We start from the raw sequence: 144,179 nt of genomic DNA, 5'->3' as shown, positions 1-144,179 counted from the left end.
GAATCGCTGCAGCGGCTGTCAGGATTAAAAGGTACGTTTTTGAAGAAAACAAGTGAAATGTCAATTTTGATTAATTAAAGTGTCCTTGTTTTTAATAGGATTATTAAAAACCGGGCACCGATTCATCTAAATTGACCTTCACTTTAATTTTCCAGACGACTACACCCCCAAGCCAAGACAGGGCGGAACTACCAGTGATGCAGCAGTAGCGGTCACGACCGGGCCCCCGGGAGGTCCCCCATCAGGGGAGCCCCAGCTTCAGCACAATTTTTTTTATTTTATTAAACTTTATATTTTTTTAAATTTGCGTGTCCTGCTGTTGAACTTTTTGAGTCCACCAGAAATGTATATTCCTAGGAAGCATATGCGCACATGCAGTTTCCCCATATACATCATAAAGATCATGAGAATCATAAATGGTATAAAGACAAAAGGATGAAGAAGAGTATGCTGCGGAAGAGGGAGACGCACGGAGCAAAAAGAGTACACTATTTCCAAATATTGATTAAACCATATTCAGAGTTCAGACCGGTTGGAACCCTTGTCTGAAGCTTAAAGATCCAGTACATCTCCCTCTTCCGCAGCAACCTATCATGGTCATCTCCCCTCGATTGGAGCAGAGGGATCACGAGTTGTAAGCCACCCGTTCCTGCAACGTAGGACGCCGGAACACTGGAATTGTTTTCACTCTACGGATGGAGGCTGCTGTCAAGCAGCTTGCAACGGAACGCCGGTGCACACGCAGGTGAAGATGCTACTTTTACCCCGGGTTGGTTTAGCAGTGAGTGTGGGTCTAATGACCATTATTGTTATACAGGCAATTAATGCTATCACTACCGCTCATTATACCTCCGGAGTTGCAGCTTGGATTGTGTATCCATTGTCCGGCATTTACGGTGAACTGACAAAGTTTTCTCTGTCCTTGTGTTTTCTCTTCCTGGCGTGTTTTGGGGTGTATTCATGTTGTGATCCCATAACCTGGAACTGCAATTCAGGGTCTCATCAAGGCTAATCGTTGGAACTTTACAGGTAAATAGTGGCACTGTGGACTCCCACATTATATATATATATATATATTTATTTATATATACACACACACACGTGTGTTTGTGCAAAAGTTAATCTATGAATCTTGGCTACCCAGAGCACAGGATAATCTGTGGACTGTGGGGTAAAATAAGTGACACATAATAATGGTATAACCCTTGTTTGTCCACAATACACTTCAACAATTAAGGGGTTAATTCACCTCTATAAATCTCGTTTGCAGCAGTGTTTTAACCCCTTTATTGATTAGAAAATTCCACATCAGTGTCTTTACCCTTTCTTGGGATTTATATTAATGATCAATTTAGGGGTTTGCTGCAAATACATTTTCTGATTTAACCACCTCATTACCTTTCATTCTGGATAACCAAACCTTTAAAGCAACAATGTCATAACCACATGGGCTAAAAAATGTCACACACACTTTGCTGAAGTGAGCTCTGCTGCAGCTCACTCTGTAACATTGGCAGCTCATGTCCTATATTCTGTGTGCAATTCAGTGGGATCACAGTCATGCCCCCAGCATCCCATTTGAAAAAAAGGTTAAGACCCTGTGTGTGGCCTGGTATTGGGTGTGTGTGTGAAGAGAGAAATGGTATTGTGTGTGTGTGTGTGTGTGATATGGTATTGCGTGTGTGTGTGTGATATGGTATTGTGTGTGTGTGATATGGTATTGTTTGTGTGTGTAATATGGTATTGTGTGTGTGTATGTGTGTGTGATATGGTATTGTGTGTGTGTGATATGGTATTGTGTGTAATATGGTATTGTGTGTGATATTTATTTATTTATTTATAAAATATTTTACCAGGAAGGATACATTGAGATTTCTCTCGTTTTCAAGTATGTCCTGGGATATGGTATTGTATGTGTGTGTGTGTGTGTGATATGGTATTGTGTGTGTGTGTGTGATATGGTATTGTGTGTGTGTAATATAGTATTGTGTGTGATATGGTATTGTGTGTGTGTGTGTGTGATATGGTATTGTGTGTGATATAGTATTGTGTTTTTGTGTGTGTGATATGGTATTGAGTGTGTGATATGGTATTGTGTGTGTGTGTGATATGGTATTTTGTGTGTGTGATATGGTATTGTGTGTGTGTGAGTGTGTGTGTGATATGGTATTGTGTGTGTGTTATATGGTATTGTGTGTGTGTGTGTGATATGGTATTGTGTGTGTGTGATATGGTATTGTGTGTGTGTGAGATATGGTATTGTGTATGTGTGTGTGATATGGTATTGTGTGTGATATAGTATTGTGTGTGATATAGTATTGTGTGTGATATAGTATTGTGTGTGATTTGGTATTGTGTGTGATATGGTATTGTGTTTTTGTGTGTGACATGGTATTGTGTGTGTGTGTGTGTGTGTGTGATATGGTATTGTGTGTGATATGGTATTGTGTGTGTGTGTGTGTGGGATATGGTATTGTGTGATATGATATTGTGTGTGTGATATGGTATTGTGTGTGATATGGTATTGTATGTGATATGGTATTGTGTGTGTGTGTGATATGGTATTGTGTGTGTGATATATTAGTGGGTGTGTGTGTGTGTGATATGGTATTGTGTGTGTGTGATATAGTATTGTGTGTGTGATATGGTATTGTGTCTGATTTGGTATTGTGTGTGATATGGTATTGTGTGTGTGTATATATATATATATATATATATATATATATACACACACAACGGCACTCAGTATCAATGTTATGTGGCTCAGGGATAGGGACCCCAACCACCGGTTTAGTAAGGCCCATTTTGGTATATATTCATGCCACCATTTTCCTGGTAAATGCGATCAAATAAAAAAAAAATGTTAACTTTTTCACACGCAAAAAAAAGAAAACAGACGAGAAAAATTAAATAACTAAAAATTAAAAAAAAAATTGAGGGGGGGGGGCCCTCGTGGATTCTTGCACCGGGGCCCTGAGGTTTCTAGTTACGCCTCTGGCCAACAGCCTATCGCAAGCCACGCATGCATACCCGTGATGTCACAACGTTGGATAGCACACACAGATTGTGACCGCTGTTCCCGAGGAGCTGATCGGAAGGGGAAAGAAAAGCTGATATAGCAGATGCGGGACTAGAGAAAGGTCTCCAGCCACAAGCTTCCAGATGCCGGTTGCAGCCCCAGAGGGATCTGGTGGAAAATACAGATTGTGAGTCCAGTTGTCACCGCTTACGGAGTGGGACATATACATATAACAACATTTTGCTTCCCTCTTTACACTCCTCATCACTGGAAAAGGGGTAGGAGGAATATATTTCCCGGTCCCCAAAATATGCCAGGAACAAGGTTGTCTTTTCTGGTGGGAGGAACTGTGGGAGTTAGCTGGGTCGTTCCAATGAAGTAAACTGCAATTTACTTGGGATACATCTTTAGTAGTGCAATATATTGCAATCTCTGAAGTACCGGTTATGTGTACGATTTCAGCCATGTTTGTCTTGCTACCTTTTCAGTGATGAGACTTTACAGTGTGAGGCAAGAAGTGTAGGTTTAGTTATAGTAAGGTTAGTTATGCATTATTTGAATAGTTCCTACAAAGAAACCGTGTTTGGTTCCGTGCTGTGTAGGAACGCTTCAAATACAGCCCGCTTCCTCATAGTGTCGACAAGTGGCGATGTCAGCAGACTTTTGCAGAAGCTGCAATCCCCTATATTTCCTATGGGAGACACATCGCCTCTCGTCGGCACTTTGTGGGTCCGCCCCCCCCCCCCTTTTTAAAATGTATTGGCAAACTGCGAGGCTGATGAGGCCAGAAAGGCAGTTTCTCGTCTGTCTGCCGATGCTTTGAATGTCGGGACATCTGGCAATTGCCAGTGAGGGACAAAATAAGGAATCTGATGGAATAGATGCTGTATTTTTGTGGTCATAGTTCAGCCAATTCAGAAGTATGTTCTACTATAGTTAATATATATATGTATGTGCTCTAATATTACATTTTCTTCGTTCTCTTGGTATCTTCTGTTTAAAAGCAGGGATGTAAGCTCAGGGAAGTGCATGTGTCTGGAGCACTATATAGCAACAGTTTTATGGTTTTTTTTGTTCCTTTTACTACATTACCAATGAAGCTAGCGACTAAATATATTTCACAATCTCTCAGTACTACCAACAGCGATACAGGCAAGTATATGAAAAGAAAAGGCTTTAAAACGCAACCTATGCACAGCATTATGAACTGAACAGAAGATAATTCTGTTCCACAACAAAGGTTTTGTAAAAGAGGATTTACGAGTACACTATTATTGTACAGCCTTCACAGTGGAACATATTGTACTTTATATGTTGCACCGTGTCTACGGAAAACAAGCCAGCTGAGACTTACAGTAAAGATTAAAGGAGAATGAAAAGAAAAGCTTACGTTAGTAATTAGGTTTGCTTTTTTTAGAGCTAACTCAGATCTTCTTGCAGGAGATACTCACTGGGTTTGGACCGTCATAATGCATTGTTAATGGTGGGAATTGAAATGTTTCCGTTCACCTGCCCTTCACCTCTTAAGAGGTTCAGCAAGAGAACAAAGAAAAATTGATAATAGGAGTAAATTAGAAAGTTGCTGAAAATTGCATGCTCTATCTGAATCATGAATGAAAAACTTTGGGTTTAGTATCCCTTTAATGAATAGACCCTTAAGTCATGGTTGGTGGATACTAACATATGCCTCTTATTGTTTCACCAGATGTGTTCAGCAAGGTTCCATTAGTTGATTATTGCTCTGGAGCTGATATAATTATGTGTTTAACCTCTTTGCAGGGCTTATTCACACATTAGTCGATTACAATCCTTTAGAAACATTTATCTAATTATTTTTCTCTAAAATTCATTCACCTTTAAAGTCTTCAAAGATTTATGTAGATAAATGATTTGGTTGCAATCAACCGCATAGCTATATGCAGTAAAACAGTGCAATAATAAAAATGCTTTAACACAGAGTATTTTTTCTGCTGTTTTATGTCACTTTACAACATATTTGGCTCTCTCACTGAGCTTAGCTTGTCTTTACGTATGTCTTATGTTGTTTCCTAGTTTTATCACAATGTTAAAACAGTGCTCAAATGGTGGTTAGAAAGGAGCGCCAAACAATGGCGAGGTCTGATAAGATTTAAGTGTAAAATATGGTGTTTCGTCTAAAAAAATGTGTATGGCACTATGGCTCAGCTACAATTATGGTGATTGTGCTGTATAGATGTATCGGTTTTAAGATCTAGAAAAATCTATGAGTGGCACAGTTGGTACATAAAAGTATTTAATACATATTAAACATTTAAAACATTTAAAACAAAGGTGTCGTTTAAAAACAAATATACTTTAGCAGAACGGCAAGAAATGATGTATAAAAACACATAAACATATATAAAAACACGCGTGTTTAGCTTATAAGCTGTATGTATAATGTCTCATGAAGATCGTCTCATATGTAATTGTATTAACATAGATCAGGAAAATAATAATAATAAACAGATGATGTCCAGTGATCCCTTCTAAAAGTTAGAAGATATACAAAAAAGGTTTTTCCATGTGTATCCAAGAAGATATATGTATCCAAAAATATATATATATATATATAAATTGTCCAAATTAGTGATATAAGTCCAGCAAATTCAAAGGGTTCTATTTAAAAAACTTTTCAAAAAAACATTTCAAAAAAACATTTAGTGAAAGTAGATAATCTAAAAGTTCAAAAAGTTCTATCCAAAATGGTGACAAAAGATAAATCCGTGAAATTCAATCTAGAATAGTGATAAAAATAAGTCCATAAAAAATATCCAAATGGTGAAAAAACCCAAAAAATTGAATAATTAGTATGTGCACAAACTAGTGAAAGTGATCCCTTGAGGGGTCTTTTGTGGAGGGGTTATACTTCCATGTAAAAAATTGTAGAAGAAGCGTGGGGATAGACAATAAAACGATGAATAAAAATAAAAATAATCCTGAGAACTCTTCAAAACCTATAAAGAAAGGATAATAACAATAGTGTAATACTGTATTATGATTCAATAATCAAGGAATAAATAGCTCACCATAACTCTGTCAACGCGTTTCGGCCCACAAGAGAGGCCTTTATCAAGACTATAGTATGGTGTGGGTGAGCTGGAGACTTTATACCTTTCTCTAACCAATCATGTTACATTGAAATTGCGCCAAAAATTTCGCGCCAAAATTTCGCGCCAAAAATGTAATACTGGAAGTGTTGGGCCGGAAGTACTCCTATGTACATCGAAATGGTTCAAATTTATCTTTGTGTGACTTGGATAAGGCTTTTGTTGGAACATTATCTTTGATGTTCCTGATATGTTTTTACATACTTTGTGCCATAGTAATTTTCCTTTTGCTTAACAGTTACAATTTGCCGGTGGTTCTGAACCGGAAGTGGCAGCGAAATGTAAACATCCGGTGAGGCTATGCCGGATGTTATGCTTTACCGGTTATGGGTAAACCGGAAGTGGTATTTACCCAAATCTAATTAGATCCAGAGGGGCAAAAAAACAATAAAACAATTGTCTAGCAGAGAAAGCCAGCCCCTGTGACTCTGGCACGAAACATGTCACAACCTGCGGGCCGCTTCTGTACCGGAAGTGGCGAAAAGAGGTAAAATGATGTAAACATCCGGTGAGGTTATTCCGGATGTGACACTTTGCCGGTCATGGTTAAACCGGAAGTGATGTCTATCCTGGCATGATAGATCCAAAGGGACAAAAATTACAATGATAATTATCTAGTGAACAGAACCAGTGTGAAGATCATGGTACAAAGTATGTATATTGCAAAATATATATACATAAGATATATATATATAAAAAAAACATCATATAATATATAAAATCTAAAAATCTTCAAAAAAAATTTTGTGTGGATAAGAAATTGTTAAAAAATAAAAGATATATATAAAACTAGAAAAAAAATTTTTTCAAATGGTTTCTTTGATTGGTTAGAGTGTTTAGTATAGGTAGAAAGAGTACATTCGTATCTATCTGTATTTTCTTTGTGTCATATACAATATTGGATTCTGGAAGCTTTTATTTTCCATTTTCTATCTAAATGTGCCTGGTTTGACAGTTAATTAGCTGTAGGCGCAATCTAATGGAATTGTATTGGAATCAGATGCGGATATGGAGGAAACTTATCTTTATCGGAGTGTTTAGATATAATTATGAGATAGATGGATACTTGTATCGATCTAGTTGAATGGTTGTCTTTAGGTGGATTGTGAATTGGGATTTGTTGTGAGGGATATTCTTAATTTTCAGTGTTGATGGAATAGGGACATATCGCCTCATTACACATTTTAAATTGTGTCTTAATCCTTATGAAGGGTCAGGCTTTGATTATTTTCTAACTTACTATGTTAGATATTTTCCAGATAGGGAGGCTGCTATATCAAGTGTCAGATCTGATCTTGTTGGCTGCTACTATGTCTCATATACTATTGATATATTGGGGGGTCGTGTCTTGTTGATATTGTTGGCATCTGTATGGTCTCTCAGTTTAGATAGTGAGGTTTGTTGGAGCTTTTCCTATGGTCATTTGGGTAGAGCGGTGGAAATGATTGGATTGGCTTTAGAGATCCTTATATAGATCCATGTAGCACATCTTCATTAGGTATATTTTGTGTGTTGTTCTTGTTGTGTCACATTTTGACCTCGGTATTCTTCGGTGTTTTCTTTCTGTATGAGGGCAGCAGTGTTCCGAATAGGTGTTTAAAGGTCAAATTCATGTGTGTTTCAGACTTAACAGATGTGAGAGGTCCTCCTTGTTGTTCAAACCCTTCGGGTAGAGGCAATCCAGCTCAAAGATCCATCTGGATTCCGCGATCAGGAGCTTCTTTTCATAGTTGCCTCCCCTCCAATTAGGCTTTACTATCTGGATACCGTAGAAGTTTAAGTCCTTGATGTTTCCTTTGTGTTTCATAGAAAAATGTCTATATAGTACGGTGTCTGTGCTACCATGTTCAATCTGTAGCAAATGCTCCCGTATTCTGTCTTTTAAGCATCTTGAGGTCTGTCCGACGTATTGGAATCCACAGTTGCATTGTATTATGTAAATTACCCCCTTGCTGCTGCATCTAATCAGATCCTTTATTTCATGTTTGATGCTGGAGTTATACGGCGAAAATTTTTTGATTTTCAAGCCTCTCTTACACGCCTTGCAGCTCGGGCATGGGAAAAAACCTTTTATGGGTTTCCCTGATAGATCTTTCATCTGAGTTGTTGTTGGGCGTGGAATGCTAGGAGCTAGAATGTTCTTAAGGTTATCTGATTTCCTATAGATAAATTTCGGCCTGTCGATGAGTGTTTCGCCAATTGTGTCGTCATCCTTCAGTAGATGCCAGTGCTTTTCTATTATTTTCTCGATGGTTTTTCTATTCTCGCTGTACTGCGTGATAAAGGCAACATCTATAGAGTTGGTGTTCATGTCTCTCCCAATTTTCTTATCTTTGTACTTGGGAAGTTCCTTACGATCCTTTTGCCTGACCTCTTCTATGTCTTTGTGGAGTTTTTCCTCTTCATATCCTCTCTCCAGGAAGCGTTTTTTCAGTTCTTCCGCCTGTGTTTCCCATAGATTGTGGTCCGAACAGTTCTTTTTCAATCTTAGTAGCTGTCCCTTGGGTATATTCTCCTTCCATTTGGAATGATGGCAACTTTCCCTGTGGACATAGTTGTTACAGTCCACAGGTTTAAAATATGTTGAGGTCTGAAGTTTCCCATTTTCGATGATTATTCTTAGATCGAGGAATGTGATTTCCTTGTTGCTGATCTCATAGGTGAATTTCAGGTTGTTGGTGTTGTTGTTCATAACCCTTATAGTGTGTTCTAAATCTTCTTTGGAGCCTTTCCATATCAGGAGGATGTCATCTATATATCTATAGTAGGAGACTAGGTCCGCGCCGGCTGGGCAGGACTCCCAAAATATGTGTTCCCATTTGCCCATGTAGAGGTTCGCATAGCTCAGCGCGAACCTAGTCCCCATGGCGGTGCCGCACAGCTGTCTATAAAATTTCCCATCGTGGTAAAAATAGTTGTGCGTTAGTATATAGTTGATCCCTTCTAGGATGAATGTCTTCTGCAATGCCGGCACTGTGTGGTCCTTCTCCAGAAAGTACTCTACAGCTTCTCGACCTCCTTTGTGTGGTATGCAGGTATATAGGGAGGTGACGTCACAGGTGGCGAGTAAGTAGTTCTCTTTCCATTCTGTGTTCTCCAGAATATTCAGAATCTGTGTAGAGTCTCTCACATACGATGGTAGTTGTGTCACATATTTCTGTAAGTTCTTATCTAAATATTCAGACAGATTGCTGGTTAGAGACCCTATGCCGGATATGATGGGTCTTCCCGGAGGATTGTGGAGAGTCTTGTGGATTTTCGGGAGGTAGTAGAAGACGGGAGTGATGGGATGCTCCACGCTTATGTATCTGAATTCTTTGTGGTTCAGTATTTTGTTGTTGTGTGCCTCTCCTAGAATCCTATCCAGTTCCTTCTTGAAACCGCCTACGGGGTTATTCCTCATAATTTCGTAGGTCTTGGTGTCCGACAAAATTCGTCTGCATTCTGTGTAGTAGTCTTCTTTATCCAGGACTACTATGCCGCCCCCCTTGTCGGCGGGTTTAATCACTAAGTTTCTGTTCTTTTCCAGGGCTCTGATAGTTAGCATCTGGCTCTTAGATAGATTATGTTTGTGTTTCAATAGTTGGTTCTGACTGATTTTCTTCAAGTCGTTACATACCATCGTCTCAAAGGTTTCGATGGCGTTGCCCTTGCTGGATGTAGGGTAAAAAGATGAATTAGGCTTTAAGTCAGTGTGTTGGTATGTATCTGTAAGTCTATTGTCATATTCGAGAGGTGATTTCATAAAATGCCGTTTCAGTGTTAACTTTCTTGTGAACTGTTTGATGTTGACAAATGTGTCAAATTTGTTGAGGCCCTTGGATGGGGCAAAGGAGAGGCCGTAGCTTAGAATAGAGTTTTCTTTGTCCGTTAGAGTAATAGAGCTGAGGTTATATATTCCCTTGGTGTTAGCTTCATTCTCTGGACTGTTTTTATGTTCTTTCTCAGTTTTGCCATTTATTCTCCTTCCGCCCCTCTTTCCTCTGTGCTTATTCTTTTTTCCATAGGGTGTTGGAATTCGTCTGTGTTGGAATTCTTCCTCTTTAGGGAGGTTCTTTCTAGTTCTTTGGTCGTCAATTGGTGATTCACTAAAAAATGACTGGAATTGGAGGCTGTGGGAACGTCATTGGAGTTGATGTTAGAGATTGTGTTAGTGGATGTAGGATTTAGCTGTCTTTGGTCGACTTGTCTGTTTACCCGGTTTTCTTTGTTGTCACTGGGTCTCGACCTGTTGATGTTGGGTGTATTTCTATACCCTTGATGTTCCATTCTGAGGTTGTGTTCCATCCTATTGTGATAGGAATTGTGGGAATGGTCAGTGTAGTTAGGCTGAAATTGATGGTCGTTGAATCTATTCGGTGTGTGCATTTGCTCCTCATACCCAAAGTTACGTTGTCTCCTATAATTTTGTTGATCATAGCCCCTTCTGTGGTATGGTCTATCATAGTTTCTCCATCTTGGATATTGGTTTCTTCTATATGTGAATTTCTCATTAAAATTCCACCTTGGTGAGTTGAGACCTTCCTTAAACTGGTGTTGTCTCTGGGAATGATGGTAGTCCGATTCTTTATTGAGAAAGAGATCCTCTTTTCGGTTGTTCCTATGATTCATTACTCCATTTGGACGGTAGTGGTGTCCCCATTGACCCTCATTGCCATATGCTTGGTTACGTCTTTCCGGATTCCACCTCTGGTAGTTGTTATATTGTCTTTGTCCGTATTCATTGTTTCTATCTGTTGGGGTATTTGGTTCATATTCATGAATTTGTTCCCCTCTATTGTGGAATCTCGGTTTGTGTCTGTTCTTTTTGTAGGAAACTGTTGTCCATACTTCTTCGTTGGCTGATGGTCCTTGGTTCGGGTTATCTGGGCAAGGGGTTTCCATGTTATTGTCCTCAAGGGTGTTGTTTTCATTAGTGTCCTTGTGCCTGATGAGGTTAAGTTCTCTATTCAGTTTCTTACTTTTTTTGTTAGTAATGTCTTCTCTAATTTTTGATATTTTCTTATCTAGGTGTTCTTTTTTCTCTAGGATCTCTGTTGTTTCTATTATTTGGCCTTCTGGTCCAATCAGTTCATCCTCATTTGACTTTATCTCTGTATCTACCTGTTTCAGGATAGATTCTCTATGTTCAATGATGGCTTCCATGAGGGACCTAGATACTGTTATGAGTATGTTGCCCCATTGGTTAATAAACTCTGGGTTATCTGATTGAAATGCACATTCTTTTTTAATTAGCAGCCCCTTTGGGATAATGTTAGGTTCTAGACATTTCCTTAAGAATATAATTTCAGCCTTATATTTGACTTCTTGAATTAGCAGCCTCTCTAAATTTTTGAATATGGATGTGTAATCAATTCACCCTGTTCCCTCCTGATTGATAGACATCGATGTGTCATTAATCTCTAGTGTGATTTCTTTCCTTAATGATTTAGTGAAATTCATCTTTATTTTGTTGTGGGATGACACTCGTGTTACCCTTTCTGCAGCTGAAAGATGAGTGGGGAAGATTATAGTAAGAGAATCAATGTTATCTTACAGCGCTGAAAGTGTGGACCTATAGCTCCTGTCTGTGATGGGTCCCCAGATACCCACTTGTGGAAAGATGTGTTTAAATGGTGGTTAGAAAGGAGCGCCAAACAATGGCGAGGTCTGATAAGATTTAAGTGTAAAATATGGTGTTTCGTCTAAAAAAATGTGTATGGCACTATGTATCTATCGGTTTTAAGATCTAGAAAAATCTATGAGTGGCACAGTTGGTACATAAAAGTATTTAATACATATTAAACATTTAAAACATTTAAAACAAAGGTGTTGTTTAAAAACAAATATACTTTAGCAGAACGGCAAGAAATGATGTATAAAAACACATAAACATATATAAAAACACGCGTGTTTAGCTTATAAGCTGTATGTATAATGTCTCATGAAGATCGTCTCATATGTAATTGTATTAACATAGATCAGGAAAATAATAATAATAAACAGATGATGTCCAGTGATCCCTTCTAAAAGTTAGAAGATATCCAAAAAAGGTTTTTCCATGTGTATCCAAGAAGATATATGTATCCAAAAAAATATATATATATATATAAATTGTCCAAATTAGTGATATAAGTCCAGCAAATTCAAAGGGTTCTATTTAAAAAACTTTTCAAAAAAACATTTCAAAAAAACATTTAGTGAAAGTAGATAATCTAAAAGTTCAAAAAGTTCTATCCAAAATGGGGACAAAAGATAAATCCGTGAAATTCAATCTAGAATAGTGATAAAAATAAGTCCATAAAAAATATCCAAATGGTGAAAAAACCCAAAAAATTGAATAATTAGTATGTGCACAAACTAGTGAAAGTGATCCCTTGAGGGGTCTTTTGTGGAGGGGTTATACTTCCATGTAAAAAATTGTAGAAGAAGCGTGGGGATAGACAATAAAATGATGAATAAAAATAAAAATAAAAATAATCCTGAGAACTCTTCAAAACCTATAAAGAAAGGATAATAACAATAGTGTAATATTGTATTATGATTCAATAATCAAGGAATAAATAGCTCACCATAACTCTGTCAACGCGTTTCGGCCCACAAGAGAGGCCTTTATCAAGACTATAGTATGGTGTGGGTGAGCTGGACACTTTATACCTTTCTCTAACCAATCATGTTACATTGAAATTGCGCCAAAAATTTCGCGCCAAAATTTCGCGCCAAAATTTCGCGCCAAAAATGTAATACCGGAAGTATTGGGCCGGAAGTACTCCTATGTACATCGAAATGGTTCAAATTTATCTTTGTGTGACTTGGATAAGGCTTTTGTTGGAACATTATCTTTGATGTTCCTGATATGTTTGACCATACCACAGAAGGGACTATGATCAACAAAATTATAGGAGACAACGTAACTTTGGGTATGAGGAGCAAATGCACACACTGAATAGATTCAACGACCATCAATTTCAGCCTAACTACACCGACCATTCCCACAATTCCTATCACAATAGGATGGAACACAACCTCAGAATGGAACATCAAGGGTATAGAAATACACCCAACATCAACAGGTCGAGACCCAGTGACAACAAAGAAAACCGGGTAAACAGACAAGTCGACCAAAGACAGCTAAATCCTACATCCACTAACACAATCTCTAACGTCAACTCCAATGACGTTCCCACAGCCTCCAATTCCAGTCCTTTTTTAGTGAATCACCAATTGACGACCAAAGAACTAGAAAGAACCTCCCTAAAGAGGAAGAATTCCAACACAGACGAATTCCAACACCCTATGGAAAAAAGAATAAGCACAGAGGAAAGAGGGGCGGAAGGAGAATAAATGGCAAAACTGAGAAAGAACATAAAAACAGTCCAGAGAATGAAGCTAACACCAAGGGAATATATAACCTCAGCTCTATTACTCTAACGGACAAAGAAAACTCTATTCTAAGCTACGGCCTCTCCTTTGCCCCATCCAAGGGCCTCAACAAATTTGACACATTTGTCAACATCAAACAGTTCACAAGAAAGTTAACACTGAAACGGCATTTTATGAAATCACCTCTCGAATATGACAATAGACTTACAGATACATACCAACACACTGACTTAAAGCCTAATTCATCTTTTTACCCTACATCCAGCAAGGGCAACGCCATCGAAACCTTTGAGACGATGGTATGTAACGACTTGAAGAAAATCAGTCAGAACCAACTATTGAAACACAAACATAATCTATCTAAGAGCCAGATGCTAACTATCAGAGCACTGGAAAAGAACAGAAACTTAGTGATTAAACCCGCCGACAAGGGGGGCGGCATAGTAGTCCTGGATAAAGAAGACTACTACACAGAATGCAGACGAATTTTGTCGGACACCAAGACCTACGAAATTATGAGGAATAACCCCGTAGGCGGTTTCAAGAAGGAACTGGATAGGATTCTAGGAGAGGCACACAACAACAAAATACTGAACCACAAAGAATTCAGATACATAAGCGTGGAGCATCCCATCACTCCCGTCTTCTACTACCTCCCGAAAATCCACAAGACTCTCCACAATCCTCCGGGAAGACCCATCATATCCGGCATAGGGTCTCTAACCAGCAATCTGTCTGAATATTTAGATAAGAACTTACAGAAATATGTGACACAACTACCATCGTATGTGAGAGACTCTACACAGATTCTGAATATTCTGGAGAACACAGAATGGAAAGAGAACTACTTACTCGCCACCTGTGACGTCACCTCCCTATATACCTGCATACCACACAAAGGAGGTCGAGAAGCTGTAGAGTACTTTCTGGAGAAGGACCACACAGTGCCGGCATTGCAGAAGACATTCATCCTAGAAGGGATCAACTATATACTAACGCACAACTATTTTTACCACGATGGGAAATTTTATAGACAGCTGTGCGGCACCGCCATGGGGACTAGGTTCGCGCCGAGCTATGCGAACCTCTACATGGGCAAATGGGAACACATATTTTGGGAGTCCTGCCCAGCCGGCGCGGACCTAGTCTCCTACTATAGATATATAGATGACATCCTCCTGATATGGAAAGGCTCCAAAGAAGATTTAGAACACACTATAAGGGTTATGAACAACAACACCAACAACCTGAAATTCACCTATGAGATCAGCAACAAGGAAATCACATTCCTCGATCTAAGAATAATCATCGAAAATGGTAAACTTCAGACCTCAACATATTTTAAACCTGTGGACTGTAACAACTATGTCCACAGGGAAAGTTGCCATCATTCCAAATGGAAGGAGAATATACCCAAGGGACAGCTACTAAGATTGAAAAAGAACTGTTCGGACCACAATCTATGGGAAACACAGGCGGAAGAACTGAAAAAACGCTTCCTGGAGAGAGGATATGAAGAGGAAAAACTCCACAAAGACATAGAAGAGGTCAGGCAAAAGGATCGTAAGGAACTTCTCAAGTACAAAGATAAGAAAATTGGGAGAGACATGAACACCAACTCTATAGATGTTGCCTTTATCACGCAGTACAGCGAGAATAGAAAAACCATCGAGAAAATAATAGAAAAGCACTGGCATCTACTGAAGGATGACGACACAATTGGCGAAACACTCATCGACAGGCCGAAATTTATCTATAGGAAATCAGATAACCTTAAGAACATTCTAGCTCCTAGCATTCCACGCCCAACAACAACTCAGATGAAAGATCTATCAGGGAAACCCATAAAAGGTTTTTTCCCATGCCCGAGCTGCAAGGCGTGTAAGAGAGGCTTGAAAATCAAAAAATTTTCGCCGTATAACTCCAGCATCAAACATGAAATAAAGGATCTGATTAGATGCAGCAGCAAGGGGGTAATTTACATAATACAATGCAACTGTGGATTCCAATACGTCGGACAGACCTCAAGATGCTTAAAAGACAGAATACGGGAGCATTTGCTACAGATTGAACATGGTAGCACAGACACCGTACTATATAGACATTTTTCTATGAAACACAAAGGAAACATCAAGGACTTAAACTTCTACGGTATCCAGATAGTAAAGCCTAATTGGAGGGGAGGCAACTATGAAAAGAAGCTCCTGATCGCGGAATCCAGATGGATCTTTGAGCTGGATTGCCTCTACCCGAAGGGTTTGAACAACAAGGAGGACCTCTCACATCTGTTAAGTCTGAAACACACATGAATTTGACCTTTAAACACCTATTCGGAACACTGCTGCCCTCATACAGAAAGAAAACACCGAAGAATACCGAGGTCAAAATGTGACACAACAAGAACAACACACAAAATATACCTAATGAAGATGTGCTACATGGATCTATATAAGGATCTCTAAAGCCAATCCAATCATTTCCACCGCTCTACCCAAATGACCATAGGACCAGCTCCAACAAACCTCACTATCTAAACTGAGAGACCATACAGATGCCAACAATATCAACAAGACATGACCCCCCAATATATCAATAGTATATGAGACATAGTAGCAGCCAACAAGATCAGATCTGACACTTGATATAGCAGCCTCCCTATCTGGAAAATATCTAACATAGTAAGTTAGAAAATAATCAAAGCCTGACCCTTCATAAGGATTAAGACACAATTTAAAATGTGTAATGAGGCGATATGTCCCTATTCCATCAACACTGAAATTAAGAATATCCCTCACAACAAATCCCAATTCACAATCCACCTAAAGACAACCATTCAACTAGATCGATACAAGTATCCATCTATCTCATAATTATATCTAAACACTCAGATAAAGATAAGTTTCCTCCATATCCGCATCTGATTCCAATACAATTCCATTAGATTGCGCCTACAGCTAATTAACTGTCAAACCAGGCACATTTAGATAGAAAATGGAAAATAAAAGCTTCCAGAATCCAATATTGTATATGACACAAAGAAAATACAGATAGATACGAATGTACTCTTTCTACCTATACTAAACACTCTAACCAATCAAAGAAACCATTTAAAAAAAAAAAATTTCTAGTTTTATATATATTTTTTTTTATTTTTTAACAATTTCTTATCCACACAAAAAATTTTTTGAAGATTTTTAGATTTTATATATTATATGATGTTTTTTATATATATATATCTTATGTATATATATTTTGCAATATACATACTTTGTACCATGATCTTCACACTGGTTCTGTTCACTAGATAATTATCATTGTAATTTTTGTCCCTTTGGATCTAATCATGCCAGGATAGACATCACTTCCGGTTTAACCATGACCGGCAAAGTGTCACATCCGGAATAACCTCACCGGATGTTTACATCATTTTACCTCTTTTCGCCACTTCCGGTACAGAAGCGGCCCGCAGGTTGTGACATGTTTCGTGCCAGAGTCACAGGGGCTGGCTTTCTCTGCTAGACAATTGTTTTATTGTTTTTTTGCCCCTCTGGATCTAATTAGATTTGGGTAAATACCACTTCCGGTTTACCCATAACCGGTAAAGCATAACATCCGGCATAGCCTCACCGGATGTTTACATTTCGCTGTCACTTCCGGTTCAGAACCACCGGCAAATTGTAACTGTTAAGCAAAAGGAAAATTACTATGGCACAAAGTATGTAAAAACATATCAGGAACATCAAAGATAATGTTCCAACAAAAGCCTTATCCAAGTCACACAAAGATAAATTTGAACCATTTCGATGTACATAGGAGTACTTCCGGCCCAACACTTCCGGTATTACATTTTTGGCGCGAAATTTTTGCGCGAAATTTTTGGCGCAATTTCAATGTAACATGATTGGTTAGAGAAAGGTATAAAGTCTCCAGCTCACCCACACCATACTATAGTCTTGATAAAGGCCTCTCTTGTGGGCCGAAACGCGTTGACAGAGTTATGGTGAGCTATTTATTCCTTGATTATTGAATCATAATACAGTATTACACTATTGTTATTATCCTTTCTTTATAGGTTTTGAAGAGTTCTCAGGATTATTTTTATTTTTATTTTTATTCATCATTTTATTGTCTATCCCCACGCTTCTTCTACAATTTTTTACATGGAAGTATAACCCCTCCACAAAAGACCCCTCAAGGGATCACTTTCACTAGTTTGTGCACATACTAATTATTCAATTTTTTGGGTTTTTTCACCATTTGGATATTTTTTATGGACTTATTTTTATCACTATTCTAGATTGAATTTCACGGATTTATCTTTTGTCACCATTTTGGATAGAACTTTTTGAACTTTTAGATTATCTACTTTCACTAAATGTTTTTTTGAAATGTTTTTTTGAAAAGTTTTTTAAATAGAACCCTTTGAATTTGCTGGACTTATATCACTAATTTGGACAATTTATATATATATTTTTTTTTTTTTGGATACATATATCTTCTTGGATACACATGGAAAAACCTTTTTTGTATATCTTCTAACTTTTAGAAGGGATCACTGGACATCATCTGTTTATTATTATTATTTTCCTGATCTATGTTAATACAATTACATATGAGACGATCTTCATGAGACATTATACATACAGCTTATAAGCTAAACACGCGTGTTTTTATATATGTTTATGTGTTTTTATACATCATTTCTTGCCGTTCTGCTAAAGTATATTTGTTTTTAAACGACACCTTTGTTTTAAATGTTTTAAATGTTTAATATGTATTAAATACTTTTATGTACCAACTGTGCCACTCATAGATTTTTCTAGATCTTAAAACCGATACATCTATACAGCACAATCACCATAATTGTAGCTGAGCCATAGTGCCATACACATTTTTTTAGACGAAACACCATATTTTACACTTAAATCTTATCAGACCTCGCCATTGTTTGGCGCTCCTTTCTAACCACCATTTAAACACATCTTTCCACAAGTGGGTATCTGGGGACCCATCACAGACAGGAGCTATAGGTCCACACTTTCAGCGCTGTAAGATAACATTAATTCTCTTACTATAATCTTCCCCACTCATCTTTCAGCTGCAGAAAGGGTAACACGAGTGTCATCCCACAACAAAATAAAGATGAATTTCACTAAATCATTAAGGAAAGAAATCAAACTAGAGATTAATGACACATCGATGTCTATCAATCAGGAGGGAACAGGGCGAATTGATTACACATCCATATTCAAAAATTTAGAGAGGCTGCTAATTCAAGAAGTCAAATATAAGGCTGAAATTATATTCTTAAGGAAATGTCTAGAACTTAACATTATCCCAAAGGGGCTGCTAATTAAAAAAGAATGTGCATTTGAATCAGATAACCCAGAGTTTATTAACCAATGGGGCAACACACTCATAACAGTATCTAGGTCCCTCATGGAAGCCATCATTGAACATAGAGAATCTATCCTGAAACAGGTAGATACAGAGATAAAGTCAAATGAGGATGAACTGATTGGACCAGAAGGCCAAATAATAGAAACAACAGAGATCCTAGAGAAAAAAGAACACCTAGATAAGAAAATATCAAAAATTAGAGAAGACATTACTAACAAAAAAAGTAAGAAACTGAATAGAGAACTTAACCTCATCAGGCACAAGGACACTAATGAAAACAACACCCTTGAGGACAATAACATGGAAACCCCTTGCCCCGATAACCCGAACCAAGGACCATCAGCCAACGAAGAAGTATGGACAACAGTTTCCTACAAAAAGAACAGACACAAACCGAGATTCCACAATAGAGGGGAACAAATTCATGAATATGAACCAAATACCCCAACAGATAGAAACAATGAATACGGACAAAGACAATATAACAACTACCAGAGGTGGAATCCGGAAAGACGTAACCAAGCATATGGCAATGAGGGTCAATGGGGACACCACTACCGTCCAAATGGAGTAATGAATCATAGGAACAACCGAAAAGAGGATCTCTTTCTCAATAAAGAATCGGACTACCATCATTCCCAGAGACAACACCAGTTTAAGGAAGGTCTCAACTCACCAAGGTGGAATTTTAATGAGAAATTCACATATAGAAGAAACCAATATCCAAGATGGAGAAACTATGATAGACCATACCACAGAAGGGACTATGATCAACAAAATTATAGGAGACAACGTAACTTTGGGTATGAGGAGCAAATGCACACACCAAATAGATTCAACGACCATCAATTTCAGCCTAACTACACCTACCATTCCCACAATTCCTATCACAATAGGATGGAACACAACCTCAGAATGGAACATCAAGGGTATAGAAATACACCCAACATCAACAGGTCGAGAACCAGTGACAACAAAGAAAACCGGGTAAACAGACAAGTCGACCAAAGACAGCTAAATCCTACATCCACTAACACAATCTCTAACGTCAACTCCAATGACGTTCCCACAGCCTCCAATTCCAGTCATTTTTTAGTGAATCACCAATTGACGACCAAAGAACTAGAAAGAACCTCCCTAAAGAGGAAGAATTCCAACACAGACGAATTCCAACACCCTATGGAAAAAAGAATAAGCACAGAGGAAAGAGGGGCGGAAGGAGAATAAATGGCAAAACTGAGAAAGAACATAAAAACAGTCCAGAGAATGAAGCTAACACCAAGGGAATATATAACCTCAGCTCTATTACTCTAACGGACAAAGAAAACTCTATTCTAAGCTACGGCCTCTCCTTTGCCCCATCCAAGGGCCTCAACAAATTTGACACATTTGTCAACATCAAACAGTTCACAAGAAAGTTAACACTGAAACGGCATTTTATGAAATCACCTCTCGAATATGACAATAGACTTACAGATACATACCAACACACTGACTTAAAGCCTAATTCATCTTTTTACCCTACATCCAGCAAGGGCAACGCCATCGAAACCTTTGAGACGATGGTATGTAACGACTTGAAGAAAATCAGTCAGAACCAACTATTGAAACACAAACATAATCTATCTAAGAGCCAGATGCTAACTATCAGAGCACTGGAAAAGAACAGAAACTTAGTGATTAAACCCGCCGACAAGGGGGGCGGCATAGTAGTCCTGGATAAAGAAGACTACTACACAGAATGCAGACGAATTTTGTCGGACACCAAGACCTACGAAATTATGAGGAATAACCCCGTAGGCGGTTTCAAGAAGGAACTGGATAGGATTCTAGGAGAGGCACACAACAACAAAATACTGAACCACAAAGAATTCAGATACATAAGCGTGGAGCATCCCATCACTCCCGTCTTCTACTACCTCCCGAAAATCCACAAGACTCTCCACAATCCTCCGGGAAGACCCATCATATCCGGCATAGGGTCTCTAACCAGCAATCTGTCTGAATATTTAGATAAGAACTTACAGAAATATGTGACACAACTACCATCGTATGTGAGAGACTCTACACAGATTCTGAATATTCTGGAGAACACAGAATGGAAAGAGAACTACTTACTCGCCACCTGTGACGTCACCTCCCTATATACCTGCATACCACACAAAGGAGGTCGAGAAGCTGTAGAGTACTTTCTGGAGAAGGACCACACAGTGCCGGCATTGCAGAAGACATTCATCCTAGAAGGGATCAACTATATACTAACGCACAACTATTTTTACCATGATGGGAAATTTTATAGACAGCTGTGCGGCACCGCCATGGGGACTAGGTTCGCGCCGAGCTATGCGAACCTCTACATGGGCAAATGGGAACACTTATTTTGGGAGTCCTGCCCAGCCGGCGTGGACCTAGTCTCCTACTATAGATATATAGATGACATCCTCCTGATATGGAAAGGCTCCAAAGAAGATTTAGAACACACTATAAGGGTTATGAACAACAACACCAACAACCTGAAATTCACCTATGAGATCAGCAACAAGGAAATCACATTCCTCGATCTAAGAATAATCATCGAAAATGGGAAACTTCAGACCTCAACATATTTTAAACCTGTGGACTGTAACAACTATGTCCACAGGGAAAGTTGCCATCATTCCAAATGGAAGGAGAATATACCCAAGGGACAGCTACTAAGATTGAAAAAGAACTGTTCGGACCACAATCTATGGGAAACACAGGCGGAAGAACTGAAAAAAACGCTTCCTGGAGAGAGGATATGAAGAGGAAAAACTCCACAAAGACATAGAAGAGGTCAGGCAAAAGGATCGTAAGGAACTTCTCAAGTACAAAGATAAGAAAATTGGGAGAGACATGAACACCAACTCTATAGATGTTGCCTTTATCACGCAGTACAGCGAGAATAGAAAAACCATCGAGAAAATAATAGAAAAGCACTGGCATCTACTGAAGGATGACGACACAATTGGCGAAACACTCATCGACAGGCCGAAATTTATCTATAGGAAATCAGATAACCTTAAGAACATTCTAGCTCCTAGCATTCCACTCCCAACAACAACTCAGATGAAAGATCTATCAGGGAAACCCATAAAAGGTTTTTTCCCATGCCCGAGCTGCAAGGCGTGTAAGAGAGGCTTGAAAATCAAAAAATTTTCGCCGTATAACTCCAGCATCAAACATGAAATAAAGGATCTGATTAGATGCAGCAGCAAGGGGGTAATTTACATAATACAATGCAACTGTGGATTCCAATACGTCGGACAGACCTCAAGATGCTTAAAAGACAGAATACGGGAGCATTTGCTACAGATTGAACATGGTAGCACAGACACCGTACTATATAGACATTTTTCTATGAAACACAAAGGAAACATCAAGGACTTAAACTTCTACGGTATCCAGATAGTAAAGCCTAATTGGAGGGGAGGCAACTATGAAAAGAAGCTCCTGATCGCGGAATCCAGATGGATCTTTGAGCTGGATTGCCTCTACCCGAAGGGTTTGAACAACAAGGAGGACCTCTCACATCTGTTAAGTCTGAAACACACATGAATTTGACCTTTAAACACCTATTCGGAACACTGCTGCCCTCATACAGAAAGAAAACACAGAAGAATACCGAGGTCAAAATGTGACACAACAAGAACAACACACAAAATATACCTAATGAAGATGTGCTACATGGATCTATATAAGGATCTCTAAAGCCAATCCAATCATTTCCACCGCTCTACCCAAATGACCATAGGACCAGCTCCAACAAACCTCACTATCTAAACTGAGAGACCATACAGATGCCAACAATATCAACAAGACACGACCCCCCAATATATCAATAGTATATGAGACATAGTAGCAGCCAACAAGATCAGATCTGACACTTGATATAGCAGCCTCCCTATCTGGAAAATATCTAACATAGTAAGTTAGAAAATAATCAAAGCCTGACCCTTCATAAGGATTAAGACACAATTTAAAATGTGTAATGAGGCGATATGTCCCTATTCCATCAACACTGAAATTAAGAATATCCCTCACAACAAATCCCAATTCACAATCCACCTAAAGACAACCATTCAACTAGATCGATACAAGTATCCATCTATCTCATAATTATATCTAAACACTCAGATAAAGATAAGTTTCCTCCATATCCGCATCTGATTCCAATACAATTCCATTAGATTGCGCCTACAGCTAATTAACTGTCAAACCAGGCACATTTAGATAGAAAATGGAAAATAAAAGCTTCCAGAATCCAATATTGTATATGACACAAAGAAAATACAGATAGATACGAATGTACTCTTTCTACCTATACTAAACACTCTAACCAATCAAAGAAACCATTTGAAAAAATTTTTTTCTAGTTTTATATATATCTTTTATTTTTTAACAATTTCTTATCCACACAAAAAATTTTTTGAAGATTTTTAGATTTTATATATTATATGATGTTTTTTATATATATATATCTTATGTATATATATTTTGCAATATACATACTTTGTACCATGATCTTCACACTGGTTCTGTTCACTAGATAATTATCATTGTAATTTTTGTCCCTTTGGATCTAATCATGCCAGGATAGACATCACTTCCGGTTTAACCATGACCGGCAAAGTGTCACATCCGGAATAACCTCACCGGATGTTTACATAATTTTACCTCTTTTCGCCACTTCCGGTACAGAAGCGGCCCGCAGGTTGTGACATGTTTCGTGCCAGAGTCACAGGGGCTGGCTTTCTCTGCTAGACAATTGTTTTATTGTTTTTTTGCCCCTCTGGATCTAATTAGATTTGGGTAAATACCACTTCCGGTTTACCCATAACCGGTAAAGCATAACATCCGGCATAGCCTCACCGGATGTTTACATTTCGCTGTCACTTCCGGTTCAGAACCACCGGCAAATTGTAACTGTTAAGCAAAAGGAAAATTACTATGGCACAAAGTATGTAAAAACATATCAGGAACATCAAAGATAATGTTCCAACAAAAGCCTTATCCAAGTCACACAAAGATAAATTTGAACCATTTCGATGTACATAGGAGTACTTCCGGCCCAACACTTCCGGTATTACATTTTTGGCGCGAAATTTTGGCACGAAATTTTGGCGCGAAATTTTTGGCGCAATTTCAATGTAACATGATTGGTTAGAGAAAGATATAAAGTCTCCAGCTCACCCACACCATACTATAGTCTTGATAAAGGCCTCTCTTGTGGGCCGAAACGCGTTGACAGAGTTATGGTGAGCTATTTATTCCTTGATTATTGAATCATAATACAGTATTACACTATTGTTATTATCCTTTCTTTATAGGTTTTGAAGAGTTCTCAGGATTATTTTTATTTTTATTTTTATTCATCATTTTATTGTCTATCCCCACGCTTCTTCTACAATTTTTTACATGGAAGTATAACCCCTCCACAAAAGACCCCTCAAGGGATCACTTTCACTAGTTTGTGCACATACTAATTATTAAATTTTTTGGGTTTTTTCACCATTTGGATATTTTTTATGGACTTATTTTTATCACTATTCTAGATTGAATTTCACGGATTTATCTTTTGTCACCATTTTGGATAGAACTTTTTGAACTTTTAGATTATCTACTTTCACTAAATGTTTTTTGAAATGTTTTTTTGAAAAGTTTTTTTAAATAGAACCCTTTGAATTTGCTGGACTTATATCACTAATTTGGACAATTTATATATATATATATTTTTTTGGATACATATATCTTCTTGGATACACATGGAAAAATCTTTTTTGTATATCTTCTAACTTTTAGAAGGGATCACTGGACATCATCTGTTTATTATTATTATTTTCCTGATCTATGTTAATACAATGAAACGTAATATATTGTTTCGACTCACACAAAAAGTCCTCACAACAAGTTTAAAAAATGCCGTCATGAAAAAAATTGTTTTCAGTATTGTGTAGGCTGCTGACGTTGTCCAATCATTTTTAGTATGTAAATTAGTCACTGTTAGCCAGAGTGCACGCAAGCTCATCCTCGTTTGCTATTGTTTGTTCATTTTACTAGTTATATACCAGTAAGTGGTAGGGATAGGGTTGCCACCTCAGCCATGTTTTCCTAGACACTTATGAGTTACACATGCTGCAGGGTGTGCAGAGGGGAACATGAATTGCACCCCTGGACAGCACAAAAATAGTGATCCTGGACATCATTATTCATGTTCCTCCCTGCACACCCTGCAACATGTGTAACTCATAAGTGTCCAGGAAAACATGGCTGAGGTGGCAACCCTAGGTAGGGAGGTGTCTGATCTTCATCAAAAGGCTTTTTTTTTTTTTTTTGCAGCTGCAAAATTGTCCTGGCTTTTTTTTGTATGTTAGGTATGTTTTATCATAGAGGTATATATACATATATATATTTTAAAAAATAGTAGACTTGTGCGAATTTCCGAATTAAAATAGTGCCGAATCTACCGAATAAATCAGAATTACTTCGGATTTATTTGGATATATTCGAATTTATTTGGTAGATTCGGATGGCCATGGATTACACTAGCATTGTACAGTATATTAGGTTATATCACTCTGCTATGGGTTACACCTAATATACAGTACATAATACTAGTCTAATCCCACCTAACACTTACCGAAATTCCGAATTTCCGAACCGAATCGAACCGAATCCAGCAGAATTTATTTGAATCCGAATGAATCTGAAACAAATCTGAACTGAATCGATTCAAATTTTTCCGAATTCGAATCGCTCCGAACCGAAATTCTAAAAAATCCGAACCAAACCAAATTTTTTCGCCATGCACATGTCTAAAAAATAGTATTTTTTTTATATATATTTCCTGTTTTTAAAAATACTTCAAATTATACATCCACGGCTGAGAAACTGAACCTGATCAACAAACACTCTCCCCAGCTCTATAGTAATTGAGTGGTAACTGGACACTTAGCCACCAGTGAAAGGATAATTGAAACATGAAAAAAAATATAGGTATATAATTGTGAAATTACCCTTTTACTAGCGGTTTGGTTGTCTGGTTACCACTCAATTACTATAGAGCTCTCTGGAGAGTGTTGATCTGGTTCAGATCTTCAGAATATTTATCAGCCGTGTAGTTTTTTTTTTTTTTTTTTTGCAGCGTGTGCATTTAGAGGTGATATTTCCAGATATCCTTGTTTGGGAACTTTTAAAACACTCTAAAAATAAAGAAGCTTGCAGTTCCCAATATGAAGCAGCGAGCTGGCAAACTTACAAAGGGGAACGGAGTTTAACGGTTTTGTATGACATCACAAATGCACTGCGTATGCGCAGTCAATGCTCGCTAATGAAGCTTGTTCACAATGCGCATTCATGGTCATATCAATACAATCCAGAGCATTGGCTGAGGTAAATGGAAGAAAAAAAAGGCAGTGGAAAAAAAAGTTTTTTTAAAAAAGAAACATTTTTTTTAAATACACTATATTGCAAAGTTGCATGTTTTAAAGCAATATTAACATTAAATAATTCATAAAAAAACACTGGAATGTACCTTTAAACACACAGCAGAAATCTATAATACTAAATCAATTTGTACATGATATTCTGCTTTACCAGTTGCTGTGTCAGTTTTATGATGCAAATATCCTGAGAAAACTGTATTAAGAGAAAGGCAAGAACACTAAAATATGTACTTAAATGTATAGAAAAGTCAAAATTAAACTTGCATGATTCGGATAGAGCATTTCATTTTAATCACACAAAACGTCCTCACAAGTTTAAAAAATGCCGTCATGAAAAAACTTGTTTTCAGTATTGTGTAGGCTGCTGACGTTGTCCAATCATTTTTAGTATGTAAATTAGTCACTGTTAGCCAGAGTGCACGCAAGCTCATCCTCGTTTGCTATTAAATTCATTTCTATTTTCAAATGTAATTTGTTCTCTTGGTATCCGTTGTTGAAAAAGAATATGTACATATCCTATACTACTGGGAGCTAGCTAGTGACTGGTGCCTGCATACATTTGTCTCTTGTGACTGGCTCACTAGATGTGCTCAGCTAGCTCCCAGTAGTGCATTACTGCTCCTTCTGCAAATAATAATAAGAAAATGAGGCAAATTTGGTAACAGAGGTAAATTGGAAAATAATTTAAAATTGTATGCTCTATCTGTATCATGAAAGACAAATGTTGGTTTTTATGTCCCTTAAAATTAGTCCAAAGTTTCAGTTTACAGTAAACACAAATTGAACTGAAATGTTTTCACTACAGATTAACTTAAATTTGCCTCTTGTTTAGTATACATTACTTTTCTGACAATTAAATAAGTGTACTGTGTATTTTGATGAAACTTTCCCTGTATACAGCTGGTTAGATAAATCAGTAAGACTTGCAGGTGTAAAATGCCCCTGTCCCTCACACTTTCTGAAACTATCATTTTTTTCACATAGAACAAATAGAAGGTACAATGTAATTTGTAAAAGATACATAGAAATATACATGATGACGTATGATCCTAATTTATTAAAGTTACACAGAAACGTTCAAAGCATAATCACTAGAATTTGTTAAAGGGACAGTTAAGTCCAAAAAATCTTTCATGATTCAGATAGGGCATGTAATTTTAAACAACTTTCCAATTTACTTTTATCACCAATTTTGCTTTGTTCTTTTTGTATTCTTAGTTGAAAGCTAAACCAAGCAAACTGCAATAAAGCACTGCATGAAATGAGAGTTCTGCTGCAATTACACTTTGTGCTTCATATTTTATATTACTTCAGACTATGTCCTTTAAAGGGACAGTCTGCACCAGAATTTTTATTGTTTTAAAAGATAGATAATCCCTTTATTACCCATTCCCCAGTTTTGCATAACCAACACAGTTATATTAATATACTTTTAACCTCTGTGATTATCTTGTATCTAAGCCTCTGCAAACTGCCCCTTTATTTCAGTTCTTTTGACAGACTTGCAGTTTAGTCAATCAGTGCCTGCTCCCAGATAACTTCATGTGCACAAGCACATCGTTATCTATATGAAACACAAGAACTAACACCCTCTAGTGGTGAAAAACTGTTAAAATACATTCTGAAAAGAGGTGGCCTTCAAGGTCTAAGAAATTAGCATATGAACCTCCTAGGTTAAGCTTTCAACTAAGAATACCAAGAGAACAAAACAAAATTGGTGATAAAAGTAAAATGGAAAATTGTTTAAAATTACATGCCCTATCTGAATCATGAAAGTTTATTTTGGCCTAGACTGTCCCTTTAAGTTTTATTAACTTAAAGGGCCACTAAACCCAAAATCTTTCTTTCATGATTCAGATAGAGAATAGAAATTTAAACAACATTACAATTTACTTCCATTATTTATTTTGCTTCATTTTTTAAATATCCTTAGTTGAAGAAAAAGCAATGCACTTGGTGAGCCAATCACACGAGGCTTCTATGTGCAGCAACCAATCAGCAGCTAGTGAGCATATCTAGATATGCTTTTCATCAAAGAATATCAAGAGAATAAAACAAATTAGATAATATAAGTAAATTAGAAAGATGTTTAAAATTGCATTCTCTTTCTAAATCATAAAAGAAAAAATGTGGGTGGAATGTCCCATTAAGCTTTAAACTTTCTATTTTGTATTTTTTTTTTCATTCAACTTTTTATTTTTAATATTTTTTATTGAGGAAAAAATGGTTGCATACATAAAATATAATAAAAGCGATACAACAAATATTCATAACATATCTGATTTGGTTTGTAACTCAGTATTCCTCATTTTTCGTCCCCCTGTTTAAGCTATATAGGTCTCTCTTTGACCTTTTTTGTTATTTTAGTCATAATCCAGAGGTTAATATTGAATTTAGAAAAGATTAGATTGTTACATAAAGAAACATTTCTTAACCAAACGCCAGAACTGGGCATGCTTACAAAATTCAACTCAAAGAAGTAAACATCCAATATTTGTTATTATACCTGTATATAAGGATCTTATAGTCTATCCAAGGTCTGACACATCATACCAATATATTTATCCTAATCAGGCTGTCATGCAAAGTTGTACAAATTTATTTTGAATAAAACATTTTTATATACCCCATCAGAGTTAGGAATATATAAATAATATCTTGCGGTGTATAAAAAATATCTACTAGCACTGCATTAGTATCTGTTTAGACACAGCTCCTATTGTTGCTTTTAAGAGTGCTTTTATCTGAGATCCTACTCATGACCCCGGCCGTTGGCCACAAGGAGGACCCATGTGTTATATTCTTTTAGCATGAAGGAGACTCAATTTTGTGATGTAATAATCCTCCTGCCACATCCAAAATGTAAAGTATCTCCCCGGGGGGCCCCACTAACCCCCACAGGAAACACCCAAAGCTATATTAAAGTAATGAGAAGATGTCAGTGCATGTTACTTACTGTTAAATGTAGTATCTTGTATGTGGTGCACAAGTAAAGATTGTTATACTGTATGGAGCATTTAAAACCTGAGCTAGAGGGCTTCTAGGGAAAAGCATAATTAGGCTTATATATTCTAAGTTAACTTAACTTGTTATAATTTGTTGCTAAACAAATTGGGATGAACCAGCTGTCAGACTTCCCCTGCTAGCTGCGTACTGGGTTGTATGACCTTCCTGGGCCCTAAGGATAGGCCGCACTCCAGAATTTTGGGTTGCTGTGTCATCTGTATCTTTGAAATTGCTGGCGGTACTCTCTGCATAAGGTTTGAAGATCTTGTTCTGAAGGAGCTTTATCAATTAGTGGTTGGAACAATGCTTCTAGCTTGAGTATTATGTGGTCTTGCATGGTGGAGAATTTTTCATTCCTAGTGTCGGCTGTAATACGCGCCATCTTTCCTTTCTGCATGTTTAAGGTATTCGGCAGATTAGCTCTGTGATAAAAAGCTGATAATATTATATGTTGTTTGACATGTCGAGATGAGTTTATCTTGTGCCCAGTTCTGGTTGTACACCTCGGCTAACCGGGGGGGGGGGGGCGCTGCCTGTGTGTTCACCGCTGTTACAGGCCTCAAGTGTCCTTTTCCGACCCTGGGGTCATGCGTACAGCAAAATAAAGATAGATAATTTTGTATGATACTAAGGAGCACAATATTTATCGTGCTGTTGTGGGATGCTGTGTTTGTGGGTTGATAATCAGCGGATTATAAGTCACTCTCCCAGAGCTCCAGAAAAATGTGACTGCACTGAGCCGCTGCTAGGACACGCCCCCCTCTATTTTGTATTATAATGCTTTTAGATTCTGTATTTAGGATCATGATTGTACAAATTCTTATTATGCTTTGACAGTTTCTGTGTAACTTTAACAAATTAAAGTCATACTTTGTATATTTATGTGTATCTTTTACAACTTACATTGCACTTTGTATTTTTCTGTTTAAAATAAAACTGACAGCTTCAGTTTCCCAGGAAGCTTAATTACTTTCTATGGGCCAGATGATCAAAGATTCTCTAGTTTGGAGAGAAATTATAGTCCAAAAAAGGGCTGCACTCACTGAATTTTATGAGAAAATGGGCAGAACCTGGAAGTCTCATAGAGATGCCTTCCATAGAAAGCAATGAAGCTCTTTGGAATAGTAAAGTTAACAGCTGAGTATCTTGGACTGATATATAGTTTCAGTTTGTAGCAAATACAAATTAAACTGAAATGTTTTCACTACAATTTAACTTTTGGCAAGAAAAATCAGTGAGGCCAGCTGGTGTAAAATGCTCACAGCAATTTCATGAGAATTGTGAGAGAGCTTCAGACATACCCTGGGAACTCCCCTGTCCCTCCCACTTTCTGAAGATGTCAATGGAGCAAATCCAAAGTGCAATGTAATTTTTTAAAGACATACATAAATACACAAAGTATTATCTTAATTTGTTAAAGTAACATAGAAACTTTCAAAGCATAATCAGAGTTTTTTAAATCACTGTTTTATACAGAATCTAAAGGCATTCAAATACAAACAAGAATGTGCAAAGCTTAAATGTAATAAAACATGACCCAATATGAAATGTAAAGTAATATAAAATACAAAGTGTAAGTGTAACAAAACTCTTATGTTTTGCAGTGCTATATTGCACTGGGCTTGTCTCTCCTTCACATACAGAACTGCTGGAAATGGCCCTTAAAGAAGTATATCTCTTATCTCTCTGGGACTTCCAGGTTTCGCCCTTGTTTGTAGCATTCAATGAGTTTAGCCCATGTGACGGCTTCACTATAATCCAAGCTGAAGAATCTTTTAGCTCCAGGCACATAGAGCGAGATTACAAGTTGAGCGGTATAGCCGTAGTGTACACTCCACGCAAAATGGGTCCGTACATCTATTTCTATACCGCATCCATTACAAGTTACAAAAAAGCTTTCTTTTGTTGTGCGGTATGGTGTGTTAAGCTCTATACTGCACAAAAGCCAAGTCCTGACTTGATGTGCTCATGCAAGTATCCCCCCATAGACATCAATAGAGAAAAAGTGTTAGAAAAAACCTGCGATTGCGGAATGGCGATCGCATTAACGCATTCCCTCATTGATGTCTATCGCCAACACTACAATAAACCTATTAACCCCTAATCCGCCACCCACCCACATCGCTAACACCTAAATAAAACTATTAACCCCTAATTCGCCACCCCACCCGCATTGCAAATACTAAACTAAACCTTTTAACTCCTAAACCGCCAAACATCCACATTGCGACTACATAAATTAAACTAATAACCCATAAAATTAACAGCCCCTAACTTTAAATTAAAGTTAAATATAACACTAACCCCAAAATAGCTACTCACCATTCCTGAAGTCCAGCGGTAAAGGTCTTCTTACAGACGACTCCATCTTCAATCTTCATCCCTGTGTCGCGGAGCCATCTAGCCATCTTCCATTTTCATCCAGGGGTCGTGGAGCGGATGTGGTGCGAGTGCTGCAGGATCGGCGATGGTGCTGACATCCAACTTGGAGCCTCCTCTTCATGCGATTTGAACAGTCAATAGGATTTAAGTAGTTTTTATTTATTTTAAGGTAGTTATATTGTAACTTTAATTTAAAGTTAGCGGGTGTTAAGTTCAGGGGTTAATAGTTTAATTTAGTTTGTCGCAATGTGGGGGGTTGGCGGTTTAGGGGTTAATAGGTTTATTTTAGTAGTAGCAATGTGGGCGGTCAGCGGTTTAGCGGTCATTAGTTTAGTTTGTTAAAATGTGGGGGGTCGCCAGTTTAGGGGTTAATAGGTATATTATAGTATTTGTGAAGCGGGGGATGGTGGTTTTGGGGTTAATACTTTAATTTGTAGTCGCGATGTGGGTGGGTGGTGGATTAGGGGTTAATAAGTTTATTATAGTATTTGCGATGCGAGGGGGTTGCGGTTTAGGAGTTAAATAGGTAGTTTATGGGTGTTAGTGTACTTTGTAACATTTTTGTTATGAGTTTTGTGAAACTTTTGTTTCTCAAAATCCATAACTACTGGTCTTTGATTGCGGAATTGATTGTTGCGGTATAAGCTATAACACCAGCTGAATAGACGTACCGCACAACTTGTAATATGGGTGAGCTGACCATTCCACACTTAAAGGCCATTTTTTGAGTGCGCAATGGATCGTTGCGTTATAGGCTAAAATGCTAGCAGAATAGCCGTACCGCGCGACTTGTAATACGGGTATGCTGACTATTACACACGCAAAGGCCAATTTTTCAGCGGTAAAGCCGTACCGCACAACTTGTAATCTTGCCCATAGTGATCAAATAAAGCTCAAAACTGAAGCATTGTACATAGAGGAAAATATCTTTGAAGAAAAAAGTAAAAATTGGAAGTAAAATGTCAGTTACATTTTTAAAATGTTATGTGTATGTATGTTATTGCACTTCTTTTTTATTACCATTTGCTCTTCAAATGCTTTACTATGCAAATTTAATTTATTTTTAGGCCCTTAAAAATGTGTCCAATTATGCAAAAATACATTTGAAATATTAACATGCGTATTTGAAGTACAGTACTTATGCTTTGTTGTGCAAGCCATTGATCCTTATGTATCTTTCGATTAAGCTTCGGGATCTACCAAAAAAAAAAATGCTTTCTACTTAGTTTGGAAAGAATCAAATTAGGATGAGATACATTGTAATTAGATTTATAATAAAACAACATTGTCATTCTGTTATATATCTGGTGGTTATTTAATTTGTTTCTCCACATCAAATGATATTAGCATCCAGTAATAATGCTGTACATAAAACCTTCTGTGATGAGATTATTGCATTGAAATTATATGTCTCTCATTAATTATTTATTAGAATAGATTTCTAGTAAACTAATACATGCAGAATGTTCTTTTACTCTGGCATTTAATATACTGAGTTGTTCATGTTGCCATTACATATAATTTGTCTCTCAAATTAATTCAACAAATTACATAAACATTTGTTTTTTTAAACTTGTTATAGATGAAGTATATATTCAACTAACTTTTAAATTACTTTCTGTTAGAAAGTAATAAAAATCTCAAAATGGTATGATAAAAAGTTCAAACATATCTTATATTTTATCATTTTCAACAAACACACATTATAAATATATACATAAATATGTGTGTGTATCTATGTATGTAACGCACATATAAACAGAAATTAAACTCTTTGACATTGTAGCATGAAATATATAAAGGGACAGTAAAGTAAAAATTTAACTTTTATTATTCAGATAGAAGTAAATTATAATTCTGTGCTCTATTATCAAATTTACTTTTTTCTCTTGGTATCCTTTGTTGAAAAGAATACCTAGCTATATTCACGATCAGCAATACACTACTGGGAGCAAACTGCTGATTGGTGGCTGCAAAAATATGCCTCTTGTCATTATCATAACTGATGTTTTCAGTTAGTTCTTAGTAGTGCATTGCTGCTCCCTGAACAAAGGATACCAAGAGAATGAAGACAATTTGATAACAGAAGTAAATTGGAGAGTGGTTTAAAACCGTATGCTCTGTCTAAATCATGAAAGAAAAAAAATGGGTTTCGTATCCTTTTAATAACACTTAGTAAAACAACTTTATAATATGCTATTTATTTATTAAACCCCTTTCCTGTAATTTAAATATGAATATTGTGATTTTCAATTCCCATGAAAACTGGAAGTGCCAACTTACAAGCCAAATACTGATATATTCTACACAACCACTCTTTCATCAATCTAGTAACTCATTTATATTTGTCCATAATTTACCTCAGCAGAGGAAATAAGATAAGTTAATCATAAAAAAGAAAACATGGCATTACTGATACTTTATATAAACTAAAAGTTTACACTTCAATTTTTAAACAACTAATGTAATTAAAAAAAAAAAAATCACATATTATTCTCAGGATAATTTTTGTTTTGAATACATCATTATAGAGATTTTTTTTTAGATCAATAACAGTTATGCATCTGATGAAGGGTCATAAAAGTATATTCTATTTTTATTTTTTTTTAGAAAAAAATTGATAAAATTATTTTTATACATTAAAAAAAATCATAACAACAGATAATGCTGTAATTTGTAGAAAAAAATTGACAATGATTAGAATATTCTGTATGCACGCCCATTTAAATCTATTATAACGAAAACTTTATATTCAAAGTGGTTTTGCATTTTAAGTCATTAGAAATATAGCTGTTTAATTTAGTTAAAGGGATACTAAACCCACATTTTTTTCTTTTGTGATTCAGATAAAGCATGCAATTTTAAGCAACTTTCTAATTTACTCCTATTATCAATTTTTCTTCGTTCTCTTGCTATCTTTATTTGAAAAAGAACGCATCAATGTTTTTTTGGGTTCAGGACTCTGGACAGCACTTTTTTTTATTGGTGGATAAATTTATCCACCAATCAGCAAGAACAACCCAGATTGTTCACCAAAAACTTACTTCTTGCATTTCAAATAAAAATACCAAGAGAATGAAGACAATTTGATAATAGGAGTCATTTAGAAAGTTGGTTAAAATTGCTTGCTCTATCTCAATCACAAAAGAAAAAAATTTGGTTCAGTGTCCCTTTAAGCCACAAAAATTACAAGCCTGAACAGATAGGGCAAAGAGCAATTTGAAATGTTGCAGGTCTTTGCAGAGAGAGTACAAACTAGCTGAAATCATCACTATTCTCACCAACCCAAAACACAGGCAGATGCTCGCTAAGTACAGAATCTGTGATCTCCTGCTGGAAATAGAGACTGACAGCTACGAGTCAAAATGGATGCCCATAGCAACCAGACAGTGTGCCAAAATACAAAAAAGGTTGTAATATTTTCTTGCGCTGCAATGATAATAGGGTAAGCTAAAATCTCCTGTGATATTCCCTCAAACAATATCAAAAAGGTGTGTTGCAATGCTAAAAAGAATTAGAAGAAAAAATCGCTCAAAAGCTAAAACCCTGAGCTGAAACTGAAAGAAACGAAATAATGGATGTGATCATAAGAAGTAAATATTTATTAAATATATAGTAAAACTGTATGGTATTGATTCGATATTTGCTACAACACAGTATGTTCAATCTATGTTAAAAGCAATATATGCTAAAACCAATATGTTAAAAACAATATCTACAATATAACACTCCAAGTCACTTGTGGGAAACCTTTATAAAAGTGTTTAACTGCTTAGCAAGTGTGCTTGTAATCAGCGTGTTTTATACAAACGCAGGTATTATATAAAGCAATGTGACAGCTAATGTAACAAATAATGTAGGGTCCTTTTTGGATAATATTAAGAAATGAGTGTACTTATGCTTATTATAAAACAACAGTGCAGTTTAAACACTGTGCAATTATAACAAAGTGTAATTAAAACACAGAGTGAAAAAAATAGCATAGATCCTGTAGAGGTCAGCCGACCTTATCAAATTGTACCGGTATGGTGTCTGAATAGTCAGTTCCTAGGATTATCTATTTTCCGTCTAGTTGGGGGAAATCCTGTTCACTGGTATTTGGAATCCGTATGTAGTCCGTGGGAGTTTTCCGTTAGTCTTTAAGAAAAAGTCTTTACTTTCTGCCGTGAGTGTATTACCTCGTAGGCCGGTCCTGGAGCCCTCTTTGCTTTTTTAAAACCGCCAAACTTGTTGGGTCTTTGTTGGATTATAGATGGAGCTGTTCTGTGGCGCTGTTCCGTTTGTCCTTCTCAAAATGTAGACAGCAGTTAAGCTATGCATTTCAGCCGTGCAAGTCGGTCTTGAAAACCCTGACCTCATTAAAAAAATAACATTTAAAAATATATTTTTGCTGCAGCTGGCTTGTAGTAGAAGAACTAGCCACTAATTTAACTAATTTAAGCTGCTGCCAAGCTGTTTCTCTGCTGCCCTAAAGATGCCCCCCCATAGGAAATAGTGAATGAAAATATTTTTATTAACAAACAAATTCCCATGACTAGATACAGGACTTAAAGGGACAGTCTAGTCAAAATTAAACTTTCTTTATTCAGATAGGACACGCAATTTTAAAAAACTTTCCAATTTACTTTTATCATCAAATTTGCTTTGTTATCTTGACATTATTTGTTGAAAGCTAAACCTAGGTAGACTCATATGCTAATTTTTAATCCCTTGAAGGCCGCCTCTTATCAGTGCATTTTGACAGTTTTTCACAGCTAAACAGCGCTAGTTCATGTTATCATATAGACAACATTGTGCTCACTCTCGTGGAGTTATATATGAGTCAACACTGATTGGCTAAAAAACAAGTCTGTGAAAAGAATTGACATAAGAGGCAGTCTGCATAGGCTTAGATACAAGGTAATCACAGAGGTAAAAAGTATATTAATATAACTGTGTTGGTTATGCAAAACTGGGGAATGGGTAATAAAGGGATTATCTATCTTTTTAAATAATAGCAATTCTGTGGTATATAAATATATATATATATATATATATATATATATATATATATATATATATATATATATATATATATATATTGGCGAACCATTCGTACAGAACAAATGTTTTGTCTATGCACATGTATAGTTTTTAGTTTTTAAAGATATATAGAAAAAAAGAGAAGAAAAAGTTTGCTGTAGTATATTAAAATGTCCATTTTATTTAGATCATGTTAAAAATAAGGGAGAATAAAAAGTGTGTAAGCTCCGGTCTTACGTGTTTCGGCTGGGGTTCCGTAATCCATAGACCTATAAAGATATAATAGTACAATTCATTCTTATAATGACTATAAACACCAGAAAAAAAACAGTCAAGCTTAAAGCCACTACATCAGGGGTATCAAACTGAAAGTATCTGGGGGTCACTGACCAAGTGTTCTTCTCCCATGGGGGCCGCTTGAACTGAGTAAGTGTTCCGAAACTGGATATATTAGGAAATGGAAGAGATATTTATCCAAGTAGTAGTGAATAGTGGGAGTTGTAGCCCACAATAGACATACACAGTTGTATATTTATCTTGTAAGTACCAAGTGAAGTGATCATCTTGGAACTGTATAGCAATGTAAAAAATGACATTTACCCAACGCAGTGTGTGGTAGGAGTCTTCACTGGATGCTTTGTCTTTATATTTGTCTTGTGAGTGCCTATATAGAATATCAACTAGTTACAGCTCTTAGAACCCTAAAAAAAATTACAGCTCAAAGTAATGGTTTACCTATTAAACGAGGGAGGGCCAGATAAAACTATCTTGAGGGCCACATTTGGCCCTGGGGTCTGTACTTTGAGACCACTGCACTACATTCTGTAAAAGTATGTGGCCTTTGTCCTTTTTTTTTGTAATGCAGCAGTTAAATTTGTCTTTTGCAAATGTTGCAGCTGCCATAGAGATATTAAAGTGCCTGAGAGGAGCATCTGGTCATCCATCTTACAATAAGAATTGATTAAATACTGAATAAGCATGTGATCATAGCACTTGTATTAAAGAATTAAATGACTCATAATGTAATAGGCATTAGTTTTTGCAAATTATAGAAAGACTGTCAAACAAGTGTTGTGCTCACTTTAATGTGCACTCCTGGTTCCTCATTAAGGTGATGGTAAATAAAGATACTTGAAAATCTGCCCATGTAAACTTCTTGTTTCTGTAATCCAAATACTACTTTTTTTCTAGTATAAATAGTTTTTTTTAAATAATTAGTTATAAAGGTCCTACTTTTCTCATATGCCCCTTCCTATTTCTTTCCGCAGTCCCACTTGCCTGCAGCTTTCTGTAAGACTCCTTCAGACTCGAGAGTGAGCGCCCATTATTTCTATTGTGCTGCGCAGCACAGCTTCTCATTGACTTCTTCATAGGAGGGAAAAAAAATGGCTTGGCAAGGGGGGCAGGCAGCGTAATTAAATCTATGTATGAATGTTTATTTGTTTAAAAATACTTGCTTGAGGCCCCTTGCTTCTGGCGAGCCTCCATAACTTGTCCGCCTGCGATCGGGTTGATTGACACCCCCTGCTAGTGGCCGATTGGCTGCGAACCTGTAGGGGGCGGTATTGCACCAGAAGTTCACAAGAACTGCTGGTGCAATGATAAATGCGGACTGCGCTAATAGGAAACAGAGGGGCATATTTATCAATGTGCGAGCGGACATGATACAAAGTAGCGAAGTAGTAGCCGAAGTAGTCAGCATTTATCCTTGCACCAGCAGCTCTTGTGAACTGCTGGTTTAATGTCGCCCCCTACAGATTCGCTGCCAATCGGCTGCTAGCAGTGGGTGTCAATCAACCCGATCGTATTCAATTGGGTTGATTTCTGTCCGTGGCCTCAGAGCAGGCGGACAAGTTATGGAGCAGCGGTCTTTAGACCGCTGCTTCATAACTTCTGTTTCCGGCGAGCCTAAACAAGGGGCATCAAGCTCCATACGGAGGGTGATAAATATGCCCCTTAGTGTGCATATCCCTGGGTCTATTTAGCGACAGCTATAATGACTGTGAAATATAGCAGTGGTTATTCTGGAACTTGCACTTGTAGCAGGAATTGGAAAGCTCACAATTTAGTTAAATTACAGGAAACGCAGTCAAAATAAATAATGAAATTATATTGCAAAGTATTTTTTAACACATAATTAAACATTATATAGTACAATCTCATGGCTTTTAATTTCCCTTTAATGTTTGGTTGGAAACTGATTATTACCTGTCTGCATCCGTTCCCTGAGTGCCAGCAATCAGTATTTTAGCATCCCGTGGGTAGGTGCCCAACCACCCCTGGCTGTAATGTTTTTCGTTCACATTTGAGATTGTGAATGAAACTACCAATCAAAAGCCATGCCAGTCGCCCTATAGACTTTTAATGCAGACCATGCTGCCTTAGCTCAGTTGTTAGACCAAAAAATGTTGTTTAGTGTCACATATATTTTCATTTTATTTTTTTTGTCACCGGTTTGAGTTAGTTGAGTGCGTGCATTCACAGGCTTGCTGGCATTTAGGATGTCTGGGAACAGTTAGTGGTAAAGGCTTCAAAGATAATATGGAACAATATTTATTCCACAATTTAGATGATACTGTAATGTTTATTATAAAGTGACCAAAACTACAGTACCTCATTATTCAGCATTGTCTACACCAGTGTTTCTCAACCTTTTGATAGCAGGTACCCCGTAGGCATACATTTATTTTCTATGTACCCCAACTGTAGCACAAATATTATCTTTTACATCTCTTGATTTCCCAAGCTTGTATCAGATATGTTAATGAAGTGAATATATAGGAATCAGATATTGGTTTTATGTTTTCCCAGAAATATTACAACAGATAATAATAAACACATAAAACACAGATATACAGTCCATTGATATTAATAATTATATGCAATTAATTTGCTTCTTATGTTTAAAAAAGAAGAAAATAATCTCTTGTGCATAAGGAGAAAAGTATCTTTCTATTTTTAATAACCATTTCATACAGAACTAGAGAAAAATACTAACAGCGCTACTACTCGATATTGGAGGCACACGTCAATAGTCGCCCTGGGTGTTACCCAAATTCAATAGTTTAAAATATTACCTGCAATAAAAAAATTATAGATAAAAAAATATATATCAAAAGATAATTTTGTGCACAGCAACAAACATCAAATGCAATAAAAATGCTACTAAAATATCATGAGCACGTCTCTAATAAAACCGTGCAGCAGCAATCAAAGTTACTGTTTGTTCCTTGCCACTCCGTGTGTGTATTACTCTTATCCCTCAGTTATTTGGCAATGTTCCCCGGGCAAAAATGGATACAATAAATGAAAATGGTTACAAACCGCACTTGGTTCAGTTCCAATTAGACCTGTTTTGCCGGTGTCCAAAAGAATAGAGGGAGCGGGTGTCTCCTTACAGTGAACTCCACAGATCTTGCTTGAATCGGGTCCGGTGCAGCTGATGTATCACGGGGCTTCCACTGTGTGCGTCCCGTAGAGGCAAAAACGGTTTATAGGAAAGACAAGAAGACAGCGCATCCGCGATTCACAGTAGAGTTTATTCAGGAGACACACCTACACATATAAAATTACACTTACAAGATAGTAGTGATAAAAGTGCCTGTAGCTCATATAGCTTGATGGTTATGCTCGTGAGCAGTTAACAGAGAGGTTTCCTCTTACGCCGACCTGCAGCTTTCAATTAGACCTCCTTGCTCTGGCTTAGATGCAGCAACTTTCTCACACACAGAAACTTAAAATACCATATTCCTCATATCTTGGGAATATAGAACACCCAACGCGTTTCCTCTGCTCACAGGCAGACTTTCTCAAGGGACATGTATAACTGATCCTATTCTCAGTCCAAATTTAAATTTTCCCGCACTCTCTACCTGTCTGTGGGAGGGTAACTCTTATACCATATTTCCCTTAATACATAGGCAATAAAACTACAAACAGTAGAAGACAGGGGCATTCTATACATTAACTATCTACTTTAACATTAAAAGGGAAAAGAATCACCAATATAGTAGTAAAGATTTAAAATTATGTAGAAATGTAAAAAATACAATTGTATATAATACAAAAAATATGATAGAACTTACTTCATCTAGCTCATAATACTTAACATCCATTACATAATGCATTTCTTCATTCACTTAGTTCATACTTTTATGCTTAATAAGCATAAAAATAGGCATAAAAATAGTGAAAAATTGATATAAAATAATTAATATTTACATCTACCTCTCTATTGTCACCCCTGCTTTTAGAGTTTAAAAATGGGCACTTAATTCATAATGGCCTAATTCATAAAGGCCTGCAGATCAATGTCAATATTCAGGCCTTTGGGTTCCAGGCAATCCAGGCGATGTATCCATTTTGTCTCGCATTTTCTAAGTAGTAGCAGCCTTCTATTTGGACATGGTCCTGGTTTTATCTGTTCTAACACTCTTATAGATAAGTCATTGTGATTACTATTATGAAAGTTATTAAAATGACTGGATACGCTATGTTTGTCAAACCCTGCCTTGATATTTTCAATGTGTTCATACCATCTTCTTTTTATGGTTCTTTTGGTGCGTCCTACATATATTTTCCCACATTTACATAGGAGTTGATATACCACATAAGTGGATTGGCATGTGGTTCTACAATTAATGCTGAACTTTTTACTATTATCATAATTATTAACCTCTGTTCCTTTAATAATATTGTCACACATGCTACAGTTTTTTCTACCACATCTATATGTGCCTGCTTTCAATTGTAACCAATTGGATGGAGTTGTGGGCCCATTTGTCTTCACACTCCTCCCTTTCATATTTTTCAGTTTAGAGAGAGCTATCAGGCTTTTTAAATTTCTATTCTTTTTGAATATAACTTGTGGGTTATTCCCTATATGATTTTTTAAAATAGGGTCACCTGTTAGTATTTCCCAATGCTTTTAGGATATTTTTAGCCATTTTTGATCCTTCATTATATGTTGTGATAAACTTCACCTGTGTATTGATATTCTCTTTCTGCTTATAAACTGAGCTTATGGCACCCTGTTCCCTAGGGATTACTAGACATTTTTCTTTTTCTCTTTCCACCAATTCTTTATTATAGCCTTTTTGAATTAATTTATCCTCTAAAATTTTAGCTTCTTTTAAATAGTCTTCATCATATGTGCAGTTACGTCTTATACGTCTAAACTGTCCATATGGAATGTTATCCTTCCAGCTTTTAAGGTGCCCGCTATTCGCATTTAGGAAGCCATTTCTATCTGTCGGCTTCCTGAAGATTTTTGTGGCTACTTTGTTATCTTTAATAAAGAATGTGACATCCAAAAAATCTATAGATTCTTTGTCACTATTATTTGTAAAATTCAGGTTGCAGTGGTTACTATTCATATATTTTAAGAACTCCATTGATTCCTCACTGGTTCCTTGCCATACCATGATTATATCATCTATATATCTATAGAACCGGTAAATGTTCTTTCTAAAGGGATAATTGTTCCAGATACATAGATTTTCATAGTGTGCCATATAAATGTTTGCATACGAGGGAGCCATGGTAGTACCCATGGCCGTCCCCCGTATTTGTTTATAAAAATTTCCCTCAAATTGGAAATAGTTATATTGTAATACAAATCTTATGGCCTCTATCAGAAATTCCATATGGATATCAGGGATGTTCCATCCCTCACACATGCGTTTAAAAGCTAATATCCCCAAATCATGTGGGATGTTTGTGTAGAGGGCGGAAACATCACATGATATCCACATGTAATCGGGACTCCATTCCATACCTTCTAGTTTTTGAATGATATCAGCTGTGTCTTTGATGTATGATTTGATTGTTTTGACCATTGCCTGTAGATACCAGTCTATATATACCGACAAATTACTACTTATAGAGTCTATCCCAGATATTATGGGCCTCCCTGGGGGCCTGTTTCGATCTTTATGGATTTTTGGTATATGATAGAAGGTTGGAATTTTTGGGCAACAATTGTAGATAAATCCAAATTTGTCACTATTTATTATTTCATTTTCTTTAGCTTTTATCAATTTATTCCTTAATATTGTATTATACTCCATAGTAGGATCGCCTTTTAATTTTTGATACGTAGATGAATCTTTCAGTAACCTATCTGCCTCATCAATATTATCTTGCCTATTTTGAACGTTTATATGGCACACTATGAAAATCTATGTATCTGGAACAATAATCCCTTTAGAAAGAACATTTACCGGTTCTATAGATATATAGATGATATAATTATGGTATGGCATGGAACCAGTGAGGAATCAATGGAGTTCTTAAAATATATGAATAGTAACCACTGCAACCTGAATTTTACAAATAATAGTGACAAAGAATCTATAGATTTTTTGGATGTCACATTCTTTATTAAAGATAACAAAGTAGCCACAAAAAACTTCAGGAAGCCGACAGATAGAAATGGCTTCCTAAATGCGAATAGCGGGCACCTTAAAAGCTGGAAGGATAACATTCCATATGGACAGTTTAGACGTATAAGACGTAACTGCACATATGATGAAGACTATTTAAAAGAAGCTAAAATTTTAGAGGATAAATTAATTCAAAAAGGCTATAATAAAGAATTGGTGGAAAGAGAAAAAGAAAAATGTCTAGTAATCCCTAGGGAACAGGGTGCCATAAGCTCAGTTTATAAGCAGAAAGAGAATATCAATACACAGGTGAAGTTTATCACAACATATAATGAAGGATCAAAAATGGCTAAAAATATCCTAAAAAAGCATCGGGAAATACTAACAGGTGACCCTATTTTAAAAAATCATATATGGAATAACCCACAAGTTATATTCAAAAAGAATAGAAATTTAAAAAGCCTGATAGCTCCCTCTAAACTGAAAAATATGAAAGGGAGGAGTGTGAAGACAAATGGGCCCACAACTCCATCCAATTGGTTACAATTGAAAGCAGGCACATATAGATGCGGTAGAAAAAACTGTAGCATGTGTGACAATATTATTAAAGGAACAGAGGTTAATAATTATGATAATAGTAAAAAGTTAAGCATTAATTGTAGAACCACATGCCAATCCACTTATGTGGTATATCAACTCCTATGTAAATGTGGGAAAATATATGTAGGACGCACCAAAAGAACCATAAAAAGAAGATGGTATGAACACATTGAAAATATCAAGGCAGGGTTTGACAAACATAGCGTATACAGTCATTTTAATAACTTTCATAATAGTAATCACAATGACTTATCTATAAGAGTGTTAGAACAGATAAAACCAGGACCATGTCCAAATAGAAGGCTGCTACTACTTAGAAAATGCAAGACAAAATGGATACATCGCCTGGATTGCCTGGAACCCAAAGGCCTGAATATTGACATTGATCTGCAGGCCATTATGAATTAAGTGCCCATTTTTAAACTCTAAAAGCAGGGGTGACAATAGAGAGGTAGATGTAAATATTAATTATTTTATATCAATTTTTCACTATTTTTATGCCTATTTTTATGCTTATTAAGCATAAATGTATGAACTAAGTGAATGAAGAAATGCATTATGTAATGGATGTTAAGTATTATGAGCTAGATGAAGTAAATTCTATCATATTTTTTGTATTATATACAATTGTATTTTTTACATTTCTACATAATTTTAAATCTTTACTACTATATTGGTGATTCTTTTCCCTTTTAATGTTAAAGTAGATAGTTAATGTATAGAATGCCCCTGTCTTCTACTGTTTGTAGTTTTATTGCCTATGTATTAAGGGAAATATGGTATAAGAGTTACCCTCCCACAGACAGGTAGAGAGTGCGGGAAAATTTAAATTTGGACTGAGAATAGGATCAGTTATACATGTCCCTTGAGAAAGTCTGCCTGTGAGCAGAGGAAACGCGTTGGGTGTTCTATATTCCCATGATATGAGGAATATGGTATTTTAAGTTTCTGTGTGTGAGAAAGTTGCTGCATCTAAGCCGGAGCAAGGAGGTCTAATTGAAAGCTGCAGGTCGGCGTAAGAGGAAACCTCTCTGTTAACTGCTCACGAGCATAACCATCAAGCTATTTGAGCTACAGGCACTTTTATCACTACTATCTTGTAAGTGTAATTTTATATGTGTAGGTGTGTCTCCTGAATAAACTCTACTGTGAATCGCGGATGCGCTGTCTTCTTGTCTTTCCTATAAACCATTTCATACAGAGTTTATCCAGTGGCGTCACTAGGGTTGGTGTCACTAGGCGCGGTAAGTTATGGTGCCTCCCCCCCTCCCCCCAGAAAGCAAACACACACAAACACAAAAACACAGGCACACACACATACAAATACTCAGACACAATCAGACGCACTTAAAAGCACACTCAGATGCACACACAAACACTCGGAAACACACTCAGACACACACACACACAAACACACACACAGAAAAACACTGTACCACACACACAAAAACACTCTGATACACACACAAAAACACTATGACACACACACACACACAAAAACACTCAGACACACACACACACACACACAAAAACACTCAGACACACACACACAAAAACTCAGACACACACACTTATAAAATATGTAAACTGCACTGCATTAATTATAAAGCTCAAGCCTAGAGCTGCTCCCTGGCTCAGCAGAGCATCAAATGAAAGATAAACAGAGCACTCTAAAAATAAATCACTAAAGAAAAGGTTTAGGCGCGCAAACTATGAAAATTCTGCTCTCCAAGTCTGTCAGTGCACAGCCCCGGGCCGCGTGCCTACCGCTTCTTATGGCCAATCACCTCTGCACTCTGCCCACCCTCAGAGCCCCGCCCACCCTCCCCTCCTACCTCTTCAGTGTGCACTTAGTATACCATAACCGTACCGGTCTGGTGGGCATCATACGTGGCTCCTTCACTTTAGAGACAGTGTCAGACAGTCATGCGATCAGGTGCCAGGCATCCCCCTCACGATTTCCCGGTTCCCGTTTAGAGAGACAGCACAGCAGTGAGTGACTCCACTGCTCCACACGTCACTGAGCAGTGAGCACAGATAGGCAGGCAGGTTTAGGCTAGCAGCGCAACTTCGCAAGTCCCACGGCACACCCACAACATTCATAGTGAAATTGGGCAGGGGAGGAGCAAAGTACAAACAAGCAAAAGCAGCCGGGAAAACTGTGGAAATTGCAGCGCTGGCTCAAGGGGCAAAAAAATTAAGTGTCTACAACTTTCCCAGTCCCAGTAATGTTCACAAATGCTGGCCCCTCTAATAAAAAAAATCTATACATCTCTACATTGTATTTCTTTGATTTTCAATAAAATTAAAAAAAATTCTGGTGGTGTCACCCTCTGGAGGGTGTCACCCGGGTGCGGCCCGCACCCCCCTAGTGACGCCACTGAGTTTATCCGTCTCATTTTACTGTGGCACACGTCAGTATAATGCACTTTACCTATTTCACAGTGGCTTATCTGCCATTTGTCTCTGTGACACTTGATCACGGTAATACACTTTCACTGTTTGTATCAGTGAAGCTCAACTTCAGCCCACCTATGTCACTAAGAAGCCAGAATATAAGGTTTTAGCAATTTGATGTGAATCAGTGATTGATCAGTGGTCCAACCTAGGCAGGGAAATACACAAATGAGAGACACAGCTTTCTCTGATATCTGTCATGTTAACAATAGCTACATCAGGGAAAAAAATTATGAAGGCCAATACCTGCAGTACCCATTGCTAATGCTCCAAGTACCCCGAGGGGTACACGTACCAAAGGTTAAGAAACTAAGGTCTACACAACCCCTCAATTATAGACACTTCCAAGCTGTTCCAGCTACAAAAATACAAAACACCAGGGTCACAATAAGATTTTAAATAAAACATAGACAACATGTTTAAAGGGTTTGAAATACATTTTAAAATATGTGGAATGATATATTTTTTGTTTAATGTATCCTACTTATGACAGACTGAGAGATAACTGGTGACTTTTTTAAAAAAATGGCATTATATTATTGTCCTTACATATCGTAGCTATAGTTTTAGAGATAAAAGTCCCTTTATGATTTATCTTCTCTTCCCTACATACTTTATATATTTATTGCAGTTTAGTGTATTATTTAGGGACATAAAAGTACAAAATGCTCTAATGGAGCAGATATTGCAGTTTGTGGCTGTGATTTCCAGTTTTCAAGTTGCAATGTTAAGACTTTTTTTCAGTGATATATTAGTTACACAAGGTGATAGGGCCAGTTAACAGTCACAGGCAAAAGTCAAGGGCAAGATAGAAACATAGAATTTGATGGTAGATAAGAACCAAAAAGGCCCATCAAGTCTACCCATATTACATGTTACTTTTTCCTTAGGATAGCCTTATGCATGTCCCAGACATTTTTAAATTCCTTTACAGTCTTTGTGTTTACCACCTCAAATGGAAGTTTATTCCATGAATCCACCACCCTTTCTTTAAAAAAATGCTTCCTCAAATTTCTCCTGAATCTACTACCCTCTAACTTTAGATTGTGACCCCTTGTTTTGGCATTTATTTTTTTGTTAAAAATGCTTTCAGCTTCTATTTTATTAAGTCCCTTCATATATTTGAAGGTTTCTATCATGTCACCTCTTTCCCTTCTATCCTCTAAACTATACATATTTAGTTCATAGAGTCTTTCTTTGTACGTTTTATATTTTAGACCATGTACCATTTTAGTAGCCCTCCTTTGGACAGCTTCTAGTATATCTTTCTGAAGATATGGTCTCCAGAACTGTACACAGTATTCCATATTTGGTCTAACTAATGATCTGTAAAGTGGCATAAGAACCTTGCTATTTCTGCTACTAAAACCTCTTCCAATGGAACCAAGCATTTTACTGGACTTGCTGGCTGCACTGCAGCATTGTGTACCAAATTTTAAATGATCTGAAATAATAATTCCCAAATCCCTTACTTCTTTAATTACAGTCAGTAATGTACCATTGAGACTATAATTGGCCTTTGGGTTTTTGGATCCTATAGGCATCATTTTTCTCTTGGTAATATTAAATTTCAGATCCCATTTATTTGACCAGTCCTCTAGTTTATTAATATCACAGTTCATTTGATCAACTCCTCCTGGAACATCTACCCTGTTACAAATTTTTGTATCATCAGCAAACAAGCAAACCTTCCCCTTAAGCCCACTTCCAATATCACTTATGAACATGTTAAACAAAACAGGCCCAAGAACTGACCCTTGGGGAACACCACTAGTAACTGATGCCTCATTTGAATGTACTCCATTAATTGAAACCCTCTGTCGTCTATCTTTAAGCCAGCATTCTACCCACTTAACAATCTTAGCATCTATTCCAAGGCAATACATTTTGTGAATACGTTTGTTGTGTGGGACGGTGTCAAATGCTTTGCTAAAGTCTAGATATGCAACATCTACGGCTCCTCCCTGGTCTATTATTTTAGTTACATGGTCAAAGAAATCAATTAGATTAGTCAGGCATGATCTTCCAGCAGTGAAACCATGCTGTCCTTTGTCTTCTAAGTTGTTTGTCTGAATGAAAGATACAAGTCTTTCCTTTAAAAGAGTTTCCATTAATTTCCCTGCAATTGAGGTCAAACTGACTGGCCTATAGTTAGCAGAATCTTCCCTACTACCCTTTTTATGAAGAGGGACTACATTGGCAATTTTCCAGTCTTTTGGAACAACTCCTGTTAGAAGTGACTGATTGAATAAATCAGCTAATGGAGTAGCTATTACGGATCAAAGTTCTCTTAGAACCCTTGGATGAATATTATCTGGACCCACAGACTTATTAACTTTTATTTTTGATAAATCCCTTGAAACCTCTTCCGCTGTAAAAAGAAAAGTACTACTCACATTATTATTTACAGTAACATCCCTTAATAGAATCTCACTATCTTTACCATCTGTTGTAAAGACTGAACAAAAGTAATCATTTAAACAGTTTGTTATTTGTTTATCTTCTTCCACTACTCTATCTTCATTCTTGAGTCTAACTATCCCTCTGTTAGTTTTTCTCTTTTCACTGATGTATCTAAAGAAGGTTTTGTCACTGTTTTTTTACAGATTGTGCTATTTTCTCTTCTGCATCAGCTTTAGCCTTTCTAATTAACTGCTTTGTCATCTTTTGATGGGTTCTCCATTTTTCTTTATCCTCTTCTGAGCCAGTGAGTTTGAATTTTTTATAGACTGTCTTTTTTGTCTTAACTGCATGTGCTACTTCTCTTGAAAACCAGATTGGTTTTCTTTTTCTTTTACTTTTACAAACAAGCCTAATACAGTGTTTAGTTGCATCTAGAATAGCATTTTTAAAATATTCCCACTGTTCTTGTACTCCTGTAATTTGTGCCATCCCTTTTAGGGATTCATTTAGGTATCTGCCCATGTAAGGAAAATCAGTTGATATAAAGTCTAACGGCTAGATTTAGAGTTCGGCGGTAGATGGGCTGTTAACGCCACGCGTGTTTTATGTCTAATGCACGTCATTGTTTGACTCCGGTATTTAGAGTTAATATAAGACCATCTAACGATGCTCCTAACGCGTGTATGTCACACGCGTAATCCTGCCCGCGTTAGACAGTCTCCCATAGAGATCAATGGGAAAGTCAAAAAATAGCTTTTTTTACCTAACACTCGATCTCGCGAGAATACGCACAGCTCGGTCATATGACGCATACCACATCATGCACAACAATAACACGCCGCAAATGTCACAACATCAATCAATCAACAAAGCACACAAGCATTACACATTCACAAGCGGGGGAAGTTTTAATACTATTTATACGGGGAATACGCATATACTTTAAGATGCGGAAAATCGCACAATAACAACAAGGATTAAAAAATATATACATACACTAAAAAAAAAATCGCATTCAATATCATTATATATTATGAAAAACATACATATACAACACTTCACGAAGAACACACCATCGCAAATTCACATTTAAAAAGAATACTATTGGACAATGTTAGAGAAAACGACCACTATGACATCATCGCATTCTACACATTCCACAAATACCAACTCAAAATGAGCATGCGCAAATTAACACACCTAATACACATTGCAATAATATTAATTGCTAATAAAGCACACCTGAACACTAATTACAATGGAAATTGGGACATCATTAAACATTTACACAGGGTATATAAGCACCACACAAGCAGGGCTTCTTTGACTGTGTTGCTGGTGGGTCTTTGGAGATTTAAGAATAGAGATTTTGCGAATTTTTGAGAGTGAGTTAGTGTTAGTGTGAGAGAGTCAGTTGGTAGTGTTAGCGTGAGAGAGTCAGTTGGTAGTGTTAGCGTGAGATAGTCAGTTGGTAGTGTTAGCGTGAGATAGTCAGTTGGTAGTGTTAGCGTGAGAGAGTAAGTGAGTTAGTGGGAGTTAGCGGGAGTGGGAGAGAGTCTGTTAGTGGGAGCGTGAGTGAGTTAGTGGGAGTTATTAGTGATAGTTGTTAGTGTGAGCGTCAGTTAGTGGTAGTTAGTGAGCGTTAGTGGGAGTGTTTGTTATTGAGAATTAGAAGTAGTGTTAGTTAGCGAGCGAGTGATTTATCTGTACACTTAACACATTTACACGCAAACACATTCAATACATACATACACTTATCAATAACACTACATACACTCCATACCCCCTACCCCCTCATACTACACTCCATACCCCATTCCTTGTAGTCCCATTCCCTTTCATCCCATTTACTCTTATCCCATACCCCATACCCATCCCATACCCATCCCCTAGTTACATTTAGTTTACATATCCTCCTTTTAGTCTTCTTCTTTTCGTTTATTTAAATACTCCTTACCCTCTTTTTTTTTTTACATCCCTCACACTTTAAGCACCTTTTTTGTCTTTTTAGTTCTTTATTTTGACCCCCTTTCATTTCATCACACTCACTTTTTTTTGATTATTTGGGGTTTAGTTTAGGGAGGAGATGGAGGCCAGGCAGGGGACAGGTAGAGGGGGGAGTAGAGGGAGGGGGAGAGGAACAGGGCAGGAAGGGGGGCAGGAAGGGGGGCAGGAAGCGGGGGTGGAAGCGGTGGGTGGACCCAGCCACTTGGTTCAAGATGACCAAGTGGCTGGGCCCAGTGGCGGTCAGAGTAGGGCTTCACAGTCCGGGAAACAGAGGGCATCGTCACAGGGGAAGGCCAAGGCGACTAGGGAGGCGAGGTTTACGATGGAGGAGAAGGAGGCCCTCGTAGAGGCCTATATGGCCAGGTATAGGATGCTGCAGCACCAGAAGACTACCCCGACTGACAGGAGGAGGCTCTGGAACGAGATTCGGAATGCAGTCAATGCAGTGGGTGGCCGGAACCGGGATATGGATTCCATCAAACATCGGTACCGAGGACTGTAAACTTGAACTTAAAAAAAAGTTAAGCCTGGAGGCCCGACATGCCGCAGGGACCGGTGGCGGCCCTGCCCTTGAAATGGAGTACTGCAGATGGGAGGAAATGTTGCGGCCCAGCATCTCCGAGGTGGAAGTAGTCGGTATCGGAGGAATCGATACCGGGAACCTGCCACTCTCATCTGACGGTAAGCTCATTGAACAATAATTTCACATACGAATGTATTTCAATGGACACTATACGCAAACATTTACTTTCATGATTGAGGTAGCGAATACAATTTGACAAAACATTCAAATGTACTTATATTACATAATTTGATTCATTCTTGAGATATATTTTAATGAAGAAATAGCCATGCACACGGTGAAACAATCACAGGAGGCAGCTATATTCAGCTAACAATCAGAATCTTATAAACATATTTAGATATGCTTTTCAGCAAAGAATATCCAGAGAATGAAGCTAATTAGATAACAAAAGTACATTCGAAAGTTGATACTAAATGTATGCTTATAAATCATGAAAGATAAAACATTGGGTTTCATGTGTTAAGGATCAGATTAATGCTATTACGCTGTTTACACGCATTCTATTACTTAGCGGTTACATCAGTATCTAGGCTATAGGTTAGGTGTGCATTTAAACAGACTGAAAACAAACGCAAAAACATTCACATTGACCAGATATCACAAACACTGTTTAGAAAAAGCGGAAATAGAATTGATTGTTTGTTAGATTTCAAAGTGGATTAATGATTCTGCATTTGTAATTGTATCGTAAGCTAAGTCATTTAAACCTTTATTTGCAAATATGCTAATATATACATTTCTTTTTTTCTTTTTTTTTTAATATACAGAGTCTGGGGACGAGGCAGCACAGCCTCCTGCATCTCCCCGGGATGAGAGTGGTGGTGAGGAATTCCCACTTCGGAGGGAAGAGGCCCCCCGTGACGAACAGCGCACGGGAGATGATCAAGAGGCCCCGGAAGCACAGGAGGATCCCGCTGAACCCGCGGAACCCGAGGTCCCTCAAAGACCCGCACTCCGCCGTGCACGGGCACCCCGCCGTGCACGGGTTCAACAGGCACAACAAGAAGAAATAGCGGAGGTGCGGGTTCTACTGGAGTACATAGACCAGATGCGTACCTCCCGGATAGAAAACATAGAAGGACGACGCAGAATACTTGATGGGCAGAATCAAATAATTCAAGGCCAAAATGAAATAATCAGTATACTGAATACAATACAAGAAGGACAAACAAGAATGTTCAATCTTCATCAGGAAATGTTCACATTTTTCCGGGAGGCGCATGCTGGTCTACCTCCTGTTGCTGGGCCTCTTGTTGCTGGGCCTCTTGCTGCTGGGCCATCTCCTCCTGCCGGCCCATCTCATCCTCCTCCTCAGCCATCTACTCCTCCTCCTCCTCAGCCATCTACTCCTCCTCCTCCTCAGCCATCTTCTCCTCCTCATCCATCTTCTCCTCCTCCTCAGCCATCTACTCCTCACCTTGGTCGTCCCAGTACTCTTCCTTCCACTCCTCCCACAACAGCTCCAAGGAGGACTCTTCGGAGTCGGCAGTTGCCTCTCCCAGAGCCTCAGCCCCGTGGGAAGAGGGGAAGGAAGAGGAAGTAAGTATTTTTTTCCATCTTAAATTTTTTTTTTGGGTAATGGATAGGTATGTGATGATGTGGTTTTCATACACTTGTGGACCACACTCTGTATATAATCGACTTCTATGGGACCGGGTCCATGGAGGAAGATTCTTTGCAGAGTGTGGGTTATAAGTGTGTGAAAACCACATCATCACATACCTATCCTTGTTCATGATATTGATTGGTTTCTGTGATGTGATGTCCAAACTGTTTCCCGAATCGCTAACTAAATTACCATAACAATTATCCATGATGGCATATTACTGTTTGAATGCCAATAACACAGCTTAAAGGGACAGTCAGAAAATTATTGATTACAAAGAAAACACTGTATTACGCATTATAAAGTTTGAAACAACAAAACATGGAGAAATACATGTGTGACTTATGTGCTTACCCTTGTATCTATGACTATGAAAAATGACCACTTATTTGTTGTTCTGACATAACAACATTTTAGATATCAATGATCAATACATGGTCAATAATATGCTGTATGAGCACAAGGTTTTACATATACAAATGCTATCCAAATGCCCTCTAGTGCTCAAATTGTATAATGATTACAAGCACTCTTCAAGATTTAAGAAATGAGCACACCAACCTCATAGGTTTAGATAGCAAATTTAAATAAACCCAGACAAATGTTCAATTGTTGAGCAACATTTGATATCCTTGTTATTACAGAATTGACTTTTCGAATAATGTTAAAAAAATTATTTTCGAAACTGTCCCTTTAACAACATTACATATGCTAACACATTTTAAGCTTGTTGCTATATCTACATGTACTTTGTCAAAAAAAAAATTTGAAAATCACATTTATATTGACGTGTTAAATAAAGTCTATTTTCTTTAAGAGACATTATTGTGTTAATATTTTATTGTAACTATTTTTATTTTAACAATGAATATGGTTTAAAGTCCTTTTAGGAGTGGGGGGGTGAAATATGCTAACAAAAATATATTTGAAGATTAAACTATGTGGATCTCATACATGATACAAAAAAAAAACATTTGCATTCAAGGGACAGTATCCTATATTTTTTACATAACTGTATGTAATAGACACTACTACAAACAACAAGATTAACATATACTGATAGCAATATTAAAAAGCTTCAAACACTTGCAAATAAAATAGGGTTAGCTATATTTTAAATATAGATGAACCACCATTACAACCGTAAAACAACACAATACCCCATCATTAACATATGAAAAGAACCTTTACACAAACTGGACAAAGCTGGAGATGGTACTCACATGAAACTCATTGGCTTTGCGAGGAGTAAGAAAATTACTTAAATTTTCTTACAACACAAGACAAAATAAACCTATTGGTTAAACAATGGACTATCTAACTAGAGACAAAATCAAATATTTTTATTTATAATGTGAGTGTCTAATGAACCTTTCATAAAATATACAACGAAATTACATTTAGAAGAAGTCGGCATCATATATTTAGCATATGATAAATGCATATTGATTACTTTATTCAAACACAATAGCGCATATTTATTAATTAGATATGTTCAACATTAAACACAACATTAATTTTTAAGAAAAAGGAACATTGTTGACAAACATATTAAACATGGACTGTAGAGATTTGCACTTGCCTAGAAATATCCTATGCATGAAAACATTTTGCTTTCGTTCGTTGATTCAACCAGACATCCAGCAAAAGAGAATGTGTTGGTCTTTATCAGCTACGGGTCAACAATGTAACATGATGCAAATAATACATATTCGCAAGCTTTTTAAAATTGCATGCAGTCACAAACGTTTTTAACGTGCACAAATATTGCGGGACTACGCAATCCAATCACACGTTTTTTTAACTTTACATGTGCCGTCTTAACATGGCGCTTCCTTGATCACGTAAGAACGCCATCCAATGAAAGGCACATTATTGATCACGTAAGAACGCCCAAAAAAAAAAGGCGCATCCTTGATCGCGTCAAAACGCAATCCAATAAAAGGCATATTCCTGATCACGTAAGAACGTCAGTCAATACAAGGAATCATTGGACAGCCTGGCAGGTGACGTCTTAAGCAACATGGCGCATCCGAGATCGCTGAAAAACCGCAGACAATACAAGGACTCAGTGACATCTTGGCATATCATTAAGAAACGTATTTATATTTTAGGAACTAGTATGTGTGTAGATTGCTATCTAGGAATGTCACCAAATCATGAATCATCTTTTCGGACTTGACTGTCCCTTGAACTATAGCTATGGTGTATATCTTTAACATTTAAAAGATACACATGAGAAATACATATGCCATTGATGTTTTAAGATATGTTTGGATTGTTGTTGAATAACAATAGTTATACATGTATTGATTAAACGTGTCATTTATTCAAGTTTAATTATGGTCAGCCTACCTATAGCCATATATGGGAGGAGATGTATTTTGTTAACATATTAGTTAACTAATATTCATCATCTACATTATTTGTATTACACACAGAGATTGATTTGGTTACACTTTGACAATAATATAGATTTGAAAATGAAATACAGGTGCTGTCAACATTACAATAAGATTGTTTATTAATAAAATTATATGTCCTTGTTCTTGTAAAAAGGACAAAAACGCTTTACAAATGGAAATACATTCATTTACAATAGTGATCAACATCACTTAAAGGGACATTATTTTGTTTTTAAAAAGAGCATACACATAGTCAATACTATTTCAATAAAATGAACACTTTACAGGGATTATATCATTGTATCAATACTCAGATCATTTGGTAAAGGTGCATCAATTCATGCAGAGTTTATAAATACACACATGGATATGAACATTTAAATATACATATATACACAAATACAAAAATATATATACATATATAAAGAAATTACTCTGCTAATCATAATCAGGCAATGATAGAGCTAAGAGAAAATAATATAAACACAAATAATAAGATTACATTGGAGATGTTAATCTTAAAGTCATTTACTATTGTCTTACATATATGATTTCATTATAACAAATAGATTTGTTAGGTCCCTTTAAGGATAAACAACATAAACTAGAGCTTGCAAAAAATAACAGGAAGAATGAGGACAAAGATTTGTGAAATAAAATGTATTTTATTAGTATGTAAGAAAACATACACAACGTTTATAAATAATCTTGTAAAAATAAGGAATATATGAGCCATATGACAAGGTAACACAGTGCATCACAGTCCATGAAGAGAGTTGCCAAGGGCCAGCATAGCCTCATTGGAGACACATGACAAGGTAACACAGTGCATCACAGTCCATGAAGAGAGTTGCCAAGGGCCAGCATAGCCTCATTGGAGACACATGACAAGGTAACACAGTGCATCACAGTCCATGAAGAGAGTTGCCAAGGGCCAGCATAGCCCCATTGGAGACACATGACAAGGTAACACAGTGCATCACAGTCCATGAAGAGAGTTGCCAAGGGCCAGCATAGCCTCATTGGAGACACATGACAAGGTAACACAGTGCATCACAGTCCATGAAGAGAGTTGCCAAGGGCCAGCATAGCCTCATTGGAGACACATGGCAAGGTAACACAGTGCATCACAGTCCATGAAGAGAGTTGCCAAGGGCCAGCATAGCCTCATTGGAGACACATGACAAGGTAACACAGTGCATCACAGTCCATGAAGAGAGTTGCCAAGGGCCAGCATAGCCTCATTGGAGACACATGACAAGGTAACACAGTGCATCACAGTCCATGAAGAGAGTTGCCAAGGGCCAGCATAGCCCCATTGGAGACACATGACAAGGTAACACAGTGCATCACAGTCCATGAAGAGAGTTGCCAAGGGCCAGCATAGCCTCATTGGAGACACATGACAAGGTAAAAGAGTGCAACAGGCACAACAAAAAACTGATAAAAAGGCCAAATGGCAACAATATAAATACAAATTCAACATGTGGACGGAGGATTATTATCTGCCACCATGGAGCATATCCAGATCCTCCACTTACTGGTCATCCTCTTCATTGTCCTGTGCATGTCCAGCTCCAGATTCAGGCCTTGAACGTAATTGCATAATTTCACGCAGAGTCAAGTCCTGAACCCGGAGCTGGGCCTGCATGGTGTCGTTCATCCCTCTCAGGACAGCTGCGTTCCTCAACACGGCCTGCTCTACTCTTGCTATCCCTTCTAGCATGAGCCATGCTGAGTCACAGCCTAAAATAAAATAAAATTTAATATTAAGGATAATTACACAACAGAATAAAAGATTTTAATACATACATTGTCATCATAAAGACAAATAATTATTTACATCAATTATTTTTCATATATTCTTTACACATGAATTAGGTTATTCAGACAGACAGAAATCATTAAAGGCTCATGTTACTCAAACATGTTGAACCCTTTAATTGGTTTTAGATGATCCACTTATACAGCTTGAGTGTATCAAATCTTGTTAAAGGATTTACATTGTACTTACATCAGCAATTTAAAAATTCAATTTAGACTGTGGTAGGCACACCTATCCTTAAACATTTTGGCATTGAGGACAAGCTGTGTAAACATAGCAACCAGAAGAAATTACATTCCCACTGGGTTAGACAAGAGATAATGTATCCACATTTGGACATAAAATTTTGGATCCAAGTAGTGGTGTTTGGTATATGTAGTGATATCCAATTAAAGGGACACTGAACCTAAATATTTAATGGACTGATTCAGATAGAGCATGACATGACAAATCTTTAGAAATTACACATATTCATTATATGTTTTAATTGTCAAGCTATATTTTGAATGCAAGAATGTTGGTTTTTATGGAAGCCAATATTTGTTGATGAACCTTGTTTGTGCATGCTGGTTGATGGATACATTCATCCAACAATAAAGAAATGATGGCCACATTTATTTTATTGTTTAAACTAATTATAGGAATAAGTTGTTTTCAATAAATATATCAAGAGAATGACGAATAATTCATAAGAGTATTCTATTATACATTGGCTTAACATTGCATGCTGGATTTGAATCACAATTTAACCAATTTAACTTCACTGTACCTTTAAGTATCTTATAAAGTGTATTTAGAATGATACTTACAGCTGTGCCTGGGAAGGACAATCTGACACCCAGGACAATGAAGGTTTAAACAGGGGGGAGGGATGGGATTGGCTCGGGGAGGGATGGGAATGGCTTGGGGAGTGGTGAGCTGCTGCTCCAGGGTAGGCCGTACAGCTGGGGAGTGGGGAGTTTGGGTCTGGGCAGCTGTACGGGCCAGAATACGGGGAGAGCGGCGAAGGGGGGTGTATGGGCGTTTTTTGGGAGGGACAGGATATGAAATATGGGAAGGGCTGGCAGTGGTCGGGGCATGGTCATGGGTTTGGTGATGGGAAGGGCTCTGGGTGTGTGCAGAGGTGTGGCCATGGTCAGGGGTGTGTGCACGGGGAGGGGTCTGTGACTGGGCAGGGGCGGAATCCAGATGACCAGAAGTGGTGGATCCATCTGAAAATGTAAAATAAATATATTAACATCTCATACATCCTGACATCAAATCAACGCATTTAAAATTGATTATGTTTTCAATATACCTCGAAGTGTGTTTGAATCTGTAAACTATTCTGAAATGAGGATATGGTATCTATATAGGCACTCAGATGAATCTCAATGACTGTCTGTACAATGTGAAACTTATTATTGTGTTTTGGCATGGAATATGCATGTGACATAATGATGGCATGAATTATATATTCTTAAAAAAATATATACAAGCAGATTTTCATGCTGCCTGATATAGAAAGGGGGCAGTAGTGTATTTGAACAGACAAATAATATTCCTTTTTAAAGGGAAAAAGCTGTAGACTTTGAATGTCTTCAATAAAATGATTTCAAAAAAAGAAACATGTTGGAAACATGATAGATATATTTCACATACCATCAGACTCCAAGGCAGCCTCTTCCTCCTCCATCCCACATGTGACATCAATCTCTGTAAAACATAACATGTTGTGTACACCTTAAGATCAGATATTATAACATATGTTACTGTTGCTCAAATACGCACATCAATGTTGCATTAAAGATATACACACACAAAGTTATGATTTACATCATTTTGATGGAGCATACAAATGACAATAGATTTGTTATTGTCAATAAATCAGAATATTAATGTATTGTTTGTCTTAATGTTAAATTCATAAAAGCATAGTACATAGAACATTTAAGATTTCTCATGTGTGTATCACTTGATGACTGTTGTTAAAAAAAAATAAAAAATGAAAAAAACATATGTTAGACATCTTATGAATAACAAATGTGTAGAATAATAAAGTAGAAATTATTAATCGCTCAATATAAAAAATAAATATATAATCAGAAGATAAATTCTATGATTTTTTATAATGTTATGCTTCATCGGAATCATGATCATAATATTGATTAGCAATACACCTTCAATTACATATAAATGAGTCAATGGACTTACCAGGAGACCGCAAAGGCGGCTCTATGTCACTGCTGGATTCCTGTGGGCTCCCCACACCAACTCTCTCTATGAATGATATAGATATATATTATTAAACACATTTTGGATATCACTAAATCACATCTGTCTAGAATTTTAACATTAATCAACTTTAAAATGTGAAGAATAGAGCAGTCATTACACCAGAAAATGCTTGATTGAATCAAGGGGATTCTGTAAACATATCTGTATTCAACATATGTTTAATGTCAGACTACATTAGACATCAAATTCATCTCAGATGCTGCTATTGCATATCTAAATATACCCAATGATCAATGTTCTTAACCCTTTAAGGACACAGCTTTCACTTAGCTCAATTGTTTTATGACGGAATAATTCCGTCATATGTCCTTAAGAAGTTACAAGAATACACACAAACCACATATTGAGGAGCATCTGTTGACAAATCTAAACAAACATGTGTCACATCGACCCATTTTTTCAATGTACAGTAATCTTGTTTAGGACACAACACATATTTATCACAATACATAACAAACTTTATTATTACAAATATGTAATCATGGTGCTGTTAGAGTATGCAGATATATATAAAGTAACTCCAACAGATAATTAGATTTATATATCAATAGTTTGTAATAAAAATAATGTAATGATGAATGAATCTATTTTGTCTTAAAGGGACACTGACATGATTAATTTAAATAATTGATTTCTATGTTCAAAATGTAAAAAATGATTTAACATTGACTCCTATTATAATTCGAATGTTGTTCGATATTAATCTTAAAGGCAGATAAGGAATATTGGATTCAATAAATATTGTTTGTTGAAGGTATCCACCAATCATCAATATAAACCCAGGTTGGTCAACAAATATTTAGATGCACATAAACGTACTTTCTTTATTTTAAAATACATTTAGCAATAGAATATGTCACATATGATGATAGTATTATATTTTATGTTTATTAATATTGCATACTGTATGTGAAAGACAATATTAATAATTGTAGTTCAGTATCCCTTTAATCTAAAATTAAATAGATTCCACAATGTTGTTGTTTGTTAATGAATTATCTACTCCATATGTTGATGTAATGAATGGTATTGAGCATGCAATTAAAATCAAATATGTTATTTAAGTATATCCGAATAATTATATAATTTTCATCTATTAAATAGACATTACATATAAATATTGAACAATGTGTATTTAGTATGTAATGTTCATTCCATGTTTCTAAGACAAATGTCAATTAAAATGAGACATACCATACTGTGACAAGCCCTGGCTTGAGGATCCAGCAGCCACATCCATATCTGTAATATATTAAATGAGGATTGCATATCATTAATACTAATCATGCCATGTTTAAAATATTTACATTAATAACAAATCAATAGAAAAATATTAATCCTTTGGTAGTCCCATGAGTTAATAGTTTCCGCAATTAAATGAATGATAAATATATCCTGGACTCTTATTTTCAATCAGTTGTGTTGTTTACTGTATCTTTAAGAATATATGCTTGTTATTACATAATCATCAATTGATGGCCATATGTTATAATTTATTAGTATTATTCGTTTTTTATTAGATATAATATTTAAAATAAGAATACTGTATTCTTCACTAATCTAAGATTTTCCATTTAATTTTTAACAACATGTATAAAGCAATGCCACTTTCCGCAAACCCATGTTAACGTGGATGAGAAATGCCATTTTCGCGATCATTGCGCAATGATTCCAAGCGGAATTACGCATCCGTCATTTTAACAACATGTATAAAGCAATGCCACTTTCCGCAAACCCATGTTAACGTGGATGCGAAATTACATTTCCGCTCTGTGACGCATATTCTGTAGAGCGCAAGAAACATCATTCCAATTTCATGTATCACTAATGTAAAATCAGATATCTAAACATCATATGTAGTGTATGTTGTGAGATCTGTATAGGTTTAGTATCTGACTAAATACACATTTTGGATTTTTAACATTATAAATATTATATGAAGTTGGATAATTACCTGGTTCAGATTCTCTATCGGGTCCTCCCAGGCCACCGGACGGAGAAGCATCTGCCTTGTCCCCCGCGTCAGGACTTTCAGATCCCGCAGCTGGGAGGGAAGAAGAGGAGGCCGAGGATGGCGAGGATCTAAATCTTTTGGGGACCCGGAGATTGAGGAGCTCGCATAAAGTCACCTCATAAGGGAGTAGGTACAGTTTCCGCGGGGCCTTTCTTTGGCCCCCTCTTTTACGGGCTTGTACCCAGTCCCTTATGAGGTTGACTTTTTTCGATAAACGCAACCTCATATCTCCGAATCTCCTCATGATCTGATCCTGGGTCCTCTGGACGTCACACACCAATCTAACCGCATTGGTGATAGACTCCCAGAGGGCCTTCTTAACAGGCGCATCTGTCGAGCTCCTCTTGTTCCCAAACAGCTGGGGATAAAAGTCCTTGACGGCGTGGACCAGTGCAGCGCTCTCCTCCTTGGTGAACCTGGGAACTGACATGCCTGCTGGGTTGTCTTCTCAAATATATATATATATATATAAAAATATATCTAGTACGCCTGCAGGCATTAGAGAACTGACAAAGATGGCAACGTGTAATGGACTTTTATATGGTGAAGTAAACATGAGATGCACCATGGGACAATTTATCTGTACATCTGATTGGATAAAAGTTTGAAATATTGTTATAATGTCTGTGAGACCATCCTGACTCAAGTTGTGTTTGTGTGATGAACTCTGATTGGCCGTTCCTTAATGTTTCATATCTTAGTAACTTCCTTACACATACCTCATGGTGGTGCTGTAACTTCATTTTTCATGTAGACTTATTTGTAACTCATGGGCCTGTCATGCGGATATGTGTGACGCATATTTAATATCCGTGATCCGTGAAATATTAATGATTAAATACTCTTTAAAATCTAATCCTGTCACATTATTAATGTTGTAGACATTTCTCGGTTTAATAACGGTCTGTTTCTTTAATACAAATACACATTTAATATTGTATGTCTTTATTGTTCTTTAAATAAATTTATTGTGAAGTATTGACATTGCTCTATTAAATGTATTTATAATGCACATTGATTGTGTGCTATTGCGTGACATTACACTAATGTTTAAATATGCTAATCTAGTGTTTGAAGATGCGTTTCCCACGCAATATTTATTAATGTTAAAATTCCGGGAAGAATGTCAGTAACTTTGATAATCTGTTTATAAATGTTAAACTACAGCTTTGTTATTCGCAAATAAACCTCGAGCTTGTATTTCTCTGAAGTGCTCATATATGTTATTGTGCAATGGCGTCTTTAGTTTTAAAGAGACATTACAAACAAACAATTGTATCAAATGATCTGTAGAGATAGAAGATTGTTTAGACTTTAAAATGTAAATCATTTTCTCTTAGTATTTATATATCCTCAACATAAGAAATTTAAATGCACATGGTTGAGCCAATCACATAAGGCATCTCTGTGCATCCACCAATCTTCATCTACTGAGCCTATCTCGATATGCTTTTCAAGCAAAGTATGTCAAGATAGGAAGAGAAGTAAATACACTATTTCAAGCTCTTAAAGGGACACTGTCCAAACAAATTTACCATTGGTGATTGAGCATGAAATGTTAATCAACTTTATTATTTAATACGATTATCAAATGTTAAGTTATCTTGTTATGTTTCTTTGAAAATCAATAATGATATTTTATATTACGGACAATTGTTTAATAAAAACCTGGGTTGTCCTTGACGATTGTTGCATCAATTATTCCAAACAATCAAGTTCTGTCCAGAGTACTGAAGCAAATAAATTAGCTATTTACTGCCTTATTTCTAAAGTAATGATAGCAACATCACAATGAGCATTCATAATATGAGACAAGTTTTAAAGTTGATTAAAATAGAATACTCATTCAGAATGTATAAATCATTGTTTTTTTAAATGGCTACCTTTAAGTATATTTTGAGTTCATGTCCCTTTAAATAAACATTTCACAATAATGCTTAATATATCATAAACCTAGGCACCTTCCTTTTGCTAAATGAGTCTAACATATGAGTAAAGCAAATTTAGATTAACTTCTAGATTATTTTACACACTGACTGAAATATATTTATTAAATGAGGTCTTTTTTAGCCTTCAGCGTAGAGGGACATTAAGCTATATGTTATGTATGCATTTTGTATCATAATCTTATATTTGACCAACTTAATATGTTTTGTTATTCAATCATTATATTGTAATTATATATATTCGTGGATTAAATACATCTCTACATAGGCTATTTTGATGCTGATTGTTGTTTGCATATAGATGCCTTATATCATTGACTAAGATATGTGCATTTATTTTTATTTTAACAAGTATATTTAAAGACTGAATGTAATTCTATAGTACATTCTAAATATGTTTAAATTCTTGTATGATATTTGTAACAATGTATACAAAATATACATTTTGAATGACCCCTTTAAGGACCCAAACATATTGTATTTTGATTTAACATTGACAAAATAAACTAAAGGGGAAATTACATTCTATATAGATATTTGATGTCTAACCCAAGAGGTAAGATTGTAATAAATACATAATATTACTAAGTATAGTTAAATGACTCCACTAGAAAATTACATAGATTAACCTGGCATCCAATAACTAATTATTAAAAATTATAAAGTTAAATGACCTACCATTTATAAATGTAATAATTGTAAAATATTTTCTAATAATGTTTTGAGATACCTAAGGAAGATACATGATCTTATACAATTCTTTTTACATTCAACAACACTGTCACTTTCATGTAATTGAACCACTTCACCTTATTAAATGTTAAAACAATCATAATATTAATACATATCCTAAATATTTTTAATATATACTTTTTCAATATAAAAGCATTGAAGAATATGACTCCCCAATTAATGTTAAAATATATCTTTTAATATTCTCTGAAGAATTTTATTTTCTACTATTAATGCATTATTTTCTCTTATGCATGTGCTTGTCAAATAGCCAACTACCAGTCATGGGAGTCCAAGTTTTATTTATTTACAGATTATATTGATATATATTAGAATCTGCTAAAAAAATTAAATTTATTTAATAGAAAATAATTAAATATTCCATGAAGTCATCAGATGCCAATCTGAAATGACAAATAATAAAAATGGAACAAAGTTAATACACACGTTGTAAAATATTCATAAAATACATTTAAAATCATATGGTGTCTATGCTCTAACTTTGATCAACATTTTTTAAAGATAATCATTACATTCATTTTAAATTAATGAAATACATACACCATTATATTGTTGATTAAAAATAATATTTAAATTTCAAAAATTAAATTTATACATAATAATGTATATCACATGTAAACAATATATGTATGCTGAACATAAATGTAATATTTCATGTCCATTCAAATACCTCTATATCAACTATAATATGTATTCCTTTTTCTGATTGTGATCCCTAAATATCTAATTAAGAACTAAATATGACTAATGTATGTAAGCTACTAATATTCTACAGTCTTCACTAGCATGCATTGGTACACCAACCTGGACAATGCATGGTCTTTGAAAGTCAATTCAGGGGTAAACAGTTGATCTTCAATAGGTGTCTTATTCATCAGTTCATTAAATAGAGGACTGGGAAATACCATCTAAAAAAGTAAAATCATCTAAGTGTCTGATTGTGATCCCTAAATATCTAATTAAGAACTAAATATGACTAATGTATGTAAGCTACTAATATTCTACAGTCTTCACTAGCATGCATTGGTACACCAACCTGGACAATGCATGGTCTTTGAATGTCAATTCAGGGGTAAACAGTTGATCTTCAATAGGTGTCTTATTCATCAGTTCATTAAATAGAGGACTGGGAAATACCATCTAAAAAGTAAAATCATCTAAGTGTCTGATTGTGATCCCTAAATATCTAATTAAGAACTAAATATGACTAATGTATGTAAGCTACTAATATTCTACAGTCTTCACTAGCATGCATTGGTACACCAACCTGGACAATGCATGGTCTTTGAATGTCAATTCAGGGGTAAACAGTTGATCTTCAATAGGTGTCTTATTCATCAGTTCATTAAATAGAGGACTGGGAAATACCATCTAAAAAGGAAAATCATCTAAGTGTCTGATTGTGATCCCTAAATATCTAATTAAGAACTAAATATGACTAATGTATGTAAGCTACTAATATTCTACAGTCTTCACTAGCATGCATTGGTACACCAACCTGGACAATGCATGGTCTTTGAATGTCAATTCAGGGGTAAACAGTTGATCTTCAATAGGTGTCTTATTCATCAGTTCATTAAATAGAGGACTGGGAAATACCATCTACAAAATAGAAAATCATCTAAGTGTCTCCAATAGGATGTCTCCACAGCCTTATTCTATCAAATAGTTTGCACTTACCATGTGAACATGTCTTTGTATGGTTTTCAAGGTCAGCAGAATTTAAATATGCCAGACATGATCCCATTGGTATACTTCAATTTCAATCTTGGCTTTTTCCCCACTGTCAGTCTTGGAAATCTTCACTGTCAGGCTTCAAATTGTTCCCTTTCAGTCTTTATATTAAGTCATCTCCCTAATGTAAGAAATTATATATAAAGATTTCATACAAGTGTGTGAATCAGTTCTGTACCCCTCTCCCACCCCCCATTTCATAATAAATATCTATCACTAGCTTACTAAGCCTGTGTATGAACCTGTGTTATTTTCTATCAAGTGTGAAGATGAGTCATATTGAGCAGAACAAACCTCTGTGTGACATTGAACCATAGTCATTCTAGAGTATCCCTTTCTGATTATGTACATAAGTAATGTGTAAACAAAGTTATATTTTTAAAAATGTATGCCATATTATGTATTTGTGTACAAATCATGCCAGCAACAGTCCATACATTTCTACTTACCATCTGATGTCCTCTATAAAAACCAGGTGGCAAAGACTCGCTATAGGACCCAATGCCCAGAGCATCACCTATATTATGAGAAATAAATATTATTATAACATTTGATCAATACTAACATGTTTGCACAATTCTCTACTTGTCATTTCCCTAGAGTTCACATCTATTGAAAATACTCCAGTGTAACTTCTATTATTTACCGTCTAAAGTGGCGGTTGATGACGTCTGCTCTGACATCAAGTCCCTCGTCCTGGAATTCCCCCTCTAGAACAGGATCATCCTCCTCATCTCTGAGGAGGTCTCTGTCCACCGGGACGGCCTGCAGCATCCCAGCCCGCTGTGCAATATTATGCAGGACGCTACAGGCTACAACGATCTTAGCCACCTTCTTTGGGTTGTACTGGAGTGCTCCTCCAGAACGGTCCAGGCACCTGAATCTCATCTTCAGGAGCCCGAACATCCTTTCAACCACCGCCCTGGTTCTCTTATGAGCCCTATTGTAGCGCTCCTCAGACACATCAGTTGGGCTACGCAAGGGGGTAATGAGCCAAGGCCGGCTCATGTACCCAGAATCACCTATAAATTTAGAACAGAACATAATTCAAACAGAATACTTAAACTAGTATATTGTTGTATAAATATATTTTTTAAAAACCATAATCCATATTAAAAGTTGTCAGAAACATAAAAAAAAAAAAAAAAATTATATATAAATCTGTATCTAGCCATTTCATCTAAGACATGCTACATATGCGTATTTCTCCTAAACCAAACCTTGTGTAAAATGCTAACTACATGTTTACATTGCATTCTCTATCTGAACACTTAAGGTAAGACATGCTACATATCTGCATTTCAATAAAACTAGACATTAGCAGAAATAGACAATGACAGGGTTAAATTGCATGAGATAATATCTTGCTATTTCATCTAAGACATGCTACATATGCGTATTTCTCCTAAACCAAACCTTGTGTAAAATGCTAACTACATGTTTACATTGCATTCTCTATCTGAACACTTAAGGTAAGACATGCTACATATCTGCATTTCAATAAAACTAGACATTAGCAGAAAAAGACAATGACAGGGTTAAATTGCATGAGATAATATCTTGCCATTTCATCTAAGACATGCTACATATGCGTATTTCTCCTAAACCAAACCTTGTGTAAAATGCTAACTACATGTTTACATTGCATTCTCTATCTGAACACTTAAGGTAAGACATGCTACATATCTGCATTTCAATAAAACTAGACATTAGCAGAAAAAGACAATGACAGGGTTAAATTGCATGAGATAATATCTTGCCATTTCATCTAAGACATGCTACATATGCGTATTTCTCCTAAACCAAACCTTGTGTAAAATGCTAACTACATGTTTACATTGCATTCTCTATATGAACACTTAAGTTAAGACATGCTACATATCTGCATTTCAATAAAAATAGACATTAGCAGAAAAAGACAATGACAGGGTTAAATTGCATGAGATAATATCTTGCCATTTCATCTAAGACATGCTACATATGCGTATTTCTCCTAAACCAAACCTTGTGTAAAATGCTAACTACATGTTTACATTGCATTCTCTATCTGAACACTTAAGGTAAGACATGCTACATATCTGCATTTCAATAAAAATAGACATTAGCGTCGGTAAATAACAAATGGTTAAATTTAATCCTATAGCTGAACATGACGCTAACAGTTAAAAAATACAGGGGCAATTGTCAAAATAATTAACCATGTTGTGCACAAATACTCACCAACGAGATAACCAGGGGGCATTTGTCTTTCCTCAAACTGTCTCCACAGGGACGACAGAGAGAGGATGCGGGCATCATGACAAGCACCTCCAAAATTCGCATACACATGCATAATCCTCATCCGTGCGTCACAAACATACTGCACGTTGAGGCTATGAAAATGTTTGCGATTTCTGAAGGGCAAGTCATCAATTGGAGCACGCAGCGCAATGTGGGTACAATCAATGGCTCCCAAGACATTGGGCAATTGAGCAATATCAAAGAATTCCCGCTTCAGGCGCCTCCAATCACCATCATTCTGTGGGAATCCTATGTATTGCTTACTGATACGTACCATGGCGTTCAGAAAGTTATCAAACACCCCAGAGAATGTACCTTGAGCCAGGCCATGCATGTACAGTTCTCCTGATTGAAAACTCCCGGAGGCCAGGACGTATAGACAGCTTAGCATCTTACTCATGGGGGGAACAGCAGTCCTTATTTGTATACGTGGCTCCAAATGAGGTTTAAGAAGATCGTAAAGGCCAATGAGCTGTTCGCGATCGAGCCGATACTTATCAAAAACCTCAAAGTCACTCATGTTTTCCAAGGTGGGTCTCACCCTGTAGACACGAGGACCTCGAACCAGACGACCCCTTCGTCTCGGTCTGAGCCGCCGAGGCTGCCTGATTCGACCAACAGCTAGTTCGCCAATAGCACCACCAGCAGCGTCTACCATGTCATCGTCATCCATCTTTCAAAACAGCGTAACAAGGTAAGCACTTGATCTGATGTGGATCACAAGTGATGCATTGGCCATGTTGTTTGGGGGATTTATAGTACAATTAGTCCAATGGTAGTGAGTTTGTAATGATTGCTGATTGTATTCACCTGTTTGTATGTGAGCGGCGCGAATGCTTTCACAGTGGGCGTTTATTTGTTGTTTGCTGAAATGTTAGTTTCAAACAATGATTCTCAATGTGAAAGTGTCAAATATCACACATACAGTGCATGTTTGTAATGTTTGATCATATGCGTAATCAATATTTCTTAAACGCGATCTTATAGTAACAAGCACACGTCCAGGCTAACATGAATGAAAGTGCATAGTTGTGTATAATGTGCATCGAATGTGATCGATCAATGTTGCTGCAATATTGTTTGTAAACGATAAAGTAACAGCTGCCATCTGTAGTATTGTATATATAAGTGATTGCCGAGCTGTCAATATTGTACGCGTCCCTTTAAAATCGCAATAATAATTCCGAACTTCCCGTCTGCCATCTGTAGTATTGTATATATAAGTGATTGCCGAGATGTCAATATTGTATGCGTCCCTGTAAAATCGCAATAATACTGAATAACTTCCCGTCTGCCATCTGTAGTATTGTATATATAAGTGATTGCCGAGATGTCAATATTGTATGCGTCCCTGTAAAATCGCAATAATACTGAAGAACTTCCGGCTGTCATCTGTAGTATTGTATATATAAGTGATTGCCGAGATGTCAATATTGTATGCGTCCCTTTCAAATCGCACTAATACTGAATAACTTCCGGCTGTCATCTGTAGTATTGTATATATAAGTGATTGCCGAGATGTGAATATTGTACGCGTCCCTTTCAAATCGCACTAATACTGAATAACTTCCGGCTGTCATCTGTAGTATTGTATATATAAGTGATTGCCGAGATGTGAATATTGTACGCGTCCCTTTCAAATCGCACTAATACTGAATAACTTCCGGCTCTCATCTGTAGTATTGTATATATAAGTGATTTTCGATCTGACGATATTGTATGCGTCCCATAAAAATTGCACGAATACTGAATAACTTCCGGCTGTCATCTGTAGTATTGTATATATAATTGATGTGCGATCTGACAATATTTCTTAATTGTCCCATTGAAATCTCCATAATAATGCTGTTCAAAAGTGTGTTTTACGTATATGTTGTATTGTAGTATTGAGTGTTAAAGTTCCTAAAGGGGCGGTACAGTGGTGAATCTGTGATGTGTATGGTTGAATCTTCTAATGACGTCATGATATTATTAACCTGCCTATGTAGTTGTGAAATCCTCATTGTGTTGTTGTATTGTGCTACATTGTTATTGTGTGCTGAATAAAATATAAATGTGTGCTTTGTGGTTGCGTCATGGGTGATACGTGTTATGTACATGTACGTATATATTGTGATTGTGTCCCACATATGCTGACTTCTATATAGCGGTCTGGCATTGTTGTTCCTTCCCATAAAGTGACATCTGTAATCTGGTGTAATGATGTTCTTGTTGTACGTAATTCCTAATGGTTTCTGGTGATGGAATCATGATGTTAAAAGTACAGTAAAATCCATATGTTGTGTTTTGTGATTCCTCGAGAGAATGTAATGTGTTTTTCCCCCATCATTTGAATGCACATGTATGATTGAATGTTAAAAGTAATGTATGTGCATCCATGAGTGATCATGTGTTAAGCCTATGTAGATATGCAGTTGCTGCAAGCATATGAGTTGAATAACAGAAATGCAATAATAAAGGTAAATGAGAGATGTTTCCCATTGTGTAGTGTTTGTGAATCCAGAAATGTGTATTGAATTTTATTTTAATTGTAAATGTAATTTTATTGAAATAATAATGTGTTACTAGTGATGGGGATTTGTAGTTGATGTAATCTAAAAGTGTTAAAAATATTTATGGTGTGGTGAATATTTAATATTAAAAAACATAAGTCCACCATAGGGAAATAGTCATTTCTTGATCTATTTATCATAGCTGGGTCTAACGCATGAAATCATGTATTTTCTAGCGCTGGTATTTGGAGTTTTTCAGTCTACGCTATTTGCGTGCGTTAGGGAAATGAGGGTTTCGCGTGCACGAGCACGTCTTCCCAATAGAAGTCAATGGAGGCTCCAAAGATTTCTATATTTTTTTTTCTAAGACTGGTTTTCCTCGTAAAGTGAGTGACGTCATGAGCTTGTGTGAAAAAGTAACTAAATCGTGTTCTTTTTGTAATAAATAAATATTTTGTGTATGTAATGTGGTGTATATTGTTTGTATGCATCGATGAGTGTATGTTTGTGATAATGTTATTCGTTAGATGTAGGTATATGAGGGTCTTTTCCCGTATGTCCATGTAAGTCAATGGGAAAATGGATTTGTGTGGATTTTTTTCAAACACCCGAGATCTCGCAACTTTAATCCTTTGTATTTTAAAGAAAAAATAAAAAATACGAAAAATAAAGATAGTGTTGTGTTTGTATGAGTGTAAGTGTACTTTGTGTAATATTTGTTTTGTGATTCGTGGATGTTTTTTTGTGCGGTATATGTTTACTACTGGGTCTGAGGTGGCGGTAGAAAGTTGAGCGTTAGGTGTATTTTGAGTCGCGGTAAATAAACTCTAAATACCGGAGTGCGTAAAAAACCCGCGTTAGGAGCCTCTAACGCTGGTTTTGACGGCTACCGCCGAACTCTAAATCTAGGCCTAAGACTTTTGTTTTACTATGGTTGCTTAGTACCTTTGCCTGAATATTAAACCATACAGACTGATGATCACTAGAGCCTAAGCTCTCACCCACAGACACCTCAGATACTATATCACTGTTTGTAAGTACTAAATCTAATATAGTTCCTTTTTGTGTTGGTTCTTTTACTAGTTGCTCAAGAGATTCCCCTTGTAAAGATTCCAGGATATATTTACTTCTAGTTGATTTGGCAACAGGTACTTCCCAGTCTACATTAGGCATATTACAGTCCCCCACTACAATAACATTGCCCTTCATTGTAATTTTGGCTATTTCATCAATTAATAAATTGTCTGATGCTTCATCCTGTAATGGTGGTCTATAAACTACTCCTATTCTAAACACCTGTTTCCCTTCAGTTTCTATAGTTACCCAAACACTTTCTACATTGTCATTTTTTTCTACAATTTCAGTTACTTTAATATTGTCTTTCACGTACAGAGCAACCCCGCCCCCTTTTTTACCTACTCTATTTTTTTTAAACAAGATGTAACCAGGTATGACTGTTTCCCAGTCATGAGAGTCATTGTACCATGTCTCTGTTATAGCTACTAAATCCAATTTATCTTGAATCATTATTGCAGTAAGTGTAGGTAATTTACTTACTAAACTGCGAGCATTTGTGCACATTGCACGTAGAATATTTCTAGAATTCTCAAATCCTTTTGCATGGTCAATACAACCCCTGCCTACATTATTCAAAGTCGTATTCCTAAAAGTAATGTTTTTTTTCTTAAATAAACAAGAATCTAAAATTTGGTTGACTGTCTTGGCATGTTCTGGGGGACAGATGGGTATATTAACTCTGTCCCCCTTCATTAGTTTAAATTGCTACTAATAAAGTCTTTAAATTCTTTACTCAATACTCCTGTCCCTTTAATATCCAGATGCAAACCATCCTTCTTTTACAAGCTGCTGCTATCAAGCCAAACAGGGCTTTGATGGCTAACAAAACCATATCTTCTCTCCCTACACCACCTCTCTAACCAAGAGTTAAATTCTATAATACGCTGCATTCTTCCTTCTTCCTGTCCATACACAGGTGAAACAGCAGAAAAGGACACAGATGCAGCCACATGATCAAAAACAACTTCCTAGTTTAAAAAACTCCTTTTGCACAGCAACAACATCATTTCTAGCCAGATCATTTGTACCTAGGTGAACAATAACATCTAACTCACGGTCTTTTCTAGCTGCTTTAACAATTCTTGAAATACGATTTAAATCTCTGTGAGTGGTAGAACCTGGAAGACATCTAACCTCTCTCAAATCACCATTATCATCATCTATCTGTACATTTCTTAAAATGGAGTCACCTATTAACAAAGTCTTACAGAAATTTACATTTGCAGATCTTACCTTGGATTTCTTGTTTGCAGATTCAGACACCAGAAACTCAGACCTCCCTGTTACACTGTCAGAAGTACTAGCAGTTGTGCTCTCTTCTTCACAGGTGCCAGCAGTAATAGCAGCATAAGACTTTTTCAAAGGCAGAGGATGAGGAGTATGCCTTTGTTCTACTGTTCTTACCCTTCCTGTGCCTTTTTGGCATCAGTTGGATTACGTGAGCCACTATCATAGAATTGCACAGTTTGTAGTCTTCCTCATTGTATTCATACATATGGTAATAATGTACATTTTTTACAAATTGTTCTTTATGGTTAAAAGGACATTAAAGCATTGCTTATCTAAAAGAGGGCATCTTAAAGTGTATGATTTTTATTTTTTTCAAATGAGACACACTAAAAACAATTTGTTGCTTTTTATGATCGTAAAGGTGAGTCACTCCACACAGCTGTGGAAGTTGCCCTTATTGGCTGGTGAGCAAGCTGACTTACTGGATCATGCACTTCCTGTTTTTTATCAAATTCAATTATAACAGATTTATATTTTTTTTATCTTGTATTGCTACTGTTTCTAACATTTGATAGAAATGTTTTATATTTATAAGTTTCATGTGCCTTTAAAAAAACCCTAGATCACATTCCCTACAAGCATAGGATATGGATATCCAGTTGATTGTAATGGTATAATAACATCATTATATGATATCATGCAAGAGAAATCAGTTCTTTCTCAGCAGTGTTACTTTTTTCTCCCCTATTTGCTTTCCTATTCCCTATTTGATGAACATGAGCTCAGACTTTGGTTTATTTTTTTGTGATAAAATAAAAAAATGATTGCAACAGCTTCCGTTATAAGGCATGTGTTGTAAGGCTAGAAAATATACTGTTCGTTAAAAGATATGTCCAGAGCTTGTTGTTATACGTTTTTGTGAGATTAGTAGTGACAGGTACATATTCTACTGATGCATTACACAGTAAAGAACATATTTACTTGCAGCTGTACTTATTGTACAAGAGAAATATTCTATTCTTATAGGTGCATGAAACCCTTTTAGATTGTAATAAAAATGATTAGTTATGTGAATTAAAAAACAACAAGAAAAGCAACTTTGCAATATAATGTCATTATTTATTTTGCTCCTTTTCCAGTAATTTAACTCTAAATATGATACTTTTCCAATTCGGAGCATTTGATGTGCAGATTGCAGTCTCCACAAGCCTAACCCCCTCACCCTTCTGCATCTCTCCCCAATTGATCACAGCATGGGTGGTAATATAAGATACTGCAAAACAATGCAAGTTTCGCTAATGGACAGTCACTATCCTACTACTCATGTAACAAGTCCAGATTGGCTCCAAATAAGGCAAGTAGTGGGATGAGTTTAACCAATGAAAAGTTATTGCAGCAAAGAAGGTGTTAATGTATTGCAAGCGTTTGCACACATTGGGGTAGATTTATCATAGTGCGAGCAGACATTATACGAAGTAGCGTATTATGTCCGCCGCACATTGATAAATGCTGACAGCATACGCTGTCGGCATTTATCATTGCACCAGCAGTTCTTGTGAACTGCTGGTGCAATGCCGCCCCCTGCAGATACGCGGCCAATTGGCCGCTAGCAGGGGGGGGTCAATCATTATGATCGGGTTGATTTCTGTCCAAGGCCTCAGAGCAGGCGGACAAGTTATGGAGCAGCGGTCTTTAGACCGCTGCTTCAAAACTTCTGTTTCCAGCGAGCCTGAAGGCTCGCGCGGAAACAGGTGCATCAAGCTACATACGGAGCTTGATAAATCAGCCCCATTAAATCTATTTTAATATTTAATTACAAGATATTTTATGTCTCTTTAAATACATAACTTTCCTTTACCAAATATAAGGATTTACATAGAAATATAAAATATGCACAAATTACAAAAAAAACAAATAATTAATATATGGAACAAGCCAATAGTGGTTTTTTTCCTCAGCGCATCGGGCCAGCTGTATAGTCACAGCCCGGCCCGACCGCGCCATAAGACTAAGTGCAGCTCGCTCCCGCTCTGTCTGACAGCAGGAGTGAGCTGCACTTAGTCTTATGGCACAGTCGGGCCGGGCTTTGACTATACAGCTGGCCCGATGCGCTGAGGAAAAAAAACAGACTCGCTCAGCAGTGCCCAGAGAGCGGGTCTGTAAAACAGCATTTTTTGCTAAAAATAAAAAGGCAATATTATGTTAAATAATGGTTGGCTAATATAATGTTATATAATTCTGCACTATGTGCAGAATTATATAACATTAATTTTAAGGTTTACTGACACTTTAAGTTCTGCCTTAAGAAACAGTGCCATTAGTAATGAGAAACATGTTGCAGTGTTATTTTTAATAAAATTACCGATATACTAGGAAAAGGGATGATTTCGTTTTATATTATGTCTTTGAGTGTTTTCCTTGTGAAAACATTTCATAAAGAATTTCAGAAGCTGTTTGCATAATCTATTATGTTCCAGTAATACACTACCGGAGGTGAGCTACCTGGGGAGCTCCTAATACACACGGAATATGGGGAAGATTTAATAAGCAGCAGATTCTGCTTTCTACCCCTGAAGTTTCTAGCTTGCCGGAAACTGAAGTTAAGAATCAGCGGTCGTAAGACTATTGCTCCTTAACTTGTCCGCCACCTACTGCATTTATCTCGATCCGATAGGGATGATTGACACCCCCTGCTATCGGCCGAAAATGCTTGTGCAATGTTACATGCTGACAGGGTATGCTGTCAGCATTTAGCGATGTTGGGAGGACATGATTCGCTACAGCAAATCATGTCTGGCCCATGTATGATAAATTGACCCCTATAGGATTTGCACTTATATAGTGTACTTCTTTTGTGAGTATTTGTCTTCCTATTTTGGTGGTTGGGAATTGTGAATCAGCAGTTATCAGAGATATTGTGCCATTCGAGCGCCTTCTTTTTTGCTGTCTTTTCCAGTGATTTAACTTTTTTTAATTTAAGAAGAGCTGCTCTTGGTCCATCATTCAAGAACTGTCAGAAACAGCTTCTATTGCCACCTCTGTTATTTTTTTGGACTATTTGTATCACAAAACACAAATAGTTGACTTTTATCTTTAATAACTTTTTGAACAGGTTTCAATAATTTATAGACAAAACAAGATAAATTATATAAACAGGTATACAAATATATATATATATATATATATATATATATATATATATATATATATATATATATATATATATATATAAACATATATAACATAAACCACAGTGCATACAAATCAAAACATATTAAGGATATGTTGGGTAGCCCAAACAAATTCGGAACAGGGCTAGTAGAATGTCCCAACAATTCATTCATGTTATCTCATAGGAAGGAAGAGAAAGAAATACAATAGTAAAGTCCATTAAAACTGTAACCCATATGAAAAGGTATTCACATTTTGAAGAGCTATACCTAAGCTGTTAGTGGTAGTGCAGGCAGATTTATAGCCCCACGACTCTCAAGGATACTCCAGAAATTCGAAGATGAGGTTAAAATACAATTTATTTAAAAGTAAAGGAAAATATAACACACTGTATATGCCAGTAGAAAATAAAGCATATAGTAAACCATTATGAGTGAGAGGCCCAGTCACTTAGGATCGGTCAGCTGCACAGCAAATACACTATTTGCCCCTGTAACCTGGCAAAGTAATACAAATGTCCATATCAGTCCTACAAATATCAGACCTACGTTTTGCTGGTATATAACCAGCTTTTTCAAGGATCCTTATTTATTATGAGCAAGTTAAAACATTTCGGATACATTTCTGCTGTGCTCGGCATGCTTATTTGCATCTAGAAGAACATTGGCTTATCCTTGTTATAGGAAGAAGGCCAACAGTATACTACTTTTTTGATTATGCTGTTATTTTTCTTCTTCATGTGGGTATGCAAAAAGTGCCACAAAACACCTCTGCTGTGTAAGTTTATTTTCCCTAATTACTGATTGCTATCTAGGTGTCTAAATGTATTAAAACACTACATTGTTATAGGAATTGGTATGCAATTTTCAATGAGAGTTTGAGAGTACGTTGGAGCCTTTTGTAGTCAAGTAGATGAAAAGATTTAAAAACATATTTATGCAATATTCATATTTAATAAAGGTTTTAACTATGTGTTTACTGTAAATATAGTATCTCACAAAAGTGAGTACACCCCTCACATTTTTGTAAATATTTTATTATATCTTTTCATGTGACAACACTGAAGAAATGACACTTTGCTTCAATGTAAAGTAGTGAGTGTACAGCCTCTATAACAGTGTAAATTTGCTGTCCCCTCAAAATAACTCAACACACAGCCATTATTGTCTAAACCATGGGCAACAAAAGTGAGTACACCCCTAAGTGGTAATGTCCAAATTGGGCCCAAAGTGTCAATATTTTGTCTGGCCACCATTATTTTCCAGCACTGCCTTAACTTTCTTGGGCATGGAGTTCACCAGAGCTTTACAGGTTGCCACTAGAGTCCTCTTTCACTCCATGACGACATCACTAAGCTGTTGGATGTTAGAGACCTTGCGCTCCCCCACCTTCCATTTGAGAATGCCCCACAGAGGGTTTAGGTCTGGAGACATGCTTGGTCAGTCTATCACCTTTACCCTCAGCTTCTTAAGCAAGGCAGTGGTCATCTTGGAGGTGTGTTTGGGGTCGTTATCATGTTGGAATACTGCCCTGCGGCCCAGTCTCCAAAGAGAGTATGTCACAGTACATGTTGGCATTCATGATTCCCTCAATGAACTGTAGCTCCCCAGTGCCGGCAGCACTCATGCAGGCCCAGACCATGACACTCCCACCACCATGCTTGATTGTAGGCAAGACACACTAGTCTTTGTACTCCTCACCTGGTTGCCGCCACACACGCTTGACACCATCTGAACCAAATAGGTTTATCTTGGTCTTATCGGACCACAGGACATGGTTCCAGTAATCCATGTCCTTGGTCTGCTTGTCTTCAGCAAACTGTTTGCGGGCTTTCATGTGCATTGTGCAGACCAATTTGATGAAGTGTGCGGCGTATGGTCTGAGCACTGACAGGCTGCCCCCCCATCCCTTCAACCTCTGCAGCAATGCTGGCAGCACTCATACGTCTATTTCCTAAAGACAACCTCTGGATATGATGCTGAGCATGTGCACTCAACTTCTTTGGTCGACCATGGCGAAGCCTGTTCTGAGTAGAACCTGTTCTGTGAAACCGCTATATGGTTTTGCCCACCGTGCTGCAGCTCTGTTTTAGGGTCCTGGCAATCTTCTTATAGCCTAGGCCATCGTTATGTATAGCAACAGTACTTTTTTTCAGATCCTTAGAGAGTTCTTTGCCATGTGGTGCCATATTAAACATCCATTGACCAGTATGAAAGAGTGTGAGAGCGATAACACCAAATTTAAGACACCTGCTCCCCATTCATACCTGAGACCTTGCAACACTAACAAGTCACATAACACCGGGGAGGGAAAATGGCTAATTTGGTCCAATTTCGACATTTCCACTTAGGGGTGTACTCACTTTTGTTGCCAATGGTTTAGACATTAATGGCTGTGTTTTGATTTATTTTGAGGGGACAGTAAATCTACACTGTTATACAGGCTGTACACTCACTACTTTACACTGTAGCAAGGTGTCATTTCTTCAGTGTTGTCACATGAAAAGATATAACAAAAATGTTAGGGGTGTACTCTTTTCTGTGAGATACTGTATTTCACATTCCAATGTTATGTACATAGCAGAACATGTTCTAAGTATTTTTAAATAGATATTCCTATAGATATTTGTATATATCTATAACTATATATAATCATTGGAATTTGAAATATTCATATTTTAATGTCGGGTTAGCACACTTGAGAATATGCAATCCTGTTTGCTCGCGAATAGGGTGTTAGATTTTTTTTCCCCACCATTGACTGCTATGGGGAATACGTGAACACACTGAAGATATTGTAAGGTCGGCTTTTTTGCGCTCGTTGGGTTAGCGAGCGAAAACAGTTTACTTTCAACTCATAATACGAGCGCAACTCAGCGCGTGTAAAAAGCTTACTACTAGCACAGTTAACATTTGAGCGGGGCCGTTAATTAGTGCTCCATAAGTAATTTGCCCCTACATTGTTCTAATGATTAATATAATTTTTAATGATGGGTAAAACTATCCAGACAACAAGAGAAAAAAGATTTAACCATACTCTGAGATTGTGAGTCTGTCTTGATATGCATAATTATATAGCGAGTAACATAATTTAGTTTTGTATTTTTATTATAATATGTATATCCATAATAAGTGATTATTTATATATTTAACACACATAAACACAGGTCATTTTCACAACAGAATAATATTATAGGCAGTACCCAATTTTTATGTATATGTAAAAGATAAATATGTTTGGCCTGAAAACGTATCAGCATTTGATTTAAAAGTTCAAAAGAATGCATTTAGAATTGTACTCTGCATTCTTGGCAGTGCCTAGAATTCAGCCTTAGGATTTTAATATAAGCCTTTCAGGCTTTGGAAGCTTTAAATCTTCAATCTGTACATCACTTGTTTCTCCTAATGGACTAGTGAATATATCATTAGTAAATGTTGCATATTTTAAGCATAAGCATTTTAAGCTAACTGTCTTGAAAAGGGCAAATCTTGTAAAGTCAGTGAAGTGTATGGCTTTATGTAACAAATGAATTGAAATATATGGAATGTTCCAATTTTCATGAAAAATAAATAAAGTACTTTGCAGTTTGGTGGATTAAGAGACTCGTGCATTTGCTCCATAGGAATCTACACTGAAGATTTTATTTTATTTTTAAAAAAATGGCAAACATACAATTACATTATAATTACATAAATGTATAATAGTGACAGATGCTCTGGACATATTTTATCACTTACTTCCCAACATTTTCTGGTTAGGATCAGGGACCGGGAAACTAGGGGTGGAGATTGTGTGCTAAGCAGGTAAAGTTAGAGTGTAGGTGGCTCAGGCCATGTCATGGGACTACTGTAGAGAAGGGAATATGGCATAGGGGCACAGCAGGACAGGTTTCCTAAACTGGGACAGACCTACACAATGCTGGACAGTTAAAGGGATACTAAACCCAATTTTTCTTTCTTTCATGATTTAGATAGAGCATGTAATTATAAGCAACTTTCTAATTTACACCTATTATCAATTTTTCTTCTTTCTCTTGCTATCTTTATTTGAAAAGAAAGAATGTAAGCTTAGGAGCCAGCCCATTTTTGTTTCAGCACCTGGGTTGCACTTGCTGATTGTTGTCTAAATGTAGCCACCAATCAGCAAGCACTATCTAGGGTGCTGGTCAAAAAATGGGCCAGCTCCTTAGCTTAGAAGCCTGCTTTTTCAAATAAAGATAGCAAGATAGCGAAGAAAAAATGATAAAAGGACTAAATTAAAAAGTCCCTAAAATTGCATGCTCTATCTGAATCATGAAAGAACAAAATTGGGTTTAGTATCCCTTTAAGAGCTCTGTTTATTAGTAATTTTCATCAAACAACAATATAATCATGTTCCTGTATATATCAACCAATCACTGTAAAGCAAGTCTTGGGGTTCTGTAGTTCATGGAATGAATAGCATTCTCTCTAGGGGAGTACAAACAATATAATTTTCAGAATTACATTACAGAAAAAAAACTGACAAAATAATGAATGCATTTGTTTTTTTAATTAACACTAAAGTCAAAATTAAACATTCATGATTCAATTTACTTCCATTAAGAAATTGTGCACAGTCTTTTAATATGCACACTTACTGAGGCACCAGTTACTACTGAGCATGTGCAAGAATTAGAGAATTAGAAAATACTCATAGCTAAACTACATGGAAATTAGACCCATTTGCTGGCACATGATAATTTAGTGCTTCACTTGTAATCTATCCCTTAGGGCTCCATGTACTAAGCGGTCAATTCATCCGTCATTTTAGACGCGGATAAACTCGCCGTTACTCGCCGCGGGCGAAATGGTGTCCGCTGTCACTATGTACTAATAATCCCCCAATAAATAGACAAGTCTATCCCGCCACGAGCAGTGGCGGATTATTGATAAATTTGACGCCTCGCTCGCCGCGACTAAGCTGATGTACTTAACTTTCAGTTGAATTGTCTGGCCAATTATTAACACGTGACATGCAAGGTGTCACGAACATCATAGTAGTCGCGGGAATAGAATTTTGCTCCTATAAAAGTTCAACTTATCTAAACAACTTTATTATTGTTCAAAATTTTTTGAAGAGTGTTAACAGAGCGATAACAGATAACAGAGTGATAACAAATATTTTTGTAATATTTATTTACAATTTGGATATGGCTTCATCTGGATCTGATAATATATAAATATTAATATAAAAATAATTATAAAGATTGACAACTATACAATACAAATTTAAAATATAGATTACTCTTTAATTACAGTCGACAAATTTGGCGCAATTTATGTTCATGGAAATGAGAGACAAATTAGACGCCAGTTATGCTGTACAATGCTGATATTACTGCCTTTTATATATGTCTAGACTGGCGTCTAGATTGACTTTCCTATTGTTTTGTACCTTGCCCGCCACCTAAAAGGTGGCGAGGCAAAAATAACGAGGTGGGAGCGGAAATTGTAGCGAGCGGACAAATAGATTTTTTAGTACATTCGTTTTTGGCGAGTTGGTGGTCAAATGTGTCTAATTACAGTGAAAAATGGAGACGTAGCGAGGTTTGGCGGATAAGTACGCTCGCAATTTTAAAGATGCGAGTTTGAACATAGTTGACGACTTTGTACATATCAGTTTGCGAGTTTTGACGCGAGATTTGTTGCGGGTAGCTCGCTGACTGCTTAGTACATGGAGCCCTTAGTCTTTAAGGTCCCTTTAACTCACCACTTGTAATATGAGCCCTAACAGCACTCCCTGTGCACTCCAAACAAAAAGTATAGGGTGCACTAAAAAACATCAACCATATTAAAGGGACAGTAAACACCTTATGTTGTTTTATTTTTTTAATAAAATCTTTATGCATAATAAAACAACTTTGCAATATACAGTACTTTCATTATTTATGTTAACCAGTTTTCATGCAGGTCTGACCTCTGGTTAATTTTTTGAGGGCTAATTGCTACCGCAAGCTCGCTGTAGCAATAACCAGCCACGTGTAATGGCTGGTTATTTATCATGCGCACGTAAACGGGCGAATTTGCCCATTTCCAGGCGTGTGATAAATTAGCGCTCCACTTGTAATCTAGCACTTAATGGGACAGTAAACACTAAAAAATTATAGCATGTATATAAAATTCTCCCATTTAAATGTATTAAATTAACTGTGCTTGAACCGTTAAAGCTGTTTTAATCTTGAACAAACAGGAAGTGGATATCTGCGTACATCTGGAACTTATTTTTTGTCTGCTTTGGATGTAATGCAGAACTTTGACACTATGCTGCACAGTGATTTGTTGTTGCAGGAACACTTTTAATTGGTGTCTAATTGGCCACATAATTAAAAAAGATAAACAACATTCAAGAGGTTTTTCAAGGGGAATGTCATCACGGGCCTGAAAAACAAAAATTATTCTTCTAAGAAAATTACAGTTTTAAATGCTTTTAAAATATTTTTAAAATAATAATTTTATATGCAGATGTGTTTTAATGCAGTGACTAATATCTAATGTATAAATATAAAACCCTTTGGGGTAGATTTACAAAGCAGTAGATGCTGCTATCTACTCCCGTACTTTCCGATTTGTCGGAAATGTAAGTTAAGTCATAAGAACGCTGCTCCTTAAATCCTCCGCCACCTCTGAGGTGGCGGACAGCAATTAGCCCGATCGAATTGATTGACACCCCCAGCTAGTTACCGATTGGCCGCAAATTTGAAGGGCGCGATGTTGCACAAGCATTTCACAATAAATGCTTGTGCAATGATAAATGCCGACAACTTATGCTGTCAGTATTTATCGATATGCGGCAGACATGATCCGCTACAGCCCGCACAATAATAAATCTACCCCATGACCATGATGTGTATTTTTTTACATTATACTAGAATTATCACTATATTACTGCTTTATTAGACCCAATCAAACTTTTAAAGTTTAAAACTCTAACCTGAGTGTACTTTAGTTTACAAAAGTGGTAGGAGAAAGCACCAGAATCAAACTTTCTTATAATGAGGCGACAACATATTCCAAGGGATCCGCCTCTATGTCTAGTTAGCCTGTTTAAATATCCTAAGCTCCTGGCATTTTCTATACATGCCATTGGTTGGTGATGCTGGCTATAGACAACACCCAGCATCGCTGCCCATATTGGCGATGTATAGTAAAGGATCCCTTGAAATAGAACTTCTGTGCCTTACAAATAATTCTATTACCCCTAAACCGAAGTACCACTCGATTGCAAACTAACACTACATTAATAAAAAAAAACCTCCACATACCCACCGCAAGTACTAATCTATTAACCCCTATACCGCCACATACCCACCACAAGTACCTATCCTATTAAGCCCTATACCACCACATACCCACCGCAAGTACTATCCTATTAACCCTTATATTGCCACATACCCACCGCAAGTTTTGCCCGACAGGGAACTGTAATATGTTTTAACTGCGCAAAGATCTGAATAGGTTTTATAGATCAGTCAAATTTAAAAGTTTTTTTGCAGATTGCAATGTACTACCTACAATTAAAAATGGATGTAATGATTCTCTCACTTTGTCGGCACTAAATCTGAGAAATAAAAGTGGGTTTACACCAGCACAGGCTCGTCCTAGTGTGCAAACTAGAGATATGTGTATTTTAGAGAAAATATGTGGGGGCATTAATGTTAACAGGAAAGGCAAATGTAATTTTACTAAAAAGGATAGAGATGCTCTAAAAAATGCAAGTGATAACAAAGAAGTCATCATTAAGGGAGCGGACAAGGGAGGGGCTATTGTCCTTCTGGATAAAGATTTTTATGTCCATGAGATCAAAACACAATTGGCTGATAAAAAAAGCTTTTAACTTCTAATCCAAAGTTTGATATTAAGAAGGAGGTTGAGAACTGTGTTTTTAAAGCATTAAGAGGAGGGATTATTGAACAGGATGTGGCCAGATTCCTGTTGGAGACTGAAGAAATAACCCCTGTCTTATATACTTTACCCAAAATTCATAAGGACAGGGAAGCTCCACCTGGACGCCCTATAGTGGCTGAAATTGGGTCCATATTGTCCATTGCTTCCATTTTTCTGTATAAGTTTTTGAGACCATTTGTGGATTCTAATTCCCACTTAAGAGACACAGGTGATTTTCTAATTAAAATACAAAATCTTGACCTAAATGAAGGTAAGGGTATTCTGTATAGTATGGATGTGGTAAGTTTGTACACATCCATTACCCATGAGGCAGGCATTGCAGCTGTTAATAAAGTACTATGTGATAATATGGAAATAAGTGATACACAAAGACAATTTAACTTGGCAGTGTGCCGGACAGATAGCTCAGCATGCTAAGGCATTGTGGCTGAGCTCTGTAGCAACCCAAGGGTTACAGGGTTGCAGGTTTGTCTACTCTGCCTTTCATCCTTCTGAGGTCAATAAAATGAGCAGCGCCTTGAGACCCTTATGGGTGATTAGCTGCGCTTTACAAGTACTCAATACATACATACATACATTGTGATCAGGGCACAGCCATGGGTTCCAATGTCACCCCTACATACGCAAATATCTTTATAAATGTTTTTGAAGAACATGTGTGTTATGGTATCACCAGATATCAAGGGTTAATACAAGATGAAAGATGTCCTGAATATGGGATCAGCAACACACAATCCAGCTAATTCCCCCCAAACACGAGACCAAGCTCCATCTTGAAGGTAAAACAGAATGTATTTATTGAGAGCTATATGCCCAGTATTTATGCAGAACTCCCTTAGGAGACCAGATGGGGGGTTGGAAGAGATTAGATAGAGGGAAGATGCCCTTTTACAGGATACAATATAATTACATTACTTAACCAGATAAGCAATTAAACACAAGAAAACAATGGAGTCCTTTTTCACACCTGGCAGTCTGAACTTTGGAGGTGATTTAACAATGTGAACGCTTATCACTTAAACTTAATTACAGTAAACAATAGCTGCTGCCAGGAAACCTGTCTTTAGAAAATAGTTTCTCAAAGCTGAACAAAGTTAACCCTTCCAGTACTGACAGAGGGGTCTGTCACACGGCTCCCTACTGGTGGGACACTCCGGCAGACCCGGCTTGACCCTTTGGCGGGTCAACTTGGGGATGACCGGACTAGGAGGTGGTAGGCATGTCAGTTTGCTGGGACAATCCATCTGCATTCCCGTTATGAGAGAGAATTCCTGTCCGTATAAATAAGGGTTCAACTTCTCCAGTGCCCAGACCAGAGCTAAACAGTCCTTCAAAATCTCATCGGCTTCTTTACGAGTTTTTTGGACCTGCTCTTTATAGGTATCCACAAGCCCTTCATACTGACGTAGGTTGCCCTTGAGTTGCTGCACCTCACTATGAGCCAGCATCAGCTTCTCTTCCAGTGTTGCTAAGTTTGTCTTTAATGTTTCATGTTCCACTCTGAAGCTAGTGTTTTCTGCGGTCTGTCGGTGCAGCTTGTCTAGCAGAGATTCCCGTTCTAAATGCGCTTTTTCCTCTGCGCTCCTCTTCTTTCCCGCTAGCACTGTTACGTGATTGCTTAACGTGACCATTTCATCCTCTACTTGACTCTTCTCCTTCATCAGCGCATTGCAACGGGACTTCCACGTATCAATGGCGGATAGAGATTTACTGAGCTCAGTGTCCTGGGGCTCAGCAGCAGGTGGGTCAGTCTCTGCGGCACAGATCTGGGCACGGGTAGTCACAGGGTTAACATCGGTAGGACCCATGGGAGCATAGGCAGAAACAAGGGGGCCAAGTTATTTCCAAGGAGAACATCAGCAGGTAAGTCCTTCATGACCACCACATTCACATGTCGAGCGCCAACTCCCCAATCCAAATGTACCCGGGCAACAGGTAGGTGGAACACAGCGCCCCCTGCTACCCTCACAGCCACAGTGTCTCTGGTGTGCTTTTTCTCAGACACCAAGTTCTTTTGGAGCAAGGTCATGGTAGCACCAGTATCCCGTAGACCACTGACCTCCTTCCCATTTACTTTAACCAGTTGCCGGTTATCCCGGTGGGCAGCTTGCACGGGGTCTGCTTCATGTAGGATGCCCCAGCATTCTTCCTCCTCTACGCAGTGGGCCGCAGGCTGGGGGTTACGTGGGTTTCCGCCGGCGGGTCTTCTCCAGGACTGTGCTTGGTTCGCTGTGTTTAGGGGACACTCTGGTCTTTTGTGCCCTAGTTGCTTACATCCAAAGCACCGAATAGGCTGTGAGTAGTCCTGTGAGTTGAACCGGGCTGTCTGAGGATAGTTCATGGCTGGAGGCCGTGTGGTAAAGCGGTGCACCGGGGGTTGGTAACTGGTAGCTGCTAGGGTGACTGGGGGTCTGTACTCCACTCTGGCAGGGATCTTAGTGGTAGCAGTGTCCAGTTTGCGGGCATTCGTATACTCATCTGCCAGACGAGCAGCTTCATGCAGGGTGGAGGGTTTACGGTCCCGAACCCACTCTCTAACTCCTGCGGATAACTTGTCGAAGCAATGTTCCAACAGGAATAGCTGCAGCATCTCTTCCCCGGATACGGCTTGGCACCCCACCATCCAGTGAGCTGCTGTGCGGTGCACCATACATGCCCACACGACGTAGGAATCCCCAGCTAGTTTAACAGTGTCTCTGAACCGTCTCCTGTATGCCTCCGGTGTAATCGCATACCTGGAGAGCAGAGCCTCTTTTACAGCATTATAATCTCCGACTTCCTCATCTGGAATGGCCCGAAAAGCCTCGCTGGCCTGGCCGGGTAATTTACCGGATAATATCATGACCCAGTCCTCTGCGGGTACCTTGTGTAGGGCACATTGCCTCTCAAAATCCGCAAGGTACCCATCAATCTCTCCTTCTGTTTCCAGGAAGTTTTTAAAAGCTGCAAAATGTACTTTTCTCTTTTCCACTGGGGTTACTTTTAATTAGTTAGCCATCCATAATTAGTAAAGATTTCAATTATTTATCAAAGAGATCACTCATGGCAATATTAGAATATAGTGAAGTAGCAGCTACAATATAAATGAATGTAACCCACCTTAACTTAGTGTATGTATTTAGTTATGAATTGTATGGCTAATACAGATTTTTGGGCACTATGTGGTAGTTCTAGGTTAAAAACTCACAATCTACAATATTGAAAGGTGCAACAAAAAAACTATCGGCTAGATTACGAGTTTTGCGTTAACAGGGGTGCGGTGCTAACGAGCAGTTTATTCTCACTCTCACTTACATACAACGCTGGTATTACAGGTTTTTACAAACCCGGCGTTAAAAGACAAAAAGTGAGTGTAAAGCAAAATTTTGCTCCACACTTCACTTCAATACCAGCGCTGCTTAAGTGAGCGGTGAGCTGGTTATACGTGCTCGTGCACGATTTCCCCATAGGAATCAATGGGGAGAGCCGGCTGAGAAAAAGTCTAACACCTGCAAAAAAGCAGCGTAAAACTCAGTAACGCAGTCCCATTGATTCCTATGGGGAAATAAAATTTATGTCTACACCTAACACCCTAACATGAACCCGAGTCTAAACACCCCTAATCTGCCGCCCCTGACATTGCCGACACCTACATTATATTTATTAACCCCTAATCTGCCGCTCCGGACATCGCCACCACTATAATAAACATATTAACCCCTAAACCGCCGCACTCCCGCCTCGCAAACATTAGTTAAATATTATAGAAAAGAAAAAAGCAGAGGAGCGCCGACTCAAATGTAGGGATAAAACAATTTATTAGAACAAAAAATGCGGTTCAATAACACTCACAAGATAAAAGGGGTATAATACATATCTGGGCCGTCTGCCATGAAAAATCCCCCTGCGGTCAGTCCACAATCCCTCCGATGTTGGGGGGTAAAACTTCCGGCTGTTAGAATCTCCCGCTTAGTATTCAGTCCTTACCACACCGCTCTGCAGTCGCGGGTGGTGACGTGAAATTCAGCGTGCAGTATTAGTGGTTAAAGGTAGATCAATACACTACGGATCCCTTGTAGGGACAAACGAAGTTGCGAGCCTGGATCTTTCTTCTACGCGTTTCGTCCTGATCGACAGGACTTTGTCAAGAAACGCGTAGAAGAAAGATCCAGGCTCGCAACTTCGTTTGTCCCTACAAGGGATCCGTAGTGTATTGATCTACCTTTAACCACTAATACTGCACGCTGAATTTCACGTCACCACCCGCGACTGCAGAGCGGTGTGGTAAGGACTGAATACTAAGCGGGAGATTCTAACAGCCGGAAGTTTTACCCCCCAACATCGGAGGGATTGTGGACTGACCGCAGGGGGATTTTTCATGGCAGACGGCCCAGATATGTATTATACCCCTTTTATCTTGTGAGTGTTATTGAACCGCATTTTTTGTTCTAATAAATTGTTTTATCCCTACATTTGAGTCGGCGCTCCTCTGCTTTTTTCTTTTCTATACAGTTTCTTGGGAAATTCGGAAGTCCTGTTTGGAGGAGCAGCGAGACCACACACACATCTATTTATTTCTCTCTGTGATTTGGGAGACATCTCTTGGACTTAAACACCAGTAACTTTGACTCTGGACTTATGTGAGTACCTGTGTACTGGCTATATGATAAATCCAGTTACCAGTGTACCCTGATGTTTACCCTTATGTTTACTAATCTCATACTGGGTGTTTTGTAACATCATACTGTTTGGAACGAGTATATAGCGCTTTACCGTATATTTTCATATATACACCTGTTTCTTATTAGTTAAATATTATTAACCCCTAATCTGCCGCTCCGGACATCGCCGCCACCTGCATTATACTTATGAACCCCTAATCAGCTGCCCCCAACATCGTCGACACCTACATTATTTTTATTAACCTCTAATCTACCGCCCCAATGTCGCCGCCACTATTCTAAATTTATTAACCCCTAAACCTAAGTCTAACCCTAACACCCCCTAACTTAAATATAATTTAAATAAATCAAAATAAAATTACTATAATTAACTAAATAATTCCTATTTAAAACTAAATACCTGTAAAATAAACCCTGAGCTAGCTTCAATATAACTAATAGTTACATTGTATCTAGCTTAGGGTTATTTTTATTTTACAGGCAAGTTTGTATTTATTTTAACTAGGTAGAATAGTTACTAAATAGTTATTAACTATTTAATAACTACCTAGCTAAAATAAAGACAAATTTACCTGTAAAATAAAACCTAACATTAGTTACACTAACACCTAACTCTACCCTACAATTAAATAAATTAACTAAATTAAAAACAATTAAATAAATTAAATTAAATTAGCTAAATCACAAAAAAACAAAAACTAAATTACAGAAAATAAAAAACAAATGACAGATCTTTAAACTAATTACACCTAATCTAAGAGACCTATAAAAATAAAAAAAAGCCCCCCCAAAATAAAAAAACCCTAGCCTAAACTAAACTATCAATAGCCCTTAAAAGGGCCTTTTGCGGGGCATTGCCCCAAAGAAATCAGCTCTTTTACCTATAAAAAAAAATACAAACACCCCCGCCAACAGTAAAACCCACCACCCACACAACCAACCCCCCAAATAAAATACTATCTAAAAAAGCCTAAGCTCCCCATTGCCCTGAAAAGGGCATTTGGATGGGCATTGCCCTTAAAAGGGCAGTTAGCTCTTTTGCGGCCCAAACCCTAATCTAAAAAATAAAATCCACCAAATACACCCTTAAAAAAACCTAACACTAGCCCCCTGAAGATCGACTTACTGTTCTGAAGACCGGACATCCATCCTCAAGTAAGAAGTCTTCATCTAACTGGGCCGAAGTCCTCAACAAAGCCGGGAGAAGTCTTCATCCAAGCCGGAGCGAAGTGGTCCTCCAGATGGGCAGGAATCTTCATCCAGACGGCATCTTGTATTTTCATCCATCCGACGCGGAGCGACTCCATCTTCAAGACATCCGACGCGGAGCGACTCCATCTTCAAGACATCCAACGCGGAGCATCCTCTTCATCCAGAGTTTTCTTACTGAAAGACGGTTCCTTTAAGTGATGTCATCCAAGATGGCGTCCCTTAGATTCCGATTGGTTGATAGAATTCTATCAGCCAAATTGAATTAAGGTAGAAAAAATCCTATTGGATGATGCAATCAGCCTATAGGATTGAAGTTCAATCCTATTGGCTGATCCAATCAGCCAATAGGATTGAGCTCGCATTCTATTGGCTGATTGGAACAGCCAATAGAATGCAAGCTCAATCCTATTGGCTGATTGGATCAGCCAATAGGATTGAACTTCAATCCTATAGGCTGATTGCATCATCCAATAGGATTTTTTCTACCTTAATTCCGATTGGCTGATAGATTCTATCAGCCAATCGGAATCTAAGGGACGCCATCTTGGATGACATCACTTAAAGGAACCGTCATTCAGTAAGAAGACTCCGAATGAAGAGGATGCTCCGCGTCGAATGTTTTGAAGATTGAGCCGCTCCGCGTCGGATGGATGAAGATAGAAGATGCCGTCTGGATGAAGACTTCTGCCCATCTGGAGGACCACTTCGCCCGGCTTGGATGAAGACTTCTCCCGGCTTTTAAGGGCAATGCCCATCCAAATGCCCTTTTTTAGGGCAATCGGGAGCTTAGGTTTTTATAGATAGTATTTTATTTGGGTGGTTAGTTCTGTGGGTGGTGGGTTTTACTGTTGGGGGGGTGTTTGTATTTTTTTTTACAGGTAAAAGAGCTGATTTCTTTGGGGCAATGCCCCGCAAAAGGCCCTTTTAAGGGCTATTGATAGTTTAGTTTAGGCTATTGTTTTTTTTATTTTGGGGGGGCTTTTTATTTTGATAGGGCTCTTAGATTAGGTGTAATTAGTTTAAAGATCTGTAATTTGTTTTTTTATTTTGTGTAATTTAGTGTTTTTGTGGGGGGGATTTAGCTAATTTAATTTATTTAATTGTTTTTAATTTAGTTAATTTATTTAATTGTAGTGTAAGGTTAGGTGTTAGTGTAACTTAGGTTAGGTTTTATTTTACAGGTAAATTTGTCTTTATTTTAGCTAGGTAGTTATTAAATAGTTAATAACTATTTAATAACTATTCTACCTAGTTAAAATAAATACAAACTTGCCTGTAAAATAAAAATAAACCCTAAGCTAGATACAATGTAACTATTAATTATATTTTAACTAGCTTAGAGTTTATTTTATAGGTAAGTATTTAGTTTTAAATAGGAATTATTTAGTTAATGATAGGAATTTTATTTAGATTTATTTAAATTATATTTAAGTTAGGGGGTGTTAGGATTAGACTTAAGTTTAAGGCTTAATACATTTAGAATAGTGGCGGTGACATTGGGGGCTGCAGATTAGGGGTTAATAAAAATAATGTAGGTGTTGGCGATATTGGGGGCATCAGATTAAGGGTTAATAAGTATAATGTAGGTGGTGGCGATGTCCGGAGCGGCAGATTAGGGGTTAATAAATGTAGGTCGGTTGCGGCAATGTTAGGGGCGGCAGATTAGGGGTTAATAATATTTAACTAGTGTTTGCGAGGAGGGAGTGCGGCGGTTTAGGGGTTAATATGTTTATTATAGTGGCGGCGATGTCCAGAGCGGCAGATTAGGGGTTAATAATTTTATTTTAGTGTTTACGATGCGGGAGGGCCTCGGTTTAGGGGTTAATAGGTAGTTTATGGGTGCTAGTGTACTTTGTAACACTTTAGTTATGAGTTTTATGTTGCGGCATTGTACCATAAAACTCATAACTACTGACTTTAAAATGCGTCAGGAATCTTGACGGGGTAGGGGGTACCGCTCATTTTTTTGGCCTCCCAGAACAGACTTGTAATACCGGCGCTATGGAATCCCATAGAAAAAAGACTTTACAAAGTTTAATTAAGTCATTTTGCGTTAAGGCCAAAATAGTGTGCGGTGCCCCTAAACCTGCAAGACTCGTAATACCAGCGGTAGTGAAAAAGCAGCATTAGCACCTGTTAACACTGCTTTTTCAGCTTACTGCAAAACTCGTAATCTAGCCATAAAGTTGCTAATGCATTGGTCATACGCCTATAGAACTAGTGTCATGCTTGGCACTTTGAGTGAATTTTAAAGGGACAGTGTATACCCATTTTCATGTAACTGCATGTAATATACACTAATATAAAGAATAATATGCACAGATACTTATATAAAAATCCAGTATAAAACCCTTTAAAAACTTACTTAGAAGCTCACAGTTTAGAACTGTTGATGAGGTTAGGCTGGGAAATCCACTGAAAGGAGCTGATAAAGCAGAAAGAGCAAACCCAAACCCCCCAAATGCATATGAAAAGACCCAATTCCCAAACAGGAGCAAACAGGAGTCTGTAGACTTGTGTCTACTTCTGATACTTTTGGGCTTGATTAGGAGTCTGAAAATCAGTATAATGTTATTAAAAAATAAGCAAAACTATACATTGTTACAAAATCACTCCCAGATTGCCTATATAAATGGATCATCTACAAAAAAATTGTACACTATATTTTTCTTTGCATAATGTCCCTTTAATGGAACTCAGAGTGCTATACTGAGTGGTGACATTACTTTTGGTGCCAAACATGCCACATTTGTGCCTGATTCTCAGGGAGTGTGGCAGCCAGGTCCAACACCATCTTTCAAATCACTTATTTTGTATTAGTCTTCTAAGCTGAGTTTTAAATACAGCATGTAATAGTATGTGATAGTACCCTGCTCTATCAATCTCTAGTAATCTAGGCCTAAATGTGTGTATGAAATGTGTAGGAAATATTTAGGAAATTATAGCTCACATTCTGTTACTTGCCATGTACAATATAGAAAATGACAGATAATACTTCACATATTGTGGTAATTCTAATAGAAGGGGAGGCTGGCAGGACAATTATTATAATAGTAACAACAGATTCTCACACCTAAACCCCACAGAGAATATAGAGGTCAGAGGAACACACAGACCGATAGCTCATATGGGTCACAAACAGGGGAACAACTATAGAGCTAATGAGGTATTGAATCTGGGTTCAAATGAACCGAATCTGGCTTCCACATCAGGACACTCTTTATTAGGGTTACCCCAGATGTCAACCAATAGAACTAGAGAGGGTATCCACAAAAAGGAAGAACTCATGTCCAGAAGATTTCCTAACACCAACAGAAAAGAAAAAACCCATAGAGGTAAGAGAGGTGGAAGGAAACTAAATAGAAAAAGAAACATAACTAGCACAAGTCCACTCAAATCTGTCCGATTACAAAAAGGTATTTACAATCTGAGCCATCACACTCACAGATAAAGAGTCCTCTGTCTTAAATTATGGGCTTTCGTTTGCCCCAACCAAAAGCCTTAATAAATTTGATACTTTCATAAATGCCAAGGAGTTTGTAAGAAAACTCACGCTCAAAAGGCACTTTATGAAATCCCCATTAGAACTGCAATCCACAAGGACAGGCACTTTGTATCAACAATATTCTAATATGACCAGTAGTATATATATAAGCACACAGATCTGAAACCAAGGTCATCTTTTTACCCAATAATGAGTAAAGGCAACGCAATAGAAACCTTCGATACAATGGTTTGTAATGAAATTAGGAACATCAGCCATAATAAACTAAAGACATTCAAACACAATCTTTCTAAAGAGCAACTACTAACCATCAAGACCCTCGAGAAGAATCACGATCTGGTTATCAAACCAGCAGATAAAGGGGATTGTAGTATTAAACAAAACTGACTACGATCAGGAATGTAACAGAATTCTACGGGACACGAAGACTTACGAAAAACTCAAGAAAAACCCTGTGGAGGGCTACAAGAAAGAACTAGTCAGAATCTTGGGGGAGGCCAGAACTAATGGAATACTGAATGAAAAGGAATTCAAATATATGAGTATCAAACATCCGATTACTCCGGTATTCTACTACCTCCCCAAGATCCACAAGTCCCTGGAAAGACCACCGGGGAGACCTATCATATCAGGGATAGGTTCCCTATCAAGTAATCTATCCGAGTATGTTGATAAGAAACTTCAACAGTATGTAATAAAGCTACCATCTTATCTAAGAGACTCGACCCAAGTACTAAATATACTGGGCAATATAGAGTGGGCTGACAATTACATCTTAGCCACATGCGATGTGACATCCCTCTATACGAGCATTCCCCATGAGGGGGGTTTAGAGGCGATAGATTTTTTTCTAACAAGGGATCCAGATATGCCAAACTACGAAAGGATTTTATCCTAGATGGCATACATTATATCTTGACCCATAATTACTTCTTTAACCAAGGGATCTATTATAATCAAATATGCGGTACAGCTATGGGGACCAGGTTCGCGCCTAGCTATGCTAACTTATATATGGGACGATGGGAACAAATTTTTTGGGAATCATGCCCAGCTAGCGCGGATCTGGTCCTATACCATAGATACATAGATGATATCCTGCTTATATGGAAGGGCTCTATGGAAGACCTAATACACACCATTAAAGTAATGAATGATAATAGCCACAACCTCAAGTTCACATATGAACTGAGCGTCAAAGAGATTACCTTTTTGGACTTAAAAATTGAGGTCATCAATGGACAATTAGAGACTTCAACCTACTTCAAAGAGGTGGATTGCAATAATTATATCCACCATGACAGCTGTCACCACAAAAATTGGAAGTCCAATATTCCAAAAGGACAGATGCTCAGACTGAAGAAGAATTGTTCAAACCCAACCAAATGGGAAGAGCAAGTTACAACTATAAAAGAGAGGTTCTTGGAAAGAGGCTATGACAATGAGAGTCTTGAGAGGAATATATCAGAGGTTAGGAGCAAAGACAGAAAAGATCTTTTACAATACAAACGAAGAAACAACGAAATGGAATATGATAAAGAAATATTGAACATCCCCTTTATCATGGGATACAGCATGAACCGACACATTGTAGAAAAAATCATAAAAAAGCACTGGTCAATCTTGAAGGATGATGAGGTACTAGGAGAGAGGCTACCAGAAGTACCGAAATTTATCTATCGCTAATTGGATAATTTAAAGAATATCCTTTCTCCTAGTATACCAAGAATCCCTAGAAAGAAAACGAGAGATATTAATGGTAGAGATATTAGAGGCTTTTACCCATGCCCAAACTGTAAAGCATGTGAAAGCGGTATTAAGACGCAGAAATTCACCTCATACAACAGCAAGATGGAATATCCTATTAGAGACCACATCAGATGCAGCAGTAAGGGAGTGGTTTATCTAATACAGTGCAGCTGTGGTCTTCAATATATTGGACAGACCTCAAGACCCATTAAGGATCGGATAAGGGAACACCTGCTACAACTTAAGCACAAAAACACAGAAACTCCCTTGTATAGACATTTTACCAGACAACATTCGGGTAACAAGAAAGATTTTAGCTATTGTGGTATACAACTGGTAACTACCAATTGGAGAGGAGGAGATCAAGAAAAGAAACTACTTACCAAGGAATCCAGATGGATCTTTAATCTAGACTGTCTGTATCCCAGGGGTCTAAACAATAAGGAAGACCTGTCACATCTATTTAACCTGAGATAATCCACATACATATATACTCACTAAGGAGAACACTTAACCCTTTATTAGCATGTATTTTCATACTAGCGTAACGGAGCTCTGTGCTCCCTAGTTAATTTTTTTTATATATGTAGATTACTCAGATTTAGACACATATCCATAACCACTAGCAGTATTTTAGGTATAATATCCTCTTACTCCTCCATCTCCTAGATTGGACGTACAGTTAGAATCCCAATATTTTGGAATTTTAGCATTTTAGTTATTGGATAACAGTTATATGCATAGTAAGCCTAAAACGTTTATTCACTGGTTGCCATTTGAACACCAAATTTATATACTCTTGATAGCCAGTGCCCATCGTATTTTAGAATCTTGTTTTTATCTTTCATAGCTATGTATCTCTCATAAATTTTATTTCTCATCTCTTTTAGCATACATTTTTTAACTATTTTTTTTTAGCGTATTTTTTTAGTTAATTTAGTTGTCAATTTTAGTTCCTTCAGTATTTTCAGCTATGGAGATATCATGAATCTCACATAGACTTATAGGAGTACGTATGTATGTGCTTAATCCAATTACCAAGTTTTTTACATCCTAAGGTAGTTATTATTCTTTTCTCGATATAAATACAAAGTTAGATCTATTAGCTGCTCTTATGCCCAATTTCCAGCAAGGTTCCTGACATATTCTCCCACATATATTTTACTTAATGCAATTGTGACCGATCTGATCACATAGACCAAGTGATCACTCATTCATTATATCCCTGACATATTTTTAGGGAACTGTAATAATCAGATGCTTTATGGCAGAAAATGTATATAAATCAAGGCAGACGATCACCATCTGTATGATGTTTTTATTCAATGATACCCCTCATTTACAAATAACAACAGATCAGTGGAAGGCCTCGCTACAAGGTTTCTGTTAAAAGAAATGATTACACATCGCATAGTGGGGATACCGGAAGTGACGTGTATTCACGTCACTTCCGGTCCGGCGATGTCAGTAATAAACATGTACCTTTTAGAATATTGTTTTTTCCAATATATCCCTTGCTCACAAATAACTAATTATCAATGGTTGTCCTCGACACAAGGTCTTTGTAGAAAGTAAACCCCCAGTTTGGGCAGTGACTATATATCGCGCACTGGGGAAACCCGGAAGTGACGTAACAAGCACCTACATCACTTCCGGTTTGACGATGTTAGCAACAAATACATATTCTCAAATCCTCTAAACCAACCAATGTAGGAAGAGGTGTAAAACAGGCCATATATAGTTCATCACATAATACAAAGGTTAAGATATAGTGAGTTTTACACAAAGGTAAACAGTGCGATATTAACCGGAAGTGATGTAAACACATATGATTCAACTTCCGGTCTTAACAAATTAGACACTGGCATCTTAACTCAGAGATTTTAAGTCCAATAAATGAAGATTAGGCTTCATATGATTGTAAATGAATTACATTAAGACAGAAACAGAAGGTTCAACTATTTATTAATAATTATATATTTATGTGCTTAGTTTAAAAAAAAAAAAAAAAATGGACTGGAAAGTATCACTTCTGGTTCAAAGGTACATTTTTGGCGCAAATTAGTGGCACTTATGATTGGATACACTACTATATAAAAGGAGGCTTATGTGACTTACCATAAGTATAGTCTTGAAAAAGGCCTAAGGAAGGGCCGAAACGCGTTGGCTATTTATGGTAAGCCTCATTTCATATATATCTAAGGTTTAAGAAGCAATCTTGCACTATTTTCATTTTTTTGTATTCCACAGGTTCACTGGGAATGTTTGCTCTATTTTTGGTTTAGCACACGTATTGTTATATGGACTTTACCCTAAGCAACAAGGAGAATTACATTATATATTATTGATTATTTTGGAACATCACATCAATTATATTTTTCCTACTAATTGTTTCACTAGTTTTATAATTTTTTCAATATTTTTAATTTTTTTCATATTTTCCATATTTTAAAACATTTTTTCATTTTTTCCTAATTTTTCACTTTTTTCTGTTTTTTCAACTGTACCACCATTTTTTTTGGACACATTCATATCATTTATCACTCATCACTTATACCGGATAAAGTGGAAGTTTATTTTGGATTTGGTCACCACAGCTTGGACACATACTTTTATCACTAGGGACTTACAACATTTTGTGTGGATACGCACGTATACCATTTGAAACACATTGTCCTATTATTATTTATTATTTTTATTTTTTATGTTTATTTCTATTTTTATTGTTTTTCATCTATTTGATTTGTTTAACAATTTAAGTAATAATGCGCTTTATAATCCCCTCATAATCCCCTCTTAATCTGAGAAGGGAGAATTGTATCTAATTGTATCTAGTCATCCCCAGACTGGTTTTATCTATGTGATTTTATCTACGTTTTATTAACGGTCTTACTCTTATTAGAAATATTTTGTGCGTGTTATTAGTATTAAATTTATGATACATGGATCCATGAATGTTTTTATGTTAAGATTTTGTATGACTGGTCAAATATTTTTAGCTGTTAATATATTGTAAAATAAAAATCTGATACGACTATAAACTTCAGTTACATATTTTAGATACATTTAATCAATTGTGTATACTATTTTTATACTATTTTAATATTTCAATATCCTTCGCCCATCTTGAGGCGCTCCCTAGATCATACACCCTTTATAATTATTTTCAAGATATACTAGGTATCTTGATTCTAGGGAGCCTGAAGGAAACATACAGAGAGGGCGCTGTGAGACACCCCCCCTTTTTTACAAACTTAAGTGATTGGCCTACTGAAAAAAAACAAGTTATGGTTTGTGTGGGTAAAACAGAAAACTGAGAAAATGTTTAAATGCAATGAATGCAGAAAAAACAAAACCAGCTAGCATTCAGGGATGTAAAATTCCTCAGCAGTGAAATAAAAGTTAAAGTGACAGAAAAGTCTAAATTAAACTCTTATGAATCAGATAGAACATGCAATTTTAAACAACTTTCTAATTTATTTCTATTATAACATTTGCTTAATTCTCATGGTCATCCTTTGTTCAAAGCATACCTAGGAAGGTTTAGGAGCAGTAATGCGCTAGTAGGAGTAAGCTGCTGATTGGTGAGTATACATGCCTCTTTTCATGGGCTCACCTGATGTGTTCCGCTAGATCCCATCAAGAGAATCAAGGACATTTGATAATTTAAGTAAATTAGAAATTTGTTAAAAACTGTATGCTTGATCTGAATCATAAAATAACATTTTAGTTTCATGTTAAACTGTCCCCAAGGCATGAGAAAGTATTATTGTATCTGAGATAAATGGAATACTTGTACAGAATACAATCCAAATAGCAGAGGTATACAGTGAGGGAAAAAAATATTTGGTCCCTTGCTGATTTTGTACGTTTGCCCACTTACAAATAAATGATCAGTCTATAATTTTAATGGTATGTTTATTTGACCAGGGAGAGACAGGGTAACATGCATTTCAACAAAGTTATAAATTGATTTGCATTTTAATGCGTAAAAAAATTATTTTACCCCTTTGCAAAACAACTTAGTACTTGGTGGCAAAACCTTTGTTGGCAATCAGAGGTCAGACGTTTCTTGCAGTTGGCCACCAGGTTTGCACACATCTCAGGAGGGATTTTGTCCCACTCATCTTAGCAGATCCTCTCCAAGTCATTAAGGTTTTGAGGCTGACATTTGGCAACTCGAAACTTAAGCTCCCTCCACAGATTTTCTATGGAATTAAGGTGTGAAGACTGGCTAGACCACTCCATGACCTTAATGTGCTTTTCTTGAGCCACTCCTTTGTTGCCTTGGCCGTATGTTTTGGGTCATTGTCATGCTGGAATACCCATCCATGACCCATTTTCAATGCCCTGGCTGAAGAAGGAGGTTCTCACCTAAGATTTGACGGTACATGGCCCCATCCATCGTCCCTTTGATGCGGTGAAGTTGTCCTGTCCCCTTAGCAGAAAAACACCCCCAAAGCATAAGGTTTCTATCTCGATGTTTGACTGTGGGGATGGTGTTCTTGGGGTCATAGACAGCCTTCCTCCTCCTCCAAACACTGCAAGTTGAGTTGATGCCAAAAAGCTCGATTTTGGTCTCATCTGAAAACAATACTTACACCCAGTTCTCCTCTGAATCATTCAGATGTTCATTGGCAAACTTCAGACGGGCCTGTACATGTGCTTTCTTGATCAGGGGGACGTTGCGGGCGCTGCAGTCCTTCACGGCGTAGTGTTTTACCAATTGTTTTCTTGGTGACTATGGTCCCAGCTGCCTTGAGATCATTGACAAGATCATCCTGTGTAGTTCTGGGCTGATTCCTCACCATTCTCATGATCATTGAAACTCCACGAGGTGAGATCTTGCATGGGCCCAAGACTGAGGGAGATTGACACTTATTTTGTGTTTCTTCCATTTGTCACCTTCTTACCAAGCTGCTTGGCGATGGTCTTGTAGCCCATTCTAGCCTTATCCCTGACATCCTTGGACAGCTCTTTGGTCTTGGCCATGGTGGAGAGTTTGAAATCTGATTGCTTCTATGGACAGGTGTCTTTTATACAGATAACAAGCTGAGATTAGGAGCACTCTATTTAAGAGAGTGCTCCTAAACTCAGCTCGTTACCCGTATAACAGACACCTGGGAGCCTGAAATCTTGCTGATTGATAGGGGATCAAATACTTATTTCACTCATTAAAATGCAAATCAATTTATAACTTTTTTGTAATGCATTTTTCTGGATTTGTTTTGTTGTTATTCTGTTTCTCACTGTTCAAATAAACCTACCATTAAAATTATAGACTGATTATTTCTTTGTCAGTGGGCAAACGTACAAAATTAGCAGGGGATCAAATAATGTTTTCCCTCACTGTATATAAAACATATATTATAAATATATTTCAAAATCAAACTTGTCTAGGAGCATTATTATCCAAACCAATCTTTCCAGGATATTAGTTAATGTATGCAACGTTTAAAGCCACACCTAATAATTATATCATAAAGTTAAGGGGACAGTCTACTCCAGAGTTGTTATTGTTTAAAAAGATAGATAATTCCTTTGTGCCAGGGTGCCAGGAATCAGACTGAGATGAGAAGTTCAAAAATAATCACACCTTTATTAATAGCAAAAAATAATAAAAAGTCCACAAGTCAAATAACAAGCCAGGTATCAAAACCAGAGCTGGTAGTCAGACGAGCCAAGTAAGGAGCCAAAGCGAATAGTCAGACGAGCTGAGTCAGGAGCCAAAGCGAGTAGTCAGACGAGCCGAAATCAGGAACAAGGAGAACAGCAGAGTCAGGAACAAGACAGGGATCAGGAACAAGGAGGGACGTCAGACAGCCAGGTAATACACAGGAGCTCACACAAGCAGGTCTGAGACAACGCAAGGGCAAAGCATACTGAACAGAGGCCCATTAAAAATTAAGTGATGACATCACAATTCTGAGACTGCATCCTGTCTCACACGGATGATATACACCAGTCTGGTCATAAAAGGAAGTGCAGGAAATGAGCAGCATCACACAGTATGCACCAAAGTCAGCTGCCAGCAGCACATGGCCAACAAAACAGGGATAAAACCCTGACAGTACCCTCCCCTCAACGACCCCTCCCCTGCGGGAGGACAAAAGGCTTATTGGGGAAACGGGCATGGAAGGCACGGAGGAGGGCGGGATCATAAACATCAGAAGTGGGAACCCATGAACACTCCTCCGGACCGTAGCTGCTCCAGTGAACCAAATATTGTACTGTTCGCAGCCCCTGGACCTACGAGAGTCAATAATGCTGCTGACCTCATACTCCTCATGGTTGTCTATAAAGATAGGACAGGGATGAGGCAACACAGTGGTAAACCAATTACAAACCAATGGTTTCAAGAGGGAGACATGAAACACATTGGAGATGCGCATTGCAGGAGGAAGGTCAAGAGCATAGGCCACAGGATTAACCCGTCGGAGTATTCGAAAAGGACAAACATAACGGGGATCCAATTTATTGGATGGCACACGAAGGTTCAATTTGCGGGGGAAAGCCAAACTCTCTCACCAACCTGGTAGGAAGGTGCGGGCAGACGCCTACGATCAGCCTGGAACATTTGGCGCTGCATAGAACGATGGAGGTAATCTTGAATCTGCACCCATGTGGAACGGAGCTGCCGGAGATGCTCCTCCAAAGCCGGAATACCCTAAGACATGAACTAATCGGGCAACAAGGATGGTTGAAACCCATAATTCGCCATGAACGGGGATAACTTGGAGGAATCATTAATAGCACTATTACGTGCAAACTCTGCCCAAGGTAACAGTTCAGACCAATTATTGTGGTGATCTGAGACATAGCAACGGAGGAACTGTTCCAAAGCTTGATTAGACCGTTCTGCAGCCCCATTGGATTGAGGGTGATATGTCGAGGAGAAGGAAAGCTGTATCCCCATTTGAGCACAAAAGGAACGCCAAAATCTGGAGACAAACTGGCTACCCCGGTCTGATACTATCTCCTTGGGTAACCCATGTAAACAGAAGACCTCACGGGCAAAAATTGAAGCAAGCTCCTGAGCGGTAGGCAACTTCTTCAAGAGAATGCAATGTGACATTTTAGAAAAACGGTCAACCACCATAAGGATAACAGTATTGCCATTGGAAACAGGGAGTTCGACAATGAAGTCCATGGAAAGATGTGTCCAAGGACGCTCACCATTAGCAATATGTTAAAGAAGACCCACAGGAAGACGTTGAGGAGTCTTATTCTGTGCACAAACTGAGTAGGAGGCAACATATGCAGCAACATCAGAACGAAGACCTGGCCACCAGAATTGTCGAGTAACAGACCAAATCATTTGGTTCTTGCCTGGGTGACCTGCGGCTTTAGGATAGTGGTAAGTGTGCAAAAGTTTAGTTCGAAGATTCTCAGGAACAAACCACTTACCACTAAGTTTCTCAGGAGGTGCATTGGTTTGTGCAGCCACGATCTCCTCCCCCAAGGTAGAAGTCAAATTAGTACGTATGGTAGTCAAAATATGGTCAGGAGGTATAACTGGAGTAGGTACAGACTCCTCCTTGGACAGAGGCGAAAATCGTCGAGAGAGGGCATCAGCCCTAAAATTCTTACTACCAGGCAGCTAGGAGACCACATAATTAAACCAAGACAAAAATAGCGCCCATCTGGCCTGTCGGGGCGACAAATGTTTTGCTTCAGATAGATAAGTTAAATTCTTGTGATCAGTAAGAATGAGCACTGGCACGCTAGTACCCTCAAGTAGATGCCTCTATTCCTTGAGTGCCAAAATTATGGCCAGTAATTCCCTGTCACCAATTTCATAATTGCACACCACAGGAGACAATTTCTTAGAGAAGAAACCACACAGATGCAAGTAACTGTCAGGCGTAGGACGTTGAGACAAGAGGGCACCCACTCCAGTCTCAGACGCATCGACCTCAAGAACGAAAGGCAGGACAGGGTTAGGATGAGCCAGAACTGGAGCGGCAGCAAAGGCAGTCTTTAAACTATCAAAGGCCTTAATGGCAGTAGGTGACCAATGGAGTGGATCATTCTCTTTACGGGTCATGTCTGTGATAGGTTTGACCAAGGAGGAAAAGTTTTTAATAAACTTTCTATAGTAATTGGCGAACCCCAAAAAACGTTGAATAGACCGAAGACCAACTGGGTGAGGCCACTGCAGAACTGCAGATAACTTGTCAGGATCCATGGAGAACCCTGCAACGGAGATAACATAACCTAGGAAGGTTACTTGAGTCTGATGGAACTCACATTTCTCGAGTTTACAAAACAGGCCGTTCTCACGTAGTCTCTGAAGAACCCGTATAACATCAGAGCCTCAAGTGTGGGTGAGTGTATGAGGATGTTGTCTAAGTACACCACAACACACTGGTGCAACATATCTCGTAGGATATCATTAATAAATTCCTGGAAAACAGCAGGAGCTTTACATAGGCCAAAGGGCATTACAAGATACTAATAATGCCCACTCCTAGTGTTAAATGCTGCTTTCCATTTGTGGACCTCCTTGATCCTAATGAGATTGTACGCTCCTCTCAAATTAAGTTTAGTAAAGACCGTAGCTCCCTTGACGTGGTCAAAGAGTTCTGTAATGAGTGGAATAGGGTAAGAATTCTTAATGGTAAAATGATTAAGACCCCTATAATCGATGCATGGTCTTAACTTGCCACCCTTTTTCTTCACAAAGAAGAAGCCAGCCCCTTCAGGAGAGCAGGATTTGCGGCTGATCACCCACGACAGAGCATCGACTACTTACTCCTCCATAGCACGATTCTCCAGAACAGACAGAGGGTAAACCCGGCCCGAGAAGGAATGGCTCCGGGTTGCAGGTCTATGGCACAATCATAAGACCGATGAGGAGGCAACGTACCGGCATGCACCTTGTCAAAAACGTATAGGAACTCTTGGTACTCCTCTGACAATTGAGATACTGAAGAAGTGCACAAGACTTTAACTGGTTTCCGAAGACAAGTGGAAATACATTGCGGAGACCACAACAAAATTTCGGACCTGTGCCAGTTGAGATTGGGATTGTGCTTTTGGAGCCAGGGATAACACAGAACAACCAGAAAATGTGGAGAGTTTATTACTTGGAACTGTAGGGTTTCAAAATGGAGAGCCTCAACAGCCATGGATAACGGAGCAGTTTTGTGAGTAACAAGTGCAGGCTGAAGGGGCCTGCCATCAATGGCCTCAATAGCAAGCGGAACGGACCGAGGCAAAACAGAAATGGAGTGCTTTGATACAAAAGCACTGTCAATGAAATAGCCCACAGCACCGGAGTCAACAAGAGCCTGTGTGACTACAGAGGAGTCCACCCAGGAAAGGACAACCGTGACCAAAGGTTTCTCCTTTAGTGGTTCCAGGGACGAGGATAAACCACCCAAGGTCTGCCCCTGACAGGAGCTTAGGTGTGAGTGTTTCCCGGCCATGTAGGACAAGACTTCAAAAGGAGGCCCTGTAACCCACAATAGAGGCAGAGCCCCTCCCTTCTCCTAAAGGCCCTCTCCGCCGCAGAGAGATGCGTGAATCCCAACTGCATCGGCTCAGCAGTACCTGGTGACCAGGAGGCATGGGAGGAGAGGGAGGCATGGGTAGTCACAAACACGTAGGAGACAACGGAAAAGGAGGCTTCCACAAGCGCTCCTTGAAAGAGGGCCACTCTCTGATGTCATTTAGGATCAAAAAAGACACCAATGTCTCGAGATCCTCTGGTAAATCTCTGGCAGCAACTTCGTCTTTAATCGCATCAGCCCATGAAAGAAGTCGGCAACAAGGGCTTCATTGTTCCAACTTACCTCTGCGGCAAGCGTGCGGAACTCAATGGCATACTAAGCAACAGATCTTGTACCGTTGCTGAATGGACATGAGTCGTTTAACAGCAGAGGAGGAGCGAGCCGGAACATCAAATATCCTTTGAAAGGAGGCCACAAATTCAGGGTAATTTGAAATCACAGGTTTATTAGTCTCCCACAAGGGATTAGCCCAGGCAAGAGCTGTGTCAGAGAGTAACGAGATGAGAAACGCCTGAGGTAACATCTCAAAGTAAATGCCCACCTGGTTCAAAAACCCTCTGCACTGATTAGGATCACCTCCATATCACTGAGGTAGAGGTGCAGAACCAGACATGCTCCTGGTAGGGATAGGAGCAGCAGTGGAAACAGGAGCAGCCATCACTTGCGGGACACTTTGGTCCAAATGTGCAGTGCGAGTCAGCAGGGTTTGCAGGGCTAGTGCAAATTGATCCAAGCGTTGATCCTGTTCATCCATCCTGGGAATTATGGCAAGTAAAGGTGGATTATTAGCACCATCAGGATTTATGGCCCTTGCGTAATGTCAGGGTGCCAGGAATCAGACTGAGACGAGAAGTGCAAAAATAATCACACCTTTATTAATAGCAAAAAATAATAAAAAGTCCACAAGTCAAATAACAAGCCAGGAATCAAAACCAGAGCTGGTAGTCAGACGAACCAAGTCAGGAGCCAAAGCGAGTAGTCAGACAAGCCGGAGTCAGGAACAAGGAGAACAGCAGAGTCAGGAACAAGCCAGGGATCAGGAACCAGGAGGGACGTCAGACAGCCAGGTAATACAAAGGAGCTCACACAGACAGGTTTAAGACAACGCAAGGGAAAAGCATACTGAACAGAGGCCCTTTAAATAATAAGTGATGACATCACAATTCTGAGACTGCATCCTGTCTCACACGGATGATGTACACCAGTCTGGCCATAAAAGGAAGTGCTGGAAATGAGCAGCATCACACAATATGTAGCAAAGTCAGCAAGAGAGGTGAGTAAAATGGCTGCCAGCAGCACATGGCAAATAAAACAGGGAAAAAACCCTGACACTTTGTTGCCAATTCCCCAGTTTTGCATAATCAACACAGTTTTATTAAAATACTTTTAACCTCTGCGATTACCTTGTATCTAAGCCTCTGCAGACTGCCCCCTTATTTCAGTTCTTTTGACAGACATGCATTTTATCAGTGAACAAAGCAAATTTGATGATAAAAGTAAAATGGAAAGTTGTTTAAAATCACACACCATGGGGCTGATTTATGAAAGTGCGAGCGGACATGACACAATGTAGTGTACCATGTCCGCCACTAGCAGCAGGGGTGTCAATCAGCCCAATCGTATAGGATCAGGTGGATTGATGTCCGCATCCTCAGAGCAGGTGGACAAGTTATGGAGCAGTGGTCTTTAGACTGCCGCTTCATAACTGCTGTTTCCGGCGAGTCTAAAGGCTCGCGCGGAAACAGGGGCATCAAGCTCCATTCGGAGCTTAATAATTCAGCCCCCATATCTGGATCATGAAAGTTTAATTTTGACTAGTCTGTCCTTTTAAGCATATTACATATTTGTTTTCATTTTTATCTTGTTTAGGGTATAAAACATTTGATACTATCATCTTTTTAGGAGAGATATGGACAGTAAACATTAAACACCAGTCTATATATATTCTCCATTGAATTATTCTTCATATAAGGCTAGATATTAACTAAGCAATGTTGAACATATACTTCTTAATTGCTAATTGTATTTTGTTGATGTAAAGCTGTACAATGCTTCATCCTTATTTCTCAATGTACTTAAAGTGATTGTCAAGTTTAAGTATTTGCTTGCTACTTTATAAAATTACTATAAAAAACAGGTGCACTTTGATTATTTTTTTAAAACGCTGCATTTCAAAAATATTTACCATTTAGAGATAGTAAACATTGCACGGTTTATCCACCTGCGTCTCCTAATTGAGTGTTGACGAGTCCGGCTTCACCCAATCGTTGCGTGCCCCAGGAGCTGGGCGCCAAGTCGGACATGCAACAATTAGATGAACTCGGGTGTCTTTACATTACGGTCTATGGGGACTGTGTGTTCTCAATAAATATATATGTATATGCTTTTATATATACTGTATATATATATATATATATATATATATAAACTTCAAGGAAAGAAGAGGCACTCACAGGTCTTAACACAAATTTTATTAATAGTTCATCAATTCAATCAGTCTGAACTGACTGAATTGATGAACTATTAATAAAATTTGTGTTAACTAAGACCTGTGAGTGCCTCTTCTTTCCTTGAAGTTTCTACCTATCTACCATAGAGTGCACCCAGGCAATACACACTTACAGTGAGTGCTTGAATCCCAAAACTATATATATATATATATATATATATATATATCCAAAAATACCAGCACTCACTTGTTGTTAGAGATAATATCGGGGTGCACTCAGAGTATCCATAAAATAATCCAAGGCAGAGGCACTCGCCGTGAAAAACAAGCGCCTAGATTTAGAGTTTTGCGTTAGAAGGGGTGCGTTAGCTACGCGTCTTTTTTTTTAACGCGCACTGTTTTTAATGCTGGTATTTCGAGTTTCCAAAAAAGCTCCTAACGCATTTATTTTATACGCGTAATCACGCCCGTGTTAGACAGTCTCCTATAGAGATCAATGAGAAATCAGAAAAGCACGCATTTTTCACCTAACATTCGATCTCGCAATAAATACGCACTGCTCTGTCATGTGACCTATACCACATAATGTACAACCAAAACACACTGCAAATGTAATAACAACAATCACAAAACATAGCACACATGCATTACACATACACAAGTGGGAAAAATCAAACATTACACTAAACAAAGAATACACATATCCCTTACAATCCGGAAACACGGAACAAAAAAACATGAAAAAAGATTTGCACACTCTTACACAAGCAAAACACTTGCATTCAACATTACGGAATATTAGTACAAACAAACATTTACAACACTTCACAAATACGACACCATCACAAATCAACATTTACATTTACACATAATACTATTGGACAATGTTATGGAAAACGATCACTATGACATCATCGCATTCTACACATTCCACAAATACTAACTCAAAATGAGCATGCGCAAATTCACACAACTAATACACATTGCACACATACTAATTACTAACAAAGCACACCTGAATACAATTTACAAGGCAAACCGGTACATCATTAAACATTTACACAGGGTATATAAGCACGCCACAAGTATGGCTTCTTTGACTGTGTTGCTGGTGGGTTTTTGGAGATTAGAGAGAGAGATTTAGTGAGTTATTGTGAGAGTTAGTGTGAGTTAGTGTTATTGTGAGAGTTAGTATTAGTGTGAGAGAGTGAGTTAGTATTATTGTGAGTGAGTTAGTGTTATTGTGCGAGTTAGTTAGTAGTAGAGTGAGTTAATGGTAGCGTGAGTTAGTGGTAGCGTGAGATAGTGGTAGCGTGAGTTAGTTAGTGGTGGTGTGAGTTAGTTATTTGTAGTGTGAGATAGTAAGAGAGCGGTAGTGAGCGAGAGTTGGTTTGGGTGAGTGTGCAAGTGCTTTTTCTGTATACGTAACACATTTACACGCAAACACATTCAATACATACATACACTTATCAATAACACTACATACACTCCATACCCCATACCCTCTCATACTACACTCCATACCCCGTTCCCTGTAATCCCATTCCCTTTCATCCCATACCCCATTCCCTTTCATCCCATACCCCATTCCCTGTAATCCCATACCCCATTCCCTTTAAGCCCATACCCCATTCCTTTTAAGCCCATACCCATCCCATAGTTACATTTTGTTTACATATCCTCATTTTAGTCTTCTTATACATTTTTGATTGTTAAATACTCCTTACCCTCTTTTATTTATATCCCTTTCACACTTTGAGCACTTTTTTGTCTTTTTATTATTTATTTTGACCCCCTTTCATTTGAGCACATTCACTTTTTGTTGGAGTAGTTAGGGCAAAGTTTAGGGAAGAGATGGAAGAGGAGGGCAGGCAGGAGATTAGTCAGGGGAGGGGGAGGGGGAGAGCAAGAGGGAGAGGAAGAGGAACAGGACAGGAAGGGGGGCAGGAAGGGGTGCAAGAAGCGGGGGAGGAAGCGGTGGGTAAACCTAGCCACTTAGATCAAGATGAAGAAGTGGCTGGTCCCAGTAGTGGACAGAGTAGGGCTTCACAGTCCGGGAAACAGTGGACACCATCACAGGGGAAGGCCAAGCTGACTAGGGAGGCGAGGTATACTATGGAGGAGAAGGAGGCCCTCGTAGAGGCATATATGCCGAGGGCTAGGAGGCTGCAGGCTCAGAAGGCCACCCCGAGGGAGAAGAGGATGCTCTGGCTGGAGATCAGGGATGCAGTTAATGCAGTGGGGGGCCATAACAGGGATGTCAAATCGATTAAACATCGCTACCGGGACTGCAAAATGGAGCTGGAAAAAAAATATTGAGGGAGTACCAATACGCAACAGGGACCGGTGGCAGGTCTGAAATGACCGTCGAGTATTCCCAATGGGAGGAAAGGTTGCGTCCCAGGATCTCCGAGGTGACCATAGTCAGTATCGGAGGAGTCGATACCGGGAACCTGCCACTCTCATCTGACGGTAAGCTCATTTAATAATCTCTTAACATCAAAAATAAAGAATGTATTTAAGGATATGATTAATGCTATTACGCTTTTTAACACATTATTACGTAAACGCATTCACAATTACCTTGCGATTACATTAGTATCTAGGCTACAGGTTAGGTGTGCATTTAAACAAACTGAAAACAAACGCAAAAACATTCAGATTGACTAGATAGATATCAGAAACACGGTTTGGAAAATGCGGAAATCGTATTGATTGTTGTATTTCAAAGTGGATTAATGAGGCTGCATTTGTAATTCTATTGTAAGCAAAACCATTTACATCTTTATTTGGAAATATGCTAATATATACATTTCTTTCTTTTTGCAATATACAGAGTCTGGGGAGGAGGCAGCACAGCAACTACAGGCTCCTCCTTCACCCAGATATGAGAGTGGTGGGGATGAATCACCACCTCGGGGAGACATGGAAGACATCCCTCTATAATCAGAAGAAGAGACCCCCACTGCAGAAGAGATCCCTGCACCAGCAGCCCCTCTTGCACCAGCAGCCTGCTGTGCACCAGCAGCCCGTTGTGCACCAGCAGCCCACCGTGCACCAGAAGTACATCAAGAGGAGATAGCCGAGGTGCAGGTATTGCTTGATTTTCAAGAACAGATGCATGCCTCCCGGAGGGAAAATATTCAAACCAGAATCCAGATGTCAGAAGATTTTCATGCCATTCGAAAAGGACAAAACGTGATCATAAATATTCTCACAGAAATGTTGCAGATCCTCCGGGAGGTGCATAACGCACCATCTGCTGCTGGGCCATCTGCTGGATCTGATCTTGGGCCAACTGCTCCTGGTACACCTCAATCTCCTCCTCAGCCGGGTCATCCCAGTACTCCTCCTTCCCCTCTTCCACAAACATCTCCAATGAGAACTCGTCGGAGGGGGCAGTTGCCCCCCCCCCAGAGCCTCAGTCTCGTGGGAAGAGGGGAAGGAAGAGGAAGTAAGTATTTTTGGATATATATATTTTTATTGATTTAATGTGTAATGGATAGGTATGTGATGATGTGGTCTTCTTACACTTGTGGACCACACTCTGTATATAATCTGCTTCTATGGGACCGGGTCCATGGAGGCAGATTGTTTGCAGAGTGTGGGTTACAAGTGTGTGGACACCACATTATCACATACCTATCCTTGTTAATTACATTGATTGGTTTCTGTGATGTGATGTCCAAACTGTTTCCATAATCTCAAACAAAATGACCATTACAATTATACATGATGGCATATTACTGTTTGAATGCCAATAACACAGCTTAAAGGGACAGTCAGAACATTATTGTTTACAAAGAAAACACTGTATTACGCATTATCAAGTTTGCAAAAAAAAAAACACTTAGAGAAATACACGTGTGACTTATGTGATTACCCTTGTATCTATGCCTCTGAAAAATTACCACTTATTGATGTTATTTTGAGAGACCAACATTTTAGCCAATCACTTATCAATCCAGGGTAACTATGCTGTATGAGCTCAAGGTTTTCTATATGAAAATGCACTCAAAATGCCCTCTAGTGGTGAAAATGCATTCAGATTAGATGTACTCTTCAAGCTCTAAGAAATGAGCTCATGAATCTCCTAGGTTTAGCTATCAACTAAGAATAACAAGAGAACTATGATAAATTGGTGAGAATCGTTTGAGATAATTTTTTGAAAATTATTGCATTTTTCTACATTAAAATCATTATTTTTTTCTCAAGACTGTCCCTTTAAAAGATTACATATGCTAACATATACTAATCTTTTGTGATTGTTGGTATATCTACATGTACTTCTTCAAACAAGAAAATATTGGAATAGGATTTCTATTGACGTTTTAAATAAAGTCTATTTTCTTAAAGAGACATTATTGTGTTTGAATTATTTAAGAAAGACATTTAATTTAGAAGGAATATGGTTTCAGGTCCTTTTATGAGTTACCTTAGAAGTATATGCTCACACTAATATATTTGGAGATTAAACAATGTGGAACTCATACATGACACAATACTGAACATTTACATTAAAGGGACAGTATACAATCATTTTCAGACAGCTGCATGTAATAGATACTACTATAAACAACAAGATGACCACATACTGATATCAAAATCCATGAGAAAATGGTTTAAAGACTTACTTAGAAAATCGGTTTATCTATGTTGAAAAGTTAGCTTGAAAGCCCATTCCAAGTGGAAAATAACACAATCCCCCTTCCTTTGCATATGAAAAGACCATTTACACAAACAGGAGCAAGCTGGAGAAGGTAGTTGATGGTACTCACATCAAACTTTGAGGCTTGGGTAGGAGTAAATCACTGCAATGTTATTTAAACATAAACAAAAAATTGATTTAAAAAAAAGGACTATATAAATCGATAGAAAAAACATATATGTGTTAAAAGAATGAGTGTATAATGTCCCTTTAATAAAAAATAACACAGCATAACATATAGAATAGGTAGGCATCTCATATATTTAGCATATGATAAAGGTCAATGCATATTGATTACTTGATTCAAATACAATAGTGCATCTTTAGGAATTAGATATGTAGAAAATTAAAAACAACAGTCATTATTTATTAAATTTAAAATATTGTTGACAAACATATTAAACAAGATGGACTATATTCATGGATTTGCACTTGCCTCAAAATATCTTATGCAGGAAAACATATTGATTTCATTCGTTTATTAAATGAGACAGCCATCAAAAGCGATTTTGGTGTTCTTTATCAGCTTTGGTTCAACAATGTACATGATTCACACAATCCATACTCGACATGGTTTTAAACTTGTTTTATCATTCACAAACCTGGGTTACGTGCAAATTCAAATATTGCGGGACTACGTAATCCAATCATACGGATTTAACACCTTGGTATGTGACGTCTTAATTAACATGACGCATCGTTGATCGTGTAAAAACGCCATCCAATCAAGGCGCATCCTTGATCGCGTAAAAACGCCATCCAATCTATGGCCCATCCTTGATCGCGTAAAAACGTCATCCAATCTTTGGCGCATCCTTGATCATGTAAAAATGTCATCCAATCAAGGCGCATTCTTGATCGCGAAAAAACGCAATCCAATCTATAGCGCATCTTTGATCACGTAACAAGTCAGCCAATACAAGGACTCATTTGACAGCTTGGCAGGTGACGTCTTAAGCAACATGGCGCATCTGAGATCGCGTAAAAAAGACAGCCAATACAAGGACTCATTTGACAGCTTGGCATGTCAATAAGAAACGTATTTATATTTTAAAAACTAGTATGTGCTATATTGGTAGCTAGCAATGTCCCGCTAGATAACGTAATACTGTGATATATGAAATAGAATCCATTGTTGAAACTAAGGATATATTTCAGTAGAAGCAGAGGATTCTTAACTATTTAGCAAGCAGCAGGGTTTAAATAGACCGGAAAACAACATTTTATGTTACACAATTATGTAGGACATTGCAATTTGAAATACATTTTCACATTGAATTTTAATCTTTGGATTATTGTTTTTCATGTCTTTTTAAATGTGAAATAATGCTAGGAGATACATTAGGAAAATAGGAATTGTTTATACATTATATGTTACCTATAGCTATGGTGTCCATCTTTACCATTTAAAAAGGGACACATGAGAAATACATATGTCAGGGATGTTTTAAGATATGTTAAGATTTATTTGGAATAACAATAATGACACATATATTGATCAAACGTGTCACTTATTCAAGTTTAAATATCGTCAGCCTACCTATAGCAATATATCGTAGGATAATTAAAGAGAAAAAAGAATAAGAGAACGATATAAATCATCTAAAATATGCGCATTACACACAGTGATTGATTTCTGAACACTACTACAATAAGATATAAGTGAAATTTGAATACATCTGCTGTCAACATTCAAATAAGAGTCTGTTTTTATTAATATTATATGTCCATGTTGATGTAAAAAGGACACAAATACATTATAAATGCATATCCATTCCTTAAGAATTGTGGTCAGCATCACTTAAAGGGACATGAAATACAAACAATTACGTTTATGGATTCACAGAGAGGATACTATTTATATAAAAATTACAATTAACATAGATTAGATCATTATATGAATCTTGGGATCATTTGTTAAAGGTGCATCAATTCACGAATAGTTTAGAAATGAACACATGGATGTGCACAAAAAAATAATTATATATATATATATATATATATATATACAACCAGCAATATATATATATATATATATATATATATATATATATATATATATATATATATATATATAGATAACTTCAGTCCTATGCTAATCATAATCTGGCAAAGATAAACCTTTATGAAAATTATACCAAGAAAATGACTCAAATTCAATCTGAGATGAAAATATGAATTTTATTGACAATAGTATTATATTTAAGAATAATGAAAGACCATTATTTTGTTCAATGTCCCTTTAAGGATTAACCACATAAACTATAGATTTCAATCAATGACATGAATAAAGAGGACAAAGAATATTGGAATGACATTTATTTTATTATTATGTCATAAAACATAAAGAAATAAGATAACGTTCCAAAAAAACATATTTAAAAATCTGCCCCATTGGAGCCATTGGACAAGTTAAAAGAGTGCATCACAGTCCTTGGAGGGAGTTGACAAGGGGCAACACAGCCCCATTGGAGCCATTTGACAAGGTTAAAGAGTGCATCACAGTCCTTGGAGGGAGTTGACAAGGGCCAACAAAGGCCAACACAGCCCCATTGGAGCCATTTGACAAGGTACAAGAGTGCATCGCAGTCCTTGGAGGGAGTTGACAAGGGCCAACACAGCCCCATTGGAGACATTTGACAAGGTAAAAGAGTGCATCACAGTCCTTGGAGGGAGTTGACAAGGGCCAACACAGCCCCATTGGAGCCATTTGACAAGGTAAAAGAGTGCATCACAGTCCTTGGAGGGAGTTGACAAGGGCCAACACAGCCCTATTGGAGCCATTTGACAAGGTAAAATAGTGCATCACAGTCCTTGGAGGGAGTTGACAAGGGCCAACACAGCTCCATTGGAGCTTCAGTGTATTAATTTTTAAAAAAATATTTCCATTGTCCTTACAGTGGCAATTTAAATAGTTTATTTATCCTGTGGTATCCACACCTATCGTTAAACCTTTTGGCCTTGAGGCCAAGCTGTGTAAACATAGCAAGCAGAAGAAATTACACTCCCAGTGGGTTATAGAAGAGATAAGGTATGAAAAAATATGTTTCTATTGTTCTATCCAAGTAGTGGTGATTTGTATATGGAGTGATATGATATAAAAGGGACACTGAACCCAAATATTTTCTTTTGTGATTCAGATAGAGCATGAAATTTTAATCAACTTTCTAATTTACTCCTATTATCAAATTTAATTCATTCTCTTGGTATCTTTATTTGAAATGCAAGAATGTAAGTTTATATGCCAGTCCATTTTTGGTGATCAACCTTGGTTGTCCCTGCTGATTGGTGGATAAATTCATCCACCAATAAAAAAGTTCTGTCCAGAGTTCAGAATATTAAAAAAAATTAGGTGCCTTTTTAAAAAAAATAAAGATAGGAAGAGAACGAAGAAAAATTGATAATAGAAGTAAATTATAAAGTTGCTTAACATTGCATGCTCTATTTCAATCACAAAAGAAAGAATTTGGGTTCAGTGTCCCTTTAAATATGTTATAATGTTGATTTAGAATGATACTTACAGCTGTGCCTGGGAAGGACAATCCGACACCCAGGACAATGAAGGTTGGGACAGGGGGGAGGGATGGGATTGGGCTGGGGAGGGATGGGCTGCCGCTCTGGGGTAGCCCGTACAGCTGGGGAGTCAGGGGCCTGGTGAGTTGGGGGCTGGGCAGGTGGGTGAGCTGTACAGGCCAAAATACGGGGAGAGCAGCGAAGGGGGCCAAAGGGGCGTTTCTTTGGAGGGACAGGACAGGAGGAATGGGAAGGGCCGGGAGGGTCTTCTGTCTGGGGTGGGCCTGGGGAGGGGCTTCTACCTGGGGAGGGGCCTGGGCAGGGGCGGGAAAATGATGTCCAGAAGTGGAGGTTCCATCTGAAATATATAATAAAAATATATTAACATCTCATACATCATGAAATCAAATCAAGGCATTTCAACATGATTATGTTTTATATATACTTAGAAGTGGTTTGCAATTGATAAACAATGATGACATAAGGATATGGTATGCATATAGGCACTCAGATGAATAGCAATGACTGTCTGTACAATAAGAAGATGATTATTGTGGTTTGGCATGGAATATGCATGTGACATCATGATGTCATTAATTACAAATCATACATAAATGAAATAATAATACAAGCATATGTTCATGCTGCATGATATAGAAAGGTGGGCAGTAGTGTATTCTAAAAGAAAAGTATTAATACTTTTTAAAGTGCCAAAGCTGTAGACTTTGATTTTATTCCAGAGAATGTTTACAAACAATAATACATGTTGGATACATGTTAGATATATTTCACATACCATCAGACTCCAAGGGAGCCTCTTCCTCCTCCATCCCACATGTTACATCAATCTCTGTAAAACATAACATGTTGTGTACACGTTAATATTAGATATTAAAACATATGTTACTGTTGCTCAAAGACACACATCAATGTTGCATTAAAGATATACTGAGCCAAAGTTATGATTTACATAATTTTGATGGTGCATACAAATGACATTAGATTTGTTTTTCTCAATGAGTAATAATTTCATTTTAGTGTCTGTATTTTTTCTAAATTCACAAAAGCAGAGTACATGGAACATTTAAGAGTTCTCATGTGTGTATCACTTGATGATTGTTGTCAAAATTTATAATAAAAACAAACATATGCTATCCATCTTCTGAAGAACAAAGGTGTAGACTAAGAAGCTTTGAGATCTTAATCTTTCAATTTTAAAATAAAATCGATATAAAATCAGAGGAGTAAATTATATGTTTTAGTCAAATGTAATGCTTCATCAGAATCATGATCATAATATTGATTACAAATACACCTTCAATGACATATGAATGAGTCAATGGACTTACCCGAAGCCTGCAAATGCAGCTCAGAATTGGTGCTGGATCATTCTGGGCTCGTCACAACAACTATATCTATGAATGATATAGATATATATTAGTGAACACAGTTTGGACATCACTAAATCATATCAGTATCGATTTTTTACTCCTATTATAAATTTGTCTGTGGGTTTTTTTTGTATTCTTTTTAAGGCAGCTAAGCAATTTTTTTGTTCATTAAATATTGGTCGTTGAAGGTATCCACCAATCAGCAAGAACAACCCAGGTTGGTCACCAAAAATGGACCTGCAGCTAAACTTACATTCTTGCTTTTCAAAAAAAGATACCAAGAGAATAACGAAAATATGATTATAGGAGTAAATTATAAAGTTGATTAATATTGCATGCTCTATCTGAATGACAACAGAAATAATTTGTGGTCAGTGTCCCTTTAATATTTAAATATCTTGATTTGACAATGTCGCTGTTAATGAATTGTCGAGTCCATATGTTGATGTAATGAATGGGATGGAGCATGCAATTACAATCAAATATGTAATTTAAGGATATCATCAAGATTATTTAATTATCCTCTCTTAAAGGGACATGAAGCTCAAAATGTGTAATTGTATTAATTTTGAAATAAAATCCAGCCTGTGATTTTAAAAATATTTCGAATAGACTTATTTTGGACTATTTTGCTTCATTGTGTTATAATCTTTTTTTAAAGGAGCAACTATGTACTACTCTTATCTGAACACATGAGTTGAACCTATGAAAATAGGCAATTTTCTGCCTCAAAAAATCAGCCGGTTACTCCCAGTAATGCATTGCTTAACCTAAGCTGACCTAGATATGATTTTAGAATAAGGATAACAATAGACTGAAGCAATTTAGCTAATCAAATTAAAAAATTTTTTTGTGGAAATCACGTGTCTAAATCCGAAAATGGAAAAGTTTGTTTTCATGTCCCTTTAATGATAAGAACCCAAAAACGTATGTAATGTATATTTTTTAAATCGGAACATATGCAAAAATGTGTGATTGTTGTCAAAATGTATCAAAAAAATGTCAAGCACTACACAGGGGCAGAATATAAATTGGCCATGAAACTAATCTTACAGTAAAATGAAGATATCAAGAATAGAAGGGATATCTTCAAATAGTCCTAATTTTAGATTTGTATTACAATGTAATCCAAAATTTGATTTGTGATTCTTAATTTAAACTAACAAGAAAAGAGAATTAGAGTATCCATATAAATATCGATCAATGTGAATGTATTATGTAATGTTATGTCCATGTTTCTAAGACAAATGGAAATTAAAATGAGACATACCATACTGTGGCAAGCCCTGGCTTGAGGTTCCAGCTCCAACATTCAGATCTGTAAAATATTCAATGAGGATTGGATATCATTAATACAAATCAGGCCATGGAGACAAACAATTTTTAAAGAAATTTACATTGACAAACTAATAATCTATTTTTATTCACATGAGTTCATTGTTTCCTCAATTAATGTCTTCAAAAATATATCCTGTACTCTTATTTTCAATCTTTTATGTTGTTGACTGTCGCTTTAATTCATTTGTTGTCTTCTTGCATTCTCATCAATTGATGGAGATAGTTCATTGTTTATTTTGATCTTGCTAGTATAGTTTTTATAATGTAGAAGATTGTAAATAAGGATACTGTATTCTTCCCATATATACTAATTAACATATACATTTGACCAACATGTGTAAAGCGATGCCAGTTACAGCAAACACATGTTAACGTGTGTGCGCAATTCTATTTTTCATGATCATTGCGCAATGATTCCAAGCGGAATTGCGCATCCGTGATTTGACCAACATGTGTAAAGCGATGCCAGTTACAGCAAACACATGTTCACGTGTGTGCGCAATTCTATTTTTCGTGACCATTGCGCAATGATTCCAAGCGGAATTGCGCATCCGTGAATCAGAATTAATTTGGATATAGTAGTGTGATGAGTATCATTTCATAAAGACTTCAAATATATTTGCAATTGGGTGTATTACGAGATTGAAATCGTATATTTGTTAATATTGAACAATAACAAAGAATATTTCTAACTGGGTTAAGATTCGATAGTCAATGTATGAAATGGCGGATGATTGGGATTTCACGGATGCACAATTCCCTTTTCGCTCTGTGATGCATATTCTGGAGAGTGCCAGAAACATCACTCCTATTTCATGTGTGATGAATCAAAATTCAGATATCTAAACATCATATGTAGCGTATGTTGTGATATCTATATAGGTTGAATATATGACTATATACACATTTCTTAAAATTCTAATAAAATATTAATATATTATATGAAGTTGGATAGTTACCTGGTTCAGATTCTCCTTCCGCTCCTCCAGGCCACCGGACGGAGAAGCAGCTGCACTGGCCCCCGGGTCAGGACTTTGTGATCCAGCAGCTGGGAGGGAAGAAGAGGAGGCCGAGGATGCAGAGGATCCAAATCTTTTGGGGATCCGGAGATTGAGGAGCTCACATAAAGTCACCTCATAAGGGAGTAGGTAGAGTTTCCGTTTTGGCTTTTTTTGCCATCCCTCTTACGGGCTTGTACCCACTCCCTTATGAGGTCGACTTTTTTGTGCAGTCGCAACCTCATATCTCCGAACCTCCGCATGATCTGATCCTGGCTCCTCTGGACGCCACACACCAATTTAACATCATTGGTGATAGACGCCCTGAGGGCCTTCTTAACATTCGCATCTGTTGACCTCCTCTTGTTCCAAAACGGCTGCGGATAAAAGTCCTGGACAGCGTTGACCAGTGCAGCACTCTCCGGCCTGGTGAACCTGGGAGGTGTCATGCCTGCTCGGTTGGACGATATATTATATATATATATATATATAAATTATATATACTGTGCCTGCAGGCATTAGAGAACTGACAAAGATGGCAATGTGTAATGGACTTTTATATGGTGAAGTAAACATGAGATGCACCATGGGACATGGTATCTGTACATCTGATTGGATAAAATATTGAAATATTGTTATCATGTCTGTGAGACCATCCTGACTCAAGTTGTGTTTGTGTGATGAACTCTGATTGGCCGTTCGTTAATGTTTCATATCTTAGTAACTTCCATACACATACCTCCTGGGGGTGCTGTTACTACATTTTTAATGTAGACTTATTTGTAACTCATGGGGCTGTTATGCGGATATGTGTGACGCAGATTTAATATACGTGATCCATTAAATATTAATGTTTCAATTATCAAAAAAATCTAATACTGTCACATTATTAAATGTTGTAGACATTTCTATGTTTAATATCGTTCTGTTTCTTTAATACAAATTCGTTTTAGTAATAAAATTTTTACATTGTATGTATTTATTGATCATTAAATCAATTTTGTGACTTATTGTGAAATATTGACAATGCTCTATTAAATGTATTTATAATGCACATCGATTCTGTGCTATTGCGTGACATTAGACTAGAATGTGTAAAGATGCGAATCTCGTGTTGCAAGATACATTTCCCACGAGACATTTCTGAAATGAAAATTTCTGGTTCTAATGTCCGTAACTTGGAGAATCTGTTTATAAATGTTAAAATACACGTTTGTTTCTTATTAGTAAATAAATCTTGAGCTTGTATTTGTCTGAACTGCTCACATATGTTATTGTGCAATGGCGTCTTTATTTTTAAAGAGACATTACAACTAAATATTTTCAAAAAATGATCCGGAGAGAGAATAAATGTTTAGACTTTAAAATGTAACTCAATTTATCTTTTTATTTAGATATCCTTAACAGAAGAAATTGCAATACACATGGTTGAGCCAATCACACTAGGCATATCTGTGCATCCACCAATCTTCATCTACTGAGCATATCTAGATATGGTTGGAAAGCAAATAACCACAAAATAATGATTTAAAATAGATGATAGAATTAAATGTTAATGTTTAAAATTATATTTTATTTCATATTCCAGAAAGAAATGCTTTTTAATTTTACGTCCCTTTCATGATCATGAGCTGATATGCAATCTTGCTCTAAATAAATCTGTGTAAACATTGAAAATATGTATTGTTGGCCAGCCACAATTAAAGGGACACTAAACCCAAATATTTTCTTTCATGATTCAAGTAGAGAATACAATTTAAACAACATTCCAACTGACTTCTATTATCTATTTCGCATCATTCTTTAGATATCCTTTATTGAAGAAATAGCAATGCACATGGGGGAGCCAATCACACAAGGCATCTATGTGCAGCAATCAGCAACTACTTAGCCTATCTAGATATGCTTTTCAACAAAGTATGTCAAGAGAATTAAGATCATGAGATAATAGAAGTACATTAAAAAGTTTTTTAAAATGGCATACTCTTTTTAAATCACAAAAGAAAAGATTTGGGTTTCATGTCCCTTTAAGTAGATATTTCCAAATAATGCTTTGATGATCATAAACCTTTGCACCTCCCTTTCTCAAACTTAGTATAACATGTGACTAAAGCATATTTGTGTTACCTTCTGGATTGTTTGCCCCATTGTGAATGAAATCTCTTCTAATGGCTGTATTTAGCCATCTTTACCTTAAAGGGACATTAAGCTATATGTTCTTTACTGATTTCGATGGATAATAGAATATTAAAACAACGTCATATTTCGTTTTATTCTCTCATTAGCTTTTTAAAATTGATATTCTTGGCTGAAAAGCATAGCTAGATAGGCTCTTTTGATGCTGATTGCTGGTTGCACATAGATGCCTTATGTCATTATCTTAGCCATGTGCATTGATATTTATTTAACAAAGGATATTTAAAGACTGAATATAATTAGATAATAATAGTACATTTAAATGTTGTTTCAATTAAATTTGTATTGTCTATAATTCACTAAATGATATATTTTTGGAATGTCCCTTTAAGGACCAAACCATTAGGAATATGTGGAGTTAACATTGTAGAAAGAAACTAAAGGGAAATGAAAATACATATAGATATGTGATATCTATCCAAGAGGTAAGATGAATAATTTATTGAAATTATATTACGAGCTATCTATAGTTAAATGACCCTTCAAATGACTCCACTAGAACAGAAAAGTAATCAATATGGCATACAATAACTAGCTTGGTCTAAATATGAAATTAACTTACTTTACATTTACAAACAATTTAAAACATATAAAATAAATTTAAACCTATATTTATTATAATAATGTTTTTGGATACCTAAGGAAGATACAAGATATTATAAAAAAAAATCGAACATTCAACTACACTGTCACTTTAATGTAAGTTAACCACTTTCCTTTCTTAAAAGTGAAAAGAACAAAGTTGTTCTGTCTAATTTAGACTACATATCCGCGTCATAAACATTTTCTAATTTTAACATCTATAAATTACACAATAATAGCATCGATGGATTTAACTCCAAATTAATTTATAAAAGATACTTGACTTTAACATTATCTGAATAAGCTGTTTTTATATTATTAATTCAATACATGAGGCAAAATTTTATATCAGGCATGTGCTTGTCAAATAGACAACTATGTCATGGGAGTAAATTTTTACTTGTCAGATTAGATGGATATATTTATTATTATCTGTTTTTTAAAAAGATGTTTTTTAAATAAATAATAGTATGGACAAATAAGAAAGTAAAATAAATTAAAGATAAAATAAAAAAGGGTAATTCATCACAGATGAAACTCTGAAAAAGAAAGAAAAATATTATAAACATTAGTTATTTCATGAACACATGTCTTAAAATATTCAGTAAATCAAATACATTTTAAAGCATCTTGTGTCTATGCTCTAACATGTATTTTTTTTTGTCTTGATATTTAAAATAAAAAAAGGTTCATACATTAAATCTATACCTATCCATAATTTTAAATACCATTATATTGTCTAATCAATATTAGAATTAACTATCAGCATTTTAAATTAGACAAAATAATGCATATCACATTTTAAAAAAACATTTATATTGTATGCTCAACATAAATGTAATATTTCATGTCCCTTCAATTAATATACCTCTATATCAACTATAAAATGTATTCCTTTGTCTGATTGGTCAGAATGCGATTCATCTGTAGCACAAAGTAGGAGTAATGTATGTAAAATAAAAATATTCTAATATAGGACATGTAACTATTCCTAATTCTTAACATTCTTCCTCCTGTGATTCTTAACTAGCATGCATTGTGCAAACCAACCTGTATGCATGGTCTTTGAAAGTCAATTAACTTGAAAATAACAGTTTATCTTCATTAGGTGTCTTATTCATCAATTTCAAATGAGAGGATTGTGAAATACCATAAAAAAACAACAACTAATCTAAGTGTCTCCAATAGGATGCATCCACATCCTTAATCCATCAAATTGTTGCCACTTACCATGTGAACGTGTCTTTGTATGGTTTTCAAGGTCAGCACATTTGAAAGACAATGCCAGACATGATCACATTGGTATTCATCACTTTCAATCTTGGATTCTTCAATTTCAATCTTGAATTCTTTACTTTCAGTCTTGGATACTTCACTTTCAGTCTTGAATTCTTCACTTTCAGTCTTGAATTCTTCACTTTCAGTCTTTAGATGAAGTCATCTCCCTAATGGCAGAAAAAGTGAGAATCAAACAATTAATACAAGTGTGTGAATTAGTTCTGCACCCCTCTCCCACCCCCCATTTCTGAAACGATTTCTGTCACTAGCTTACTAAGCGTGTGTAGCATCTTGTGTTATGTTCTATCAATCAAGTGTGAAGATGAGTCATATATTGAGCAGACCTAACCTCTAATGTGTGAATTTGAATCTGACTTTGAAGCATAGACTTGCTAGAGGATCCATTTCTGTGTATCCAAAATTCAAGTAATGTGTAAACTAAATACTAGTTTGTAAAATGTATGCCATATGATGTCTGTTTGTGCCAAATTCCTGCCAGCCACAGTCCATACATTATTTATACTTACCAGCTGATGTTGTCTTTAAAAACCAGGTGGCAAAGTCGTTACAGGACTCAATGACCAGAGCATCACCTATAATAATAAATTTAAAATTTTTAATCATTTGATGAACAATCCTAACATGTTTGCACAATTCTCTACTTGTCATTTCCCTAGAATTCACATATATTGGCAATACTCCTATCTAACTTCTATTATTTACCGTCTGAAGTGGCGGTTGATGATGTTTGCTCTGACATTGAGCCCCTCGTCCCGGAATGGCCCCTCTAGAATAGGCTCGTCTTCCTCATCTCTGAGGGAGCATTGTGGCGCCTGGACGGCCTGCAGCATTCCAGCCCGCTCTGCAACATTATGCAGGACACTGCAGGCTATAACGATCTTCGCCACCTTACTAGGGCTGCATTGGAGGGCTCCTCCCGACCTGTCAAGGCATCTGAGTCTCATTTTGAGGAGCCCAAACATCCTCTCCACTACAGCCCTAGTCCGCTTGTGCGCCCTATTGTAGCGCTCCTGGGCCTCATCAGTGGGGTTATGTATAGGCGTAATGAGCCAAGGCCGGCTCATGTAACCAGAATCACCTATAAATTATGAACATAACAAAATGACAAATATTAATAATTTATTTTTAATTATTATATTAAAATACTTTTCATTTGTGTACACGAAAATCCCCTAAAATAAACATTTTCCTTAAAAAAGAATTATATGTTTAAATCGCATTCTCTATCTGGCCATTTAAGCTAAGTCATGCTACATATCTGTTTTGAACTAAATCTAGACATTTGCGGAAAGACAATTAAATGGTTAAATTGCACCTAGAGCTGCCCATTTAATCTAAGACATGCTACATATCTGTTTTGAACTAAAACTAAACATTTGCGGAAAGAGACAATGACATGGTTAAAGCGCATTCTATAAATGCCCATTTAAGCTAAGACATGCTACATATGCGTATTTCGCATAAACCATACATTTTCTAGAATTAAAACAAAATGGTTAAATTGCATTCTCTATCTGGCCATTTAAGCTAAGACATGCTACATATCTTTTTGGAGCTAAAACTAGACATTTGCGGAAAGAGACAATGACATGGTTAAATTGCATTCTCAATCTGCCCATTTAAGCTAAGACATGCTACATATGCGTATTTCGCATAAACCATACATTTTCTAGAATAAAAACAAAATGGTTAAATTGCATTCTCTATCTGGCCATTTAAGCTAAGACATGCTACATATCTGTTTTGAACTAAAACTAGACATTTGTGGAAAGAGACAATGACATGGTTAAATTGCATTCTCCATCTGTCCATTTAATCTAAGACATGCTACATATGCGTATTTCGCATAAACCATACATTTTCTAGAATAAAAACAAAATGGTTCAATTGCATTCTCTATCTGCATTCTCTAAGCTAAGACATGCTACATATCTGTTTGGAGCTAAAACTAGACATTTGCGGAATGACAATTAAATGGTTAAATTGCATTCTCTATCTGGCCATTTAAGCTAAGACATGCTACATATCTGTTTGGAGCTAAAACTAGAAATTTGTTGAAAGACAATTAAATGGTTAAATTGCATCCTATAGCTGCACATTTTGCACATTACACAAACACAACTTTTTTTTAAGACTACAGTGGCAATTGTCTAACTAATTAACCATGTTGTGCACAAATACTAACCAACGAGCCACCCAGGTGGAAACTCTCTTTCCTCAAACTGCTGCCACAGGGACGACTGTCTGAGGATGCGGGCATCATGACAAGCCCGCCGAAATTCGCACACACGTGCATAATCCGCATACGTGCATCACAAACATACTGCACGTTGAGGCTATGGAAATGTTTGCGATTTTGGAAGGGCAAGAATTGTACTGGAGCACACAGCGCAATGTGGGTGCAATCTATTGCTCCCAAGACATTGGGCAATTCAGCTATTGCAAAGAATTCCCTCTTCAGGCGCCTCCAATCATCATCATTCTGAGGGAATCCTATGTAATGCTTACTAACACGTACCATGGCGTCCAGAAAGTTATCAAAAACCACTGAGAAGGTACCTTGAGCCAGGCCATGCATGTATGCCTCTCCATATTGAAAACTCCCAGAGGCCAGGACGTGTATACAACTTAGCATCTTGGTGATGCCAGGGACAGCAGTCCTTATTTGTATACGTGGCTCCAGATGAGGTCTGGGAACATCGTAAAGGCCAATGAGCTGTTCGCAATTGAGCCTATACTTTTCATAAACCTCGAAGTCACTCATGTTTTCCAAGGTGGGTCTCACCCTGTAAACACGAGGACCTCTAACCAAACAAGCCCTTTGTCTCTCTCGGAGCCGCGGAGCCAGCCTGATTCTATTAATCGCTACTTGTGCAGCAGCACCAGCAGCAACGTCTACCAGATCATCATCCATATTTGCCAAGCTAAGCAGCACAAAGCCAAACAGCAGAGCAAACACAACACAAGGAGTAACAAGGTATGCAAAAACACAAAAGCGAATTGATACAATGTCGATCACAAGGGACGCCTTCGCCATGTTGTTTGGGGGATTTATAGTGCAATATGTCCAATGGTAGCAAGTTCGTAATGATTGCTGATTGTATACACTTGTTTGTATGTGAGCGGCGCGAATGCTTTCAAAGTGGGCGTTTTTTTAGGTGTTTGCTGAAATTTTGTTTTCCCCCAATGAATCGCAATGTGATAGTGTAAAATATAACATATACAGTGCATCTTCGTAATGTTTGTTCATATGCGTAATAAATACTTATTATTATTAAACACGATCTTATAGTAAAAAGCACACGTCCACGCTAACATGAATGAAAGTGCATACTTGTGTATAATGGCATAGAATGTGATCGATCAATGTTGCTGCAATATTGTTTGTAAATGATAAAGTAACAGCTGACATCTCTAGTATTGTATATATAAGTGATTTGCGAGATGTAAATATTGTACGCGTCCTATTAAAATCTCAATAATAATGAAAATCTTCCGGCTGACATCTATAATATTGTATATATAAGTGATTTGCGAGATGTTAATATTGTACGCGTCCCTTTAAAATCGTAATAATAATGAAAATCTTCCGGCTGACATCTATAATATTGTATATATAAGTGATTTTCGAGATGTCAATATTTTGTACACATCCCTTTAAAATCGCAATAATAATGATGTTCCAAACTGTCGTTTACGTATATGTAGTATTGAGTGCTAAACTTCTGAAAGGGGCGGTACAGTCCTAAAGCTGTACTGTCTATGGTTAAAGCTTCTAATGATGTCATCATATTATCAACCTGCCTGTGTAGTTATCAAATCCTCATTGTGTTGTATTTTACTACATTGTTATTGTGTGCTGATTAAAATATAAATTTGTGCTTTGTGGTTGCGTGATGCGTGTTATTTACATCTACGTATATATTGTGATTCTCTCCCACATATGCTGACTTCTATAAAGCAGTATAGCATTGTTGTTCCTTCCCAAAAAGTGACAGCTGTAATCTGTTCTTATTGTACGTAATTCCTAATGGTATATTGTGAGTGAATCGTGATGTTAAAGGGACAGTAAAATCCCTATTTTATGTTTCCTGATTCATAGAGAGAATGTAATGTGTTTTCCCCCATCATATCAATGCACATGTATGAGTGAATGCTAAAAGTAATGTATGTGCATCCATTAATGATCATGTGTTAAGCCTATGTAGATATGCTGTTCATGCAAGCATATGAGTTGAATAAATGAAATGCTATAATAGAGGTAAATGATAGGTGTTTCCAATTGTCTACTGTTTGTGAATCATGAAATGTTCAAATTATTTTTCTGTCCGTTTAAATCTTATGTAATTATTCAAAATGTTTGTTACTAGTGATGGTGATTTGTAGTTGATGTAATGTAAATGTATAAAACAATTTGATGTTGTTGTGAATTTCACAGAAGTAAAAGCCACGAGCACGTCTTCCCCATAGAAGTCAATGGAGGCTAAAAATGTGTGTATAAATAAAATCCAAGACTGGTTTGAGCATAAAGTGAGTGACGTCATGGTCTTGTGTGAAAAAGTTCTAAATCGTGTTTATTTTGTAATAAAAATCTTATTTGTGTATGTAATGTGGTGTATATTGTTTGTATGTATCAATTAGTGTATGTATGTGATAATATTATTAGTTAGATGTAGCTATATGAGTGTCTGTTCCCGTCTGTCTATGTAAGTCAATGGAAAATGGATTTCTGTGGCTTTTTTTTTCAAACACCTGAGATCTCGTAACTTTGATCTGTTCTATTTTGACATGAAATTATGAAAAATTAAAAATAAATATAGTGTAGTGTTTGTATGAGTGTAAGTGTACTTTGTGTAATATTTTTTTTGTGATTCATGGATGTTTATTTTGGCGGTAGATGTTAACTACTGGGTCTGGGTTGTCGGTAATGATTTCAGCGTTAAACATTTTTTTAGTGGCGTTAAGGAAACTCGTAATACCAGCGGGCAGTAAAAATCAGCGTTAGGAGCCCTTAACGCTGTTTTTTAACCCAAATGCAAAACTCTAAATCTAGGCAATAGTATTTATTATATTACAGAGTAATACTCTGTAATATAATAAATACTTTGTTTTTCACAGCGAGTGCCTCTGCCTTGGAGTATTTTTATATATATATATATATATATATATATATATATATATATATATATATATATATATATGAAGAGGATAGCGCACTCCCACTCGCCAAAGTACAAGGACAAGGGTGCATAAATGGTCAAATAGAGCAATATAAATATGCACTCTCTGGATTTAAAACACAGCAATCTTTATTATGTTGTAACGTTTCAGGGCATTCGCCCCTTCCTCAGACAATTCAAAAGTGATACAAACAGTGTTTAAATGCATAACAAGCCCCTCCTCCAACAGGATCTAGCCAATCAGCTAGAAATATGACAAATAATTTAATGTGTGTGTTGTTATAGCAACTTCATAAAAAACAGTAACATCAAAAAACATGTGTCTAATACTCAATAAATAAATAGAGTCATCCGACTAAAATATGTAAGTACATGTGATGTGTAAAGAATAATCATAATCAGTGACCACCAATGTGTAAAATGATAATATGGACCTTTCTACGTAACGATATAAACGTAGATTTATAACCTCCAACGAATGTTGAATCAATACATGAAGCTCCGATATATTTATGCTAGTGATGTTTACCAAAAAGTGATTGAACATAAGCATATCTACTAAAAACTTACAGTCGCCATTGACAAACAAACCAAAATCGCATTCAAGGGGCTAAGGGGAGTGACGATAACACCATCTCATGACACATCGTTAACATCCAATCAGGAATATGCATTGTGTGTTTCTATGGCTGCCAAAAGACAATGCTACAGAGTCAAACCTAATATAGATCAACAACATTTATCACATAAATAACATATGGCTGTTATATCCCAAGGTCTATAATGCCTAAATGCACGAAGTCAAGCAGTGGAAATCAGATATCCCTTATTTATGTGGCAATATCAATCAGTGTCATGGGTTGCTATGGCAATTAGCTAGTCAGTATGTCACGTGTAAACGAGTAATGTCAAAACATATCAAAAAGTATCATACACATTGATAACAACACATTTGATAGATACCACATCATTGTATATATACAGTGTTTTATTACAATTGATATATCCTAGGCATATCATGAAAAGGGGAACATAAAAGTAATGGAGTACAATCCCTGCACCATATTCACGTGAATTCATCAAAAAGGGGAATGAATAAATGAACTCACATTAAATTACTTCATGCCATTAATAAAAGGACTCCTAGAGGAAAATAATACATACAATGGGGGGTAGTTATCAAGCCGTCAACCTCAAATACGCTGGAATTCCGCAGCGTATTTGTGGCGAGGCTGATTCGCCTTAGTTATCAAAGGCTCGAGACCGGCAAAAGTAGAATTTTGTGACGTAAGCTTCGATCCGCCGGACTCAGTCCGACACAGATCGATTCTTACGTCACTCCAGATGTTCCGCACACAAGTGCGGCACATTCTCACTACTTTTGCTAGCTATCAAAAAACTAGCAGGTACGCTCGGCACTTTTCCGGCCCAGCGTACCTGGTTTTCAATCCGCCACCCCTGGAGGCGGCGGATCCCATAGGAATCAATGGGAGTCTGACCATAGCGAAAGTACAAGTTCGCTGCTGACAGACATCCCATTGATTCCTATGGGAGCTGTCTACACCTAACACCCTAACATGTACCCCGAGTCTAAACACCGCTAATCTGACCCCCCCTACACCGCCGCAACTAAATAAAGTTATTACCCCCTAAACCGCCGCTCCCGGAGCCCACCGCAAGCTACTCTATACATATTAACCCCTAAACCGCCGCTCCCGGAGCCCACCGCAAGCTACTCTATACATATTAACCCCTAAACCGCCGCTCCCGGAGCCCACCGCAACTATAATAAATGTATTAACCCCTAAACCGCCGCTCCCTGAACCCGCCGCAACCTATATTAAATGTATTAACCCCTAATCTGCCCCCCCTACACCGTCGCCACCTATAATAAATTTATTAACCCCTATCCTGCCCCCCACTACGCCGCCGCCACTGTAATAAAATTATTAACCCCTAAACCTAAGTCTAACCCTAACCCTAACGCCCCCTAACTTAAATATTAATTAAATAAATCTAAATAAATTAACTCTTATTAACTAAATGAATCCTATTTAAAACTAAATACTTACCTTTAAAATAAACCCTAATATAGCTACAATATAAATAATAATTATATTCTAGCTATCTTAGGATTTATATTTATTTTACAGGTACCTTTCAATTTATTTTAACCATGTACAATAACTATTAAATAGTTATTAACTATTTAATAGCTACCTAGCTAAAATAAAGAGAAATGTACCTGTGAAATAAATCCTAACCTAAGTTACAATTACACCTAACACTACACTATACTTTAATAAATTATTCCTATTTAAAAATAAATACTTACCTGTAAAATAAACCCTAAGATAGCTACAATGTAATTAATACTTATATTATAGCTATCTTAGGATTTATATTTAGTTTACAGGTATCTTTGTATTTATTTTAGCTAGTTAGAATAGTTATTAAATAGTTATTAACTATTTAATAACTACCTAGCTAAAAGAAATACAAAATTACCTGTAAAATAAATCCTAACTTAAGTTACAATTAAACCTAATACTACACTATCATTAAATTAACTAAATAAACTACCTACAAATAACTACAATGAAATACAATTACATAAACTAACTAAAGTACAAAAAATAAAAAAAGCTAAGTTACAAAAAATAAAAAAATAAGTTACAAACATGTTAAAAATATTACAACAATTTTAAGCTACTTACACCTAATCTAAGCCCCCTAATAAAATAACAAACCCCCCCAAAATAAAAAAAATCCCTACCCTATTCTAAATTACATAAATTTCAAAGCTCTTTTACCTTACCAGCCCTTAAAAGGGCCATTTGTGGGGGCATGCCCCAAAAAGTTCAGCTCTTTTGCCTGTAAAAGAAAAATACAACCCCCCCCAACATTAAAACCCACCACCCACATACCCCTAATCTAACCCAAACCCCCCTTACAAAAACCTAACACTAATCCCCTGAAGATCATCCTACCTTGAGTCGTCTTCACTCAGCCGAGCCACCGATGGAACTGAAGAGGACATCCGGAGCGGAAGAAGTTAATCCTCCAAGCGGCGCTGAAGAAATCTTCCATCCGATGAAGTCATCATCCAGGCGGCGCTGAAGAAGTCTTCGATCCGGCCGATGTCATCTTCAAAGAGGCGCTGAAGAGGTCTTCTATCCGGGCGAAGTCATCTTCCAAGCCGGGTCTTGAATCTTCCTTCCGCCGACGCGGAACCACCTTCTTCACCGACGGACTACGACGAATGACGGCTCCTTTAAGGGACGTCATCCAAGATGGCGTCCCCTCAATTCCGATTGGCTGATAGGATTCTATCAGCCAATCGGAATTAAGGTAGGAAAAATCTGATTGGCTGATGGAATCAGCCAATCAGATTGAGCTCGCATTCTATTGGCTGTTCCGATCAGCCAATAGAATGCGAGCTCAATCTGATTGGCTGATTGGATCAGCCAATCGGATTGAACTTGAATCTGATTGGCTGATTCCATCAGCCAATCAGATTTTCCTACCTTAATTCCGATTGGCTGATAGAATCCTATCAGCCAATCGGAATTGAGGGGACGCCATCTTGGATGACGTCCCTTAAAGGAGCCGTCATTCGTCGTAGTCCGTCGGTGAAGAAGGTGGTTCCGCGTCGGCGGAAGGAAGATTCAAGACCCGGCTTGGAAGATGACTTCGCCCGGATAGAAGACCTCTTCAGCGCCTCTTTGAAGATGACATCGGCCGGATCGAAGACTTCTTCAGCGCCGCCTGGATGATGACTTCATCGGATGGAAGATTTCTTCAGCGCTGCTTGGAGGATTAACTTCTTCCGCTCCGGATGTCCTCTTCAGTTCCATCGGTGGCTCGGCTGAGTGAAGACGACTCAAGGTAGGATGATCTTCAGGGGATTAGTGTTAGGTTTTTGTAAGGGGGGTTTGGGTTAGATTAGGGGTATGTGGGTGGTGGGTTTTAATGTTGTGGGGGGGGTTGTATTTTTCTTTTACAGGCAAAAGAGCTGAACTTTTTGGGGCATGCCCCCACAAATGGCCCTTTTAAGGGCTGGTAAGGTAAAAGAGCTTTGAAATTTATGTAATTTAGAATAGGGTAGGGATTTTATTTATTTTGGGGGGGTTTGTTATTTTATTAGGGGGCTTAGATTAGGTGTAAGTAGCTTAAAATTGTTGTAATATTTTTAACATGTTTGTAACTTATTTTTTTATTTTTTGTAACTTAGCTTTTTTATTTTTTGTACTTTAGTTAGTTTATGTAATTGTATTTCATTGTAGTTATTTGTAGTTAATTTATTTAGTTAATGTAATGATAGTGTAGTATTAGGTTTAATTGTAACTTAAGTTAGGATTTATTTTACAGGTAATTTTGTATTTCTTTTAGCTAGGTAGTTATTAAATAGTTAATAACTATTTAATAACTATTCTAACTAGCTAAAATAAATACAAAGTTACCTGTAAACTAAATATAAATCCTAAGATAGCTATAATATAATTATTAATTACATTGTAGCTATCTTAGGGTTTATTTTACAGGTAAGTATTTATTTTTAAATAGGAATAATTTATTAAAGTATAGTGTAGTGTTAGGTGTAATTGTAACTTAGGTTAGTTTTTATTTTACAGGTTAATTTCAGTTTATTTTAGCTAGGTAAGCTATTAAATAGTTAATAACTATTTAATAGTTATTGTACATGGTTAAAATAAATTGAAAGGTACCTGTAAAATAAATATAAATCCTAAGATAGCTAGAATATAATTATTATTTATATTGTAGCTATATTAGGGTTTATTTTATAGGTAAGTATTTAGTTTTAAATAGGATTCATTTAGTTAATAAGAGTTAATTTATTTAGATGTATTTAATTAATATTTAAGTTAGGGGGCGTTAGGGTTAGGGTTAGACTTAGGTTTAGGGGTTAATAATTTTATTACAGTGGCGGCGGCGTAGTGGGGGGCAGGATAGGGGTTAATAAATTTATTATAGGTTGCGGCGGGTTCATGGAGCGGCGGTTTAGGGGTTAAACTATTTATTTAGTTGCGGAGAGGTGCGGGATCAGCAGGATAGGGGTTAATAATTTTATAATAGAGGGCGACGGTATAGGGGGGGCAGGATAGGGGTTACTAGGTATACTGTAGGTGGCAGCGGTGTCCGGGAGCGGCGGTTTAGGGGTTAATACATTTATAAGACTTGCGGCGGGGTCTAGGAGCGGCGGTTTAGGGGTTAATACATTTATAAGAGTTGCGGCAGGGTCTAGGAGCGGCGGTTTAGGGGTTAGTAACTTTATTTAGTTGCGGGGGGCTCCGGGGGCGCCGGTATAGGGGGTAGAACAGTGTAGTTTAGTGTGAGTGCTTAGTGACAGGCTAGCAATAAAGCTGGGAAAAAGCCGAAGGGCAGCGAGATCGGATGAGTGATAACTGTCACAGTCCGCTGCTCATCGCCCCGCGGCTTTTTGACAGCTTTATTTGATAACTTAGGCGAACGTATTCAAGGTCCGCGGCGGCGAAGGTAGGCGAGCTTAGGCGGACGTATTGGGCCGGCGAAGCCAGAAAAGTAGACGGCTTGATAACTACCCCCCAATTAGTTAAAGGGACTCCTATGGAATAAATAAAATAACTATAGCAAAAAAGTATCTGTAGCGAAAAAATAATAATAACTTATAGCCAAAAAATTCTATGTTGCAAAAAAACATATTTTGAATTATTGAAAATAACATAATCAGTCCCAAAGAGACATTCTAACTCATAGCCAAACTTTCTAAGTAAAGAGCATTCGTATCTCGTAGAGTATGGTAAGGAACCTAATGAGGAATTCTCAAGTCAGTATTATAAGAAACAATGCCAATCAATATTAACATTGAGTCCGCCTGGATGTAAAGTCCCCAATTTATGTATCCATTTTGTTTCCACCTGAAGGAGCTTTTTCTTCCTGTCACCTTCCTGTCTCAGAGGGGGTACATGGTCAATAAGTAGGACATGGAGATCTTTCACTGTGTGTTTCATCTTCAAAAAGGGGCGTGCTACAGGTTGGTCTGATTTACCATCTTTCAATGCAGCTCTTATAGCGCTTCTATGGTTCGCCATACATTTTACCTACATAATATATCCCACATGTACAGTTCAAAAGGTATACCACGTATTTAGTGGAGCAAGACATGTGGAATTGGTTTTACATCTCTGATTGGTATGTGGGTGATGGAATGTTGTACTTTGTATCATTGAATTACATGTTGTGCAGCTTGGACATTTGTAGCAACCTGGTTTTCTGGACTGTAACCATGTATCTTTCATATACATATATGTTTAGGGTCTGTATTTATGAGTAGATCCTGTAGGTTACGTCCCCTTTTGTAACCCAATCTTGGTGGAGGGGTATCACTGAATAGTAGGGCTTGGTCTGATGTTGGGAAGTCCCAGTGTTCCTTCACAGATTTAGCAAGTATATCCACGGCTGGCGTATAAGTTGTCACAAATGTCATGCGTTGCTTGGGCGTCTAGTTATCTTGGGTCTTTAGTAGACAAATTCTGCCAATGTCCTTGGCTATTCTTTGTGCTTTATTAATGGCATCAAAGGTGTATCCTCTTTGTAGAAACTTATTTGACATTTCACTCAATTGTGTTTCTGCCATCTCTTTTTTGGAGTTGTTCCTTACCCCCCTATACATCTGTGCTAGTGGTATGGCTTTGATCAAAGAGTGAGGATGGCTGCTACTGGCCAGTAGTAGGGAGTTTCTGTCTGTTGGTTTATGATACATAGTTATCTCCAGTCGATTATCTTCCTTGAAGATTCTTAGATCTAAAAAATCAGTTTCTTTATTAAACACCATTTTAAATTTCACCGGAAGTGGTAGGTCATTCAAAGTTTGTACCCACAAAGTCAGGTTTTCCTCGGTCCCCATCCAAAGCAGTAGGACATCATCGATATACCTTATGTACCTAATGATGTTAGGGTGTTCATATACCTTCATTATGTTGGTTTTGCAGCCTTCCATATACAGGTTAGCGTATGAGGGGGACCATGTTTGACCCCATGGCTGTTCCTGTTACTTGTTGGAAATACTTTGATTCAAACCTAAAATAATTGAAAGTCAGGCATATATGTAGGATTTTAATGATGTAGCCACTGTCTGGTCCAATATAGGGGTATCTCAACAGGGCATCTTTGACCACCTCCATCCCCCCTTGATGGGGGATAATGGTTTACAAACTTGTAACATCCATCGTAACCAGATAGTCATCCATTGTTATATCCTGAATTGTAGACAGTTGTTCCAAAACTTCTGTAGAGTCACGAACATATGATTTCATATGTCTAACCAGAGGTTGAAGGTGAGAGTCCACCCATTGTGCTAGTAGGCTTAATAGAGATCCTCTTGAGGACACGATTGGGCGGCCAGATTGTTTCTCTAAACTTTTGTGTACTTTCGGTAGTGTATACAAAATAGGGCATATGGGGTATTGTACTTGAAGCCAGTCATAAGTCCCTTTGTTGATCCATACCTGTTCCAGGCCTTCCAATAGTGCTTCAGCAAGAATGCCCTGAAACTGTTTAACAGGGTCTCCAGGTAGTGGCTGATATTCCAGGGTGTCTTCCAACTGTAAGAGGATTTCCTCCCTATAATCACTGTAGTTAAAAACTACTATCATTTCACCTTTGTCCGCTTTACGAATAACAATGTTTGGATCTTTGGACAAGCTCGTAATTGACATCTGTTCCTCTTTAGAGATATTATGTCTAAACCTCTTCTCTTGCATAATTTTTACATCCTGTAGAACCAATCGAGTGTATGTTTTAATACTTGCAGAAGTCTGTGTAGTGTCAAAGGTGCTTCTTTTTTTAAAAGCAGTATCCCTTTCATGTTGTTCCATCTGCTGGAAGTGGTCTTTCAACTTCAAATTCCTTTGGAATTTCTGAATATCCAACCATGTGTCAAAATCACTTGATCTCTTAGTAGGTACAAAAGTGAGGCCTCAATTCAATAATCTTTGTTCAGTCACAGTTAGAGGGCGGTCTGACAAATTCAGAACTATGTTTTCTTCATTCGTCCAGATAGTGGAGGTCTTCTAGTGAGACCCACCCCTTCTTGGATGTGGTCTTCTTCCTTTTTTCGGTGGCTTGACCTGGTTGTAACCCTTAAAAAATGAGACTCAGAAGTGGAGGGTCTTGTATTCGCATATGTCCTCATGGTATCAGAGTCAGAGCCTGAGCTTGTATGAACAGTATGTAATTGTCTCCTAGTATACATCCTCTGGCGACTTGGTCTCTGTGGTCTGAAGGTTTGTCTCTCTTCACTTTTGAATTATCTGAGGAAGGGGTGAATGCCCCGAAACAGCACAACATAATAAAGAGTGCTGTGTTTTAAATACAGAGAGTGCATATTTATATTGCTCTATTTGACCGTTTATGCACCCTGGTCCTTGTACATTGGCGAGTGGGAGTGCACTATTCTCTTCCAATTGATCTATTTTGCAGCACCCACTGCACTGAGGCCTTCCTTCTCTTCATCAACACTTCACAGTGATTCACAAGGGTGATACTACATATTATTTGTGAAATATGGAGAGACCACCACTTATTGGCGCTTCACAAGGCCTAACAGTGATTGTACCACCTGATGTATAGGGAGCTGAAACACTCTCCCTAACTGAAGTGGATGCAGCAAGAATTCTTTTTGAACATGAGGAAATCACATTTAACACAGAATCAGCCCAATATCTGTATCTCAGTTTGTTAAAGCTGAAGAAAAGGGAAGTGGACTTACATTTACATGGGGTTTATGTATCTAAGTATTACAAAAAGAGGATGATCCCAAAAGGCTTTCAAACTCACAATGTGCCCACTTTAGCTAGGAATAATAGTAAGTTCTGTAAGAAATGGTGTGCAGTGCTTAATAAATGCTCACTTGATCTACTACTCCTAGTGGGGGAAGAGGTTAGAGCATTATTGAATAAAGTCAAAAATGAAATTTTCTTGATAAAGGCTGACCCAGCCGAAACGCGTTGAAGTGACTTGCTGGAACTAAGCTTTAAGAGTTCTGAAGAAAAATACTACGTTTGTTAAACCCTAAGGAATCAAGTTTTTAAACATCGATGAGGATCAGAACCAACTACGGTCTACCGGCTTGCTGATTGGTCTAAGAAAACAGATGATCATCATTCATCACCGACAGTGAAAACGCCTAAACTCCCGATACGGAAACAAGCATGGACAGAAGTAACAGCCAACCGAGTCTGTCAGGTAATGTGATCATTAGAAGTTTTGGCCAGATCTTAAGTCAGGTAAGATAAGACTACCTACATTTACGTACATTACACTGACCGGTCAGTAGAACTTAAGGCTTTATAAATCTTCCTGCATAAGACTTTATAAACTTTCCTGCATTTGGATGTCCTATTCTCAATTTTGATGTGGGACTTGTGCTATTAATCTGATACACAAGTGATTTCACTGCAGAAAACAAACTTAAAGACTTTGCAGAAAACACTAACGATTTCAAGTTTATACTAAAGCCATTATCATATTCTGTGACTTTTTGAGTATTTGATTTATTTCTCAAAATAAGTTCAAAATAAGTTTTTTTATGTAAACAAACTTTTTACTATTACATATGTTTTTCTGAGTATGTGTACTAGCAACATTTCAGACATCATATGATTATTTTGTACGATAAGACATCTATTTTAAAACTTTGTGTTTATTGTCTATTCATATACTTACTTAATAGCGTCTTTTTAGACTCTTTATAAGCAAAAAAATGTTATTCATTATTTAGGTGTGGACACACCGAATTGTTCTTAAGACTGAGAAACTAATTTTTGATATATTTCTTAGACTATCTTATGTTTTAGATTTTGCCTTTGAGATTGTATATTAGTTTTATTTATATATTTTTTTAAGACAGTAAAAAGTATTTTTTATGAATGTGTGAATGTGTCAGATGATTTGAAAGAGATACTTTGGAGAGCAATTTATTCTCATTAGACAGATATAATAGAACACACTGCCTCAGCTCCCTTTGAGCGTCACTCTAATAGCGTGTTTTTTTATATCAAATCTTTTTGACCACATCTGAGAGAGTGTGGTGTAATCTTATGGAGTTGGCATTGAGGACAGATTTACATTTCCTTTTTAAGTTAAAAAATGAAATTGTGATATTTGACACAACTAAGGGCATGACCTTACAACAGGATACAAATGAAAATTGGCTAAATAAACTCACACAGCAAATGGAGTATAACCAGAGGTGGCCTTTAAAAACAAGAAAATACAACAAGTAGTTGAAGACTACAAGGAAAAACAAGTATATAAATGGATTCTGGACCCAGAAGAGAGACAAACCTTCAGACCACGTCACCAGAGGATGTATACTAGGAGACAATTACATAATGTTGATACAAGCTCAGGCTCTGACTCTGATACCATGAGGATATATGAGAATACAAGACCCTCCACTTCTGAGTCTCATTTTATAAGGGTAACAACCAGGTCAAGCCACCAAAAAAAGGAAGAAGACCACATCCAAGAAGGGGTGGGTCTCACTGGAAGACCTCCACTATCTGGATGAATGAAGAAAACATAGTTTTGAATTTGTCAGACTGCCCCATAACTGTGACTGAACAAAGACTATTGAATAGAGGCCTCACTTTTGTACCTATTATGAGATCAAGTGATTTTGACACATGGTTGGATATTCAGAAATTCCAAAGGAATTTGAAGTTGAAAGACCACTTCCAGCAGATGGAACAACATGAAAGGGATACTGCTTTTAAGAAAAGAAGCACCTTTGACCCTACACAGACTTCTGCAAGTATTAAAACCTACACTTGATTGGTTCTACAGGATGTAAAAATTATGCAAGAGAAGAGGTTTAGACATAATATCTCTAAAGAGGAACAGATGTCAATTACGAGCTTGTCCAAAGATCCAAACATTGTGATTCGTAAAGCGGACATAGGTGGGGCGATAGTAATTCTTAAATCCTCTCACAGTTGGAAGACACCCTGGTATATCAGCCACTACCTGGAGACCCTGTTAAACAGTTTAGGGCATTATTGCTGAAGCACTATTGGAAGGCCTGGAATCAACAAAGGGACTTATGACTGGCTTCAAGTACAATACCCCATATGCCCTATTTTGTATACACTACCGAAAGTACACAAAAGTTTAGAGAAACCACCTGGCCGCCCAATCGTGTTCACACAAGGATCTCTATTAAGCCCACTAGCACAATGGGTGGACTCTCACCTTCAACCTCTGGTTAGACATATGAAATCATATGTTCGTGACTCTACAGAAGTTTTGGAACAACTGTCTACAATTCAGGATATAACAATGGATGACTATCTGGTTACGATGGATGTTACAAGTTTGTACACCATTATCCTCCATCAATGGTGGAAGGAGGCGGACAAAGATGCCCTGTTGAGATACCCCTATATTGGACCAGACAGTGAATACATAATTAAAATCCTACATATATGCCCGACTTTCAATTATTTTAGGTTTGAATCAAAGTATTTCCAACAAGTAACAGGAACAGCCATGGGGTCAAACATGGCCCCCTCATACGCTAACCTGTATATGGAAGGCTACAAAACCAACATAATGAAGTTATATGAACACCCTAACATCATCAGGTACATGAGGTATATTGATGATGTCCTACTGCTTTGGAGAGGGACCGAGGAAAACCTGACTTTTTGGGTACAAGCTTTGAATGACCTACCACATCTGGTGAAATTTAAAATGGTGTTTAATAAACAAACAATTGATTTTTTAAATCTAAGAATCTTCAAGGAAGATAATCGACTGGAGACAACTATGTATCATAAACCTACAGATAGAAATTCCCTACTACTGGCCAGTAGCAGCCATCCTCACTCTTTGATCAAAGCCATACCACTAGCACAGATGTATAGGGTGGTAATGAACAACTCCAAAAAAGAGATGGCAGAAACACAATTGAGTGAAATGTCAAATATGTTTCTACGAAGAGGATACACCTTTGATGCCATTAATAAAGTGCAAAGAATAGCCAAGAACACTGACAGAATTTGTCTACTAAAGACCCAGAATAACATGACACCCAAACAACACATGACATTTGTGACAACTTATACGCCAGCCGTGGATATACTTGCTAAATCCGTGAAGGAACACTGGAACCTCCTAACATCAGACCCAGCCCTACCATTCAGTGATACCCCTCCACCAAGATTGGGTTACAAAAGGGGACGTAACCTACAGGATCTACTCATAAATACAGACCCTAAACATATATATATATATATATATATGACAAATGCATTGTTACAGTCCAGAAAACCAGGTTGCTACAAATGTCAGAGCTGCACAACATGTAATTCAATGATAGAAAGTACAACATTCCATCACCCACATACCAATCAGAGATTTAAAATCCAATTCAACATGTCTTGCTCCACTAAATATGTGGTATACCTTTTGAACTGTACATGTGGGATATATTATGTAGGTAAAACGGATGACGATATTAGAAAATGGATGGCGAACCATAGCAGCACTATAAGAGCTTTATTAAAAGATAGTAAATCAGAAAAACCTGTAGCACGCAACTTTTTGAAGATGAAACACACAGTGAAAGATCTCCGTTTCCTACTTATTGACCATGTACCCCCTCTGAGACGGGGAGGTGACAGGAAGAAAAAGCTCCTTCAGGTGGAAACAAAATGAATACATAAATTGGGGACTTTACATCCAGGCCAATATTGATTGGCATTGTTTCTTATAATACTGACTTGAGAATTCCTCATTAGGTTCCTTACCATACTCTACGAGATACGAATGTTTGGCTATGTGTTAGGATGTCTCTTTGGGACTGATTATGTTATTTACAATAATTCAAAATATGTTTTTTTGCAACATAGAATTTTTTGGCTATAAGTTATTATTATTTTTTCGCTACAGATACTTTTTTGCTATAGTTATTTTATTTTTCCTTAGGAGTCCCTTTAACTAATAGTATGTATTATTTTCCTCTAGGAGTCCTTTTATTAATGGCATGAAGTAATTTGATGTGAGTTCATTTATTCCTTCCCCCTTTTTGACGTATCCACGTGAATATGGTGCGGGGATTGTACTCCATTACTTTTATGTTCCCCTTTTCATGATATGCCTAGAATATATCAATTGTAATGAAACACTGTATATATACAATGATGTGGTATCTATCAAATGTGTTGTTATCAATGCGTATGATACTTTTTATATGTTTTGACATTCCTCGTTTACACGTGACATACTGACTAGCTCCCATATGTTGTTAACTAATTGCCATAGCAACCCATGACACTGATTGATATTGCAGCATACATAAGATATCTGATTTCCACTGCTTGACCTCGTGCATATAGGTATTATAGACCTTGGGATATAACAACCATATGTTATTTATGTTATCGATGTTGTTGACCTATATTAGGTTTGACTCTGTAGCGCTGTCTTTTGGCAGCCATAGCAACACACAATGCATATTCCTGATTGGATGTTAACGATGTGTCATGAGATGACGTTATTGCCACGCCCCTTATCCCTGTGAATGCGATTTTGGTTTGTTTGTCAATGGCGACCGTAAGTTTTTAGTAGATATGCTTATGTTCAATCACTGTTTGGTAAACATCACTAGCATAAATATATTGGAGCTTCAGGTATTGATTCAACATTTGTTGGTGGCTATATGTGTACGTTTATATAGTTACGTAGAAAGGTCCATATTATCATTTTACACATTGGTGGTCACTGATATGATTTTTCTTAACACATCACATGTACTTACATATTTTAGTCGGATGACTTTATTTATTTATTGAGTATTAGACACATGTTTTTTTATTGTTTTTTATGAAGTTGCTATGACAACACACACATGAAATTATTTGTCATATTTCTAGCTGATTGGCTAGATCCTGTTGGAGGAGGGGCTTGTTATGCATTTAAACACTGTTTGTATCACTTTTGAATTGTCTGAGAAAGGGGTGAATGCCCCGAAACGACACAACATAATAAAGATTGCTGTGTTTTAAATCCAGAGAGTGCATATTTATATTGCTCTCTCTCTCTCTCTCTCTCTCTCTCTCAGTGTCCCCTCAAAATAGCTCAACACACAGTCATTAGTGTTTAATCCGTTGGCAACAAAAGTGAGTACAGCCCTAAGTGGAAATGTCCAAATTGGTCCCAATTAGCCATTTTCCCTCCACAGTGTCATGTAATTCGTTAGCGTTACAAGGTCTCAGGTGTGAATGGGGAGCAGGTGTGTTAAATTTGTTGTTATCGCTCTCACACTCTCTCATACTGGTCACTGGAAGTTCAACATATCACCTCATGGCAAAAAACTCTCTGAGGATCTGGCAAAAAGAATTGTTGCTCTACATGAAGATCGCCTAGGCTATAAGAAGATTGCCAAGACCCTGAAACTGAGCTGCAGCACGGTGGGCAAAACCATACAGCGGTTTCACAGGACAGGTTCCACTCAGAACAGGCCTCGCCATGGTCGACTAAAGAAGTTGAGTACACATGCTCAGCATCATATCCAGAGGTTGTCTTTAGGAAATAGACGTATGAGTGCTGCCAGCATTGGTGCAGAGGTTGAAGGGGTGGGGGGTCAGCCTGTCAGTGCTCAGACCATATGCCGCACACTGCATCAAATTGGTCTGCGTGACTGTCGTCCCAGTAGGAATCCTCTTCTAAAGATGATGCACAAGAAAGCCTGCAAACAGTTTGCTGAAGACAAGCAGACTAAGGACATTGATTACTGGAACCATGTCTTGTGGTCCAATGAGACCAAGATAAACTCATTTGGTCCAGATAGTGTCAAGCGTGTGTGGCGGCAACCAGGTGAGGAGTACAAAGACAAGTGTGTCTTGCCTACAGTCAAGCATGGTGGTAGGAGTATCATGGTCTGGACCTGCAGGAGTGCTGCCGGCACTGGGGAGCCACAGTTCCTTGAGGGAACCATAATTGCCAACATGTACTGTAACATACTGAAGCAGAGCATGATCCCCTCCCTTCAGAGACTGAGCCAGAGGGCAGTTTTCCATCATAATAACGACCCAAACACACCTCCAAGATGACCATTGCCTTGCTAAAGAAGCTGAGGGTAAAGGTGATGGACTGGCCAAGCATGTCTCCAGACCTAAACCCTATTGAGCATTTGTGAGGCATCCTCAAACGGAATGTGGGGGAGCGCAAGGTCTCTAACATCCACCAGCTCTGTGATGTGGGCATGGAGGAGTGGAAGAGGACTCCAGTGGCAACCTGTGAAGCTCTGGTGAACTCCATGCCCAAGAGGGTTAAGGCAGTGCTGGAAAATAATGGTGGCCACACAAAATATTGACACTTTGGAACCAATTTAGACATTTCCACTTAGGGGTGTACTCACTTTTGTTGCCAATGGTTTAGACATTAATGGCTGTGTGTTGGGTTATTTTGAGGGGACAGCAAATTTACACTGTTATACAGGCTGTACACTCACTACTTTACATTACAGCAAATTGTCATTTCTTCAGTGCTGTCACATAAAAATATATAATAAACAATTTACAAGAATATGAGGGGTGTACTCCCTTTTGTGAGATACTGTGTATATATATATATATATATATATATATATTTATGTGTTAACATGTGTATATACACATATCAACACATAAATATATATGTATATATTCATTTACATATATATTTACAATCTGCTGCCCATCGCTGCACAACTTACCCCCTTCGCTGAGCTAGGTTCTCATGTCATATCTGATGGCATGAGAACAAGGCTCCCATTGGAGCCTATGGAAGTGCGCTCTTGTGAGCGCAATGCTTCTCTGCAATGCACTTGTGAGGTCGCGCTCGCATTTCACCTAACTTGTAATACTAACGCACATTTGGTTGCGC

Source organism: Bombina bombina, chromosome 4, assembly GCF_027579735.1.
Source record: "Bombina bombina isolate aBomBom1 chromosome 4, aBomBom1.pri, whole genome shotgun sequence".
Classification (NCBI taxonomy): domain Eukaryota; kingdom Metazoa; phylum Chordata; class Amphibia; order Anura; family Bombinatoridae; genus Bombina; species Bombina bombina.
Note: the sequence above shows the minus strand (reverse complement) of the source record.